Genomic DNA, 141601 nt, shown 5'->3' on the forward strand with positions numbered 1-141601 from the left:
TGGCTTACTGGCCGTTGTGACTGACTCGGGTGAAAATCAGCTTGTATCACACAGCACCCTTTACTATATTTGTCCCAATACCTGTACGTATTTTTTAAAAAAATGTAAAAGTGTTGCTTATCCTAAAGTCATACCATTTCGATCTGCTACAAACCTTCTGATACAAATAAATAATGGGAACATCAGGGAGGGAGCATAGTGTAGCAAATCAATTGTGAAAGCATCATGGAGAACAAGCAGAGTAAACCCAAACAAGCACGACAAAACACGTGCAACAAATGCATAGTATAACCTCAGCATTGGAAATTGCTAGCTAATTTACCATGGTGAACTTTTATAGATGTGTTCTCTGCCATTGAACTTATCTTCGTCATAGTTTACTACCTAGATATGCTTTTACTATGTAAAACATGGTAAACTGTAAAAGGACAAAGGCGTGTTTTACTTTAATGACTCAGCGGCAAATTTTCCTTTGAATGGAAACGTTTGAATGGAACAAAAACGTGAAACACCAGGCCCGGTAATTTCTTTGTTCGATTAATTCTTAATGTTTGTTTTCTGCTTTTTTTAACACCTAATTTGGTATTTATTTTTGGTTTGCTATTAGTTTTTTTCTGGTATTCTCCTCTCTCTTTATTTTTGTGAACACTCTTTCCTCTCTGATATGTTGTATCCACACAACACAAGCATTGTCACATTTTAGTCAGGCGCTACGCGGAAAACCCCAGCCTGCTCTATATTGCGGGTCCTCAGTCTGTTCCCTGCTTTCTCGAGCACGGACTGTTTGCAATGGCGGATTACGACAACTACGATGACCGGGATCGGGCTTACGGCAGCTTTGGAGGGGGACGAGGGTAAGAAAACACCCGGGGGAGGGGGGTTTAGAGCTGAAGCATTGGGAAGGGGCATATACATCTCCAGGTAGGGGTGTTAAATATATGAAGGGGGTTTTGGGGTGTCGCACGTAGAGGCCTGCCAGAGGGGTGGGGGGGGACCGCGGCTGGAGTGGGAGCCGAGGCCAGATGAATGGACAGCCGGCGGAGGGGATTAGGAAATGGTGATGCTTTTCATTTTGGAGAATTGAATGCTGGCGAACAGGTAATTGTTTCCGTACAGGTGGACCCTGTTTTTTTTTTTTTTTTTTGCCGAGTCCGCTTGGTATAGGAAGCTTTCGGGTGGAGGGGTGAAGCCTGGTTATAGCGTGGTTGCCAGCAGGGCATTTGGCGCCAGGGAGCCCGCAAGATAACACGCATGGGGTTGGATACGAGTGGTTAAAATCGGGGGACGGATCGGTATAACCGGTGGGAGGAGTGCATTTTTGGAAGATGCTCAAGATCTCCATAAACTGAGACAGGGCAAACACAGATCATAGATCAGGGGGTGAAGCGCGGCCCAGACATCTGCAAAACGAGCTTCCATATGTGTGGGGACTGTTTTAACTCGATCCTGTTATTGAAATGGAGTCTTCTGTGGGTCCAGTATTTTAATTAGTTTCCTTGTTGCTGGGCGAGTAAACTGTCAGTTTTACTGCTGCACGTCACATTGGCTGCGTTTGGATTACACTGCGCCTTGTTAAAATTACAACCCTCCCGCTGAAAACGAGGGTTCGGGCCGCCGCATTTATTCCACCATGTCGGTTCAGGGGGATCGCGTGTGTGAGGGAGAAACGGAGACCAGGGTCGATGAAAAACTCATCACCACCCTGGCATTTACTAGTTAAATTTCTAAACACAAAACTGCGGTGCCAGCAGTAGAAACGTGCTTTAGAAGCATGATGCATCAAAAAATAGCACGGAGAGATAAATATAAGTAGCCATTCTTGATCTGGAAATCTTTTAATATTTATTAGCATAATATTACCTGTTGATGAGGGGACAAGTGTCCCTAAGGCATGGCGACACTTTTTGAATTGATGATGGGCCCAAGTCTGCATTCCTGCTCTAGACATTGACATACGCATGTTGCTGTATTACTTTGTCTGCCGCTGTACAGTACCCCATAACGCATTCTGATGTAGCTCAGAATCCACATGTCTACCTGAGAACGAAGAGGATCTAAAATGACGAGCAGATTCAGTCTAATTGAGACAGTAATCGTCAGAAATGTTTTTTTATATAGATTTTGTTCATAGTTTTTATTCTTGTGCTTGCTGAAAGGTAGAAAGGCTTCTGCTTAATATTGAAAGTGATCTTTGCTTTCTTGAGTCACAGATTCAAGGTGTAGCCTCAAAGGGTAATGATAAAGAATCTTTGTAGTTTAGCAAGTGGGAGCCAAGTAGAAGATGAATATGGGTGTGATTTTATAGTTTGATCAGTAGTAATTGTTTGGTCCCAGAGGCCACATTATAAGCTGTTTGCCACAATAAGGACGTCTTTGTACTAAGTTCACTTTTTTAATGAGTTCAAAACAGTCTTGTTTAAAAGCAGCTGTGTATGTTGGTTTTGGATTATAAATGTGAAGCAGGTTTTCACATTTGGACCACTTGAGTAGCCGTGGCTGTGCCATTGAGCAGGATAAACCCTCAAACAATGTGGATTATGATCTGCAGGTCACACTAGGATGCCGATAGACCCGATGAGGTTTTTTGTTAATTATACTCAATATATAGTAGTTTATAGTCCTACCAACAATACAATAATTATCAATTCATTCAATCAATAAACTATGAATCATTTCACCTGGAAAATATGTTTTTACGTGAAGGCCAGCAGAACCTCTTTTGCCGCTGCTTAGGCAGTGCAAGGTAGCCTCGGTTTGCTTTGCGATTTCCTTTCAACCTGTACGTTGCAGTAAGTAAACTAAACATGCTAACATTTGGCATCACCTTCAAACAAGAGTTAAAATGTCACTTTGAATTAAATAGAATGACCCTGAAAAAGACTTAAGGTTTTAAAAATGTATATTTCTCTGCCAAACTCTTTGGTATATAAACCACTGTTGCAGAGAGTATGTGTTCAACATCTAGTGGGAAGGAATTCTTTGAAAGTTTGGGGATGGGAAAGGCAGGCTCTTTTCATCAATACCAAGACTTCAGTCAACCAAAATAACACTAGATTACTATTTCAATTTCTTACATGAGTCTTGATCTGCATCTTTTAAAAGTTTTTATTAAGAATTACAATGCTATTAACAAATATATAAACAGCTGATGCATGTGTGACCTTCATCCTAAACAGAGTTAATAAGAACATGCATAGCTGTACATAGTATTGGTATTTTAATGTTCTTTACAAAACAATTCACATGTTTAAACCAGAACTTGAACTATACTCATGAATGCGTTGGGTAGATAAATAATGCATACTCCTGGGGTAATGCACAAAACCCTAAGGTAATACACAAATGCGTTGCCTATTAGAAAGTACAGCATTTGTCCTAGGATTTTCCGTCATGAATAGACACCTACCTATGATTTGTACAGCCAGTCATATAGAATAAACAGTGTAGACCAAGGCAGTTTTATGAGTTTAGATCTGTTGAAGTACCCAGTAAATTCATCTTGTGTTTTCCACCGACTGTTGCAGTTTTTCTGATTGAGTGTAAAAGTCCATGTGCAACTCTAATGCAATCTGCAGACGTTTCCCCCTTTTTATAATAGCAGCTTTTAAAGTGCCAGGTTCAGCATCAGTGCAGGTTGTAGGAAGAAAGGATTGGAAGGATAGTGAGGGGCTAGACAGGGCTCTGAGCTTTGCATTTGGTTGCTAAAAGTATTTTTTTTTTTTTAAATTTAGTCGTTGCCAATTAGTTTTTATTATTTTCTCCCCAATTTGAAATGCCCAATTATTTTTAGGCTCAGCTCACCGCTACCACCCCTGCGCTGACTCGGGACGGGCGAAGATGAACACACGCTGTCCTCCGAAGCGTGTGCCGTCAGCCGCCCGCTTCTTTACACTCTGCAGACTCACCGTGCAGCCGCCTCAGAACTACAGCGTCGGAGGACAACGCAGCTTACAGGCAAGCCCGCAGGCGCCCGGCCAGACTACAGAGGTCGCTGGTGCGCGGTGAGCCGAGGACACCCTGGCTGACCTAACCCTCCCTCCCCCCGGACGACGCTCGGCCAATTGAGCGCCGCCCCCTGGGAGCTCCCGTCCACGGTCAGCTGTGGAATAGCCTGGACTCGAACCGGCGACGTCCAGGCTATAGAGCGCATCCTGCACTCTAGCGAGTGCTTTTACTGGATGCGCCACTTGGGAGCCCCAAAAGCATTTATTTTTAATACTTTGTGACAGGAAGTAGCCTAAAAGCATCTGGGTAGAGCCTGGGATGTGCTTCTCTTCTGCATAAAATCAGTATCCATTCACCCTTTTAAAATCTTTGCATTTTCATCAGTGTGTATCGGTCTTTCATCCCACACTCCACCCCCTTTGAAGAATGCAGGATCAGGGGTTGGCTTGCACTGTCCGCATACCTGTCTATAGAGACATCCCTGATTGGTAAATCCATGCTGTATGAGTGGCCTCATTTTGAGAAATGCAAATAAAATTTTAAAAGCTTTTGGTTTTGAATATCAGCAGTCTAGAGATGGGAGGATGAGATGAAATTAGAGTCAGCGTTTGTATGTTTTGCTGACAGCCCCTGGCAATATGCTAACATTCTACCGGTCCTAACTGTAATGCATCGGCTATGCTGGGATCATTATTATTATTATTATTTATTTCTTAGCAGACGCCCTTATCCAGGGCGACTTACAATTGTTACAACATATCACATTATACATTATTTCACATTATACAGATATCACATTATTTTTACATACAATTACCCATTTATACAGTTGGGTTTTTACTGGAGTAATCTAGGTAAAGTACCTTGCTCAAGGGTACAACAGCAGTGTCCCCCAGTGGGGATTGAACCCACAACCCTCTGGTCAAGAGTCCAGAGCCCTAACCACTACTCCACACTGCTGCCCACACACTGATCATGAACTCTTCATGTTTGCTATGTTGAATTGCATCAGTGTCAAGACCACCTGTCTATAAAAACACTTTTAGCTCATCTCAAGCACATTATAACTGTAATCTACATATAGCCTAAATGTGGCCGTCTTGGATGAGGTTGGTGTGTGTATAATTGGACAGGCCACCAATGGGCAGAATAACTGGTTTACTCGCTGATAAAATACCCCTTTCAATCCTATTGTTAATTAGTGATGGATTTTGTCACTAGCCAGCGACCGGCATTTCAGCAAGCTGTAAATCTGACATCAAAGGCTGTAAATGATGTATCGCTTTCCCCCTTTTATTGTTGACAGCAGTGAGGCGTCTGGATAGTAATTGTATGCTTGCCTTGGGGTTAAATGTTTCTTCTGGGACCAGCCAGACTTCTCACTTATTAGCTGCTGGATAGCTGTTTTCCTAAGCTATTCATTTATGTTGTTTAAAGAAATGATTTGCCCAGGTTGGGGGGGATATACTACAATCATGCTATCCCTATTTGATGCTTGTTGCTGCTATAAAAACACTGTTTATGCTTAAATGCTGTTATTTAGAGACAGAAGTATGTAAATGAACCGCGTTACCAACTACTAGAAATCCAACCAATTTCCGAGCTTGTGGGGGCTTCAGCACTACCATCTGAAGTGGCTTCTCCTTTCCTTCAGTGTGTTGCAATAAAGACAGCAGCTGAGCTGAATGCCCTGCAGTAGCCTATTATTCATGTCCTTCACAAAGGAATATATCTTCATCATCCAATTGAAGTCTGGTCTTGTGCAACATAATTAACTGGAGAAAAGTTGTCATCAGGCTGATTTATGGTATTCCAGTTATAGAAAACTGGTTAGCAGTTTGTACATCTGGCCATAGATGCTGCATTTTAAAATGTTTTATCAGTGCAAATTACAATAAAGGAGGTGCACATACTTTGCTACTGTCCCTACTCTTCAGCTAATTTTAAAAGTGTTTTGAGGAAACTGAATTGTGATCCATTTCTTTTGTACAGGTATACACAACTATACTTGGTGGTGGTAGTACAGCAGCTTTCATAATACAGTACAGTAATCTGTCGGGTATCCGCCCGTCACATATCCACCCTGACCGTTTACCCACCATGATCAAGCTCTTCAGCAACGTTACTTTATTATTGAACAGAGAAGATTAGTTCAGAGATTGGAGATCCCACCAAAGTTTTCGTACACTGTGTATGTTCTCCGTGCGCTGCCATTGCTGGTAGTGTCACATGAATATAGCAATTGTTACAGTTGTGTATAATGGTATTTAAAACCAGATTCATTTATCTGGCTTTTTACATATCCACCCTATTCTGGTCCCACCGCAGTCAGCTACGCGGTGGACTACTGTATTTAACACTAGGACCATTCCATCAAAAAACAGTCCATGTGTTACACTGGTGATTAAGTTCTTTATTGTACTAGCCCAAGTTTGTTGTTGTGATGGATCTATCCAAATACATAGAAGTTTGATCATCAAAGTCTTGGGTACAGTGAGCTATTGATGAATTGTTGAGTGTAACAGATGTTACAGTTTCACGAAGTGGCCCATCAGTAATTCACAGCATACCTCTGTGTAACTAATTAACACTGCTAATTGAGAGGAACGCGCCAAGTTATCAGCAAATACTCTCTATACAGCAAGGATAGTTTATGTGTTTTCAGGGTATTAGCGCAACAAAAGTCAGTCAGCCAAAAGCACAATTTTCATTTTAAATTTGTAGTTCCCAACACACTTCTGTGAAATGTAGAAAAAAAAGTAAATCCCTGTCATACAGTAAGAGAAATAAGTCGCCAAAGTAAGGTACAAATGCCATTTTTCTCCCAATGTATTTTTTGCAGCCCCCCAGGCACTTTTATCCATGCATATTTGTATTGCAGGACATCCGAGTTTAATGACAATTAACATGTTTTATCAACATGGAAATATACAAGGAACACACTTATTGTGATGTCTTATCATTTTATTAAATGATATATATATATATGTCTGACATGCGTGGGATTTGAAACTATAACCTTCAGTTTGCAAGTGTGTTGTTTGCAAGCAGTATTTTGAAAGTCATTTTGAAAGTTTTGTATTTAAGTCAGCCAGTTTGTTAATTTTAAAGTGGAGATATCAAAAGCACAAGCACAAGTTAGTAGAAACAATTGGGGCAACCTTGACCCCCACCGCTTTTCCAGTTGTGCCTTTTTGCTTGGTGCTGGCCAAGGTTGCCCCAATTGTTTCTTGAAACGTGGCTTGTGTTTTTGATATCTCCACTTTAAATGGCTGGGCAGTTTTGGTAACTTGGCGTTTTTTCACATTTCCAGTGTTTTTGTTTCAAATATCACTTCTTTTTTCACTGGTATGGTACTAGACATCTTGCTGGTTCTTCACTGTAGGAAGAATTAACAAGTAAATGCATTTACCATACCCAATCAAGAGTAACTGTGGAATGCACTTACCATACCCAATCAAGAGTAACTGTGGAATGCATTTACCATACCCAATCAAGAGTAACTGTGGAATGCATTTACCATACCCAATCAAGAGTAACTGTGGAATGCATTTACCATACCCAATCAAGAGTAACTGTGGAATGCATTTACCATACCCAATCAAGAGTAACTGTGGAATGCATTTACCATACCCAATCAAGAGTAACTGTGGAATGCATTTACCATACCCAATCAAGAGTAACTGTGGAATGCATTTACCATACCCAATCAAGAGTAACTGTGGAATCCATTTACCATACCCAATCAAGAGTAACTGTGGAATGCATTTACCATACCCAATCAAGAGTAACTGTGGAATGCATTTACCATACCCAATCAAGAGTAACTGTGGAATGGTTATATAGTCTACATTTTATCAAAGTGAGTTAAGTAATCTGGTACAAAAGCAAGAAAGTTAATTGGTGTCAAAATAATCAGTACCTTAAGTTTATCAATGGATAATGTTCAGGTAATACTTCAGCTTCTGTGTGACATGTCAATTAGCATTAAAAGCAAGCATTCATCAACATTTAGGCCTATGTTTGTCTTTCTATAATAGCAATGTTTGTAAATCATTAATTAAATAGCATGGATATAACAAATAGGATAACTGTTTGTGTAATATAGATAGATACACACACACACAGATTGTCAGGAAAATTCTAATTAACAGGATATTATGAAATCATGATCAGTCGATCGTTGGCAGTCTGTTTTAATTATATATATCCCACGGCACCTCAATTTAACACCCGTTCTATTTGTTCTTCTTCATTCTATTTTTATTCCAGCACCAATTTGTTAGGTAGATCGCTTCAGTTAATTTCACTGTCTGTTGCATTGTTTCCATCGGCTGTTACACTGGCCCCTGGTTTATTCATTACAGCTATTACACTGACTTTTCTTGCTTGATGTTGAAAGCAGCGTTGCAGTTCAAGATGCTACGCCTGCTCGGCTCCCGAGTGGTGCATCCAGTAAAGGCGCTCCGCGCAGAGTGCAGTATGCGCCCTATAGCCTGGAGATCACAGGTTCGAATCCAGGCTATGTCACAGCTGACGTGACCGGGAGTTCCTAGGGGGCGGCACACAATTGGCTGAGCGCTGCCCGGGTAGGTAGAGAGGGCTTAGGTCAGCAGGGGAATCCACGGCTCACCGCGCATCGGCGACCCCTGTGGCCGATAGGACGCCTGTGGTTCTGCAGTGGAGCCGCCAGATCTATGTTGTCCTCCGGCACTATAGGTCTGGTGGCATTGCTGTGGATCTGCAGTGCGAAAAATGACGGCTTGGCAGGATCACGTTTCGGAGGACGCGTATTCCAGCCTCCGTTTCCCGAGTCGGCAGGGGGGTTGCGAGCAGTGAGCCAAGGATACAGATAATAATTGGGCATGCTAAATTGGGGAGAAAACCGGGGTAAAAAAATTGGCGACGACTAAAATTAAAAAAAAAAAAAAAAAAAAAAAAAAAAGATGCTAAGCCTGCTCTTCCCTTTCTCTGACTTTCAAACTAGACAAAAGCTGTCTCCCAGCACACAGAGCTACTCTCCCAGCACATTCCACCTTGAGAACCAGGTGCGTGCCGGCTTGGCTAAATCTTTCTTATTCAGAGCACTTTGAAGGCTAAGGAATCCATCAGCGTCTTTCTCCCCAAAAACTTATCAGATGCTACTATGGTGACCGGGGGCCTATTTCTTTCCAAGCTACGCTGTTACACATTTCTCTATGTTCCTTCTTGTGCTAGATCATTACAGCAAAGATGAACCCTTTTTAAATCCTCTTCTGGTCCTACATCACTAACCAGAGTGTGTGGTTTGAACAGGTCCCGAGGAGGGGGCGGTGGTTCAGGAGGACCCCGCAGACAGAAGGATTTGCCCACAGAGCCCCCCTACACAGCGTACGTAGGAAACCTGCCCTTCAACACTGTGCAGGGAGACATAGACGTCATCTTCAAGGATCTCAGTATGAGGAGCGTCCGGCTAGTCCGAGACAAAGAAACAGACAAGTTTAAAGGTAAGTCCTGCACTTTGTGTCAACTTGATGTAGGATGATTTTCAAAGTTGTTTCACTACCCCCATGCAATCATATATTATTTTAAATAATGTTTTTAAAGAGATTCCACGTAATCCATTGTTTTAAAAAAAAAAAAAAGTCTCGAATTTAAATTAGTTTGAACTGGCACATTTTACCACAAGCACATGCAAAAACACACCACACAGTGCTTACAATTTACCAGTGCTGGAGATGACATGAAGATATGGTGGATTTGCCAATGCTTGTAGTATTGCCAATTACTATTAAAACTGCTCATCTAAATGTGACAAGTTTGTAAGGATATCTGATTCCTAGTATTCCAATGCTGTGAATGCAGGTCACTGTGGTCTGCTTTCCAAGTCCACAATTGAGCAGCTCATGACATTTCTTTCAACTTCTAACAAACAGGCAAGGCTAGCTGTTTCTCCATAACATATAAAGAATTGACCGTGTCTGAACTGTACTTTGCCCTTGTCCCTTGGTTTTAAAGTACTATCTGTATGTTTCCCATCATGTTGCGAAAGATCTGTTGAATTGAAATGCTGTGCTTGTTTCCTCTAGGTTTTTGTTATGTAGAATTTGACGACTTGGAATCCCTAAAAGAAGCCTTGGCATACGATGGCGCTGTAAGTGTTTTTAGTGTTAGTTTGTTTTCTTGGTGTTGGAGGGTATCCGGTATGGCAAGTTACCACGTTTGATCGACAGGGGAAGCAGCTTTGCTTAACTGACTCTGGCGGGTCATGTGTAAACCTGATTCCCAGGGCCCTTCTTTAATGTACTTGGCATTTCTTGAGGGGGAATCGCATTCCGTCAGTGACAGACGCAGAGTTCTGGCATCTGATTTGGTTTATTTTAAGAGCTGCTCACAAGAAATTAAACATGGGCATTATTTTTCAAGTTGTTCTTTTTGAATGACACAGAAGTACTTATTTAATTGTGGGGGCTTCAGCGTAGGACTAACTGATCTGGTGTTTCACTCCCTATAGCTCTTGGGTGAGCGTTCTCTCCGAGTGGATATAGCAGAAGGACGTAAACAAGAGAAGGGTGCTGGTGGCTTTGGTTTCAGAAAACCTGGCATGGAAGACAGAGGTGACTTCTGGTTATTTTTCTAAGCCCTTGTTTGACTTCCCTCCCTACCTGTGCTTGCATGCAGTGATTACCTTAAACACTGCAACTAAACCTACGGGAATAGGTCCAGCCAGACTGCAGTGATGTTGAAGAGTGATTCAGGGGTGAATACGTGACTCCACCTCAATCTGAGTCATGTTTTGAATCTATTCATTATGTATTTATAGTGCTGGGACAAACCTAGAAAATACACTATTACCTTATGAGCAAAGGAGGGGCACTTCTGTGTGTTTAAGTCAATTATGCATTGGTTTTCATTGCATGGTATTTTATATAATCTGTTATTGGAAAGTCATTTGTTCCTCTTAATCATTCCCAGCAGTATTCGTTTGCATGTTTTGTCTCATCACTATGTATTTATTTTAGAATAAATGTTTCCCCAGCAAGACATCAGTGTTTGGGTGCTGCTGCTTGCTGTGTTTAGAGGTACCCTTTATTTTCTCTAATGGGAATCCGCGTTTCTCTGCAGGCCGTGGAGGCTCCCGTGGACCCAGGGGAGGGGGCAGGGACACCAGAGATTCCAGAGAGGAGTTCAGCAACTCTGGAGGTGAGCCGCATTTCACTTTGCCGTCAATAAAAATAGTTTAGCAAGCATGAGGATTTTTTTGGGGGGTCAGCTGCACACAAGACACATTCTTACTCTGCAAATAAACTCAAATTACTCAAAAGTTGAACTGGGGTTCCCCTGCAGGTTTTCGAGACGATGACTTCCGAGGTGGCGGTCGCCCCGGCGACAGGCGAGATGGAGCAAGTGCTGGTGGGGGGATGAGCCGGTTCAGAGAAGGACCCCCCCGTGGGTCCTCCACAGACTTCAGAGAGCCATCAGAAGGTATAAACCGTCCCAGCAGTCACGCCAGTGACTGTATCAGACCGGTCCCCTTGCTGCTTTGCAATGGCTGGGCTCGGCAGCTCTTCCCAGCTTGCACTGCCGGAGGTGCCTACCCCTTAAGTAGGAAGCATTAACCTACCTTCCATACTTCTGATTCCACAAACATACTAGAAGGCATTTATGTAAGACACACACATCCATTTGTTTTGGAAGAACTGAGCAGAGTGTGTACATTCTAACCTGCTTAAGTGTATAACCTGTTTTTTCAATATTTATACACGTAAACAGAGTATACACTTAAGCGGGTTGGTGATCTGCGATCCCAGTTCTTAAAATATTACTGTACCGGTGCCAGAAGAAAATGTTTGTCATATCAAACTCGTAGTCTGGTGTGAGCAATCGCTGTATCTACTGACAGTGTAGGAGTGCTATATATATATGTGTGGACTTATTTTTAAAGCCCATAACTGTATTACCTTGTACAGTATGACTAACATGACACAGACCAGTTTACAAGCTGCATGAAATGCTTGCCTTGGATTTGGTGTATAAAACGTCTCCTGGCTATCCTCTCACCCCCTAAGAGAGCGGTCCCAGCATTCAAAATTGATATAAATATTAGGTGAAAATAATGGTGTCCTCAAGCTGTAATTGTATGAACATATGTCTCCGCACTAATTAATTGTCTTGATGTATTAATGTGCAGCATATTAGGTGTGTTGTAACTTTCCCTCTGCCGCCTTTGTCTCCCACAACATTCAACCAAGCCAGATAATTTGACCCTTTCCTCTTTTACAGAAACAGATTATCCAGAGAACAGCAGCAAGGTGTCTGGCTGTTGCTGCTGACTGCTTGTAGAGCTGTTAGCATTGTAGTGGGTTACACAGTCCTGCTTGGGAGAATCAGACTTCACACACACAATGTACCTGAATGTTCTTGCTTGTCTCTTTTGCTTCTTGTAGAGGAGAGAGCGCAGAGACCACGCCTCCAACTGAAACCTCGCACGGTCGCCGCTCCTCTTAACCAAGTCGCCAACCCCAACTCTGCCATATTCGGCGGGGCCAAGCCCCGGGAGGAGGTAATTCCCAAAGAGAAAGACTAAAACAAAGCTACAGAAAACGGGGGAGGGCACAGAACTGTAGAGATGATCATGCCAATGGAAAAGTCAACACTGCACTTACCATTCCTACTAGTAGACAAGCGCTTACCCTCCTCCTTCTGAAACTTTCAGAAAAAGAAATATATTAAAGTAAAACACACATATGAACACACACACAAGCAGCTCGTGAATGCATGTCAGCTGATAAGTGTTTTTTGCTACACCTCTGCTTCCCTGTATTTAGTGCCTGCTTTGTACTATAGTTACTTTGGGGGCCGGACAGTTCACCTTGTTTTTTAATTATATTTTTTGGTTTTTTTGTTTTAAAAACAAAAGTAAGCTACTGGCTGCTGTGGAGAGAAAAATCAGTGTTCTATTTGAACTGGCGTGTTGCTGTTTACATTTTTTAACTTGGTTCAGCTAAACTGATCCTTTTTTTTTTTTTTTTTTTTTTCAAATTGAAGTTTTAGCGTTATACAAAATAAGAATTGAAACGGTAACATTTTCCTTTGTGCTGGCACGGTATGTAATTGGGTCTCTGGGTTTGTAGATTTACAACAATTGGATGCATCTAATTTTTCTTGTTTTTGTTTTGTTTTTTTAATAAAGATTTAATAAATCCGTGCAGCTGCATTATTCTGGAAGGCTATACTGTGGATCGACTGGCCATGTTCACCAAAAATCTTTCAAAGACTGCTCCCAAAGACTCCCCGCTGGTTAGGAAACTGGTTTCTCGCCCCTCTGCTGGTACACAATGAATGCCCATGCCTGGTGCCATGTCAGGGGTAGCCTTGGCAGCGACATTGGCACGTCACCCCCAACCCTCCTTGTGTACCAACATCAAATACGAGTGCCACCGACAGTGGCTTCAGTTTGATTCTGTTGCCTTTGGGTAAGGACTTTAAGAGGTTTAATCCCCACCCCACCCCCCCACCCCCAAGGTTTAATATTTTCTAACATGGTAATAAAACAGACTATTAATAAGACAAGATGGACAAAGCAAATTTGCATTGTCTGGGGGAAAATATATATATATATATATATATATATATATATATATAATATATATATATATATATATATATATATATATAATATATTTTTTCTTTTTAATTGGAGTGAATTAAATCTCTGCTGTCTGACAAATTAAAGAAAATAATACTAATAAAACTAACTAATAAATTTGAAACTGATTTTTTTATTTAAAGGCATACAAAGCATCGGTGTGTTTTTCTTGGTTAATTTAATCTTTGTTTAGTTGATACAGTGTTGCGATTCTGTGCTGATAGCCAGAACAGAATGCAGATGTCTTATGTAGAAGGTCAATCGGAAGCCCAGAACATACCTAAACATCAGCACTTTCTATAACCTACATGCAGGCAGTTAGAGCAGAAAGGTGCTTGATTCAAGCTACTTCCTTAATGTGACTGTGCTGACATGTTAAAACTGTGCTCGTAAAGTTAACACCTTTCCAGACTCTTGCTTCAAGACCGTAACACCTCTGTATCTTCCAAACACAGTTTTTATTTTAAAGTAAAACTAAGAAGCTTTATTATTAAAACCCAGCACTCTGTATTGCTTTAATGTCTAATCCTCCCTTTCTGTCATTCTATGAAATTTGAAAGATTTTTTTGACATTAGTCGGTCTATCCAGATGACTTTCTGCAGAAATGAATCGACACAGAAACCCTGCTTCTACAGAAGAGCCACAGATTATACAGAAGGTGCAATAGAAAGAGAAAAAGATGAAACTACTACAGCCCGAGTCGCTCGCATACGTATTTAATCTTTTAATCTTCTGCAACTAGCATCATTTAATGGAACTGATATCTCAGAACTCAGTAAATTGCATTGCCTGCATATAGGAAGCTTATTAAAGGCATTGGAACCAGAGTTCCCTTTGTGCTCCCGTCTAGGTGGTGCTAAACACAGAGCTACTCTCTAGTCCCCACTAGTGCTAGTATACAATGCTTGGGAATCTGTGTGTTGCGGCCAATTTGATCTACTTCCATGTTAATAAATTAGGCATGACCTGTCATAGGAATAACTTTTCCTCACTGTATGTACAGAACACAGTTAATCAGTCAAACTTTCTTTTTATTATTATTATTATTTTTTTTTTGGTCAGTGTTCTTGGCAATAAAACATATCCCATATTACTGATGCTTTTCAGAATGTGTTGAATTATTTAAAGCTGTGTTAGACCGTGTTTGCTGTTGAATGTCTTGTAGGGTATTGGCTTTTCTGGTCTGGTGCTTTTGTGCATGTTGGTCTACAATTGTGCCCTTTTTAGTCAAACGAAATTAAAATAAAGGCCAGCTGCTTTTGTACCCTCTGCAACATCGCTCGGAGATCGCGCATCCTTTGTGCCACGGGTGATGGGTTACTTTGGTGGCGGTCGGGGGGGTTGTTTTAATCCATAGGTACTTCCAGTGGTTTCCCTTTTGAATAAATTACCAGTGAGGAAACGAGAACAGAAAGCAATGGAGATGTGTTTGTGAAGGGATGACCAAGATTGCTTCCATTGCATTAACCCTTCCCCGTGTGTTCTCCCCGGCACTGGTTTTCTGGGTCTGAATATTCATAATATTTCGGATGGCAGCTATAAAACAAATCAGCTCTTTGGCCAGGGAGACTGACAAGCCTAGCGGTGCTCCATGCCAAGCATTGGATTGAATGGAATAGGACCCCCTCCCCCCCCGCCTCCCATTGCCTGTCGGGTCCAGGTTTTACTTCAAGCTTAACAGACAAGCCTCAGCTTAGACAAACTGAGGTGTGTCTGATTCAGCTTGAAGTACATGGCTCAAGCTGCTGTGCAATGAGAGTGTGCTGTCAATTTTTTTTTTTCTTCTGATATCAAGTTTCCCATTAAATTATTTAAGCATCATTTCACCTTTTCGGTAGGTGGGGGCTTTTAATTCTGATGTGAGTAATGCTGGGCTGGGCTGGGGTGGGGTGGGGGGGGTTCACCGAAGCCAGCACTTCGATAAGCAGGGCTGTGTCTCAGTGTGTGACGCCAGTGAATTGGAATTAGATAAAATGGGTTAGATCCATATTAAAGTAGACCCACGGTTTGTAAAGCATATTAGAAGCAACTTTGGTCCCCTTAAATGTATGTATGTGGACTGTGCTGTAAACCTGCAACATACAGAACAGTCCCTTCACCTGATCTGTGTGTATACCAGAACCATGTGTCTAACACTCTTAACTAGTAAGACATGCATTGTGTGGCTTCTCTTCAATGTGGATTTTTCTGATGATGCAAGACTTAAGTCTCGAATGTGGGGGTTGGGGTGGGGAACATTTAAAAAAGAAAAAGCAGATTGTTTTGTTTTAATTAAACCATCCCATGTAAATGATGTTATAACTTTTTTTTGTCAACAGTTGACTTTTAAATGTTAGAAAATCAATTCCTGACACTTCACACATTCTGCTTCGTAAGGAAAAAAAAACTGAATTTGAAATGATTTGGTATTTTGTGAATGATCTTTTAAATAAAAGAAAACCTTAAATAAGCTTGTGGTTTTATGTGCGCTCTTCGGTGTGAATGTGCTGTATGCTCCCTGTCACTAATCCAGAGCATGCCTTCTTTCACAGGTTGCGTCTGTGATTTACGATACAGCAGAGGAGTTGCCTTGCCCCTCAAAATGGGGGTAGGGCAGCCAGACAAGTCTGTAAGGGTTTACATTTATTTGACCTTGTCTGATTTTGTCAACCAAGGAAATGTTTGTGATTTATCAAATTTTTCCAGCAGCATAGCCCATAGTCATGCCTCTTGATGTGTTCCTTCAGTTCACTCAATCCTCGCAGTAATGACATGGAATGAACTGCATGTAATCCTGCATTAGTTCTGAGTGTGTCGTTCTGTAAGTAAACACTAGGGGGGGCACTTTTGCATAGATTCTTCACGCCGTTCTGTGGCTCAAAAGTTAAATGCAACATGACTCGATCAAATGGTTATCAGTTACACTGTGGTTTACCTTTTTGTGGTGCATGTCAACACTTGGCTCTGCACAGTTTAATTTTGCGTCTGAATATTACTGAAGTCCAGCTGAAATGTAATTTGTCCACAAATTCAAAAGCACTCCATTGTAGATTCCAAGGTAAGACGATTTCAGAAGCGGTCCAACAAAATCAGAGTTGTGTTTAAGACTCCGCACTCGATGCCCGCTTTGTTTGTTGTGTATATGCTGTGCACTGCTGCAGCAAGACTATTAAAGGAGTTTAAATCAGATATCTGTTGTTTTGTAGCTCTGAATTGAGTTGGCTTCTGTCGCATTGAAGAGTGGGCTTGCCCCTCGTGTCCAGTCGTGTTTGTGGCGGATGTGGTGATATTGTTCAGTTAGCAACAGGAAGCCTTTGAGCGCCGCGGCGCTCTGTCTGCGCTTGAGAAGCTCGCTTTTTCACTGCAGTCTGGTAGTATGTGGAAGGACCGCTGAAGGCTGCGACAGTTCAGGTAACCAGCGCTGACCGTTCTTCCTCCACAAAAGGGCGTGTGAACTGCTGAATAGAGGTTTCTGGCATAGCGGCTCATTACCGAGGTGCTGCCTGCCAAACCCCGTGAGCCACGTTAAAAGCCTTAATCTTATAAAGGTAAGTCTGGATTTCATTAAACAATGCAGAGACAGGTGTTCAATTATGCTACGCTGCTGTGTGTCTGTACTGTACCGTAAGATCGTTCCGTAACACTAAAGAAACTGGCTCGTCAAAAGAGTTTAATAGTGTCGATGTCTGAACACATGCTTCAAAAACTTGTGATACTGAAAGCTCATACAGATGTATTGATTTCCAATTTAGAACCACGAACCATCTATGTATTCATCTAATGTATTTGCAAGCTGAAATGGATGAGTATAAAGCAAACTGCAAAACTTATTCAGCATTTTTTAATGACAGTTTTCATGGATTAAATAGTTTTATATTCGTGAAACTGTTTTGGACTGCAGTTGCTTTTTTAGCAGTAGTCTATGACTTAAATAAAGATAACTGATGTTAAAGGTGATTTACTCGATTATATCCCTTTAAAAGCCGTTCTAATAATAGTACCGCCATAATTAAATTGTATTCGTAGGGTAAGACAGGAAGACAGATATTTCGCCTAATGCCTGTGTCAGGGTTGTTATTGAAGAGTTACTTTGTATATTTGCAACTAGGATGTATTTAGATCTGCTTCCTATTTTAATCAATTGAATAGACCAGTCTTCTCAATGCTCTTTGCAAAATGTTTGAAAGTCGTGACGCACAAGTCAATATTTCAGACAATTGTACATTTAGGCATACCAGTAAGACACAAATGGACAGTTTATGTTGTAACAACCAAAATAGTAAGTCATGTTAAATATAGTTATTATATTTCATCCATAACTATCAAACACTCAACAGCGCTGAATTTATATATATATATATATATATATATATATATATATATATATATATATATATATATAACTTCAATGACAGAGGTATAGTTATTAGTTTGTTTTAGAGATTACATTTACGTTTAAAAAATGACTACATTTCCATACCCCAAATGAGAGTGTAATGATTTTTCTTGTTAAGCTATGTTGTAGTTAATTTAATTTCTGAAGTTAAATCTGTAAAACGCTTTGGCTAACGCTATTTGATTTTGAAATATTTGTCGTATTTATTACGTTTATTTTAGCATTTCTAAATTCATTAGTATTGAAGTTTTACTAATTCTGGAAGGTCTCATATATGCCGGCTTAATTGCCAACTATCAATTGACAAATATTTAGATTTTCGAGAAATTAAAATGTTCAAGCCGACTGACGGACAAAAATAGTCAATGTTGACACATCAGTTTAACCGATTTTTAAAAGTTTCACAAATATTTAAAAACCTGGAAATCTGTAATTAATAGTCTGAAGGCAAGCAGCCCTCTATGTATCACAAAGTAATATTCGATGGTGTGTGCCAAGGATTCTCGTGCCGACCTAACCCCTCCCCGCGCTGCCCCTGGGAACTCCCGGTGACGGTGGGCAGTGGCATAGCCTGAATTGGAACTGGTGATCTCCAAGGTACAGAGCGCACTCCGGGTGGAGTGCCTTTGCCGGATGCGCCACTCGGGTGCCCACTACGTTCTACATTTTTCAAAGTTTCTTAAAACAAGGCACCATCAAAAACTCATTTTATATAATCCATGCAGCCATACTTCCTGCGCACTGTTGTGGTCGATACAGCTTCTACCAATGTTGCACCTTCAGTCTGGGGCACAGCCATTCAACTCCGTGTTAAACAACACCCATTTTACAGGTAAATGATCCAGGCCGTACATACTGCACAGAAAAGGAAATTCACTTATTTCTTTTAATTTCACAATTTCAATAAATAATACGATTGGAGAGTGCACAGAGCAACCAGGCTTCGATGAATTCTGTTTCGGTGTAAAACTGAATGTGGTTGTGTGATGGTACAACTCGGTGCTTGCACGAGCAATACTCATTCACACACAATGTTCTGTGTGTTTGTGCAAGAATAATTTGTTAGAACCTGCATGAAGAAGTATTTGAAAAATACAATGCTTGATGAGGGGTAGAACTGTATAGTGGGTGTGAAGACAGAACAACTGGGGCCTCAAAACCACAGCTGAGTTGCCAGATGCTTCTATAGAAGAATTGTGAAGTTTGCAAACCGCATCATGTTCGCCTAAATAGTCTTATTAGGTGACTTTTGTACTCTGAAATAATACGTTATGCTGTGCTTGCATTAACTGAACATTTTGAATCGGAATAAAAATAATTAGAAAGAGCATTCACGCCACGTATGCTCACCATATTCACCAATGTTTCCTTTTGCTTTTATTACGGCTTTCAGACGTTTGTGATAATTCTTGACCAGTATGTTACATCTTGTCGGGGAAATCTGGGCCCATTCTGGTTTGCATATTTCCTTCAGCTCGGATGGATTGGATACACAGATCAGTCCAAAGCATTTCTACTAATTCCAGAGTTGACTTCGCTGTATGCTTTGGGTTGTTGTCGTGTTGGAAGATAAACCTCCAAGCTGAATCTGAGTTTGTTCTGTGGTGCTTCGTGATTATTGCTCTGACTGTGGATTTTGGCATGCTATATTTCTTTGATGCTGTTCTGTAGCCTTTTCCTTTGTTGTAGTTTTCCTACGAGTGCTTTTCTCAAACGTGAATCCAACTCCTTTGTCTTGACCATCATCTGTTGCCAAAACGTTCTTCTTCAAAAGACGTTGGAAATAATGACCTCTTTTTCTGGCTATTGACTTTATAATGCAGATCAATAACTGTGTAATGGTGTTCAGTCAAGTAATACATTTTAATTATTTCATTGCATATTTTTTTTACAAACCTTTAATGTAAGGTTGCCAATATTTTTGAACAAATATTTGAAATATATGCTTTTGTTTTTTTTATAAATATTTGATCAGAAATTCTGTATTTTAGTCTTTTGTCATATTAATTATTAGTAGCTAATGTTCACTAAATTCTTGTGTTTAACATGTTTTCTTGAATGATCTTATATTAACGGAGGCTGCCAGTACTTTTGTCTGTGACTTTAACTGGGTTACATTCTGCAAAGCTAACACTGCGATTTAACCCTACAATAAATACTAAACTCCAAATATAATAGTTTTAGGAACACAAGACTGTGAACACACATGCCAGTTGTTGAATGTCCTCGAACCCGACCCAGATATCTTTTTTTCCTACGCAGTTATGTTTTTGAAACTGTTTATTAGCTAATTCCCTTATAAAAGCTACCCACTGTAAAAGTCAAGTGTAATAAAGCATTGTAAAGCTCAGAGAGGTTTGGTAAAACATGCTCATGCACAGCATAACTACCGGAAAACTACAGTGTAAATGTACCCTGGTAAACTTTCATAAGGGTTGTGTGAAGGCTTATATTAATAACTGCGGTGAACCCCCTGGTAAAAATGAGACGTTGGCACTAGGATTGTTTTGTTAAAAAAAAAACTTGTGCTTATTTGTATTTTACAATGTGACATTTTATATTTATAAAAGTCAACATGTCTTGCAACACAAAAAGAAAGACTTCTCAAGAAAGGATTGTCTGGTTTTATTACTTGGTTTCAATTTTGAACTATAAACGGAGCATTACAATTGCCGCCTCTCATCAGTCTATATCGACTCTATCTATCTATATCTGTACATACATATACGCACACGTGCACAGAGACTGTCTAGGGGGCTGACTAGATTCATGTGGGTTCCAGATAGCTGTCTTCCACTTGTGTCAGTTTCCTGCCTCTCATACAGATAAGCACGTTATCGTGTACAAATTGCTGTAGAGATATTAAACAAATCGAATATACACGTGTTATGCAATGTAGTGCTTTTAAATCATAGCCAGCAATTTGAACCGAGCTCTGCATTATCACTGCGCTCGAGGTGGAGCAGGGACCCTGTTGTAAAAGTACATCACTCTATGCTGGATCTCTTTTTTCAAAACTGGTTATTCATTTTTAATACTAAAATATCATTGATTTCTCCTCAATTTCAGTGCTTCGGAGTAGTAGTAATTGTCTCAAATTTCCCACACTAAAGTGATTATGAAAGCAGGGTGACTTGCAGCGGATCTGTGGGGTGTGTGTGTGTGTGTGTGTGTGTCTTCTTTAATTTAAGGGAAGGCTTCCAGGTCTGAATTTGAAATGATACCCGCTTCCAGACCATGCTGCCTCCAAGCAAGGTTTATTAAAATGTTCTTCAGCCGTTACCATGCACTTCAGAAAGCTTTGGGATACCCCTCTGGGAAAAGCCTCAGCTGGATTTCATAAGAGCTCCTACATGCACTTTGCAATGCTACCTTAACAATTATCTTTTTTTAGTTTCACAAAAACACAGTGCATGTGTTTTAGAACTATAAGGTGTCCCAATACAGTGTTTTAGGCTAGGCCACAGAGATTCTGGTGCATGGCTTGCGTCTTGTCAAAACCCGTTTCCTTTTTCTAGGCTGTGCCTGAAGAAAGCAGAACTGAAATCCAGCACAGCTTCAGCATGGAGCAATGTGTCGTCAACAATGACACAGATCTCTGTTTTGCTTCCTGAGCGATGGACAGAGGTTGAACTTGAATGTTATTTTGTAATGTTTTTAAGTGTTAAAGAGAGGAATGTTTTATCGTTGAGATTGCAGGGTTGTGGAGTTTAGAGCAGTGCGTTGGAGGCGTTAGTTTAGTGTATTACATGGAAACTCTGATCAGCCCTGAGCAGAACAGTAGAGTGTTCTGGTATACCAACAAAAGGGTAAACTATGGAGGGATAACCATTTTCTTTTCACAAAAAGTGCACGTTTTACTTGGGATTCAAAAGACGTAGTTTCCAGGTCGTTGCAAATCAATCGCCAAACTTTACCTCGCACTGTATTTAAAATTAAACATTCTCTAAGATTAGTGAAACTCCAAACCCTCTTTCGAAATATTTAAAAGGAAGACTGCCAAGAGATTAAAAAGACTGATGAAACTAAACTGTTTTTTTTTGTTTTGTTTTTTTAAACACAAAGGTAATTAGTTACCATGAGAGTGCACAGTTATCGCCAAAGTTGTATTCCATCACCTAGAATTTTATGATTGAGACATCATTTTAATTTAAAAGGCTAAACTATATGAACATAATTTCGAATTTTGTATTTAACATCGTGTAACCAAAGAAACTACAACATGAAATCGCAATATATCTACCGGAAGGCATAGTCGTGGTACAGTATTTCATGTTCGATTTCGAAATGTTAACTGTTTCCATTATTGTCACTACAAAGAGGTATTTAATTCAATGTGTTAATGTAACATTTCAGCAGGTTGTATTTGGCTTTGTGAAGCAAAATTGCTTAATTCTATAGGGCGATGCAAAACGTTTGGCCATAGCTGTTGGCACTAACATGTGTGAAATATTGTGAAGTGAGCGGTCCCAGACAGGTTTGTTACTGACAACGTTGCGTTTTGTACAAAAACCTAAATGTTAATAGATTCAAATAAACTTTCAAAAAGCTCTTTTAAAAAGCTACATCGTGTGCGTTTCAGAGGTATTTGCACCCGGGCGCAAAAAAATCTCAACTTGCTATCATTGATCATGAAACGAAATATAGAATGTTAGTGACCGAGTCACTCGTGTGTCTGAGTCGTTTGTTTTTATTTATTTCTTTATTTATTTATTTTATTATTATTATTACGCAAGTAAAAAGGGACGCCGGTGAGATCCAGCACAATGCTGCATGTGGCTTTGAAGACGGTTAAAACTGTTCTTTGCAAACTCTGTCATTTGCAAGCGGAATAAAAAGTTTCATGTCACAGGGCAAAAGATGTTGACAATATGGTAATTTTACCAAAAATCTAGCAAAATAAGCCTTTCTGTCTGCCGGTCTCAGTAATTAAATAAAATGGAAAAAACACAGACACAGAAATGCTTTGTTCATTGTGTGTTAAAACCTTGCGCTTTATTCAACTGCTCTGAATGGCAGCCTTCCTGGTGTTTTTAAATGTTACGCGAAAGAGTCTCTCATGCATAACCTTGATGCACAAACTGCCTTATTGAATTCTCTGAGCCGTGGCAGTATTTGGATCTGCTTCTGTTTTACCCCCACAGGGATCAGTACAGTGATGAAGCAGCAGGAGGTGTTCTTGGCCCTTGCCTCACTACTCCCCCTTGTGGTCATATTGGTAAAGTGTATCTGCTGCTGGCCGAAATCCAGTGAGTATCTCTCTATCTTCTGTATTTCATTTGAAACGGATATTTGTATTTCAGTTAATCCAGCTGGCGTTTTACTCCAGGGAGGTCTACTGACCTGCTTATTAACATCACTGCATTTCTATTGCATGTAGTAAAGTGTGCATTTTAGATCCGCCACTTTTTCGATCATTAAAAGGGACCCCATTGCCTCTTATCTTACAGAAATAATACAGGAAGAAAACACAGTTTACGAAGAGCATTTACCGTAAGTAAAACATACATCCATACATACAAATGCAATAACATTGCTATTAAAATCCTTCAGCTGTTGGCCTTTACCTACACTTTGACTGAGAGGAAGGACGTTTATGGACTGATCCACAGACCCCCGATTACCACTAATCTTGAACACAGGGTCTGTAAAACCAGCTGTATAAGATTGAGGATATAAATAAGAATTTATGCAGAATTTCAAAAGTAATATTTTGATAATACATTATTTGTTTTACAATCTTGTTTTTCTCTTTTTTTTATAGTGAAGGTCAGAGATTTACTGTAGTCAGATCCAAAACAGGTGAGCAGGATACAAATTAGCACTTTGCCATCATTAATCCATTTAAATGATATTGAAATGTATTTAAATGAAGAAAAGAGCCAGGATCTGGAATACTAAGCTGCACAGACATTACAATGAGATGTAAGGATTTTGCCTTGCACTTGGGCAATTGCTGACTCTCCAAAAACATTGCACCTCCTCTTACAAACCATTGTAGAAGCGAGTAATTGAGCTGTATGAAACCACACACCTGAAGAGGCCTGTCATTGGCCTCAGGATGGCTGCTGTGGACACTTCCTGATGCGGCGACGCTTGGCTCTTGTTGAAGAGGCAGGAAAACCTTTGAGGAGAAGGGCAAGACGGAGAAGACCCTGCATATTCAAACCCAGGGTCAAGCCGGAGGATGCGGTGGTAAGGCGTTATCGTCTCACTCCGCAGGTCATCCTAGACCTAATAGCTGAATTTCACCTTTTCATCACCTGGTTGACTGTCCTCCTGGTAACACCGATGGCATTGACTTTCTCCACTATAGAGGACCATGTGGCCTCTTTGGTAGCATAACTGATGTTGGCTTTTCCAAATAGCCGTAAGGACTCTCAGCTCCTCCTCAGAAAAATGTTTTTTTTCTTTTCCATGCACCAGGAGGACTTTGCTGCCCTTCCTCTGACATATTATTTTGTTTGCTTTGATTTTCGTGCTCCACAAATCTCATACAGCTCCTACTGCTCTCTGCACTCATAACTCCCCTCACCTCTGGACTGTTAGTGCGGCCGCTAAATACCCCGCTGCACAGGCAGCGCTCATTGCATCCCTCATTATCATGATTGCAGCAAATTATTTGTGTGTGTTGAGTAATTACGCTTACATAGGCCACAGTGCAGAATAATTACCTGGCCGCTAGACAATTTGGGTTTTGTGAAACCAGCCGCTAATGCTGTGCTGTAGTGTTCCATGCACAGGATAGCACCTGTACACCGGGTGCGATTTGACAAATCTGCATTGCTGAATATTTTATTTCTTATAGCACATTCATAATTATTACTGTTTCTTTTTTAGTACTGCTACATACGTCTTACAATTACAAAGAAATGCTGGTCCTAAATATAATGTCACACATTATCAGACCTACAGACGTACCCACATCCTATGTCTAAGCTTCGAATGCTGCTGAAACATGTGTAGCAATGTGATCTCTTTTGAAACCAGTGTATGTGTAGTCTGACATAATCTGGCAAAGAGCTGAAGCATGCATATCACACTTTCTGATTTACACTGTTAGCACTGCGGTCTGAAGCATGCATATCACACTGTCTGATATGCACTGTTAGCACTGCAGTCTGAAGCATGCATATTATTATTATTTGTTTATTTAGCAGACTCCTTTATCCACGGCGACTTACAGAGACTAGGGTGTGTGAACTATATATCAGCTGCAGAGTCACTTACAATTACGTCTCACCCGAAAGACGGAGCACAAGGAGGTTAAGTGACTTGCTCAGGGTCACACAATGAGTCAGTGGCTGAGGTGGTATTTGAACCGGGGACCTTCTGGTTACAGGCCCTTTTCTTTAACCACTGGACCACACAGCCTCCTCTGTCTAATATGCACTGTTAGCACTGTGGTCGCACTATTACGGTCGCTCATGCCAGGGCTTTACCATTGAAGATCCATTATCAAAAAAGCAAAGCTCTCGCTGTCAGCCATTTGTAGAACTGCTACTGTGATTTAACTTTGTGTGTTATATTAATGGCAAGATGGGAATAATTATTTCAACTTTTTTTTTTTAAATTTAAAGTATGTTTACATAATTAAAGGGCTTAATGAAGAAAAGAAACCAATAAGAAATATATGGTTCTAGACCAATGTTTCTGGTAATGCCTTCATCAACGTTAGAAGTTTAGCTGTCTTAAGATATACGTTGGGGAGGTTGTGAAAATTAGGAGGGTCCATTTATTATATGAATGCAAATGTGCCTTACTGGAGGTAAAATGAAAAAAAAGGAGTGTTTGAGTTCACCAGCCCTGTACAGAGCTGAGCCCCCTCCAGACATGCTAGCAGTCCCCCGCCCAGTCTGCAGTCACACTGACTCTTCACCTTTCCTGTCTTTCAAAGTGACAAGACCCAATCAGATGACGAGAGAGACCCCGCCTTCACCTGCACAGTAAGTAACTTAGCAAGGGAACAGGCCTCATAACTACAGCCGCTTTCCTGTTTGCATTAACCGCTGTGCAAGCTGGGAAAAGACCACGTTTCTTTATTCCCCCTCGTGTGTCAGTAAACCTTCTGGGCCTCACTGAGCGATAGTTACTGTGCAGTAAGTGTGAAACCAGAGGACTTCTGGTATAGATGACCACAGCTGTTGGGTCTTTTATAACTCGCAGAGATGTAATCAGGATATAGACTTTGTTTATTTTGGTTGCAAGGCATTTTAGTTCACAAGCTGCTCCTCTGTCCTAGTTGCCATCCATATACTCGTGTTAAGTGCCAGCCAGTCATCTTTCTGTATTGCTGCTGATTTTATAGACTAGATCTTATTACTATTAACCCTGTAGTGCCCATTCCTGTATCCACAATGCTTAGCCAACCCTCTATTATTCTTTTTGAAATCCAGCCTCACAAGCCAGAATTTTTCATATAAAGTAGCTGTTTTCATTTCAGAAATGCTTGGGCAGGGTTAAGATGTTTTGGGTTATCTAGCCTGTGCCTGGCCTAACAGATCAAAGAGAAAGCACAGCATTTAAGTGTAGAGGAATTAATCAGAATCGTGGCAATGGTTCGGGTATAAAGCACAGCTTACTCTTGAATTGCTGGCCGATGCTTTGCAATGCGTTGGCTGTGCACCCCTGCTGTTTTACCTCTGTATGTGGCTGTACCTTGCTTTTCCTTGGGAGTAATATGAAATACACCATTTCTGTTACTGCAGGGCTGCATCCGCTTCAGAACTACACAATGGAGGAGGTGAGCTCTGTTTTCTGATTTATTATTTGTGAGAATCTGAAGCACACACATTTCATTCAAATCCAAATCGTATAGCCAGTGTGAGCGAGGCGTTGGTTAGCAGTTGGACTTCTGATTTTCGGTTTTAACCTATAAAACACCCCAATATATTGCAGAGGATATTGCAGAGTCGTTTGTGGGTATAGTTGTTTTTTTTCTCAGCAGGAGGATGGCCTCATACTGGAGCTATATAGGGGCGAGTGGTTTATGTAAGGACATCCTCTTAAAGCAAATAAAAACCATATCCCACGAATGATCATTCAATGTTCTGTTTATCCCACAATGTATATTTAAAGACAGAGCACTACAAATGTTACCATTTGTACATTTAAAGCAATTCATTTTGGGATTATTTTACCAGGCAGATCTTTACTTTGATTTTCAACAGACTTTGCTTCCACGCGGATTCGTTTCAGACCCTGTTAACCGCCTCTTTGCAACCGTCTTTATAGAACCTTGAGCTCAGTCTGTCACTCTGCAGCCTTGGTGCTCGCCTCTCCAGGACGAAATGTGTTGGAATTTAAATAATACCCGGGCAGATCGGGAACTGGCATTTTTTGACTAAACTCATTCTCAAGGAATTTGGGGTCCAAATCAAAACAACAATAGGAATCTGAAATATATATGAATCTGAAATATATTGATACCACAAGCATGGTGTGGCGTTGCGTCCTAGGCAAGGCTGGTATACCATGTCGCCAGGGGTTGGTTGGTTGATTGATTGATTGATTGATTGGTCAATCACCACCTGGCCACATTCCACACTTTTCCAATCACCATTTAACCACTTCACACTTAAACCAAAACTTTAGTTAGTTCACTTGTGTTATTGCACTTAAGTGGGATAACATGCTTACCAGGACTAGTTTTGAATGTGTCTTTGTTTACATTCCAATCCAGTGGTGTGCTGCTGAAATTCAGGATGGAGCTGCGTGTCTGTAGTTCAAACTATACTGCCACCTACAGGTGTTTTATAACCACTTATTTACAAATGGAAAATGTCTGAAATGATTTCAGATTTCGATTGTTGTTTTCATTTGGACCCCAGCTTCCTTGAGAATGAGTTTAGTCAAGAAATGGCAGCCCCTGATCTGCCCGGGTATTATATCAATCCCAGCACTTTGTCCTGGAGAGACCATAAACAGGATTACTTCAAATCAGAACTTTCAACACAATTAGTGTTGTCAAACCCCACATATAAGCAAGCCTTTCCAATGAAAATGACCTATATTACCTTTGCCTTTTCCAGTACGTAACCAGTTAATCAATCAATCAACCAATCACAACCTTTATCCAGATGAGGCAATTGAGAACAAATTCTCATTTACACTGACGACCTGGCAAGAGGCTCACACCCCCACAGCAAACAACATAAACACATACCACCGTTTAACATTTTTTTTTTTTTTTTTGGTTCCTGGGTAGTAAGTGTTATTTCCTAATTGCTTATGCCTCAAAAGTATAGAAAATGGCTATTATTCCCCACAGACTTTGCTTTTGTGACCAGGACAGTGATATTTTGAAATGTACCTATTTTCCAGAACATTCCAGGTAGATTCAGTGCTGAGTAAACTTGGAGTAACTTCTAGAACTTTCTAGAACTTTCCAGTAATATAAATAGTAGTATAAATACAGGGCCTTAAGCCCACCAGTTCAGTTTAGTTCCAGCTGCCTAAGTGGATACATATCTGCATTTTTCTGAGATGGCATCAAGGTCATAGGAGACTTCAAAATGGTGGCATTCCTGATGGGTCTCCAAGGCGGTTTTACCAAGTTTCCCTGCTATCTTTGCCTTTGGGACAGCAGGGACACCAAGGCGCACTACCACAGGCGGGACTGGCCACAGCGGACCGAGTTCTCTGTGGGGAGGAACAACGTCAAGTGGGAGCCACTGGTGGACCCCTGGAAGGTGCTGATGCCACCACTGCACATCAAATTGGGCCTTATGAAATAATTTGTCAGAGCTCTAGATAAGGAGTCGGCAGCCTTCAAGTACATTCAAGACTTCTTCCCTAAGCTGTCTGAGGCAAAGGTCAAAGCCGGTGTCTTCGTCGGAACACAGATAAAGAAGATCCTGGAGTGCAATGAATTCCCCAAGAAGCTCACTAGTAAGGAGAAAGCGGCTTAGAACAGCTTTGTCGCAGTGGTTCGGGGCTTCCTGGGCAATCACAAGGCCGAAAACTATGTGGAGCTGGTTGAGACTCTGGTGAAGAACTACGGCACAATGGGCTGTAGGATGTCCCTCAAAGTCCATATCCTTTATGCTCATCTTGATAAATTCAAGGAGAACATGGGAGCGTACTCGGAGGAGCAAGGCGAGTGCTTCCACCAGGATATACTGGACTTTGAACGCTGCTACCAAGGACAGTATTATTATTATTATTATTATTATTATTATTATTATTATTATTATTATTATTTATTTCTTAGCAGACGCCCTTATCCAGGGCGACTTACAATTGTGACAAGATATAATATTATTTTTACATTCAATTACCCATTTATACAGTTGGGTTTTTACTGGAGCAATCTAGGTAAAGTACCTTGCTCAAGGGTACAGCAGCAGTGTCTCCCACCTGGGATTGAACCCACGACCCTCCGGTCAGGAGTCCAGAGCCCTAACCACTACTCCACACTGCGAACATGATGGGAGACTACATTTGGGGGCTGATTCGTGAAAGTGATTTACAGTATAATCGTAAATCTCGAAAAACTACTCACTTCTAAATCTTTTGTAGTCATTTTTGTATTACTTTAGTATAAATACATGTTAATTTGGATTCATATGTTGTTTTTTTCTGACTATGTGAACGAAAAGACACAAATTCGCCCGTTTTCTCATTGGAAATAGGTAAATTTCAAAATATCACTGTCCTGGTCACAAAAGCAAAGTTTGTGGGGAATAATAGCCATTTTCTATACTTTTGAGGCATAAGCAATTAGGAAATAACACTTACTACCCAGGAACAAAAATTGTGTTACATAGTGTTATCAATCGTAAAACATAAAACATAGCAGCAACTTAGCAGGTACAGTTTGCAACGAATCGACCCTATGACTAAAAGCAGCCTCAGATATGAACTGTTATAACTCATTCCACCCCTTGGCTGCTGCAAACTGAAATGAGTGACGACCGGAAATTGGGAACAAGCAGTTTAATAAAATGACTGGATTTTCAGTTTCACAATGAAGAAGAGCGCTCCAGTAAACTACGCCAGTAAGCAGGCGTTTTCCCAGTGAATCGGCTTGTGAAGGTCACAATGTTCTGTGGGGGGCACCCTACTCTAAATTGCCTGTTTTATCTCCCCAGTAGATGAGCAGCCAAACTATGAAAACATAGTCATCGGTAAGTCACTTCTTTTCTTTTCTTTCTTGTCTTTTTTTTTTTTTGTCCTTGTCTTTCATGCCCCCGAGCTTGGTAGAGCATGTAAACTCTTCTGTCAGCCTGTAGGAAGGGGTGTGGGTTATCCGCTGGCAAACAGCAGGCACACGGATGTTTACATTTCACTCACCCTGGTTAAACCCAGTCATGAGGCTTCTCTCGATGACAAGCCTGGCGGTGAAAAGAACGAAGGACCGCTCTTCCCAGCTACTCTTTATAGCAGGTGGCCGGGGTTAACTGATAATCAATAAACGAATGAACACCCGGCCACATTCGACACCTGTTTTATCAGGGAGGGGATTCTAACTCCAGCCCTGACATATTTAACACAAACAATTTCAATTTCTGTAACTCAAACCAGCACAGTACCTGCCACACAGATTCCTGTAGCAGCTCTGAAACAGTTACAGTAACTGTCTCTAATAACACAATCATAATTTAAACATCGGCTGTATTTAGGCTGTACTTCCCTTCTGGACAGTATAGCACTCTGCCTTTTATTGGGCTGATCCTGTTGTGTACTTACTGTATCACGTGTGTCACATTTTCAGAGATGCATTAAAGTGGACATATGACATCATTAATGTGTTTCTTATTCTTTTTAGTTGTGAATGACAACTGTGAACCAACGTATGTGTAAGTATTGAGTTTTCATGATAAAAAAGAAACATCTTGTTAACCTGGGTTTTATGAAATTCAGATTTAACTTCAACTTTGTCTAAATTGAAACCCTTGGCATAATAACATTCAAAAGTCCTTTTTGCAAGTTTTCCGCACTATCATCATTGTATTACATGGGTGAAGATCCTTCTATCTGGCTATCGCACAATATATCAACTTTCACTGCCCACAGGTATTAGGACAAGGTCTGGAAAATGAAAGGACCCCCAGTTAAATAAAACATTAAGATAGAGGGTTTGTAAAGTCCTTTTGAAGATTAGCTACTAAGTGGAAAATGTGTACGTGAGCCAGTAACCCTTTGAAGCAGAGAGGGCAGCTTTTAAACACGCGGCACAGCGGATGTGAGAAGGCGAATGAGGCGTCGATGTCACGGGAAGTTTAATGGGCGGTGGGGTGGCTTCTTACAAATAGAAAATGAAATGTGTTGTGTGTTCATACCACTGGTATAGCGTATACAAACATGAGCATTTTACAACTGTGGTACAATTCTACCAGTAGCTTGTAACATGGTAGCAACCCCTAAGCACAGAACCATAGCACTGACATTGAAGAACATTTGGAATGAGTAATTCTAATGGGTAGGCTGCAACATTACAATATATCCTGTATCCTGTTTCCTTAAAATAAAGTGGCAGATACAGGCCAGGAAATGTGTATTAGTTACGTATTTAATAACGAAACTGTCGATTGTAAAGCATTTCCCAATCTGAACTTATTCCTAATATTTATCATGTGTAACTTTTGCAGGGCTCCTATTGAAACATCGCCCTATGAAAATGGTAAGTAATGCGCTACAGCATCTACCCCTTCCAAGGGAGAAAGTAACTGTGGTCTGTGAGGGGAGTGCATGCATGTTACTTGTCCACTCTGTTGCAGTGTACTTCTCTGTTCTTCTGCGAGATGTTCGAGCTTGCCGTGTCCAAAAGACGCATGTTTTGTTTGAATGTTTGTGACTTACAACTTGTTAAATGTGTTTACGCCTTCATAATCGTGTGGAACAAAACAATTGCAGACTGTTCCCCTAAATTGTTTAAAACACCCACACAGAGGCTATTAATAGATGTATGAGCATAATTATTTGAGAAATGCATCATTAGGCGTGTTGGGCAAAGAACCTTACAGTTGTTATTAAATAATAATAATATTGAAGCTTTAAAATAAAGTGATGCAATTATGGTGCCCTCCAATCCTTGGCCTCATTTTTTGTAACTGCTTGCAGAGGTGCCCAGTGCCCTTGTTCCTAATTGTGAGGTGCTCGACCACTCTTTTACCTTGCAGTGAGCCGGGTTTGAACCCAGTCCTCTTGGGGTGAAAAGCTAGTGCATTAACCCACTGCCGCCTAGCTCTCTGAACGCTTTCTTTTATGGGGTTTTTTTGTGTGCAAAATACTGCAGCTAAATACAGAGGAAAGAAAGGAGGTGTGATCAGGTGACATCCTTTGGGTTTTGAGTGCTAGAAAGGTCATCCTCCCCCTCTGAAGACCAGCAAACACACATCCACCGTCCTTTAAAGCGAGACACACGCGCGCAGGGTCGGGGTTTGACATTGGCTGATCACCTTCATTAATACGTCAGTGGAAATAAAGTGAAAGGGGGACAAATTGTTGTCACTTGTCACTTTGTGAAGTAAACCCTGCTACATTGGTATTTTAAATAGCGAAGCCGTGAAGTTCAAATCTAGAAACCAAAAGTGTTCTCTGGTTCCAAGGCGCTCTGACTTGAATTAATTGCAAAGGCTCTTGTCGTTGCACAGCAAATGGTTTTCACTCGTGAACTGATCTGACAAAGTGAATGTTGTTTTCTATCATTGTCAGAGGGTGCTATTTACATACTTTCATCCAAAACTCAAAAACACTCAACCGTGCTAAATTAAGAAACACTAAAAGAAACACATTCAATACACTGCAAATGTCTTTTTAGTCTGAACTTTTGTCATTGAAATTATTTGTATGTCTATATTTAGCAGTTACGGATTATATAACCCAGTCTCTTCATGTTTTTCTTTCTTTAGTTGACGATTATGAAAATGTGTTTGCCTGCAACACCATGCATAGAAAAAGCAGTCTGGAATCAGGTAGGCATTTCAATCGAACAGAAGAATATACAGGCAACAGCTTCAAATTACTGTTCATTTTTGTAAAAGTATTTTTCACCTTTCTACCTCCTTTTTAAGTTCCTAGTTCTGTTGCTCCAATATATAATTGTATTTACATATAGCCTCTTAATAAATGCATCATAGCCCAAGCTTAAACCCTTTTTTCTATTGCTCGGTATGTTGCTATGCTAATGAGAGCTATGGAAAGCTTTGTTTCTTGCCTTGGTGATTAAGCCTTTAGATACTTGTGATTGAACTCCGAGGTGGACCTTGGGGTGTGCAGGAGTTTTCAGTTATCTTCCCTTATCCATAACATCATCATCAGGACCTAAGAGCTGCTTTGAGCACATGTGTGATAGTTATGTGCAATACAGTCAGGTCTGTGCTGATCTTGTGAATTACCAGAAAGCAAGGCCAGTTTCCCAGCAATTACAGGCTGTAGCAGCTCGACTCAATCACACGACATCTTTGATTACCAACAGGATGACCTTATTTTGTGGTAGTCTTGTGGCTGCCAGTGTTAGACTGGTAACACAGTGGAAACATTTTCATATTCTGGACCAATACACTATCAGGACCTCTGTGCCGCGTACTTTACACGCTGTGGTGTCATCTGCTTGTGGTTCTGCTAGGGCTTCTATCACAGCGGATTCCCGATTGGTATTTTTATTTTACTTTTCTGTACTGATGTTCACTCAAGGCCATGTTGTGTAGGAGTGACGGCATGCACATTTCATTCTGATTTCAGTGGAATCACAGGATTATGAGAACGCGGAATATCTTGGTGCCTTGGCAAAAGAAAAAAGTAAGGTTTTTTTTATTTTTCTTGTTGATGTGATTTTAGGGGGTTCAAACTGTGGAAAGCTTATATCAGTATTGACAGTATTCATCTACAATCTCCTAGCACTTATAAAGCTATGAGTGTATGACTTTTAAACTGTCTACATCACTTTCAATTGATACAGAATCTGAGGAGGAGAATTCAACTGGTCCTGCCTCTGGTTTTACACCATTGCCATAGTTCTATTAGATTTTTACATGTTATAAAATATATATATATATATATATATATATATATATATATATATATATATATAACATTTTAGTTGCATATTTTATTCTTGTTATGCTCAAAACTTCTTATTTTAATTAAGAAATGCATGAAACTCCTCCCGACTGTGAAGAATCAGATTACATCAACGCGTGTCCAGTCGCTGGAAAAGCCCAGGTAAGGTCCTGGTGATTGTGTAGTCATGACATCGTGGGTTAATCCTGCACTGTAATCAGTAAGGTCAGTAAACTAATCTTGGGGTAACCTTTCTGTACAGATACAGTGCAACATATGTCATTGACTGCTCTAATCGAAGAGCAGTACTTTTGATAGAGGAGAATTAACTCTGCAAAGGAGATTTAACTGGGTTAACTCCAAATTCCCTTTAGGTTTTAACAGGGTACTAGCTAGCAAAGACATTCATAATCAGCAGTTGCAATAGACAGAGAAGTCTTCACCTGATTCTCCTTTTTACATGAACTAGACTTTCTTTCTCGTTAGGCTATCCCAGCCCATCTTGCGAGAGCACCTGGACCGAAGCCCAGTCACAGAAAATGAGAGAGAACTCCACTAGCTCCTGATCCAGGTGAACAAAGGGCTTCATGTTGCTTAATCCATGACCACCGGACAAGATCAGTGTGAGAATTGGGACAACAATGTGTTATGTAACAGTTTGCCACTTGCAGCTGTTGCATCACATTGGAAACGGCTGGCAACGAGCTGTTGTTTCTCAACACTTCCCCCTTATCATGCCGTTGCGCTACGCTTGTGAAGTGGGTTTGGAATTTGTACACCAACCCTCACTTAAGACAGTGAAACACATGCAGCACAGCTTCCATCCAGTTGCTCTTGGTAATGCTGCTGGCAGAGAGAGGTTCATGTTTTAAAGACGGGGTCCCAAGACCTGCTGGGGATGAGTCTACACTGTGGAGGAAGGATAAAACGGACCACAATGGAAATCTGAAAACCTGTTTAACTAAACCAACAAATTCAAACCCAGGTATCCAGAGGTGACATGGCTGTGAATGAAGCCACTGCATGACCTAGCCACCACAGTGTATCCAGAATAACCTATAAACTATGAAGCTGCTTCATTAAAATAGGATTTTACATATTTTACACAATGGGGCTATTTATCTTAATACTGCAGTTCCGTCCCCGTGTTGTTTTATACAGTTGTATGTACGATGTTGGCTGAGGGTGCCATAACATGTTTCTTCTTTTTATTATCAAATGTTCTGCCATCTGTTTTCATATTGTACCACATTAATTTTAAAATTAGGAAAAAAAAAAACTAAACAAAAAGCTTTTATGATGAAACTGTTTCTTTATTACAAAAGATAAGCTATTTACAACAAAAAGAAAATGGGATAAACGATTGAATAAAATCACTCAGGAAATTCATCACAACCAGCAGTGCCTATATATATATATATATATATATATATATATATATATATATATATATATATATATTATACCCCCTCCCCAAATTAATAAACAGGGTGATTATAAAGTAAGTTTACCACATCAATGATATGGTGTGTTCATGTGGTAAACTTATTTTCTAATCACCCTGTACAATGAGAAAAAAACCATTGTCGCATGGAAGAAGTGGTGGGCCCCCAAAGCATACACAGTATTTCTGTTCAATTCTCTCACCGTGGAAATACTCAAAACATCTAGGTTCAGTGTATCTAATCTGTTTTGAAAACACCAGGCTGGCCTTAACCACTACATTTCCATGCACGTAATATTCAGAATGCTCCGAAGTGTGTCGTTATCGTACAAACCTCCCTGGCAACGCTTTACAGGAGACAGTATCATGAAACGGTAAGTGAACGTGACCTACATCCGCAGCATTTAGAAAAAAATGCTAAAACAAAACACCATGCATACTTTCAAACAATATTGACTGACTCGGACTACCAGTGTTCCAAACAGAGATATGATAGCTAGTCCCCTAGTCTTCAAAATAACATTAATACATTTTTTCTGAGTAGATGCTTGTAAAGGCAATTGCCCAAAGCTAGTACTGTATGCAAAATAAAAAAAAAAAGTTTATTAACTTGCACTTGCATGTGAACCGATTGCTTGGACTACTCATATTTGGAACATTTTTGCCATGTAAATGTAGGGAGGGATGTGTCTGGCTGTACCCCAGGGAGGGGCAGGGCATGCTGTAGACTCTGCACTCGATGGAAGGTTGGTTTAGCTGGCTGCAGGGGAGGCTGTCTTTGCACAGAGTCTTCCCAGGAGTCCAGCCATCTGCAGCAGAGAGTTCACCCCTTCAGCCACCCTCATATGGGTGTAGCCGATCTCCTGTAAAGAGCAAGGGAGACAGCTGTCTGCAGCCATGCTATACAGTGTAGCAACCCGCTCTCGACACCTCTGTGAAGCAAAGCTGGGCTTGGACTGGATAAGGGCACTTCTTCCCTTATTTATTACTTCTTCATTTCGTTCTTCTTGCGGCACAGTGACTCATTTTTCTATGATGCACACACAATTATTCAAATCACGATTCTATTCTCAGTATCACATCGTTTCTTCTATTTTAGCATCTATAATTAGACTTCCCTTATTAACTGAAGGTTGTATATTTTAAAAGGTTGCCAATTACTAGTTTTGTAACCTGCAATTTTTTTTTTATTTCACAAAAAACCTTGATAAAATTAAGCCCAATGTTCTTTATTCCTTGCAATAACTGTCTGAACAGTGAAATGCAGGCCATACTTACTAAAAGGATCACATACACCTACCCCCTAACATTCACACAAACACACACTCACATCAGAGCATTAAAACAACCAGGAGCCCTGCAGTTTAATGGCGCTGTTCCCTCACCTTGATGAACTCCAGTTTAAGGTATTCGGGCATCTGGAAGGTTTTGCAAACTCTGAAAATGTTTCCGATGATATCTTCGGGGGAGTAACCCAGCTTCCAAAGATGGGCAAGAATCTGCGGAGGGGGAGGTGGGGGTGTATTAATAATCAGATTGTCCCACCATTACAAACCTTCTAGAAACAAAAACAAGCAGTTATACTTAGCCCTCTCTGTTTGGGCTGGTGTTCTTCTGTTAATTGTACTGGAAATACTCATGCCGTCAATATTCAGCATGGGCTTATACAGTGGGGGGGGGGGGGACTTGAATGTACAAAATATGGTCCTGTTTTTCAGTTTTCATTTTTTGGAGCTTATTTTTATCTTTTTTTTTTTCCCCAGGACTTTTGCTTTTTATATACTGTATGAAATTGTTTTCAGTTTTTTCTGACTCAATATGTATAGTAACACGACAGTACTTACACAATTCAATTGTACCTTCTTTCCTTTGCTGTCTTACACAACGAAATCCTTATGGTCACGGGCATATTCTAAGTATTGTAAATACTCCCTATCAGACTGTAATATAACTTGAACTCTCACAGGCAAGAACAATGCTCTGTTTCTAAATGTAATCTCGTTTTAAATCTCGCAAGCGTGTACAATCCTCCAATAGAAATGTAAGAATTAGCTGGGGTGGGTTTAAAGTATTCAGAACGAATCAATGCGAGATACAAATCAGGGAGGAGGGACATTGCCCAACTGCACTGGGAACGTGTTTTTTTTTTTTTTTTTTAAGGTTATTTAATTATTTTTTTCCCCACAGGGAAAGGGGTCAATGTGAATTGAGTAGCCATTGGCAGTGTTTTTCCGGTGTTTGTAGGATACACACTGATTACATTTTTTCTGTATCGGGGGCGTTTTATTGGTTAAAACCAAAAATCAGAAGCCCTAAATATAAGCAATGAGAACGCTGTGCTGGGATGGAAATAAACTCCTATTGTATCACAGGTTGAGCAATTTTACTTTCCAGGTTTAACTTTGGGCTGGTTACCTACAGCCCGTGTATACACAGGCTCCATGTAAAATCTGGTATGGCTTAAACTGCAATGCAGTGGGAGTCTAATTTCCACCGTTGACACCAATGAGATGATTACTGTATCCAGTAGTTAGATTCCCCTCCCCAATCCCAATATACAAGAACAGCCCCAGCTCTAATTGAAACCCTCACCTTGTAAGCCTCGTCGATATTAGCATTCACACAGTGTTGAATCATCTCTTTCACGAGTAGGGGGTGAGGCTCATCACAGACCTAAATAAAATACAAATGGGAGTGCTTCCATCACTGTCTGGTGCTTGCAAAATACCAGCCAGCCCCTCTTTCACTGTTCACTACAGGGACTACTACTAATAATAAATAGAACAATGCTACAAACTTACCTTAAACACATTGTCACTGTTGACATAGCCAAATCCAGAATTTGTAGACTGCAAATTGTTCAATGCCTGTTTAAAGAGACAGATAACAGCATGATGATGTGCGTACTACTACTAATCCCTGCAGGTCTACCTGATTTTATACCGTCTTACTCTTGGATTTCCTACTGTGCAATGCTCTTGTGATAATGCCACTGGCAGAGTTGGTATAAACTATGAACCTTATGTAAAAGTTATTCTTACAACCACAAAAAAATGCAGCAATTAGTTTAGCTTTTTCTTAGAATAAGGAGTAGTGATCAGTCTAAACTGATTTTGAATTTAAAAACATCAACTCCTACCGAATTAAAAAATATTACAGCATAAGTTTCTGCCAACATCATGTGAACATTGTGTTTTTGTGACTCACTGTTGTGTATTGTATCATTGATGATTGCAATGTGCCAGCATCGCTGGGACGGCTTTGAAAATTGTTTTTCCTCATCTCTATCCCAGTTAGTTAAAGATAAATAAAACACACACAAACAGACAGTAGTCCTAGCCCCACTGGCTTACCTGTCTCATGTCCCCCTGCGCTGTGAAGATGACGGCCTCCAGCCCATCATCAGTGCTCTGCACCTTCTCCTTCTCTACAACCTCCATGAGCCGGGCCAGGACCTGCGCGTCTGTCAGCTTGGTGTAGCGCAGCACTGCGCAGCGGGACTGGATTGGCTCTGAAAAGGCACGGGAGGGTTTTCACGCAGATCAAACAATCTCTGTGGCAAGGGATTAAGCGACGGCAACGAAGAGAGCACTAGCCTGACCCCTCTTCACACCGGGGGTAAATGATACACATGGTTGCAATACAACACTTATCAAGACATGCAAGTTGATGCGCATCACATGTGATGGTCCTGTCGGTCAGGTTTGTTTGATGTGCAAGGCAGACAAAAATCATTATTAACGACTAAAGGCAAAACTTAAAACTACAGAGTTATAAAGCAATGCTGTTTCTCACAAGGTATCTGTAAGGTGCACTCTGCATGACTCTTACCTATGATCTTGTCCGAGGCATTACAGGCTAATGCAAAGCGGGTTGTTTTAGAGTAGATCTCCATTGTTCTCCTGAGGGCTTGCTGGGCTCCATCTGTCATGCTAAAACCACAAGAGTGGCACAGTGCAGAAGAGAGAGGAAGTAGTCAGTCATTTTAATACAAGCGGTTTGAGACAAAGGGCCCCGTTGTGAAACCCCCACCCCCCATCTTTCTCTTTGCAACTGCTTCAAAACAGAACCCTTGAGGTAGCTACTAATTAGAATGTGTTTTCAACACTGCAGTGCCCTCTAGTGTTTATAGTGCTCATATTCTCCTGGTTTTAATACCCCAAAAGACAAAACAAAAGCACTTTAATCTTTGTTAATTTTTCTTATTTATCTTACAAATTGTGAAAACTTCTGCTTTTATGAGCCCCAGGACATATGATTAGTGCACAACCTTTTCTTTGTGATAGGGATACAGCATGTGCAAGATTAAACTCAAGACAGCCATTAAAGCTCGTCTTACTAGAATGCATCTGAAACAGAGCACAAGAGCCCTTACCTGTCCGCTTCATCCAGGATGATGATCTTGTGTCGCCCTTTCGGCAGCGTCACCTTCTGCTGGGCAAACATCTTGATTTTGTTTCTTACAACGTCAATACCTCTGTAAAAACAAGGCAGAGGAATTCTACTCAACACCAAAAGAACAAAGCCCCTCCATGGGAACTCATCCCTTTCAACTCGGTCCAACAGGCGAGTTTGAAAACTACACATAGCAGTAAGGGTGCAGTGTACATGGGGATAGCAGGAGTCAGTCTGTGCACTGGATCTCAAAAGAGGGCCGTTTCATGAGGACCACTGGCTTTTTAGATCGGTAAGTGAGTAACTATCTGCCAGTTCATCCAGGCTGAAATACCCAGAGACAAGAGAGGTGATCACCTGTCATTGGAGGCATTGAGTTCCAGAACCGCATCCTTCATGGCAGGACCCAGCAGCGCCCGGGCCAGACACAAGATACTGGTCGTCTTACCAGTGCCTGGAGGACCCTGAGAAACACACAGCCCTGGTCAGCTAATCAACAAACGGAATTAAATCAATGATACACTCACAGTTTTAAAAACACCCAAACTTGACACACGCAAATAAATCTGAAAAAATACAGCTGTTCCTCAGGTTAACAAACAGTCTAAAAGACAAAACTACAGGTGGGCGCTGTGAGAATGCTGTTCTGCTAATGAGAGGCGATTATAGTGTGGTTATCACAGGATACCATTATTCTTCAGGCAGCTTGTCGTGCAAATGCTGATAGTCTGGTAGTAAATACTTACTGCAATGATAATGTTAGGTACATTGCCTTCTCTTGCAAACACCTACAAACAAAACAAAACAAGTTCAGCTCTTAGTATTGAAATGATCATCATTATCGTATAATTATATTCAACACTATTTATTGGAGAAGACGGTGGTTTTGGTACCTACCGCTAGCCTGCTGACTGTCTCTTCATTCCCCACTATTTCGTTCAGCTTTAATGGTCTGTATTTTTCCACCCTATAGGAAACATACAATTAAAGGCTATAATTAAAACGGTGTATGGTTCAGTTTTATTAACACGGCACATATTAATCGTAACAAAAGCACAAATGCAGGTTAACTGCTGTTTAAATGACATACACTGCATACAGAGTACAGGCACACATATATCATATTCTTTCATTTAAAGTGTTGCAGGTTTTAAGTTCTTGTTATAGTGAAGGCTGTTCCATTTATAAGCATGTGTTGAAAGTGTTACAGTGTGTGAAATGCAACTACTTATCACAGTCACAAAAATACTGCAATAGGCAATTCATTTATAACCTTTTACTGTTGCAACTTGTACTAGCAAGAGCATGCCTGTGGCTCACCTAGTGGCCCGTGTCTCTCAAACATAGGGACATGTAAACAAACTGGAAAGGCAGTACAGCCTGCTTTTAAATACAGATTTAAGGCACAGGTGGCTAAAATACTGAGGATGTAGTTAACAGACTCCAATAAAATAACATTTAATTTAAAATCTAGCAGACACGCCTGTAGCTTTATATTAAATGCACGTTTTTTCAAGTTGTGCAAGAGGTACAGACGCATATGAAGAAGCACAGTTCCGTTAACGCTAAACTTTACACACAGCTTATATAAAATTTACCAACACAGGAATAATTGCATGCCGTAGTTTAAAATACCGAATTGTGCCTAAAAACACCGTAGCCACAGGAACACTGTCTAGTTACAATATATAATTTATTACATCCAAAATATTAATATATACTATTGCAACCATGACTTAAAATCAAATAAACAACTGAATATTGAAAACACATGCACCGTATTAAAGAATAGGACACCAGCAGCTTTTAAAATGTTGTGTTTATACAGTGGCCTAGCATGCGCACATGCCAGGAAGCACAGGCAGCGCTCTCGCCTCACCATGGCATTTCATATGCGCCGCTCGTCCCTTTCCCGGCCGCCGAGCTTGCCGAGTCCTTCTTTGGCTGCCTCTCCTCCGTCTCGCTGGCACCAGTCTCTTTCATTTCCACTTCCATGATGCAGACTGACTTTTGAGAAATGACTAATAAAACCCGGCCGCCAGCAGTCTGTCAGTTTCCCGCCACGACCAAGACTGGGACTAGGGAACCGAACATCAACACACGCGGTGACGTCGTGCACACGCGGGCAGGGGGGGGCGTGCACAGCACCAGACCGTACAGTTACATTCGGAACAGCTTCGAAATGCGTGACGTCATGTTACAGTCGAAAATCATCGCTTTTTTAACGGAAAATAAAACAAACACCGTCAAATATCACTGTTGTGATTATTTACCTGAACATTTATAATGCAGAAAGATTGTGCTGCACTGAGTAGTATTCAATTACTACTGAAACTGCGAAGTTCATGAGCAGCACACTACTAGGCTTCCATGATATATCGGCCAAGCAGTTTTGTCATGCACTGAATTTGATTAATTTATATGTGTTAAGAAGGGTGTACTGGTCATATTTTTTAAATACTAACAACCATCTAAATGCCATTGTCCCCTCCATTACAACTATAACTATATCTATCTATCTATCTATCTATCTATCTATCTATCTATCTATCTATCTATCTATCTATCTATCCATATTATATATAATATAATATCATTACCTCCAATAATATAAATACCTCCAATGTTTTGATTCAAACACAGGCTCCCTTGAGAAAGATATGTACAACATATCGAAACGTTGGGCATCTGGCTCTTTGAGCTTATATATGTGTATATATATATATATATATATATATATATATATATATATATATATATATATATATATATATATAGATAGATAGATAGATAGATAGATAGATAGATAGATAGATAGATAGATAGATAGATAGATATAGAGAGAGATATATATACTTTCAAATGTATGTCGTGATAGTTACGGAGTTAATTTCTATAACCTGAAACTTTACCGTGCAAAATAATGTTGTCTTCCAATAAAAAGTGTCGAGACAGACCCCTAGATGTCGCTGTCTTGCACATTAGAAGATATTACGCGCGTTCCCAAAGGGCGCACTCTCGCTCGCCCGCCTATGGCTGAGAAGTGGTGTCTACGTGCGCGCTCCTATGACTGAGAAGTGGTGTCTACGTGCGCGCTCCTATGACTGGTGTCTACGTGCGCGCTCCTATGACTGAGAAGTGGTGTCTACGTGCGCGCTCCTATCGCACACAATAATGTCTCGTTGCGAGTAGCGATCGATCAGGGTGAGCGTGTCATTTGTTTCTTTGCTTCCTGTATTTTTGGTTGTCAGCTTAAACAAAGCGTCTCGTAACGCATATGTGAGTTTTAGATAACCCCGGGTCTACTTAGTTTAGATAAGCTACACTCACGCCGTTGACGATCTTCACTGGACGGTAAAAACATTGAATTGCTATTTTTCTTTTTCATATATTTGTGATTGTTTTGAATTGTCCGTACACTGTTGCTGGGAGTTCCCGGTAATGTGTTGACCCAGTCAGGTTAGTTTGACAGCTGTTCCGATGTCTGAGGGCAGGAATCTAAATGTTTTTGTTACTTTTTAGGAAGGTCAATGCTAACTTACAGTATTTCTGAAGATCTAGCTAGTAAAGTATGTGTGACACGAATTCACCAACCTGAAGCATAACGTACTTAATAAAAAGTACTGATCGAAGTGTATTTTCTATATTTGTAGATGCAATTACTAGGACCTAGTGTATACAAATACACTACCTATGTACCTCAATTGAAAATATATTGTCGTTTAACTTCAGTGATGTTTCTCTGGCACCTTTTATATCGGCATCAACAGATGGGTTAGTCTGAAAGTTACAGGTTTGGGATAGTTACTTCGACCTCTGATTAAAAGAGCAGTAGAATCTACAAGTGCAGTAAAGATTCATGACTATATGAGACTCTGCCGAGTGAGTGATGATGAACGCATTGTACCCATCAGAAATGCACGCTGTGCACGATCTCGCTAGCGCGGCTCTTTATTTCATTCAAGTGTGTATCTTCTTTAGTCTGAACGTTATTAGGCTTTTGTTATTCCATTAACGCGAGTAGTGTTTGCCTTGGCACAGTAAAGGCGTGTTTTCACACGCAGCGGCTACAACCTCAATGTCACGTTTTCAGGTTTGACGTGCTTGGGTAGAATAGTTCTATAGAAATGTTTCACGCGTATATTAAAATATAGTACAAAACTCCGCAATTCCTGTGGCTAAATCAGCTGACACCATTCCAGAATTCTTGCCAGCATTATTTCCCCACAAACCCATATTGCATATCAGCCTGTATGAATTTGTTCATGCATTTAATTAAACGGGAAGCACATTGAGCCCAAAGCCTCATTCACAATAGTGTCCTGGCAATAGAACTAATGGCAGACAGCGGTCTAGTTACACGTCATGTGTATTGGAATATATATAATCCTGGTCATTTGTCATGTGACACTGTGCAGTTGAAGAAGATGACTTATTCAGGTCTGGCATGATGGTGACTGGAGAGTGGGATATAATCAAATCTACTGTTGATTTCCATCAGCAGCTGGCACAGTTAGGGTTGTGGTTGCTGGTAGAAATCGGTCTCTCCACTGGCATCAGTTGGACCATTTTGTTCATCTTGAATTGCCCCATAATACACTAGTGTATTTGGACACAGATTATTTCAAGTCTAGGATAATTTACAAACACGCTGGCTCATGTAGAGTCTTTTATTCTTTATCCGGTGTCTACCGCAGTACTTTTACACACACTCTCAATTTAACGGAAATAAAATGATTTCCATTACAGGAGAGTAGATGTTAAAACTTCAAGCTGATTTGAACTCGGCTATCACCAAGATAAGCACCAACTAAGACGTAGCTTTACAGTAAACTAATGTGATCCATCTGCGTCTCCATCCATTTGCGTTTCTCTCCATCTGATGATGTAGATATCCTTCTGCCTGGTGTTGATGGCTGAAGTGTAATGCTGGCTCCAGGGATCAGCTTATTTTAAGATAAATCCCATCCAAGTTTCAGCATCCTCTCGTCTTGTTTTGAAATAAACACCTGCTTCTGAATGTACAGGGAAGTGCCACGTGCCACACCTCCCTGTGACACTGAAAATGAAATCTAAAACCCCTTCTGGGTTTATGAAGATATTTGCATGTGTGAGATATCTTGACAACTTCAGTTCCATGCCTAGCTTATAAGCCAATAACTGGCAGTATTTGGATAAGATAATCTATTCACTGTACAGTACTGTACTTGCACTGATCATTAATATACAAACGTGGCTCACGAGTATTGGTGCAATAAATCAGAAGCACTCCAGGAGTTTGAATATGTAACTCCCAACATTAGCTGTGAATAAATGCTCAAATAACTGCTTCTCCTAGCAGTAAGCAGGCCTTGTTGACTGTCCAGTTTACATTATGCAGCTTGACGTTTGGTAATGAATATCGGATCCAATACCAAAAAAAAACCAAAAAAACAAAGTGACTAAATGTTATTGTACAACTGTTCTAAAACAACACCTAACATTGTATTGCGTTCTAGATGTAAAATACTGTTGGAAATGACAAATAATTCTTCTCTGAGGGGCAGCTTGGGGTTTGATGCAGCAGATTTGCCTCAAACTAGGTCTCCTGGAACCAGGTTTCAAGCCAGTGTTCCTGAAAAAGTGGCTTTGTGTTCCTCAGCTTTACCCCTACAGCCTCATTAGATTTAATCAGCAGGGGGTTATGAAGTTAGACAGCTTACTTGCCAGATAACAGACTATCCGGATTTAAGAGGCTTATTATACAGTGTCAGTCACAGTGTTTCAGCTCCAGGGTGCAAAGAGTCACTCAGTGTACTGAAAACAAACCAAAGCTCAGTTAAACAGGACAAGAGAGTGCATGTAAACACTACCCCAGATAGGGGAACGAGTGCTTTAATTATGTTGCTAGGCATACGTTTGCAAACGAAACACTGACACTGTAATTATTATTAGTGTAGTAAACCAAGGGAGAGATGTACTAAGATGGGCCAGTCGCAGCGCAAACATACAGCAAATTTGCATTTTCGTTACGACAATTCGCAAAGTGCACATTTTGTTGTATGACCTGACCTGAACACCCCCTGCATGCCGTTCAGTCCCGGGCCTCTCTCAGACTGACAATTGTGCCGAAAAGGGCGATGGGTTTGTGTGAGGGTTGTGCGCCCCAAGTTAGCAGAGGAGCGCTGCCCTGTTGATTTGGACTTTGTGCAGACAGGGCCAGTGTGCTGACATTAAACGTGGTTTAACTTTTAACTAGCTGAAAACACTGCATGCACACCTCGACCTTATATGTGATTTCCTTCTTCTGCAAGATTGATTTATTTCACCACAGCACTACATTATAAGTGAACTTCCTGTGCAACAGGCATTAGGACCCCTATACATTCTGCACAGGAAGTGCTCTTCTACTGTAGTGTCAGGGCAGGGTAATGGGGTAGTCTTTGCCATACAGCTATAGTGGTGTGCAGTGTTGAAAGAGTTATAGCAGAATCGTACTTTCTCTGACAGAAGTCCATGCAGTTAGTAAGTCTGGGCTGAGTGATACTGAGACACACTAATCTGCTTTCTGTCCAGCATTCAATGGATAACGTCAGGCTATCTTTAGCCCAGGTGAATCATTATGCTCTACTGGACTCAGCAACAACAGCATTAGCTGAACAGAAGGGCAAAGTTTGCACAGAAGGTGAAATTTGCTTCATTTTACGGCAGGGTTATGATCGCCCCCTTGCGGGATAAGTGGAGGCGTGCAATGTGCAGCCCTTTTATAGTACCGCAATTAACAATCTATTAAGAACAGTCCAAGGTGCATGGGTTGAGGGGGTGTGAAAGTGCAGGTGCTCAGAGTGCTGGAACAGGTTGAGGTGGGGTGGTAGTGCAGGGGCTCAGAGTGCTGGAACAGGTTGAGGTGGGGTGGTAGTGCAGGGGCTCAGAGTGCTGGAACAGGTTGAGGTGGGGTGGTAGTGCAGGGGCTCAGAGTGCTGGAACAGGTTGAGGTGGGGTGGTAGTGCAGGGGCTCAGAGTGCTGGAACAGGTTGAGGTGGGGTGGTAGTGCAGTGGCTCAGAGTGCTGGAACAGGTTGAGGTGGGGTGGTAGTGCAGGTGCTCAGAGTGCTGGAACAGGTTGAGGTGGGGTGGTAGTGCAGGGGCTCAGAGTGCTGGAACAGGTTGAGGTGGGGTGGTAGTGCAGGGGCTCAGAGTGCTGGAACAGGTTGAGGTGGGGTGGTAGTGCAGGGGCTCTTAGAGTGCTGGAACAGGTTGAGGTGGGGTGGTAGTGCAGGGGCTCAGAGTGCTGGAACAGGTTGAGGTGGGGTGGTAGTGCAGGTGCTCAGAGTGCTGGAACAGGTTGAGGTGGGGTGGTAGTGCAGGGGCTCAGAGTGCTGGAACAGGTTGAGGTGGGGTGGTAGTGCAGGGGCTCAGAGTGCTGGAACAGGTTGAGGTGGGGTGGTAGTGCAGGGGCTCAGAGTGCTGGAACAGGTTGAGGTGGGGTGGTAGTGCAGGGGCTCAGAGTGCTGGAAGCTCATATTAAAACCTGGAATGGGTGAAACCGCTATGCAATAGGACTCTTATTTCCTTCCCTGGATTTGGAATTTAGTTGAGAGAGTGAGAGAGTGCGCAGTCATGTTCGTTTATGAGTGTTGCTGGTTCAACAACACAATCCCCTCAAGCACAAACAGTCAAAGGTTGAATCTTGCCTGTAACAAAGGCTGAACCGTCACCATGTGCCATTATTAACAGCTCTGTTAATAACAGAGATCCTGATTCAGCACTGGCACTATCGCTTCAAGGCCCTTCTTATTTAAATAGAAACCTCTCCACCTGCCTGCTACGTGGAGTACCTTCCCATCTCTGAGAGCCACTGAAGGGAAACTACAGCACAATACTGTTGTGATCCGGGGTGGGGAGGATCGGGGGGGTCGTCTTTGCCGATACCAGATGTTCTGGGAGCCCCGATGACGACAGACTCTGTAACGCAGTCTGCAAGTCAAGACAAGGCTTTGTGAGTTTGGGATGAAAAGGGGGAGGGAGCAGTTGACTGAATCAAATAGATGAGTGTCATGAAGTCACTGCTGCCCTTTAGAGTTTAAAAGGTCACGCTGGTGTTACTTTTCACCATGGCTATTTCACCACGGCTATGATGGTTAATATTGGTTGTCTCGATTTTCAAGTGGAGATCCAAAGTCATGTGATTGATACACTTACACAGTAGTGTGTAAATGTGTTCGAACACCCCATAGCTTCTGTAGTTTTGATTTATTGTGCATATGAAATCAAACCACTGGAACTGGAAATCTTGGAAATAGTCAAAGTGGTCTGATTGAATTGTCTTTTAATAGGCCACCCATGGAATGTATTTAAAATACTGTAGTAAGAGAAAAGGAACACACAGCCCCAAATGGTCAAATGCATTACACTTTTTAAAAGGTGTTTAAGATGCCCAAAGTATATACACACAATACTCCATTCGTGTTTATCCATTTTCATTTCCATTTGACTGATGTACAGTGTTTTAGGTGCCATTTTGCAGGTTAATGGGGATGCGTTATAATGTTATAATCTGAGTTTCCTTTAAGAGGCTCTATGAGAAAAGCAGTTAGTCCTTTACAAATCTCATGTCACCTCTACATGGAGCTCTGCTTTCACACGACCCAGGGATCTGGCTTCAAATGTTACTGAATCATTTTAAAACCAGGTGTGCCTCCGAGCAGCATCACCTGTAATCTGACTCTGAACTCTTCATGACTATTCAAACTGAAATTTCTGCGGGCGAGAACATCAGACAATTAGTGTGAAACGAAGTGACATTTTTGACTTTGCATGCGTTCAGCAGAAGCCTTGCTCTGATGTTAAAAACACAGGTCTTTTTGTTAGCGCTGTAGCACAGGCATGTCAGCCTGAGCCAATGGATTGGCTATGTTGACCTAAGAAGAATAGAGAGCTCTTTGTCCCTCTTTTGTCCGTTGCTTTTCAGTGCATTGTACGGGCCTGTTTTTTTATTGCAGAAGCTTCCATTGTCACTGTAGAGTTGTGCTCTGTTGTGAATGGGTTTACAGTAGCCCTGCAGCTGTGCTTGTTTGGGCAGTGTACACAAGGAGGTTCGTTTAGCCTGTCCGTGAGGCTTGTGGATCGGGTCACCCAATGAAGCTGGCACAGCCACTCGAGTGGAGAGGCTCTTGTGTTTTACTGCAGTACTAGAATGTTTTTAAAGGATTTAAAAAAGAAAACCTATTTTCTTAAGCAAAACAACTTGCAATTCCCTTATGTTTTTGGCTTTGACTCTACTGTGTCAGGGCTGGTTAAGCTAGGCTACAATGCTGGTTAGGTGTGGCAGATAAACGGTTTGGCTATGTGGGAGTCGGTAGATGCAGTCATCTGATTTTGATGACCAGTCGAGTTTAACACAGTATTCTGGGAAATGACATCATTCTCTTTGGAAAGGTAAAAGAATGGATAGATTGTTATTGTTCTAAATGAAGCTCTGCAGTTCAGTCTGTATTACATGAGAAGGGATGAGTTCTGGGATCTCAGTGTGTGTGTCTCTGTCTACCATTTCTGTGCATAAAAATACAACCTGTTCATATGACTGATCAGGTCAAATTTAAATTGAAAGTAAACTATAGTGCAACTGTTTCAAACTAAACCTTCAGATACAGGGGGCATGCAACTAGTGCACAGAGCCTGTATTGAAATGAACTGGAAGAGAAGCCATGCCTAAATGATCCACAGGTGTTGTACAGGCAGGAGGTCGTGACCTTGGAGACCACAGTGTGCTTCTAGAATAGCATCCTGGACTTTGTCTTGGAGTCTGTCCACTCTGAGGACTGTGCTCCCCTCGTACGCCCGACAGTCGCAGGTAACCCCTAATTCTACCGTGTGTACTGCTGATCTGGAACTCAGAATATGTTTGCGTCACTTCATTTTGATCACGCAAAGCGTTTGATTCAGTAAAGCGTTTTTTACATTTTATTAAATACAACATGCATTCTAATTAACTTGTTGTTCTATTAAGCAGTACCTGTAAGCACAGCCGAATTAGAGCCCCACTGTAGTGTTATGCTATGGTAGGCATTTTCCCAGTGTATCCCAGTTTATCCTCATCAAGCTACAAACGTAATAGAATAGCCCCCATTAGCGATAAGCCGGTGTGTTTTAAACCAATCTGCAAGTCTCCAGTCTCCCGGCTGGTGACTCTTTAATCTTTCTCTGCAAATAACCCTAATGGGACTCTCAAGGGTATGAGTTTATCCCATTACAGTCTCAGTAGCCAGGGGTTTGATAGCAGGCAAGGGTTTAGTATGACAGGCTGCAGGAAAACACTTGAGAGAAGAGCAATGAAACAAGTGTAACGCTGTGAAGCCGGCAAGAACCGCCTTTGATACAAGTTTGTCTGATTGTAGAAACAAGCTGCCAAACCTGTGGCTGTGAAGGGCGTCCCTGCGAACCAGAGGAACGAGCTCTCATAGCATGTTGAAGCCGACACCCTGGGATCCTTCAAGAAGCTGCTTGATGAGATTCTGGGATCAATAAGCTACTAACAACCAAACGAGCAAGATGGGCCGAACGGCCTCCTCTCGTTTGTAAACTTTCTTATGTCTATTTCCTGCTGCTTTGTAAATATTTTCAACAAAATGTACTGTGCTGTTCTGTACCGCCTGCAAAAAAATCTTTTTTAGGAAAGCATGCAGAGTCCCAAAATATGTTACATTTTATACAAAAATATAATTCCTTGGTATCATCTGGGTTATTGTCACTATACTTTCCCCTGCTTCTGCCTGCAGCAGCTGGAGGTTATTGATATTGACACAGGGCAGAAGAGTTATTGTTGAGTAGATTATTGCTAGTTTTATCTCGCTTCTCTTGTTTTTCCTGTCTAGCTGTGAAAGCAGGAGAAGATCCAACACATAAATAAAACACATTTAGTGACCCTTGGGCTGTATTAAAAAAACAGAGCATGCCAGGAAATTACTTGAAGCCTTGTGCAATTACTGGCACAACTACATTTTTCTGTTAGTTCTAAACAAAATATATACACCACGAAACATCCTTCTGAAAGTAGAACTAAAATTAATAATCTGCAAGCAAGAGATGGACGGTTGTGTTTTATTTAAAAAGAAGTATTGATAAACGTGTGGTTTCTCCTGCATCCAGAGCATCACATTGTGTGCTTTCCAGATACAAATGAATAAAACATGCAAATGAAGCACAGGTATTTGTGATCGTCACTTTGATCATCTGGTGAAGACCTAATCACAAAGTACATTCAGGATTGTACCTCTATTTAAAGAGTCGCTTGTCCAAGTGGAATGAAATTTGGTTAGGATATTGTCTGGCACAAGTTATTGAGAGTATCACAAAGGAGATGCATCATGCATGCCTGCCTTGCAGTACCCATACATGCACACTTACATTGTTCCTTGCATCTATACTAACAATAGTCAATTGACTGGTGTGGATCAGCAGTCTGGTTTTGTGAGTGTGGAGCGAGGGGGGTTGGATCAGCAGGCTGGTTTTGTGAGTGCGGAGCGAGGGGGGTTGGATCAGCAGGCTGGTTTTGTGGGTGCGGAGCGAGGGGGGTGTGGATCAGCAGTCTGGTTTTGTGGGTGTGGAGCGAGAGGGGTGTGGATCAGCAGTCTGGTTTTGTGGGTGCGGAGCGAGGGGGTGTGGCTCTCGCTCCTCTAACACTGTTCCGCTCTTGTTTTTCAGCAGGCTCCTCGATGTGGGCCTCCTGCTGTAACTGGCTGTGTCTGGACGCACAGCCCGTGGAGGAGGAAAGGGGGCGCAGCCAGCGGCAGGCCTACACCAACTCGGGGTTCAGAGCCTCGCCCCCACGCCCCACTCCGGAGCACACCTGCAAGGCCTGCGGGAGCCACTTCAGCACCAGCTCCAGGAAGGTAGGCTTTGTCCATGTGAAGAGTTTCATCAGTAAGCAGTAAATTGACCAGTTATTGAAATTTGCACTCATGCAGGATTGCATAAAAAGTTGCCCTCAGTTTGTGTTGTGTAACTGGCTCCACAGCTTTGTGCTGCAGGTCCCTGAGCAGTATGGGGGGGTTACACTTCTGGTCTGTCTGATTGTGGAAACACGTTGTTAATTGATTGTGGTTGTTAAGGGCGTCCCTGTGAACCTGAAGAATGAGATCTCATATTTCCTTCTGCTTTGTAAATGTACTGTACTGTACCGCCTGCAAAAATATGTATTTTTAGAAAGCATGCAGAATCCCAAAATTATGCTACATATTATATAAAAATATAGATTTCTTGGTATCATTTGGGTTACACATCTGGGTTATTGTCACTACTTTTCCATTCCCTTCTGTGCACTCCTTGTTCGCTATCCAGTTTGTTTACGGTAGGTGGTTTCAGCTGCTGGTGTACAATGCTGTTTGTCAGTCTGTGTCACGCTGTGGACTAAGCTGGCATGTCCCTGCCTCTACCTGCAGCAGCAGGAGGTTATTGATATCTGGAATACAAGGCAATAAATGTGAAAATGGTTTTAAAAAGATTTTATCTTTTAAAAAAAAAAGTAGTTATAATGCAGGTAATTGGGATGGCGCTAGAATACAGGAAAGTTATTTATAGGTCTTTTACTTTCATGTATTATTTCCCTATATCTTCTATATTACTATATTAGAGAAGCACTCTGTGGAATTCTTTGCCTGGGCATGTGCCAGCCAAGCACTGTTTGTTTCTGAAAGGTTGGCAAAGTACCCTGTATATCTAACCAGGAAACTGAGTGTTGTGAGTCATAGTTATAGTTTGTGTACAGAGCAAGAACACAAAGAGCAAACAAAGAAAAAACAAGGGCGTCCGACAAAACAGCACTCTTAATACACCAAATAATATATATATATATATATATAACTTCCCAACATTTCGATATGTTTACATACCTTTGTCAAGGGGAAGTGTGTTTGAAAGCAAACAGTGGAGGTATAGGCTTGGCATGCAGGGTTGCCAGATGCTACTCATAAAATCCTCATAAAATGTATTTCTTATGTTTGATTGGTGATTCTGTCTGCGTTTGTATAATGTAGTACCCGTCTCACCTACATATTTAATTTTATTATATTTTTGGCAAAATATACCATATACAAGGTTGCTAGTTTTGCATGAGGGATTTTTGAAGTATTTATTTTCTCTATTTGGGATTTCAATTTTATCTTTACAAATATATTTGCATACCTTACATGTGCATATATTAATAAATTAATTATATATATATGTCAGTGGAGGGGGTGGGAAATCAAGAGAACTATTAGAATGTTGTTTTGTTGTGACATTCGAAAGCAAACATTTCAATAGAACAATGGAAAGGAATCACTGTTATCGTGGCACACTGGGTGCATTCTGTGCTCTTCATTTTCCCTGGCAGTAAAAAAGTGAAATGCTTTCAATAAATAAAGGACTCTCTCATTGAACCATTCTATTGTGTGTGCGTTTAGGCTTCTAAGATGAATTATTGATGCCGGGTAGCTGAGGGGCACAGAGATATTAGACAGGCATGCGTCAAACACAAAACATAAATTACATGAGCCACAAAGAGCTGGGACTGCAGATCAAATGCAAACAAGAAGTTCAACGAGAATATCCTACACATCGCCCTTGCACTGAGCTCCCACACTCATAGTTAATAGTTCAGGGTGGGGCTGGTGTGTATAAAAGCTGACTTCTTCACTCTCATTTCTATTAGAGGATTTTTCATTTAAGACTTGACACAAAGTTAGGTTATGTCAAATCAAGATTTAAAATGATTTAATCAAAGTGAGAAATCACCCGAACGCATTTTGCATAGATTATAAAAGATGAACAAGCAAATAAACCAGGCAAAACAATTTTGAACCTTCCCCTTCCATGTTTGTAGTCCTGCCAGCTGATTTGTTTTCTCTCTCTGTCTCCCCCTGCTGGCAGCACGTGTGCATGGACTGTAAGAAGAGTTTCTGTGGCAGCTGCTCGGTGCAGCCTGCCCTGAGTCCCCGCATGTGCCTCAGCTGCCAGCGGTGCTGTGGCACAGCGTTCTTGCGCACCGAGCTCATGAAGCTCAAGGTGAAGGAGCTGCGAGACTACCTGCACCTGCACGAGGTCTCCACAGAGCTGTGCCGCGAGAAGGAGGACCTGGTGGAGCTGGTCCTGGGGCAGCACACTCCTCCCGCCAGCCAGGGGCCCAACCCCCCTGCCACCGGGGCCACGCAGGCCACCTCCCAGGGGGGCCCCTCCCCTCACACAGAACCTGCTGCGGAGCCACTCGCTGAGGAAGGCCAGCAGGTAGGCTGCCCCCTTTCTTCTCCTACTGTGTTCATGAAATGTTACCTCGTGCATAGTTATACCCAAGGGAGGAATGCTGTGTGCCATACTAACCGTTTTCTGTACTGCAATTCATTATCCTGTGACCCGAGTATCCTAATGCGGGGCTGTGTAGTGGTGTCGGTAATTATGTCTGCGGTTTTTCAATAAAAAAAACTAAACAAATACAAAAGTGCCTTTAAGAATGCAGACTTTAAATTTATTGGACTATATTGTGGTTACCTAAGATATTTAGGTTTGCATGTGTGTCTGTCTCTCTCTCTGTCTTTTGTCTATAATTCTGTTCACGTCTAAGCAAACCTGATATATGTCAGTTTTGGGTGGTACAGAAAATAAAATCCCTTTCCATGACCTGGTAATGTGTAAACCAACGTGTCCCAAGACCTGCCAAGATAAATGTGTTCATCGTTATTCAGAAAAATACCCTTTCCCTGGTGTAGCAGAATCTAGCAAGTCTTCCGCTTGTTTGGGGAGGGATAGCCTTTCTATTTGATGTACTTACTTTGTTCACATTAGTTCCATTCTCTCCGCTTGCCTGCTTGCTTGCCCTGTCATGTATGTTTGTCTAGATCGGTTATATGCATTACACACTATATATACATTATCAAATACAAACTTCTTCCATGGTAGACCCTGTAGCCTCATTTTATTTCATGATATTTATTTCATCATAAACGGATTGCCCCAGTATCTCTGTATATTACTCTACTCCTAACCTATCTGTGTCTCTCACAGTCCTCTTCTGTATTGTAGTTTTTTGCATGATAAAAGGTTATGTTACTGTGTATTCATTTCCACCTGTGGGACTGACTTGCACGGTCCTGCTTGCTAGAGTCTGCTGAATATTTTATGAGCAGAGCAGGGATCACGTTCTCATCCGTTCTGATACAGTGACTTGATCCGCACTAGCGTGTGAGCTGCACCCAGGGTGCTTGTTAACTCACTGTCGGTGTTGAATGTCACTGTAGAACCTGGCTGCAGCGATTCCCCCCAGCCAAGAGGGGGAGACACCTGCCTCTGGGAGTGGCGCAGAGGCCCAGGAGCAGGAGGAGGGGGAGACACAGGTAGGGCAGGGCAGAGAGTTTGCTCCTCCAGCACTTTTTTCCCAGTAGCTCGATCACATGACACCCACAAGCTTTCATCTGTACTTTTATAATTCAGAATAATTCTTAGGCAGCATCCATGTCAACGGCTGTGTCTTCAAACATCTGTGTACTGAAATATAGTTCTTGTCTGCGATGTCTCACTGATTTGTGAGCCCGGTTCCACATTCACAAAAAGCAATAAGCACACCTTGTTCTGTCATCACTAAATTACAGTGGATTTTAACCAAGTCTCATAACCCTGGAACATCCTGGCCTAAGACTGCTGCATAGGGTTCTCCACGACGTCTCTGTCAGTAAATACAGTGAGAACCTAAAGCAAAAATGAGTCTATAACATTCTCTGTAACAGTGGTTCCCAAGCTTGGTCCTCTGTGTCTTCTTAAACAGTTAACTGTGAAACTGTAGAAGTAACTTGAAATCTGCAACTTGTTAGGAGCTGAGAACAATTAAAAAGGTCTAACTAAGCAAATTGTTAGTTCAGTTAAGGGTTTAGTTAAGTAATTGAGAGCTCTGTTGGAATGAAATCCAGCAGACACAGGGGGTCCCCGAGCACTGGTCTATAATATCAGAAATGACCCTAAAATTTTAAGCTGTACGGTGTGTTTAATATAGGAACAGGGATCTTACACAGTGTGTGTTTACCCCTTCCCTTTGATGCTTGCTGGACACATTGAAAACATGCTTGCTTTTACAGCAATGCAGTCTCTTTGTTTAGGGAATGTACAATGTTACACAATGCAACCATAAATTATAATGATAAAAAAATTGCAGCATATTGTCTTATAAACGAAGACCCTGAATAGCACTGCCTTTGTTAACGCTGGCCCCCATGCAGAGTGCTAATGATGGGTGTGAAACCAGTCAGGAAAGTTTTTCATTTATTCAGCAATATGCTGTCTGGCCACTGTCTAGACCACTTCAGTAAATCCCAGGTGTTCTAGACCTAATGGGGCCAAGGAGCTGCTATGTACAGCTATTGCTAAAAGTTTAGCATCCCCCTATAGAATGAACTCATTTTGCTCCCTAAAGTCGAATGAAACCTGCTGAATAATGTTACATTAACATATTGAATTACATGGCGCTTTGTAGTTTTCCATATATTTAACAAAAAACTGACAAATGTGACATTTCGAAATCTAACACGAAATACTATACGACAATTATGCCTTCTGGTAGACTCTTGCGATCTAATTTTGTAGTTTTTTGATAAAAGATCTAAATTAAGTTCAAAAAGTTGTGGAAACGTGCAGTTTAGTTTTTCTGTGCCAGACTTTGCAGAGTCTTTAGTGAGCCTGGCTCTGTGTCTCCAAGCTTTCACACTGGGGTCCCTCTTGCCTGAAGATCTTTCCTAACAGTGCTTCCTCTCGCTGCCTCCCGCTGTGCTGTAAGCAAAATTATTTAGAAACACAGATGCTATTATTTGGGTCAATAATCAACATGTGGATTTCTACCAAGGCTTGAACATCACGTGAATGATCATTCTGTGTAAGTGATAGAAGTCCCTCTCAACCACAATCCTGTTTTTTTATTGCTGTTTCAACAGTAGCTGTGGTTTCAGTTGTTCAGACAGCAAAATTGAGGTCAAAAATCTGAGCGACAGGCAGTGTAATGACTGTGCTCATACTGCTCGCCCCATGGTTTCTCTGAATTTTAATAATATTACAGAAAAAAACCAGACAGACAGACAGATGTTTGATAAAGGAGGTGATTTCTGCACATGCTGCTGAGTGTTCTGGGACCTGGTTCTGCAGGGTTACTTGGTGTCAATGCATCACAGCACAGTAACTGTCCCTTTGGACCGCATTTGTTTTATTTTAAGTTGTCTTGTGGACGACACACGGACAGCATGTTTAAAGAGAAAACCGCTTCAAATGACACTTCATTGGGTGTGGTGCTTTCTTATGATTTCTGAAATCATTTGGTAGCTTTCTCCCCTACACTTAGCTGTACAGCTTTTATCAAAAGTTAATACCAATTTTGTAGTTTCCTTACTCCGGGATGTACAAAAAAATTAAGGCTTTGTACAAAATATTATTGAATCCTCTTTCCATAAACCAATAAAGGTGATACTCTTCGTAAGTGCCTTCTTCTAGTGCACAAAACATAAATCTGTGTAAAGTTTTAGCTTAGAATTTGATTGAGGGTTTTGAAGTTCTGGATCATAAGTAAATGTCTGTGTTGAGCCAGTTTGAAAGTGACCCGGGTGTTGCGCACTCGCCTCTCATTGCTCCCCCCTTTCCCAGTCCTCAGATACGGAGGAGCCCCTCCCCCCGGGCCGCCGCGCCTCGCTGTCCGATCTCAAGGAGCTGGAGGACATCGACGCTCTCACCGTGAGGCAGCTCAAGGAGATTCTGGCACGCAACTTCGTCAACTACAAGGGCTGCTGTGAGAAATGGGAGCTCATGGAAAGAGTGACCAGGCTTTACAATGAGCAGAAGGAGCTGCAGGACTTGGGTAAGTGTAAGACACAGAGCCATCGTCGAACTGTAACAAAAACAAAAGGCAGGCATGTATGCAGTCGTGTGTAAATGTATTAGAACGCCTCAAGATGTGTCATTTATATCCTTTATATACCTGCCTGCATGAAAACCTCTGGGTGTGAGAATTTCAATTTCCACTCAGTAATCGGTGATAGAGGAACAATAGGCACTTGTGTGTGAAAATGTTAGACCACTTTGTGCTTTAATTTGGCATCTAGGAGGCTGTGTGGTCCAGTGGTTAAAGAAAAGGGCTTGTAACCAGGAGGTCCCCGGTTTAAAACCCGGCTCACTCACTGACTCATTGTGTGACTCTGAGCAAGTCACTTAACCTCCTTGTGCTCTGTCTTTTGGGTGAGACGTAGTTGTAAGTGACTCTGCAGCTGATGCATAGTTCACACATCCTAGTCTCTGTAAGTCACCTTGGATAAAGGTGTCTGCTAAATAAATGATAAACAATTATTAATTTGGTATTTTCTTTCTGTTTGGTTTGTTTTATTTTCAGTTGCAAGTAATGGAGCTAACCGAGGTAAGGTGTATTTGCTTACGATTGTAAGTCGCCCTGGATAAGGGCGTCTGCTAAGAAATAAATAATAATAATAATAATAATTCAGTTGTATTTCTTTGAACACCACAGATTTATTAGTTTTTATTTGTATTTAAATTAACAAAATCATTTATTGTAATTTTAATATTAGTTTGTTAAAATCAAATAAATATTGCATTAAATAATTCAAATTGTATTACTTGTTTAGGCGTGCATCCTCAGCAGGGATACCCTGTGTCAGTAACTCTTTGTGAAACAGTGCCTAACACTAATTTCCCTTCCCCTTCCCCAGACACAGCTGCCCCCCCTGGCTCGGAGGAGAACCTGTGTAAAATCTGCATGGACAGTCCCATAGACTGCGTCCTCCTGGAGTGTGGACACATGGTCACCTGCACCAAGTGTGGGAAGCGCATGAGCGAGTGCCCCATCTGCAGGCAGTACGTGGTCAGAGCTGTGCATGTCTTCAAGTCCTGATAGTCACAGGACAGCCGTGTCAGGACAGCCTTAAAGGAACCAGGCACACCATCTCTCTGTCTATCTATCTATCTATCTATCTATCTATCTATCTATCTATCTATCTATCTATCTTTGAAAACCAAAGGTTTCTCTTCTTTTACAACTGCTCCCATTGGAAAAGCACTGGGACTTGGAGAGAGTCTCCCTGTGATGCTTCATATCAGCAGGGACTGAAACTGCGATTCAGATCTCTGAATAATCCTTCTTCACGCCCCCAGTCTCACGTTTTAATGGAAGAGGAAACTCCCAGGCTGAAGTTGCAATCCACAATATCTTCATGGTTTTTTTTATTTATTTATTTATTTTTAGCTGAAAAGACACGTGTTCTCCCTGTCTTCCCTTGGTAGGGGAAGCCCAGGATCAGTTTGATTTCAGGAGGAGAACTTTTGCAATAATGAGTGTTTTTTTTTATAATTTTAAAGACCAGTTTTTGGTTAGGCTACGCAGGTATAACACAGAGGCTATCCTTTATTTTCTCTGTGTTACATCCTTCAGTCAGGCATGGGATCTACCAGCTGGCCTAAGCCTGAAACATGTGCCTCGTCAAAGGCTCTTCAACATCACTAGCAGAGCTTTTACCATGTCCTAATTCAGTATCAGTAAAAGGGAACATGATCGCTGAGGCCAGTCATCCCCTTAAACTCCACATTAGAATCCAATGATGGTTAGACATTTCTTTTTCCTTTTTAGTTTATTTGTATTCGTTATTTAAAGCAGTAGTCATGGCTTGTCGTGGTCACAATATATTCTGACTGCTATTCAGAGGGTGGTTTTAAAAAGATTTTGCTGAATGCTGGATCAAATACTAACCTGAGCATTTTACAGTGTTTACATGCTTAAGCACATAGTCTAACAGAATGTATTGCATACAGTGTGCCTTATAGCATGGAGATCGCTGACTGTGTTGATGTGTTACTCGCTGAGTTTGGGCGTTTCTGTGACACAGTACAGTAGAGATTAAACTACAGAGGTCATACAGGAACAAAGCTCTCTCAGTGAGGAAGAACTACATACCGTTCCTGCGTATCAGCAAATACATCTAGATCATCTTGAATATTTAAAGCCAGACTGGTTTCTTACTCACTCAGGATACAACTCAAGAACTTTGTGTTCAAGTGTTTTATTTTGTTTTTATTTGTTTGTTTTGTATCTTTTTTTAAGAGAATGCTTCAAGTTAATAAACTACTGAACAGTGCTTCAGCTGTGCTTGCTTAGCAGGATTGGAATTTAAGGACATACCTAAACCAGTTGGTATGTGCCCTTACTGGTTTCAGGGAACCAATCGGTGCCTATTTCTTAGCCATGTCATTTAGGGTCCTGGCAATTCCGATGCAGTTAAAGGGGAAGCTTTAGATATCTTTTATAATAAAATCCTCCTTCTAGTAAATTTAATCTCTACTAAATTTTGCATTTTGCAACACTAAGCTGTAAATGCTCAATAGTGAAAATGAATTTGGTTGTGTAGTTACAAATGTTTCGATATTTTTTTTAATTCCCTTTCCAACCCAGCATCCTCTGTAGAGACTCCCCAGTTTTCCTCATCGCTGTCTCTGAATTGCATATGGATCCGTCGGTTTTTCGTAATTCAGCAATTACAATGCTCGCTGTGGTGAAGTTGGCTGTTATTAAACCAGGATGCCGAATGTAATACAGATTGTGGCTGCAGTTCTCTGTATGCAGTGAGGTGGAGAGGAAACTCGACAGATGACACAAATTAGCTGCAATGGCTCAAATATATCATTTCATTTAGCAATGCTTTGCTAATTCATGGGAGACATTATAATATGGCAATTTAGGCTTGTGGCTGCATGGTTGGTGCAGACTGGGGCAGGAAATCCTGAACACATGGTGTTGAGTTGAGGTGGGCTGGACCCCCATGTGCCTCACAATACAAATCTGGACTATCTTGCGTAGATAGTTTTATTGTATTTTCATAGCAGAGGCTATTGGCTTCACGTAAGCTGCCTTCAAAGTAAATGCCCTGATGCTCGTATGTGTGGAGCGATCCAGCTTTTGTATTTTAAACTATTTTTCTTATATGAGGGTGTATGAAAATTCGAATGCTAAAAAATCATCTGCAAACAATTTCATTTTGAGATGTATTCGTTAAGAAAGAATATTGATTTATGAGATGTAAATGCTGACTTTGAGGAGTGTATATAATGTATATAGGGGGACACAGCACACACATGACTGGTGTTTGCGAACGTCATCCAGTTAACCATGTTATTGAAAGGTTACACTGGAGCTGATAGGGAGTGTGTTCAGCCTGCAGTACCAATAATGCACAGATGTGGAGGTACTCCACTCGGGGAACCTGCAAGTTAATCCACCTTTACTTCTGCATACTTGTCTATCAGTAAAAATTCAGTCAGCAAAACGTTCAGTGGATGGGTTGTTTCTGATGTTAAAAATCTCCACCATCTAATTACTGCTGGGGTGATAACACCATTTTCATTTTCTGTTTATTTTATGTACAGATATTCATATAAAATACATGAAATCCAACACTCCGTAGTATTTCATTTCTTTAGGAACAGCAGCCTATGCTATATATGTTAACGTATGCTGTGTGGGGACTCGCTGCGGAGAGGAGAAAAAAGATAATTGGACATTCCAAACTGGGGAGAAAAATAAATACAAATAATAATTGGTCACTCAAAAAGAAAAATAATAATAATAATGTGCATAATAATGAAGTGCTAATTGAATATCTGCTTGTATCTAGAAATGCAGTGGTGTTTCTGCATGTGGCCGTGCTTTTCTTTGTATTCCTGTGTTGCAGGGAAGTGGAGTAAGCCTCCCCAATCCTTTGAAGGGATAATGCTTGTGAATTGAAGAAGCATGTGTACATCAAGTCTGATTAATTAATGAAAAAGGATGAGTGTCGGGCTCTATCTGATCCACAACAGGAACAATGCGTACAGCTATTTGGCTAATGCCTTCCTCTGTGTGTTTACATTGCATTATCTGTAATGTCTATATACATTTTACCAAGGAATTTCTCCCATGCTTGGATGTGGGTTGGCTGTTGTGAAATTGGGGACAGACAGGTTTGTCAATTTGTTCCAGTGGCTCTCAATAGTAAGTCTCTTCACCACTACACAAGTCTATGAAAGAGAAACTCTCTGCAAAACTACAGAGCAGGAACTGTTGAAACTATCCAGGGGCAGTCTTTCTGTAAACGTACTCTGTGCTGAAAGCATTAAAGCAAGTTTTATTTGTACATTTGTTTTAAATGTACTGACCGCACAAAATGAGAAATGATTCTCTCTTGAATGTAATAAAACAAGCTTTAATAGCTCTGAAGGGTAAACGATTAGGATACAAAGTGAACCTTTTTAAAAAAGCATTTTAGGAGATGATTTGTGAGGACTCATTTTGATGGAGCCCAGGCCTTTTATTTGCCTCATGGGTAACACTGGAAATTTCCAAATGGAAAATTTGGGAAAATGTGTTTTTTTTAACTTGAAAGCTCAGCTGTGATTCCAAAATGTTTTGGTTTTTTTGTAGGATTTTGTAAGACGTGTAGAATAAACCTGATTAATGTTATTGTTTTGTCTAGATATTGCACTGCCATAGCCAGACTGACACATTGATATGCACGTGTGGATTGGTGATGTGATGTGTATATGACGGTATATGTAAAGTCTGGCTCTGGAGTTCAGCCTGTATTCTGCATTGTGCTTTTGTATTTGGGATCTTAATAGACTTTTACTGGGTTATCATGGGGATGGTCGTGTATATAGTTATTGGTTTCTACTGCTGTTGCAAAGGTTAAAGGCGGTGTGAATGGAGCTTGCCGTCTCTTTGTTAAACACTAGCACTAACAAACTAATAGAGCATTGTTCTAGCACTGCTAATTACAGGAAGAAATCAGTTCATTATTATGGGGCAAGTGAAGAAAAAAATAAGAACAAACTGTCAACTCGTGTAGACTTTTCTTGTACATATATTTTGGTTGTGCTTTTATAAAAAAGAAAAAAAAAGTTTGATTCAGAAAACTATTTGTCGGCGTCATATTTCCAGCGAAAGTAATACAAATAAATACTGTTCTTTTTAAAGAGTTTTTAATTCTGTGACATGCCAAACAGAACCAATGCATGTTTAACCCCCTTTCTCCTTCATAAGCTGTCCTATCACCAGGGACAGGGTCTATAGGAGAGCTCCCTGCATACATACAAATGTGTTACATATTCTTATGTATCAATTAAATCGCTAACTTGAATGGCTCCTAATTGTGCCGTATACTCTGCAATACAACATTTACTGTTGGTCTTTAAAATATAAGTCTAATTGTGAGTTTCTTGAAATGGCTGCAGAAATGACAGGATTTACAGGGTATCTAGAGAATTGAAGCATCAGACATTTCAAGGTTTTAAGGTTTTTTTCATAAAAGCCGATGCAGACCAGAGAGTGCGATGAACACAAGGGTTCTGGGAAATCCAGAGCAGAAGGGAAGAAATGCCTGTTCCAGATATTGATTTCTTTAATAGCTTGTGAGAGTCGTAGGAAAGCTATTGTGGTCAAGAACACAACAGACTGCGAGACACTTTGGCGGTGCTTCTGGAACTGAAAGAACACTAGTTTGAGTTGTGTTGTGTGCACCTGCAGCATCAGAACCAAACTGGACACGAGGCTGCAACTGTAGAGCTGCTCAGTCCTCCGTGTTGGTTCGGTCATTTCAATTTTCAACTGTCCAGTATGAAACACACACAACTGAAGCTAATGATAGTAGAAAGAAAAAGAGATTTTAATGTCAAAGACGACCCCTGGTGGAATAAAAGGGTATTTCAAGAAAAGTAGTGGTAAGCAATTGGATTTCTGGATAAACCAGAAAGAATTCCATAACAAGACACAGGCTGAATGCAGGGATAGCCAGTATTAATCTGTTTCCACAGTAACCCACGGCAAATGAATAAAGTAGATTGCCCGTTGATCTTCAGTCCTCCTAAATCAGTACCTGGTTTGTAGCCGTGAGGGTGACATTAACTCTAAAACATAGAACTTCGGATAAAGTTTTGTTGAGTACATTTGTTTATTTATTTTATAAACAGGAATTGCATTGATTTACAGTCCCTGGTGCTTAGTAACACAGAAAGTTGCATGTACATTTAAAAAATGAATAATAATTATACTGAATTGATTAATAGAGACCCTTTATCCCAGCTTACCCTACCCTATGCAATTCATTCTCTGTACACTTGAAGACAAGTATATCCCTATGCAATTCATTCTCTATACACTTGAAGACAAGTATATCCCTATGCAATTCATTCTCTATACACTTGAAGACAAGTATATCCCTATGCAATTCATTCTCTATACACTTGAAGACGTGTTTGTTTTATGCCCAGTACTTCCGTCACTTCTGTGTTAAGGATGCTGGCTCTGGCTCTGAGGCACGCTTGCCCGTGTGTGGCTGGGTGAGGATGAGCGGCAGTGTGTTGCATCCTCTCTCATGCCAGCAGGTGTCCAGGAGCGGGTACACCTTGCCCTGCAGCTCGGTCTGGAAGCTGTAGATGAAGCTCAGCTCCTGGGGGCTGTCTGCATTATAAAAGGTGAGCTCTTCCTTCTCGTAGTCCAGGAAGACTCCGATCTTGGCGGGCCGCGACGCCAGGGGCAGGGCGGTGCGGTGGCTGGCGAAGGCCTCGTACAGCCGGCTGTCCTTCAGGCCGATGAGCAACACACCGCTCTCAGGGTTCTTGGGCAGCTTGCCTTTGCGGCTCGTAGTCACCTCCCAGTAGTGCTTTCCCGAGGAGACATCAGACAGACAGACGGACGGAGCTCACCTGGCAGGATCCTCCTGTGCAGCTTCTTCCAGACTGTGATCTTAATGTCGTCGTGGTGGAAGCCTGGTTTGAAGGTGATGGCGCTGTAGACCCTGTCTCGCCTCTGCTGCTTCTGCTGAGCCTCTCTGCATCTAGAGACCCAGAGGAGCACACAGTTACAAAACCACAAGCTCTAGGCTTTTAAGTAACGTTAGATTAGTGGTTCCAAGCCCCCACTAGTCTACATCACCAAACCATGTCAAAAGGTATTGTATAGAGGATCACTGTTGCCTATGTCATGTAGCCTCATTTATAACTTTTGACCTTATATACAATTGAATCCTAGTTTCCAGTAACCAATTTATGTATTTTTTTTTGCATCTTTAATTTCCAAAATCTGCTGCAATTTATATTACTAAACTTCAACTGTTAATGATGTCCTGCAAAGACATGAAACTTCACTTACCCAGGAGCAATGGAGCCATACTTCTGTGAAACAAACAGAAACAGGTTAATATGCTACAGGTGTTTTATAAAGGTGGCACAGTAGACTAATTCTGATGAAGTTGAGTTGGCTCTCTCTCGTGTGTGTGTGAAGGTGCTGGCTCACCCTGATGAAGTTGAGTTGGCTCTCTCTCGTGTGTGTGTGAAGGTGCTGGTTCACCCTGATGAAGTTGAGATGGCTCTCTCGTGTGTGTGTGTGAAGGTGCTGGCTCACCCTGATGAAGTTGAGTTGGCTCTCGTGTGTGTGTGTGAAGGTGCTGGCTCACCCTGATGAAGTTGAGTTGGCTCTCGTGTGTGTGTGTGAAGGTGCTGGCTCACCCTGATGAAGTTGAGTTGGCTCTCGTGTGTGTGTGTGAAGGTGCTGGCTCACCCTGATGAAGTTGAGTTGGCTCTCGTGTGTGTGTGTGAAGGTGCTGGCTCACCCTGATGAAGTTGAGTTGGCTCTCGTGTGTGTGTGAAGGTGCTGGCTCACCCTGATGAAGTTGAGTTGGCTCTCTCGTGTGTATGAAGGTGCTGGCTCACCCTGATGAAGTTGAGTTGGCTCTCTCGTGTGTGTGTGAAGGTGCTGGCTCACCCTGATGAAGTTGAGTTGGCTCTCTCGTGTGTGTGTGAAGGTGCTGGTTCACCCTGATGAAGTTGAGTTGGCTCTCTCGTGTGTGTGTGAAGGTGCTGGCTCACCCTGATGAAGTTGAGTTGGCTCTCGTGTGTGTGTGTGAAGGTGCTGGTTCACCCTGATGAAGTTGAGTTGGCTCTCGTGTGTGTGTGAAGGTGCTGGCTCACCCTGATGAAGTTGAGTTGGCTCTCTCGTGTGTGTGTGAAGGTGCTGGCTCACCCTGATGAAGTTGAGTTGGCTCTCGTGTGTGTGTGTGAAGGTGCTGGCTCACCCTGATGAAGTTGAGTTGGCTCTCGTGTGTGTGTGAAGGTGCTGGCTCACCCTGATGAAGTTGAGTTGGCTCTCTCGTGTGTATGAAGGTGCTGGCTCACCCTGATGAAGTTGAGTTGGCTCTCTCGTGTGTGTGTGAAGGTGCTGGTTCACCCTGATGAAGTTGAGTTGGCTCTCTCGTGTGTGTGTGAAGGTGCTGGTTCACCCTGATGAAGTTGAGTTGGCTCTCTCGTGTGTGTGTGAAGGTGCTGGCTCACCCTGATGAAGTTGAGTTGGCTCTCGTGTGTGTGTGTGAAGGTGCTGGTTCACCCTGATGAAGTTGAGTTGGCTCTCTCGTGTGTGTGTGTGAAGGTGCTGGCTCACCCTGATGAAGTTGAGTTGGCTCTCGTGTGTGTGTGTGAAGGTGCTGGTTCACCCTGATGAAGTTGAGTTGGCTCTCTCGTGTGTGTGTGTGAAGGTGCTGGCTCACCCTGATGAAGTTGAGTTGGCTCTCTCGTGTGTGTGTGTGAAGGTGCTGGCTCACCCTGATGAAGTTGAGTTGGCTCTCTCGTGTGTGTGTGTGAAGGTGCTGGCTCACCCTGATGAAGTTGAGTTGGCTCTCTCGTGTGTGAAGGTGCTGGCTCACCCTGATGAAGTTGAGTTGGCTCTCTCGTGTGTGTGTGAAGGTGCTGGTTCACCCTGATGAAGTTGAGTTGGCTCTCGTGTGTGTGTGTGTGAAGGTGCTGGCTCACCCTGATGAAGTTGAGTTGGCTCTCTCGTGTGTGTGTGAAGGTGCTGGTTCACCCTGATGAAGTTGAGTTGGCTCTCTCGTGTGTGTGTGTGAAGGTGCTGGCTCACCCTGATGAAGTTGAGTTGGCTCTCTCGTGTGTGTGTGAAGGTGCTGGTTCACCCTGATGAAGTTGAGTTGGCTCTCGTGTGTGTGTGAAGGTGCTGGCTCACCCTGATGAAGTTGAGTTGGCTCTCTCGTGCGTGTGTGAAGGTGCTGGCTCACCCTGATGAAGTTGAGTTGGCTCTCGTGTGTGTGTGAAGGTGCTGGCTCACCCTGATGAAGTTGAGTTGGCTCTCGTGTGTGTGTGTGAAGGTGCTGGCTCACCCTGATGAAGTTGAGTTGGCTCTCTCGTGTGTGTGTGTGAAGGTGCTGGCTCACCCTGATGAAGTTGAGTTGGCTCTCGTGTGTGTGTGAAGGTGCTGGCTCACCCTGATGAAGTTGAGTTGGCTCTCTCGTGTGTGTGTGAAGGTGCTGGCTCACCCTGATGAAGTTGAGTTGGCTCTCTCGTGTGTGTGTGTGAAGGTGCAGGCTCACCCTGATGAAGTTGAGTTGGCTCTCTCGTGTGTGTGTGTGAAGGTGCTGGTTCACCCTGATGAAGTTGAGTTGGCTCTCTCGTGTGTGTGTGTGAAGGTGCTGGCTCACCCTGATGAAGTTGAGTTGGCTCTCTCGTGTGTGTGTGTGAAGGTGCTGGCTCACCCTGATGAAGTTGAGTTGGCTCTCTCTCGTGTGTGTGTGAAGGTGCTGGCTCACCCTGATGAAGTTGAGTTGGCTCTCTCGTGTGTGTGTGAAGGTGCTGGCTCACCCTGATGAAGCTGAGATGGCTCTCTCGTGTGTGTGTGAAGGTGCTGGCTCACCCTGATGAAGTTGAGTTGGCTCTCGTGTGTGTGTGTGAAGGTGCTGGCTCACCCTGATGAAGTTGAGTTGGCTCTCTCTCCTGTGTGTGTGAAGGTGCTGGTTCACCCTGATGAAGTTGAGTTGGCTCTCGTGTGTGTGTGTGAAGGTGCTGGCTCACCCTGATGAAGTTGAGTTGGCTCTCTCCTGTGTGTGTGAAGGTGCTGGCTCACCCTGATGAAGTTGAGTTGGCTCTCTCGTGTGTGTGTGTGAAGAAGCTGGTTCACCCTGATGAAGTTGAGTTGGCTCTCGTGTGTGTGTGTGAAGGTGCTGGCTCACCCTGATGAAGTTGAGTTGGCTCTCGTGTGTGTGTGAAGGTGCTGGCTCACCCTGATGAAGTTGAGTTGGCTCTCGTGTGTGTGTGAAGGTGCTGGCTCACCCTGATGAAGTTGAGTTGGCTCTCTCGTGTGTGTGTGAAGGTGCTGGCTCACCCTGATGAAGTTGAGTTGGCTCTCTCGTGCGTGTGTGAAGGTGCTGGCTCACCCTGATGAAGTTGGCTCTCGTGTGTGTGTGTGTGAAGGTGCTGGTTCACCCTGATGAAGTTGAGTTGGCTCTCTCGTGTGTGTGTGTGAAGGTGCTGGCTCACCCTGATGAAGTTGAGTTGGCTCTCTCGTGTGTGTGTGTGAAGGTGCTGGCTCACCCTGATGAAGTTGAGTTGGCTCTCGTGTGTGTGTGTGAAGGTGCTGGCTCACCCTGATGAAGTTGAGTTGGCTCTCTCGTGTGTGTGTGAAGGTGCTGGCTCACCCTGATGAAGTTGAGTTGGCTCTCTCGTGTGTGTGTGTGTGAAGGTGCTGGCTCACCCTGATGAAGTTGAGTTGGCTCTCTCGTGTGTGTGTGTGTGAAGGTGCTGGTTCACCCTGATGAAGTTGAGTTGGCTCTCTCTCGTGTGTGTGTGTGAAGGTGCTGGCTCACCCTGATGAAGTTGAGTTGGCTCTCTCGTGTGTGTGTGAAGGTGCTGGCTCACCCTGATGAAGTTGAGTTGGCTCTCTCGTGTGTGTGTGAAGGTGCTGGTTCACCCTGATGAAGTTGAGTTGGCTCTCTCTCGTGTGTGTGTGAAGGTGCTGGCTCACCCTGATGAAGTTGAGTTGGCTCTCTCGTGTGTGTGTGAAGGTGCTGGCTCACCCTGATGAAGTTGAGTTGGCTCTCGTGTGTGTGTGAAGGTGCTGGCTCACCCTGATGAAGTTGAGTTGGCTCTCTCTCGTGTGTGTGTGTGAAGGTGCTGGTTCACCCTGATGAAGTTGAGTTGGCTCTCTCTCGTGTGTGTGTGAAGGTGCTGGTTCACCCTGATGAAGTTGAGTTGGCTCTCGTGTGTGTGTGAAGGTGCTGGTTCACTCTGATGAAGTTGAGTTGGCTCTCTCTCGTGTGTGTGTGAAGGTGCTGGTTCACCCTGATGAAGTTGAGTTGGCTCTCGTGTGTGTGTGAAGGTGCTGGTTCACCCTGATGAAGTTGAGTTGGCTCTCTCTCTCGTGTGTGTGTGAAGGTGCTGGCTCACCCTGATGAAGTTGAGTTGGCTCTCGTGTGTGTGTGAAGGTGCTGGTTCACCCTGATGAAGTTGAGTTGGCTCTCTCGTGTGTGTGTGTGAAGGTGCTGGCTCACCCTGATGAAGTTGAGTTGGCTCTCTCGTGTGTGTGTGTGAAGGTGCTGGCTCACCCTGATGAAGTTGAGTTGGCTCTCTCGTGTGTGTGTGAAGGTGCTGGCTCACCCTGATGAAGTTGAGTTGGCTCTCTCGTGTGTGTGTGTGTGAAGGTGCTGGTTCACCCTGATGAAGTTGAGTTGGCTCTCTCTCGTGTGTGTGTGTGAAGGTGCTGGCTCACCCTGATGAAGTTGAGTTGGCTCTCTCGTGTGTGTGTGAAGGTGCTGGCTCACCCTGATGAAGTTGAGTTGGCTCTCTCGTGTGTGTGTGAAGGTGCTGGTTCACCCTGATGAAGTTGAGTTGGCTCTCTCTCGTGTGTGTGTGAAGGTGCTGGCTCACCCTGATGAAGTTGAGTTGGCTCTCTCGTGTGTGTGTGAAGGTGCTGGCTCACCCTGATGAAGTTGAGTTGGCTCTCGTGTGTGTGTGAAGGTGCTGGCTCACCCTGATGAAGTTGAGTTGGCTCTCTCTCGTGTGTGTGTGTGAAGGTGCTGGTTCACCCTGATGAAGTTGAGTTGGCTCTCTCTCGTGTGTGTGTGAAGGTGCTGGTTCACCCTGATGAAGTTGAGTTGGCTCTCGTGTGTGTGTGAAGGTGCTGGTTCACCCTGATGAAGTTGAGTTGGCTCTCTCTCGTGTGTGTGTGAAGGTGCTGGTTCACCCTGATGAAGTTGAGTTGGCTCTCGTGTGTGTGTGAAGGTGCTGGTTCACCCTGATGAAGTTGAGTTGGCTCTCTCTCTCGTGTGTGTGTGAAGGTGCTGGCTCACCCTGATGAAGTTGAGTTGGCTCTCGTGTGTGTGTGAAGGTGCTGGTTCACCCTGATGAAGTTGAGTTGGCTCTCTCGTGTGTGTGTGTGAAGGTGCTGGCTCACCCTGATGAAGTTGAGTTGGCTCTCTCGTGTGTGTGTGTGAAGGTGCTGGCTCACCCTGATGAAGTTGAGTTGGCTCTCTCGTGTGTGTGTGAAGGTGCTGGCTCACCCTGATGAAGTTGAGTTGGCTCTCTCGTGTGTGTGTGAAGGTGCTGGCTCACCCTGATGAAGTTGAGTTGGCTCTCTCTCGTGTGTGTGTGTGAAGGTGCTGGCTCACCCTGATGAAGTTGAGTTGGCTCTCTCGTGTGTGTGTGAAGGTGCTGGCTCACCCTGATGAAGTTGAGTTGGCTCTCTCGTGTGTGTGTGAAGGTGCTGGTTCACCCTGATGAAGCTGAGTTGGCTCTCGTGTGTGTGTGAAGGTGCTGGCTCACCCTGATGAAGTTGAGTTGGCTCTCTCGTGTGTGTGTGTGAAGGTGCTGGCTCACCCTGATGAAGTTGAGTTGGCTCTCTCGTGTGTGTGTGAAGGTGCTGGTTCACCCTGATGAAGTTGAGTTGGCTCTCTCGTGTGTGTGTGTGTGAAGGTGCTGGCTCACCCTGATGAAGTTGAGTTGGCTCTCTCGTGTGTGTGTGTGTGAAGGTGCTGGCTCACCCTGATGAAGTTGAGTTGGCTCTCTCGTGTGTGTGTGAAGGTGCTGGCTCACCCTGATGAAGTTGAGTTGGCTCTCGTGTGTGTGTGTGTGAAGGTGCTGGCTCACCCTGATGAAGTTGAGTTGGCTCTCTCGTGTGTGTGTGTGAAGGTGCTGGCTCACCCTGATGAAGTTGAGTTGGCTCTCTCTCGTGTGTGTGTGAAGGTGCTGGCTCACCCTGATGAAGTTGAGTTGGCTCTCTCGTGTGTGTGTGTGAAGGTGCTGGCTCACCCTGATGAAGTTGAGTTGGCTCTCGTGTGTGTGTGTGAAGGTGCTGGCTCACCCTGATGAAGTTGAGTTGGCTCTCTCGTGTGTGTGTGAAGGTGCTGGCTCACCCTGATGAAGTTGAGTTGGCTCTCTCGTGTGTGTGTGTGTGAAGGTGCTGGCTCACCCTGATGAAGTTGAGTTGGCTCTCTCGTGTGTGTGTGTGTGAAGGTGCTGGTTCACCCTGATGAAGTTGAGTTGGCTCTCTCTCGTGTGTGTGTGTGAAGGTGCTGGCTCACCCTGATGAAGTTGAGTTGGCTCTCTCGTGTGTGTGTGAAGGTGCTGGCTCACCCTGATGAAGTTGAGTTGGCTCTCTCGTGTGTGTGTGAAGGTGCTGGTTCACCCTGATGAAGTTGAGTTGGCTCTCTCTCGTGTGTGTGTGAAGGTGCTGGCTCACCCTGATGAAGTTGAGTTGGCTCTCTCGTGTGTGTGTGAAGGTGCTGGCTCACCCTGATGAAGTTGAGTTGGCTCTCGTGTGTGTGTGAAGGTGCTGGCTCACCCTGATGAAGTTGAGTTGGCTCTCTCTCGTGTGTGTGTGTGAAGGTGCTGGTTCACCCTGATGAAGTTGAGTTGGCTCTCTCTCGTGTGTGTGTGAAGGTGCTGGTTCACCCTGATGAAGTTGAGTTGGCTCTCGTGTGTGTGTGAAGGTGCTGGTTCACTCTGATGAAGTTGAGTTGGCTCTCTCTCGTGTGTGTGTGAAGGTGCTGGTTCACCCTGATGAAGTTGAGTTGGCTCTCGTGTGTGTGTGAAGGTGCTGGTTCACCCTGATGAAGTTGAGTTGGCTCTCTCTCTCGTGTGTGTGTGAAGGTGCTGGCTCACCCTGATGAAGTTGAGTTGGCTCTCGTGTGTGTGTGAAGGTGCTGGTTCACCCTGATGAAGTTGAGTTGGCTCTCTCGTGTGTGTGTGTGAAGGTGCTGGCTCACCCTGATGAAGTTGAGTTGGCTCTCTCGTGTGTGTGTGTGAAGGTGCTGGCTCACCCTGATGAAGTTGAGTTGGCTCTCTCGTGTGTGTGTGAAGGTGCTGGCTCACCCTGATGAAGTTGAGTTGGCTCTCTCGTGTGTGTGTGTGTGAAGGTGCTGGTTCACCCTGATGAAGTTGAGTTGGCTCTCTCTCGTGTGTGTGTGTGAAGGTGCTGGCTCACCCTGATGAAGTTGAGTTGGCTCTCTCGTGTGTGTGTGAAGGTGCTGGCTCACCCTGATGAAGTTGAGTTGGCTCTCTCGTGTGTGTGTGAAGGTGCTGGTTCACCCTGATGAAGTTGAGTTGGCTCTCTCTCGTGTGTGTGTGAAGGTGCTGGCTCACCCTGATGAAGTTGAGTTGGCTCTCTCGTGTGTGTGTGAAGGTGCTGGCTCACCCTGATGAAGTTGAGTTGGCTCTCGTGTGTGTGTGAAGGTGCTGGCTCACCCTGATGAAGTTGAGTTGGCTCTCTCTCGTGTGTGTGTGTGAAGGTGCTGGTTCACCCTGATGAAGTTGAGTTGGCTCTCTCTCGTGTGTGTGTGAAGGTGCTGGTTCACCCTGATGAAGTTGAGTTGGCTCTCGTGTGTGTGTGAAGGTGCTGGTTCACCCTGATGAAGTTGAGTTGGCTCTCTCTCGTGTGTGTGTGAAGGTGCTGGTTCACCCTGATGAAGTTGAGTTGGCTCTCGTGTGTGTGTGAAGGTGCTGGTTCACCCTGATGAAGTTGAGTTGGCTCTCTCTCTCGTGTGTGTGTGAAGGTGCTGGCTCACCCTGATGAAGTTGAGTTGGCTCTCGTGTGTGTGTGAAGGTGCTGGTTCACCCTGATGAAGTTGAGTTGGCTCTCTCGTGTGTGTGTGTGAAGGTGCTGGCTCACCCTGATGAAGTTGAGTTGGCTCTCTCGTGTGTGTGTGTGAAGGTGCTGGCTCACCCTGATGAAGTTGAGTTGGCTCTCTCGTGTGTGTGTGAAGGTGCTGGCTCACCCTGATGAAGTTGAGTTGGCTCTCTCGTGTGTGTGTGAAGGTGCTGGCTCACCCTGATGAAGTTGAGTTGGCTCTCTCTCGTGTGTGTGTGTGAAGGTGCTGGCTCACCCTGATGAAGTTGAGTTGGCTCTCTCGTGTGTGTGTGAAGGTGCTGGCTCACCCTGATGAAGTTGAGTTGGCTCTCTCGTGTGTGTGTGAAGGTGCTGGTTCACCCTGATGAAGCTGAGTTGGCTCTCGTGTGTGTGTGAAGGTGCTGGCTCACCCTGATGAAGTTGAGTTGGCTCTCTCGTGTGTGTGTGTGAAGGTGCTGGCTCACCCTGATGAAGTTGAGTTGGCTCTCTCGTGTGTGTGTGAAGGTGCTGGTTCACCCTGATGAAGTTGAGTTGGCTCTCTCGTGTGTGTGTGTGTGAAGGTGCTGGCTCACCCTGATGAAGTTGAGTTGGCTCTCTCGTGTGTGTGTGTGTGAAGGTGCTGGCTCACCCTGATGAAGTTGAGTTGGCTCTCTCGTGTGTGTGTGAAGGTGCTGGCTCACCCTGATGAAGTTGAGTTGGCTCTCGTGTGTGTGTGTGTGAAGGTGCTGGCTCACCCTGATGAAGTTGAGTTGGCTCTCTCGTGTGTGTGTGTGAAGGTGCTGGCTCACCCTGATGAAGTTGAGTTGGCTCTCGTGTGTGTGTGAAGGTGCTGGCTCACCCTGATGAAGTTGAGTTGGCTCTCTCTCGTGTGTGTGTGAAGGTGCTGGCTCACCCTGATGAAGTTGAGTTGGCTCTCTCGTGTGTGTGTGTGAAGGTGCTGGCTCACCCTGATGAAGTTGAGTTGGCTCTCGTGTGTGTGTGTGTGAAGGTGCTGGCTCACCCTGATGAAGTTGAGTTGGCTCTCTCGTGTGTATGTGAAGGTGCTGGCTCACCCTGATGAAGTTGAGTTGGCTCTCTCTCGTGTGTGTGTGTGAAGGTGCTGGTTCACCCTGATGAAGTTGAGTTGGCTCTCTCTCGTGTGTGTGTGTGAAGGTGCTGGCTCACCCTGATGAAGTTGAGTTGGCTCTCGTGTGTGTGTGTGAAGGTGCTGGCTCACCCTGATGAAGTTGAGTTGGCTCTCTCGTGTGTATGTGAAGGTGCTGGCTCACCCTGATGAAGTTGAGTTGGCTCTCGTGTGTGTGTGTGTGAAGGTGCTGGCTCACCCTGATGAAGTTGAGTTGGCTCTCTCGTGTGTGTGTGTGTGAAGGTGCTGGTTCACCCTGATGAAGTTGAGTTGGCTCTCGTGTGTGTGTGTGAAGGTGCTGGCTCACCCTGATGAAGTTGAGTTGGCTCTCTCGTGTGTGTGTGAAGGTGCTGGCTCACCCTGATGAAGTTGAGTTGGCTCTCGTGTGTGTGTGTGAAGGTGCTGGCTCACCCTGATGAAGTTGAGTTGGCTCTCTCGTGTGTGTGTGTGAAGGTGCTGGCTCACCCTGATGAAGTTGAGTTGGCTCTCTCGTGTGTATGTGAAGGTGCTGGCTCACCCTGATGAAGTTGAGTTGGCTCTCTCGTGTGTGTGTGAAGGTGCTGGCTCACCCTGATGAAGTTGAGTTGGCTCTCTCGTGTGTGTGTGAAGGTGCTGGCTCACCCTGATGAAGTTGAGTTGGCTCTCTCGTGTGTGTGTGTGTGAAGGTGCTGGTTCACCCTGATGAAGTTGAGTTGGCTCTCGTGTGTGTGTGTGAAGGTGCTGGCTCACCCTGATGAAGTTGAGTTGGCTCTCTCTCGTGTGTGTGTGTGAAGGTGCTGGCTCACCCTGATGAAGTTGAGTTGGCTCTCGTGTGTGTGTGAAGGTGCTGGCTCACCCTGAATAAGTTGAGTTGGCTCTCTCGTGTGTGTGTGAAGGTGCTGGCTCACCCTGATGAAGTTGAGTTGGCTCTCTCTCGTGTGTATGAAGGTGCTGGCTCACCCTGATGAAGTTGAGTTGGCTCTCTCGTGTGTGTGTGAAGGTGCTGGTTCACCCTGATGAAGTTGAGTTGGCTCTCGTGTGTGTGTGAAGGTGCTGGCTCACCCTGATGAAGTTGAGTTGGCTCTCGTGTGTGTGTGTGAAGGTGCTGGCTCACCCTGATGAAGTTGAGTTGGCTCTCTCTCGTGTGTGTGTGAAGGTGCTGGCTCACCCTGATGAAGTTGAGTTGGCTCTCTCGTGTGTGTGTGTGAAGGTGCTGGCTCACCCTGATGAAGTTGAGATGGCTCTCTCGTGTGTGTGTGAAGGTGCTGGCTCACCCTGATGAAGTTGAGTTGGCTCTCGTGTGTGTGTGTGAAGGTGCTGGCTCACCCTGATGAAGTTGAGTTGGCTCTCTCGTGTGTGTGTGAAGGTGCTGGTTCACCCTGATGAAGTTGAGTTGGCTCTCGTGTGTATGTGAAGGTGCTGGCTCACCCTGATGAAGCTGAGATGGCTCTCTCGTGTGTGTGTGAAGGTGCTGGCTCACCCTGATGAAGTTGAGTTGGCTCTCTCGTGTGTGTGTGTGAAGGTGCTGGCTCACCCTGATGAAGTTGAGTTGGCTCTCTCGTGCGTGTGTGAAGGTGCTGGCTCACCCTGATGAAGTTGAGTTGGCTCTCGTGTGTGTGTGAAGGTGCTGGCTCACCCTGATGAAGTTGAGTTGGCTCTCTCGTGTGTGTGTGAAGGTGCTGGTTCACCCTGATGAAGTTGAGTTGGCTCTCTCGTGTGTGTGTGAAGGTGCTGGCTCACCCTGATGAAGTTGAGTTGGCTCTCTCGTGTGTGTGTGAAGGTGCTGGCTCACCCTGATGAAGTTGAGATGGCTCTCTCGTGTGTGTGTGTGAAGGTGCTGGCTCACCCTGATGAAGTTGAGTTGGCTCTCTCGTGTGTGTGTGTGAAGGTGCTGGCTCACCCTGATGAAGTTGAGTTGGCTCTCATGTGTGTGTGTGAAGGTGCTGGCTCACCCTGATGAAGTTGAGTTGGCTCTCTCGTGTGTGTGTGTGAAGGTGCTGGCTCACCCTGATGAAGTTGAGTTGGCTCTCTCGTGTGTGTGTGAAGGTGCTGGCTCACCCTGATGAAGTTGAGTTGGCTCTCTCGTGTGTGTGTGTGAAGGTGCTGGCTCACCCTGATGAAGTTGAGTTGGCTCTCTCGTGTGTGTGTGTGAAGGTGCTGGTTCACCCTGATGAAGTTGAGTTGGCTCTCTCGTGTGTGTGTGTGTGAAGGTGCTGGTTCACCCTGATGAAGTTGAGTTGGCTCTCTCGTGTGTGTGTGAAGGTGCTGGCTCACCCTGATGAAGTTGAGTTGGCTCTCTCGTGTGTGTGTGAAGGTGCTGGCTCACCCTGATGAAGTTGAGTTGGCTCTCTCGTGTGTGTGTGAAGGTGCTGGTTCACCCTGATGAAGTTGAGTTGGCTCTCTCGTGTGTGTGTGAAGGTGCTGGCTCACCCTGATGAAGTTGAGTTGGCTCTCGTGTGTGTGTGTGAAGGTGCTGGTTCACCCTGATGAAGTTGAGTTGGCTCTCTCGTGCGTGTGTGAAGGTGCTGGCTCACCCTGATGAAGTTGAGTTGGCTCTCTCGTGTGTGAAGGTGCTGGCTCACCCTGATGAAGTTGAGTTGGCTCTCTCTCGTGTGTGTGTGTGAAGGTGCTGGCTCACCCTGATGAAGTTGAGTTGGCTCTCTCGTGTGTGTGTGAAGGTGCTGGTTCACCCTGATGAAGTTGAGTTGGCTCTCTCGTGTGTGTGTGAAGGTGCTGGTTCACCCTGATGAAGTTGAGTTGGCTCTCTCGTGTGTGTGTGTGAAGGTGCTGGCTCACCCTGATGAAGTTGAGTTGGCTCTCGTGTGTGTGTGTGAAGGTGCTGGCTCACCCTGATGAAGTTGAGTTGGCTCTCTCGTGTGTGTGTGTGAAGGTGCTGGCTCACCCTGATGAAGTTGAGTTGGCTCTCGTGTGTGTGTGAAGGTGCTGGCTCACCCTGATGAAGTTGAGTTGGCTCTCTCGTGTGTGTGTGAAGGTGCTGGTTCACCCTGATGAAGTTGAGTTGGCTCTCTCGTGTGTGTGTGAAGGTGCTGGTTCACCCTGATGAAGTTGAGTTGGCTCTCTCGTGTGTGTGTGTGAAGGTGCTGGTTCACCCTGATGAAGTTGAGTTGGCTCTCGTGTGTGTGTGTGAAGGTGCTGGCTCACCCTGATGAAGTTGAGTTGGCTCTCTCGTGTGTGTGTGTGAAGGTGCTGGCTCACCCTGATGAAGTTGAGTTGGCTCTCGTGTGTGTGTGAAGGTGCTGGCTCACCCTGATGAAGTTGAGTTGGCTCTCTCGTGTGTGAAGGTGCTGGCTCACCCTGATGAAGTTGAGTTGGCTCTCTCGTGTGTGTGTGAAGGTGCTGGTTCACCCTGATGAAGTTGAGTTGGCTCTCGTGTGTGTGTGTGTGAAGGTGCTGGCTCACCCTGATGAAGTTGAGTTGGCTCTCTCGTGTGTGTGTGAAGGTGCTGGTTCACCCTGATGAAGTTGAGTTGGCTCTCGTGTGTGTGTGAAGGTGCTGGCTCACCCTGATGAAGTTGAGTTGGCTCTCTCGTGTGTGTGTGAAGGTGCTGGCTCACCCTGATGAAGTTGAGTTGGCTCTCGTGTGTGTGTGAAGGTGCTGGCTCACCCTGATGAAGTTGAGTTGGCTCTCGTGTGTGTGTGTGAAGGTGCTGGCTCACCCTGATGAAGTTGAGTTGGCTCTCTCGTGTGTGTGTGTGAAGGTGCTGGCTCACCCTGATGAAGTTGAGTTGGCTCTCGTGTGTGTGTGAAGGTGCTGGCTCACCCTGATGAAGTTGAGTTGGCTCTCTCGTGTGTGTGTGAAGGTGCTGGTTCACCCTGATGAAGTTGAGTTGGCTCTCTCGTGTGTGTGTGTGAAGGTGCTGGCTCACCCTGATGAAGTTGAGTTGGCTCTCTCGTGTGTGTGTGTGAAGGTGCTGGTTCACCCTGATGAAGTTGAGTTGGCTCTCTCGTGTGTGTGTGTGAAGGTGCTGGCTCACCCTGATGAAGTTGAGTTGGCTCTCTCGTGTGTGTGTGTGAAGGTGCTGGCTCACCCTGATGAAGTTGAGTTGGCTCTCTCTCGTGTGTGTGTGAAGGTGCTGGCTCACCCTGATGAAGTTGAGTTGGCTCTCTCGTGTGTGTGTGAAGGTGCTGGCTCACCCTGATGAAGCTGAGATGGCTCTCTCGTGTGTGTGTGAAGGTGCTGGCTCACCCTGATGAAGTTGAGTTGGCTCTCGTGTGTGTGTGTGAAGGTGCTGGCTCACCCTGATGAAGTTGAGTTGGCTCTCTCTCGTGTGTGTGTGAAGGTGCTGGTTCACCCTGATGAAGTTGAGTTGGCTCTCGTGTGTGTGTGTGAAGGTGCTGGCTCACCCTGATGAAGTTGAGTTGGCTCTCTCCTGTGTGTGTGAAGGTGCTGGCTCACCCTGATGAAGTTGAGTTGGCTCTCTCGTGTGTGTGTGTGAAGGTGCTGGTTCACCCTGATGAAGTTGAGTTGGCTCTCGTGTGTGTGTGTGAAGGTGCTGGCTCACCCTGATGAAGTTGAGTTGGCTCTCGTGTGTGTGTGAAGGTGCTGGCTCACCCTGATGAAGTTGAGTTGGCTCTCGTGTGTGTGTGAAGGTGCTGGCTCACGCTGATGAAGTTGAGTTGGCTCTCTCGTGTGTGTGTGAAGGTGCTGGCTCACCCTGATGAAGTTGAGTTGGCTCTCTCGTGCGTGTGTGAAGGTGCTGGCTCACCCTGATGAAGTTGGCTCTCGTGTGTGTGTGTGTGAAGGTGCTGGTTCACCCTGATGAAGTTGAGTTGGCTCTCTCGTGTGTGTGTGTGAAGGTGCTGGCTCACCCTGATGAAGTTGAGTTGGCTCTCTCGTGTGTGTGTGTGAAGGTGCTGGCTCACCCTGATGAAGTTGAGTTGGCTCTCTCGTGTGTGTGTGTGTGAAGGTGCTGGCTCACCCTGATGAAGTTGAGTTGGCTCTCTCGTGTGTGTGTGTGTGAAGGTGCTGGCTCACCCTGATGAAGTTGAGTTGGCTCTCGTGTGTGTGTGAAGGTGCTGGCTCACCCTGATGAAGTTGAGTTGGCTCTCTCGTGTGTGTGTGAAGGTGCTGGCTCACCCTGATGAAGTTGAGTTGGCTCTCTCGTGTGTGTGTGAAGGTGCTGGTTCACCCTGATGAAGTTGAGTTGGCTCTCTCTCGTGTGTGTGTGAAGGTGCTGGCTCACCCTGATGAAGTTGAGTTGGCTCTCGTGTGTGTGTGTGAAGGTGCTGGCTCACCCTGATGAAGTTGAGTTGGCTCTCTCGTGTGTGTGTGTGAAGGTGCTGGCTCACCCTGATGAAGTTGAGTTGGCTCTCGTGTGTGTGTGTGAAGGTGCTGGCTCACCCTGATGAAGTTGAGTTGGCTCTCGTGTGTGTGTGAAGGTGCTGGCTCACCCTGATGAAGTTGAGTTGGCTCTCTCTCGTGTGTGTGTGTGAAGGTGCTGGCTCACCCTGATGAAGTTGAGTTGGCTCTCTCTCGTGTGTGTGTGTGAAGGTGCTGGTTCACCCTGATGAAGTTGAGTTGGCTCTCTCGTGTGTGTGTGAAGGTGCTGGCTCACCCTGATGAAGTTGAGTTGGCTCTCTCGTGTGTGTGTGAAGGTGCTGGTTCACCCTGATGAAGTTGAGTTGGCTCTCGTGTGTGTGTGTGTGAAGGTGCTGGTTCACCCTGATGAAGTTGAGTTGGCTCTCTCTCGTGTGTGTGTGAAGGTGCTGGCTCACCCTGATGAAGTTGAGTTGGCTCTCTCGTGTGTGTGTGTGAAGGTGCTGGCTCACCCTGATGAAGTTGAGTTGGCTCTCTCGTGTGTGTGTGAAGGTGCTGGTTCACCCTGATGAAGTTGAGTTGGCTCTCGTGTGTGTGTGAAGGTGCTGGCTCACCCTGATGAAGTTGAGTTGGCTCTCGTGTGTGTGTGAAGGTGCTGGTTCACCCTGATGAAGTTGAGTTGGCTCTCTCTCGTGTGTGTGTGAAGGTGCTGGCTCACCCTGATGAAGTTGAGTTGGCTCTCGTGTGTGTGTGTGAAGGTGCTGGTTCACCCTGATGAAGTTGAGTTGGCTCTCTCTCGTGTGTGTGTGTGAAGGTGCTGGCTCACCCTGATGAAGTTGAGTTGGCTCTCGTGTGTGTGTGTGAAGGTGCTGGCTCACCCTGATGAAGTTGAGTTGGCTCTCTCGTGTGTGTGTGAAGGTGCTGGTTCACCCTGATGAAGTTGAGTTGGCTCTCTCTCGTGTATGTGTGAAGGTGCTGGCTCACCCTGATGAAGTTGAGTTGGCTCTCTCTCGTGTGTGTGTGTGAAGGTGCTGGTTCACCCTGATGAAGTTGAGTTGGCTCTCTCGTGTGTGTGTGAAGGTGCTGGCTCACCCTGATGAAGTTGAGTTGGCTCTCGTGTGTGTGTGAAGGTGCTGGTTCACCCTGATGAAGTTGAGTTGGCTCTCTCGTGTGTGTGTGTGAAGGTGCTGGTTCACCCTGATGAAGTTGAGTTGGCTCTCTCTCGTGTGTGTGTGTGAAGGTGCTGGTTCACCCTGATGAAGTTGAGTTGGCTCTCTCGTGTGTGTGTGAAGGTGCTGGTTCACCCTGATGAAGTTGAGTTGGCTCTCGTGTGTGTGTGAAGGTGCTGGCTCACCCTGATGAAGTTGAGTTGGCTCTCTCGTGTGTGTGTGTGTGAAGGTGCTGGTTCACCCTGATGAAGTTGAGTTGGCTCTCTCTCTCGTGTGTGTGTGAAGGTGCTGGCTCACCCTGATGAAGTTGAGTTGGCTCTCTCTCGTGTGTGTGTGAAGGTGCTGGCTCATCCTGATGAAGTTGAGTTGGCTCTCGTGTGTGTGTGAAGGTGCTGGTTCACCCTGATGAAGTTGAGTTGGCTCTCTCGTGTGTGTGTGAAGGTGCTGGTTCACCCTGATGAAGTTGAGTTGGCTCTCGTGTGTGTGTGAAGGTGCTGGCTCACCCTGATGAAGTTGAGTTGGCTCTCTCGTGTGTGTGTGTGAAGGTGCTGGCTCACCCTGATGAAGTTGAGATGGCTCTCTCGTGTGTGTGTGAAGGTGCTGGCTCACCCTGATGAAGTTGAGTTGGCTCTCTCGTGTGTGTGTGTGAAGGTGCTGGCTCACCCTGATGAAGTTGAGTTGGCTCTCTCTCGTGTGTGTGTGTGAAGGTGCTGGCTCACCCTGATGAAGTTGAGTTGGCTCTCTCGTGTGTGTGTGAAGGTGCTGGCTCACCCTGATGAAGTTGAGTTGGCTCTCGTGTGTGTGTGTGTGAAGGTGCTGGTTCACCCTGATGAAGTTGAGTTGGCTCTCTCGTGTGTGTGTGAAGGTGCTGGCTCAGCCTGATGAAGTTGAGTTGGCTCTCTCGTGTGTGTGTGTGAAGGTGCTGGCTCACCCTGATGAAGTTGAGTTGGCTCTCTCGTGTGTGTGTGAAGGTGCTGGTTCACCCTGATGAAGCTGAGTTGGCTCTCGTGTGTGTGTGAAGGTGCTGGCTCACCCTGATGAAGTTGAGTTGGCTCTCTCGTGTGTGTGTGTGAAGGTGCTGGCTCACCCTGATGAAGTTGAGTTGGCTCTCTCGTGTGTGTGTGAAGGTGCTGGTTCACCCTGATGAAGTTGAGTTGGCTCTCTCGTGTGTGTGTGTGTGAAGGTGCTGGCTCACCCTGATGAAGTTGAGTTGGCTCTCTCGTGTGTGTGTGTGTGAAGGTGCTGGCTCACCCTGATGAAGTTGAGTTGGCTCTCTCGTGTGTGTGTGAAGGTGCTGGCTCACCCTGATGAAGTTGAGTTGGCTCTCGTGTGTGTGTGTGTGAAGGTGCTGGTTCACCCTGATGAAGTTGAGTTGGCTCTCTCGTGTGTGTGTGAAGGTGCTGGCTCACCCTGATGAAGTTGAGTTGGCTCTCTCGTGTGTGTGTGAAGGTGCTGGCTCAGCCTGATGAAGTTGAGTTGGCTCTCTCGTGTGTGTGTGTGAAGGTGCTGGCTCACCCTGATGAAGTTGAGTTGGCTCTCGTGTGTGTGTGAAGGTGCTGGTTCACCCTGATGAAGTTGAGTTGGCTCTCGTGTGTGTGTGTGAAGGTGCTGGCTCACCCTGATGAAGTTGAGTTGGCTCTCTCTCGTGTGTGTGTGAAGGTGCTGGTTCACCCTGATGAAGTTGAGTTGGCTCTCTCGTGTGTGTGTGTGAAGGTGCTGGCTCACCCTGATGAAGCTGAGTTGGCTCTCGTGTGTGTGTGAAGGTGCTGGTTCACCCTGATGAAGTTGAGTTGGCTCTCGTGTGTGTGTGAAGGTGCTGGCTCACCCTGATGAAGTTGAGTTGGCTCTCTCGTGTGTATGTGAAGGTGCTGGCTCACCCTGATGAAGTTGAGTTGGCTCTCTCGTGTGTGTGTGAAGGTGCTGGTTCACCCTGATGAAGTTGAGTTGGCTCTCTCTCGTGTGTGTGTGTGAAGGTGCTGGTTCACCCTGATGAAGTTGAGTTGGCTCTCTCTCGTGTGTGTGTGTGAAGGTGCTGGCTCACCCTGATGAAGTTGAGTTGGCTCTCGTGTGTGTGTGTGAAGGTGCTGGCTCACCCTGATGAAGTTGAGTTGGCTCTCTCGTGTGTGTGTGAAGGTGCTGGCTCACCCTGATGAAGTTGAGTTGGCTCTCTCTCGTGTGTGTGTGTGAAGGTGCTGGCTCACCCTGATGAAGTTGAGTTGGCTCTCTCTCGTGTGTGTGTGAAGGTGCTGGCTCACCCTGATGAAGTTGAGTTGGCTCTCGTGTGTGTGTGTGAAGGTGCTGGCTCACCCTGATGAAGTTGAGTTGGCTCTCTCGTGTGTGTGTGTGTGAAGGTGCTGGTTCACCCTGATTAAGTTGAGTTGGCTCTCGTGTGTGTGTGTGAAGGTGCTGGCTCACCCTGATGAAGTTGAGTTGGCTCTCTCGTGTGTGTGTGAAGGTGCTGGCTCACCCTGATGAAGTTGAGTTGGCTCTCGTGTGTGTGTGTGAAGGTGCTGGCTCACCCTGATGAAGTTGAGTTGGCTCTCTCGTGTGTGTGTGTGAAGGTGCTGGCTCACCCTGATGAAGTTGAGTTGGCTCTCTCGTGTGTGTGTGTGTGAAGGTGCTGGCTCACCCTGATGAAGTTGAGTTGGCTCTCTCGTGTGTATGTGAAGGTGCTGGCTCACCCTGATGAAGTTGAGTTGGCTCTCTCGTGTGTGTGTGAAGGTGCTGGCTCACCCTGATGAAGTTGAGTTGGCTCTCGTGTGTGTGTGTGAAGGTGCTGGCTCACCCTGATGAAGTTGAGTTGGCTCTCTCGTGTGTGTGTGTGTGAAGGTGCTGGTTCACCCTGATGAAGTTGAGTTGGCTCTCGTGTGTGTGTGTGAAGGTGCTGGCTCACCCTGATGAAGTTGAGTTGGCTCTCTCTCGTGTGTGTGTGTGAAGGTGCTGGCTCACCCTGATGAAGTTGAGTTGGCTCTCGTGTGTGTGTGAAGGTGCTGGCTCACCCTGATGAAGTTGAGTTGGCTCTCTCGTGTGTGTGTGAAGGTGCTGGCTCACCCTGATGAAGTTGAGTTGGCTCTCTCTCGTGTGTATGAAGGTGCTGGCTCACCCTGATGAAGTTGAGTTGGCTCTCTCGTGTGTGTGTGAAGGTGCTGGCTCACCCTGATGAAGTTGAGTTGGCTCTCGTGTGTGTGTGTGTGAAGGTGCTGGCTCACCCTGATGAAGTTGAGTTGGCTCTCGTGTGTGTGTGTGAAGGTGCTGGCTCACCCTGATGAAGTTGAGTTGGCTCTCGTGTGTGTGTGTGAAGGTGCTGGTTCACCCTGATGAAGTTGAGTTGGCTCTCTCGTGTGTGTGTGTGAAGGTGCTGGTTCACCCTGATGAAGTTGAGTTGGCTCTCGTGTGTGTGTGAAGGTGCTGGCTCACCCTGATGAAGTTGAGTTGGCTCTCGTGTGTGTGTGTGAAGGTGCTGGCTCACCCTGATGAAGTTGAGTTGGCTCTCGTGTGTGTGTGTGTGAAGGTGCTGGCTCACCCTGATGAAGTTGAGTTGGCTCTCGTGTGTGTGTGTGAAGGTGCTGGCTCACCCTGATGAAGTTGAGTTGGCTCTCGTGTGTGTGTGTGAAGGTGCTGGTTCACCCTGATGAAGTTGAGTTGGCTCTCGTGTGTGTGTGTGAAGGTGCTGGTTCACCCTGATGAAGTTGAGTTGGCTCTCGTGTGTGTGTGAAGGTGCTGGCTCACCCTGATGAAGTTGAGTTGGCTCTCTCGTGTGTGTGTGAAGGTGCTGGCTCACCCTGATGAAGTTGAGTTGGCTCTCGTGTGTGTGTGTGAAGGTGCTGGTTCACCCTGATGAAGTTGAGTTGGCTCTCGTGTGTGTGTGAAGGTGCTGGCTCACCCTGATGAAGCTGAGATGACTCTCTCGTGTGTGTGTGAAGGTGCTGGTTCACCCTGATGAAGTTGAGTTGGCTCTCTCTCGTGTGTGTGTGTGAAGGTGCTGGCTCACCCTGATGAAGCTGAGATGACTCTCTCGTGTGTGTGTGAAGGTGCTGGTTCACCCTGATGAAGTTGAGTTGGCTCTCTCGTGTGTGTGTGTGAAGGTGCTAGCTCACCCTGATGAAGTTGAGTTGGCTCTCATTGTTCAGCTGCTCCAGGGTCCCCTCGATCTCCTGGAACTTGCCATCACATCCACCTGTTTCTGGAGGGTGCTGATCAGCGCCGCTGCCCTGATCTCCACAGTGAGCATGAAGATGGACTCCTCCTCCTCAAGACAGTGCCGCAGCTCCCCAAACTCCTTCCGGATCACCCACTTGAAAACGTCACACTCGTTCTGTTTGGGACAGCACAGCGCAATACTAATTCACCCTTACATAGCGATCTTCATACCAAGGTACCCTTATAAAAGTTTACCACGATATCTGTGCAGGTTTACCGTGCTTCTCGCTTGGTTATACTATTTACCATCGTTTACCTTGGTTTGCCATGTTAATCCCTGAGAAATCTGTATATCCTGAAATAATAAAAAAACAGCCACAAGAAAAGGTAATAAATCTGCCACTGGAAGAAACAGAACACACCACGCCCTAGATGTATTCATTCTCAAAGTGAACAAGAAGACATTGTTTTTAATGACTTGGTTTTTGCTCGTCTCAGCTGGCACTATCCACAAAGCCAGCACATTGCTGCCGCGTCAGTCTCCTTACTCACTGTGATTCGCAGATCTGCTCCTCCAGCTTTCTTTTCTGCGTCTGAATTTCAGTCAACAAAGCAGAAAGATCCTCCTAAAGAATGAAACAAAGACAGGCTTGTATAGTGTAGCACCGTGAGTGAACGCCGCTGCTGGGCACTCGGCCACTCAGACCTCAAGCAGTGCGTAATATAGGGGCAAAGTCTTGAGTCACTGTGCAATTGTATGGCTCAATGGTGTCAACCAATACACACTTGTGATACATTGCAGCACATAGTACTGTAACAGGCAGTGTTGAGTGCAATATATATCCTAATCCACAGTGTTGCTGGTATTCCTGAGGTCTACTAATGCTTCTTCATAGTCTAGGCTGGGGTAAACGCTACTGTGATAATGCTATCTCAAAGAAACTTCTCCTCAAAGGCAAAGGGTATGAAATACAGGTAACAGAATGGCACATACAGGTACTAGATCGCTCCTCTGGCACATAAGCAGTGATCATCAAAAAGAAAAACAAGTATAGCAAACCCTATTGTAATGTGCGTGTGACCAAATCCAGCAGTGCAGAATAACCCTGGTTATCTTCTAAAGGGTTATCTTTCTGCCGTGCCTCGTGTTTGCCTGCTTCATTAATGTTTGTGATAGCAGCATTCTTTGTGCAGGGATTATAGTTGTGTTATTGCCTAACTCAATGTCAAAGTCAATGGCCTGAAAAGAAAAAAAGCTTTATTATTTTTAGGAGCCTGCTTGAAATGTGATCACCAGAAGCCAAAAGCAATGGCCAAAAATAAAAGTAAAAAGATAAGATTGTTAGAAGTTTGAAAACACGAGCAGAATCATTGGCAGACCCCAACGTCAGCAGCAATGGCAACACAATGAGTTCAGATCACTAATGCTGGACACTGGTACTGATATGCACCAGACCACCCAAGTGACCCGCATTGGAATTGTCTTTAAAACACACAGACCCGCGAGAGTCATTGCGCAACCCGCCAAATAAAACTGACATGTAAGATCGCCGTGTGGGCGATGTAAAAAAATCTGGCGTTTGTCATTATATATGATTGTATGTACATTCCATTCATTGACGGGCTCTTAGTTCAAGTTCCAACTGAAACACTGTCATTTCATACTGTAAATTGTCAAGGCTATTTAATATTATACTTACAATAAATAAGGCAAGTTTCAGAAAAGAAAGAAAGAAAGAAAGAAAGAAAGAAAGAAAGAAAGAAAGAAAGAAATAAATTTCAAATTAGATTTTTTTTTTTACATCGACATAATTATACATGATAATATAATACAGAGCCACGTCAGGAATTGCCTCGAGTCCAACCCCCACCAGCCCTCGTGCACGATTAGCTTCATCCTGCTGTACACGCTGGTCAACGGAGTGATCTTATGGTTCCAGGGGGCGCCAATGCTGCTACACAGCCCGCAGATGACCTCCTGGTCCTGCTCGCAGAAGAGACTCAGCGGGTTGTGGTGCTGCAGGCAGCTCTCCAGCTCCGGGTGAGAGTCGTTCAGCTCGCTCATGGCTTCCACAATCCGGGCCAGGGAGACGTTGGGAGGGGAGCTGCCCCCGTCCACCTCGCAGCGGGACACGGGGCACCGGAGCTGGCCGTATGTGTCGAGGGTCATCGAGCTCAAGCACGACTTGCAATAGGAGTGGCCGCATTGCAGCATCAGGGGCTCGGCGAACACCTCCAGGCAGATGGGGCACAGGAGCTGGTTCTCCAAACACTCCAAGCTGCAACTCCGAGCCATCTCACTGCCGGGACAGGGCACCGCTGCTCAGATTAGGTACTGCCGCGTTCTTAAGGCCTGTCCAATATATAGATTCAGGTTTCAAAATATATGGGCTCAGGCAAATACTACAAAATAAACGTCACCGAGCAGTGTCAGGTACAATGCTTATCAAGCTCGAGACCAGGCGAACACGTGAGCAAAGGCTTGTGACTTTGTTTTCCCAAATGAAGTCAAATAAATGAGTTTCCTGCACACCTTGCACAAATGTACATGATCATTGCAGTAATCTTTTTTTCTCAATTCAAATCTTGCAAACGTGTTGTGTGATTCGTACATCCCTTGCATAATCCTGGCATTTATTTATTTTATTTTATTTTATTTTTGTGCATGGTACCCATGAAATCCTTGAAAAGGATATTTCAGGGTTATAGGGGAGTCATCATTAAAAGTCTCTTGCCAATGTGGTGAGGAAATAAAAGGCAAATCGAATGGCTATATTGCAAAAAGCGTGGAATACAAGTCTAGAGAGGTTATGCGTAGATTATACAATGCCCAAGTTAGACCCCATATAGAACACTGTGTGCAGTCCTGGTCACCTCAGTACAAAAATGCATCATTGCACATATGTGAACTACCTGCTCTATTCTGTGGCGACCACCGTGTCTAGAAAAAAAAAAAGATTGCATGCGATTGGTCACAAGCCGAGTTGGGCGGGAGTTGATTGAAACAACAAAACTCTGATTGGTCCACACAACGCGCGCGTGCCAGTGTATTAGTGAGTAGGTTTACGGTTCGAGTCGGAGTTTGTGGTGAGGCAGATGTTTAGTAAAGAGCTTGAGAACATAAAATATAAAAAACGAAGTCTGATATAGAATACACGTTTAATATTGTTAATACATCTACTTGGCATATACTTAAAAAAAATAAAAATAAAAAATAACTCCAACACGAGTCGCGTGTACATCATGTCTAAGAACGGGGTACCGCCGAGGCTCCAGCAGTTCTACCCGGTGGATGAGAGACCAAGCCCGGACAGACAGGTGAGGCCAACGCGGGAACAAGGGGGCGAGGTTAAGACTGTGGTCTCCAGTTGAAATCCATTTCCAAACAAAAATGTGCCCCGCGCTTTATATATCTTTGAAACCAACACAACGAAGAAAAAAAAAATGAGAAAAACTATACAAGTATTGCGATTTCCTCTAAAAAAAAACATTGGCATCAAAACAAACCCCGAAAAACAGGTGATGACGAGAAGAAAAACCCGTAAACAAACAAAATGCTGCTTAATAATAAACGTGAGTGCAGGCTGTTACATTTCTTTACCCTTGCCAACAACGAAGAGCGGTTTACACATTCATTTAAGCATCAACTTCCATTTTGTGTTGTCCGAATGTCTGGATATGGAATCTGGCTTGTTATTTAGTTAATAGATTACAGGCCTTCTGTGGTTTGTGAGTTGATTGAATCAATCTGTGCTTGTTTTATAGTACAATAAAGACATTTACAGTTGTGTGCAAATATTAGAACCCCTCAAGATTTGGCTTTCTTTGTATACCTACCTGCATGACAACCTCTGGGTGTGAGAATTTAAATTTTCGGACAGTGATATAGAAACAGTAGGCACTCGTGTGTGAAAATGTTAGACCACTTTGTGCTTTAACTAGGCATCTTAAACAGTCTCATGCATTTTACCATGTGTGTCTATGTGTTCTTTTCTCTTACTATTTTAAATGACTTGCATGTGGCCACTAACAGGGATTTTTAGTTAGACGAAAGGTGCTACTTTCACTGCTGCCAGAAGCTGCGCAAAACAAATTATTAATATAATAACTACCCATTTGACAACATATTTCAAGTTTTTTCAGCCCAGATGTAAAATTACTGACAGCAGCCTTTTTTGAGGTTTCTTACTGGCATTATAATTTGTACTGGTAGTAATTAGAAAACTCACAAAAGGCTGCTGGTCACTTTGTAAAAGCCTTCAGTAATTAAGTTGAGCTCCGGATTTTCAGTCTCTATTTATATTATGCTGAGGGAACACGGAGCCACATTGTGGCTTGGAACTTGGTTTCAGGAGACTAGGTTTCAGGCCATTGCATGGCACACCAGGGGAGACTTACTAGGTCTCTGGGTCTCCTGGAAGCAGGTTTCAAGCCATTGTTCCTGAATTTGTGGCTTCGCTCAGCTCTAGGCTGCCAGCCCTCCCACATTACTGGTGCTCACATTGCCCTTGCCTTGTCCTAGAGCCCGTACCAGCGTCTGGCCAGGCAGATGCAGGATGTCCTGGGGGACGGTGGGGTGCTGAAGGAGGTGATCAGGGAAGGGGAGGGGCCGCTGGTCCCGGAGAATGCATCAGTAGCAGGTAAAGTAAACCTGAAGCCAGGGAGATCTCACCCAGTGTCATTAAAGAAGCCTACAGAGCTCGCCTATGCTGTAAAATGGAGCCGTACTCCATAAAGAATGCTTTCGGTATTCCACAGAAGTGTGAAATGTTGTTTGCCTTGCGTACAGTCACCCCTTTTTTATTGATAGTGGTACATGTTAGCTGGGCATTGGAAATAAAGATGATACATTTGCAACAGAGCAGAGAGTTAAGTAAGTATTGAGTGTTCCTTTCAAATTACACCCAGAGCACCTCGTAGCAACGTGCAGATAAACTGAGCTTCCCCAGCCTGGCTTTGTCAGGAGTCGGGGTTGTTTTATATTTCTGTATGTGCTGCAGGTCATCATGCTGCCTCCAGGGGGGTCTTTGTACCCCAGTTTGGAGACCACTGTTTAGGCAAATGACAAAGTAGCTAATGAAAGCTATGACCATACCACCCTCTAATAACTTGTCGTCAGTTCGGCAGTATAGAGGGCTGCCTTATGACAAGGGAACACTGCATTCACTTTTCTATGTATTTGAATGTTTTTTTGTTTTTACATTTAGAAGGCTGCCTATATCTCTGTCTCCCTCTCGAGATTATAATTATTATGACTGTTTGTTTTTCCTTTTATCATTTTTTTCCAGTTCATTATTCAGGTTACCTTGAATATGCAGACAGACCTTTCGATACCAACTGCTACATGAAGTTCCCTCGGCTGATGAAGCTTGGAAAAGGTGGGGATGAAGTCAGGTACAATATGACTGTGTACACTGGAGCAGAAACAGAAATAAATACACAGTTCTATGTATTTTTTGTTCTTTATTTGTACGTAGATCATTTTAGAAGTACTCATGGTCGATGGTGTTTCTGTGTTTTGCAGATGTGACGTTGTGGGGCCTGGAGGTGGGTTTGCTGACTATGAAGAAGGGCGAGTTCTCCCGATTCCTCTTCCTCCCCAGGTATGCGTACGGGAGGCTGGGCTGCCCGCCACTGACGCCCCCCAGCGCCACAGTGCTCTTCGAGGTGCAGCTCATTGACTTCCTGGACTCTGCCGAGGTCGATGACTTCTTCTCCAGGACTCCAGTAAGTACTTCTGCCCGCTAACCCTGCATGAATCGTATCCCAAACAGTGGGGATGCCGGGATGGCACCTGGGAAAGCTATTGAACATCATTTACTCACAGTGAGCTAGAGCTAGTGGCAGTCGGAGCCGTGTCTGAGAAGCGATAGTTTTGAGGATTGATTTGGACTGGATTTTTTGTTTGCTGAACTAGGAACTACAGTAATCGTTTTAATTACAATGCAGAATATTAGTCAACATTTTAATGTGTTGGGTTTTTTTTTTCCCCCGTGATGGGAAAAACATTTTCAATGTAACCTCCCTATTCCTAGCGGTCAAAACCGAATTCTTATTAAACAGCAGTAATCACAAATACAAAATAATGATAATGTTCATGAATTGGACAAAGGTTCTGCGCATTTCATGGTACTTGGTTATGTCTGACAGGCTAGAAGTATGTACAGCTATGGCCAAAAGTTTTGCATTAACTAGAATTTTAGGATTGAGACTTAATTTAAGTATATAGAGAACTACAAAGCGGTGGTATGTAATTCAATATGTTAACGTAACATTATTCAGCAGGTTTCATTTGACTTTATGAAGCAAGATTAGTTCATTCTATAGGGTGATGTAAAACTTTTGGACACAGCTGTACATAATGTACGGCACACTTATCTCCACTTTGAGAATCTGTGATCCAGTAGTTAGGGTATCAGGATCTGGCTCTTGCATCCTGTGGAAGATGTGTATGCTGGTTGCCATACCAGTGCAAAGAAACGCACTCAGTTAACATGGGGTGCAGGGATCCCAAACAAACCATGCAACGCGTCATGTAGCAGGTAGCAGCATGGGAAAGAGGATGCTGTGGTTGGCACCTTGCACCACCTGTTTGCATGTGCTCTGTGTCACATGACTACAGCCACCCTTCACTTCCCAGGATGAGCAGAGCGAGGTCCCCCTGCCCAGACTGCTGAAAGTGGTGGATACAGAACGAGGCTTCGGCAACAGGCTTTTCAATCAGAGGCATTACGAAGACGCCAAAGACCGATACAAACAGGTACGGTCTAAAAATAAAATGAATGTGGAAATAAATAAAATACAGGGCATGTTAGCCATGTAGCTGAAAATCGAGGCTTTCAGCACACATTGCAGGCCATGTGTTGAGAACTGTTTTGTCTGATTTCTGGTAAAACAATTAAGAGCTGCTTTTCTACATTGAGTTAATATGCTGTAGACCGTAGTGACCTGCTTTTTCATTGTAATGCATTTCATTTATATCCACGGCTGAGATACATGGGTTAACAACGCCTGACAATCTGAATATTTCGCTGCTCACTTTGTCTTTTCGTTCACAGGCGGTGACGCTGTTGAAGAACCGGGAGCCAGTGGACGAGGTGCAGAAGAGGGACATTGAGGCGCTGAAGCTGCCGTTTTTCCTGAACCTGTCCCTGACGCTCCTGCGCCTGGAGCAGCCTGCCAAGGCTCTGGCCTATGGGAAGAAGGCCCTGGAGATCGACGCCCGCAACACCAAGGCGCTGTTCCGCTGCGGGCAGGCGAGTGCAATACAACGGGAGACTGGCTCCAGAGCTGTGAATTCAAAAAGCAAAACCCAGCAACTCATGCACAACCTCATTTTACTATTGGCTTTGATGAAGACTTCTAGTTTTACACGTTGTGTGTGTGTAACTATATAAATTCACAAACCCCATTTTAGTATTTATTCATTCATTTTATTTTGAAAGGTTATTCACTTACAGACGTGCTCAAATGTGTTGGTACCCTTACAGCTCATTGAAATAATGCTTAATTCCTCCTGAAAAGTGATGAAATTAAAAGCTATTTTATCATGTATACTTGCATGCCTTTGGTATGTCATAGAATAAAGCAAAGAAGCTGTGAAAAAAGATGAATTATTGCTTATTCTACAAAGATATTCTAAAATGGCCTGGACACATTTGTTGGTACCCCTTAGAAAAGATAATAAATAATTGGATTATAGTGATATTTCAAACTAATTAGTTTCTTTAATTGGTATCACACATGTCTCCAATCTTGTAATCAGTCATTCAGCCTATTTAAATGGAGAAAAGTAGTCACTGTGCTGTTTGGTATCATTGTGTGCACCACACTGAACATGGACCAGAGAAAGCAAAGGAATGAGTTGTTTGAGGAGATCAGAAAGAAAATAATAGACAAGCATGGTAAAGGTAAAGGCTACAAGACCATCTCCAAGCAGCTTGATGTTCCTGTGACAACAGTTGCAAATATTATTAAGAAGTTTAAGGTCCATGGAACTGTAGCCAACCTCCCTGGGCGCGGCCGCAAGAGGAAAATCGACCCCAGATTGAACAGAAGGATAGTGCGAATGGTAGAAAAAGAACCAAGGATAACTGCTAAAGAGATACAAGCTAAACTCCAAGGTGAAGGTACGTCAGTTTCTGATCGCACCATCCGTTGCTTTTTGAGCGAAAGTGGGCTCCATGGAAGAAGACCCAGGAGGACTCCACTTTTGACAGAAAAACATAAAAAAGCCAGACTGGAATTTGCTAAAATGCATATTGACAAGCCACAATCCTTCTGGGAGAATGTCCTTTGGACAGATGAGTCAAAACTGGAGCTTTTTGGCAAGTCACATCAGCTCTATGTTCACAGACGAAAAAATGAAACTTTCAAAGAAAAGAACACCATACCTACAGTGAAACATGGAGGAGGCTCGGTTATGTTTTGGGGCTGCCTTGAATCTTGAATCTGTGCAGGGCACAATGAAATCTCAAGACTATCAAGGCATTCTGGAGCGAAACGTACTGCCCAGTGTCAGAAAGCTCTGTCTCAGTCGCAGGTCATGGGACCTCCAACAGGATAATGACCCAAAACACACAGCTAAAAGCACCCAAGAATGGATAAGAACAAAACATTGGACTATTCTGAAGTGGCCTTCTATGAGTCCTGATCTGAATCCTATCGAACATCTATGGAAAGAGCTGAAACTTGCAGTCTGGAGAAGGCACCCATCAAACCTGAGACAGCTGGAGCAGTTTGCTCAGGAAGAGTGGGACAAACTACCTGTTAACAGGTGCAGAAGTCTCATTGAGAGCTACAGAAAACGTTTGATTGCAGTGATTGCCTCTAAAGGTTGTGCAACAAAATATTAGGTTAGCGGTCCCATCATTTTTGTCCATGCCATTTTCATTTGTTTTATTATTTACAATATTATGTTGAATAAAAAATCAAAAGCAAAGTCTGATTTCTATTAAATATGGAAAAAACAATCGTTTTTTGTGGAGGGGTACCAACAAATTTGAGCACGTCTGTATATACAGGATCCAATTAGTTATTCATTTATTTACTTTAATTTTTGTCTTCCATTGTCCACTTGTCACCCTCAATTTTTATATTAACTGTTCAAGAGCATTTTCAGGAATGCAGTTATGATGTCATTGTTTAAGCTGGTTACTTCAACCTTACCAATGCGGACAGTATTAAGTATAAGTATTGAGATCATGAATGTGGATTGAAACTCGCACTGCTTGCAAGGTCCTGGTAGTATGTATATTTTTGTGATTCTGATGCCTGTACAGAGAAGTGTACTGTGGGTGTAACTGACATACCTTGTGTCCTTTTCTGAAACAAATACACAGTGGCTCACTGGAAAATCTTTTTCTGATATATTTTTTCAGGCTTGTTTTGAGTTGGGAGATTATGAAAAGGCCAGACATTTCCTTGTGATGGCTCAAGCAGAAAAACCCTTTGATGCAGATATCAACAACCAGCTGAAAAAATTGGCTAGGTCAGTCCTTTTTGTTTCCATTTATTGACCTAATGCTGGTAATGTTTGTATTGCTTTGCATTGTTTGGAGGACTGCAGCTCTGGCCAAAAGGTTTGTATCACCTAGAATTTTAGGATGAAACATCATAATTTATTTATTGAACATCATGTAATCAAAGAAACTACAAAATGAGATCGCAAGTGTCTACCGGAAGCCATAATAGTAGTACAGTGTTAGATGTTCAATTTTGAAATGTTAGTTTTTCGTTAAGTGTATGGAAAACTACAAAACGATATGTAATTGAATATGTTAATGTAACATTCAGCAGGTTTCATTTGACGTTATGAAGCAAAATGAGTTAATTATCTCGGGTGACGTAAAACTTTTGGCCATAGCTGTAGGTGTAAAAACATTTCCTTTAGTATGCAGGACACTGAAGTAAAAAAAGGACAGGCTTACAGAGTTAGAGCTGCTGGTGCACTAAACGTCTTGTTGTCAATACACAGAATACACTGCCTTGCACTGTAACCAGAATGCAAACACCCCATTCTCAGCACTAAACATCCATTCTCAGTCATGCAATACTACTACTTCATAAGAACCTCTGCGCTCTGTTAGCCTGTACTGTTATGAGCACTGAAAAACTTCACCTTTGCAGTCATTACAGACACTATACTGAGAAGGAGAAAGAGATGTGCACCAAGATGTTTGCAGACTTTCATGCATCAGAGAAGTAAAGGTAAGCTTTTTTTGTATTGGTTATTTGTCTGGAAGAGATATTAGCGAGACACCAGAAAACGGAAAACATACTGTATGAAAATACTGCACATTCCTATGTAGTTTGGTTAAATTGTTGGAAATGTTCAGTCATATGGAACTGGTGTTATACCAGTAGTTGCCTTTAGAGGGCATTGTATGAACAATAATTACAGTATGTTGGTTATAGAATCCCTGGATGGAGCATGGATAAAAATAACTGTATAGGGAAACTTAACCTTGCTGGCTTAGACTGAGGATTTTTCCATTAGCAGAAGACGGCGTTGAGCAGTTATCACCCATAGCAGCAGTTATGGCTTCTTTCAAGGCACGCATCATGAAACTGGGTAATAAAGTCATTCAATCTAACGAGACGTGCAGTCGGCAACCACAATCCTAATCGAATATTGAACAGGTAATAGCTGACAGTAATCAAGGCATTCAGAACTCTATTGTTAAAAGACAAAAAGCAAACAAAAAAAAAAGTGACTTTTTCCAAAACCTTCAAATAGATGGGAAAACATACATGTGCATAATATTGTACTTTGTGATCTAATGCATGCATTAAGAAACTTAAATTAAAAGCAAGATGATTAATTGTTTCATCTATGCAAAACTTTATCCATGATGACCTTTACATCAAACTGTTCTAACGATGCAATAAGCTGGTCTCCAACCCTTAATGAGTCAAGATTAACAGGTGTTCCAGATCTTTAGCCAGTGATGATGTAAAGACACCTAGAAATCCTGCAGGATTGGGGCTCTAGGACCAGGGTTGCAGACCCCTGAGCTAGACTAACAACTACATTTATTAAAAGAATTGTACAAATTAATTTATAGGACAGTAATAGCAATTTTTGTTTTTTTTGGAGGGGGGGGGGGGGGGGGGTTTGTAAGATTCCAGAATATTTGTCACTTTACTGGTTGGTTACACTGTGAAACAGACGTTTTTTGTGTGTTGGTTTAAAAAAAAAAAAAAAAAAAGGAACCTGCTTGCTTGTACAGCCCTGCCGCACGTCCCTTCACCCTCGTTTACCATGACGTGACAGTAGTTTAGAGATCAAAGCTGACTCAATGTAATTTAGGAATCATATTAATGACATGCTTTGGCTGCTCTTCAAAGCATTCTGGCACCCTCCAGTACAGCTGAGGCGTCTTCATGTTATCAACAAGGGTGATCTCTGTGTTTTGTTTTTTGTTTTCATTCAAATCCTGGAAGGGAGTTTTCGTGTTTATAAAAGGTGAGAGGAATTAAATTGCCAGCTGCAGACAGCAGCCCTCTGTCTACCCACACAGCAGACAAGTTGATAAAATCAAGTGAGCTGTATTTATCAATGTACCTGATTAGGACAAGCACCTTGTTTGCAAGGGTACACTGAAACATTGGGGCACAGCGTACAATTCATTCAACACTGCTTTTTAAATAATGCAATTGCGCAATTTGTAGGACTGATTTTCAGCTTTACCACTAGACCACACTTCTGTTCCTCTAACCAGTGAGCTACACAGCCTCCCAGTCCTTCAGTTCTAACTACCAAACCACACTAGCTGTCTCCAAGTCCCACACCACTAATCACAGCCTCCCAGTCCCTCGGATCTAACTGCTTGCCTCCCAGTCCCTCCGATAGCAGACGAGGGCTGGCGTGTGAGTATTGCAACTTAAGTCCTATCTGTGTCCTGGTTTTCAGGTGAAGGGTTTGGTGAATCCAGAGTCTATCACAGAGAACTCCAGAGAGGAGGGAGAACCACAGAAAAGAAAAGGCTTCTGCTGTGATCAGCAGATTGTTTTTTTTTTTGTAATTTTTGTTTATTTTTGGAAACATGGAAGATTTTGAAGGAGGAATACTGTACCGGGCAGCAGTTGCTTCAAGTGTTTGCCTCGTTTGTAAAGGGAGCGATGCAAGGGCTTGGTTGCTGTTGGCGTTAAGGGAGGTCAGTAATGACTTGAGTTCATTCCCTTTGATTCCACCCCTTCAGGACTGGGGTGACGTTTCATTTAAACAAACAAAAAAAAAGACACCATGTTTGGCATTGTAACAAGGCTCAAGCTTCCTTCCTGCTTTAACACACGTTATCATGACCAAAAGGTGGTAGAAGGTTGTGAATGTCACCTGCAGGCTCTGTTCGAGCACTTGAAGGACATCGCCTTGTTCGTAACATGGTGGTGATTTGGTTATGCTGATGACACTGAAGCGAAAATGCCTACAGTCGTCATGTTATTACCAGGTAATATCTAGCTTCCTGTAAGTGACAAAAGGTGCGTATGTAAATTGTTCCTTGATCAAGTCTGTCTTCTTGATCAAAACCTGTTCCCTCTTTGAGAGGAGGTCAATATGCCTCTAATTCACTGCAGGTGTTCCTGTCCCCTTGAGATCATAGTTTAATATTTTTAAACTGCATTTTTCTAGCTAAAACCTGTAAAGCTTAATTTAGCCATCACAGCACATAGTTGGGAGATTTTCTCAATGTTTTTTTTTTTTGTATTTTTTTTGTGTGTGAATTTGAACCATTTAACATTTTGCACAGCATTTACATATGTAGTGTGTTTCAGAAATACTTTAAATCACCCATAGCTGTTTTTCTTGCTGTGCATATTACTGGGCTGTGAGTATTGCTGTCTGCTGAGTTGTTTTGCCTGTTCTCTGTATCTTCCTAAGGCACTGGTACCAGAAAAAGCACAAATAAAGATGCTGTTGTTTTTGAAGTTTTTTTTTGTTTTTTTAGTTTTGTTTTTTGGGCAAGTTTTTATAGCTTTTAAGACATTTCATAAATCATTCAAAGTAAATCAATAAAACCTGTACAAGTTTCAACAAGCTTCACAGTGTATCAAACGCTGCCAATGATCTACAACTCTGGCACAGGTAGCAGAGTCAACACCTGAAACCTATCCGTCTGTCATCGCTCACAAAATGTAATTCAGAAGCCAGAGCGATGGCAATATCTAATCCTCTATACCTTTAGCTTTTGCAGAATAGACCAATAGATCAGCCTAGAAGCGTGCATTACGCTTTGTGTTCAAGGTATGTAGTTTTGGAATTATATTTCATGATCCTCAATTTCCCTCTCCCTGTAGTATACAGAATCGTCGGGGACGTGATACTGGCTCTTTAAATGTGGCAAGGGAGATTGAATAGAAGTTAGGTTTACAAAAGGGCCGCACATAATAAAACTCTGAATTGTGTTTAAACTCCACAGTGGGGTGGGGTGGGGGTTAAGAAATGTTAGGATGGAAAAGTGGTGAGTGTTCCAGCGCCTCCCCGCCCCCCGCCCCTTCGTTTTACCTCCACCAGACCTGGCACCCATGTAAGGACCCCTTTGATAGCTGCTGCTGCTGCTGCTTCCTCCCCTCAGTTTGCATTGGCAGCACCTTGTCTCTACCAGCGCCCATGGCTTCTGACAGCCAGAACTGTGCCCTGAAAGATTAATGGTGCTTCAAAGGGCTCCCGCTGCGCTCACCTGTTGTATCTGGCACCCTGCAGGCAGATAATTGGTGCACTATACAGCGTGTCCTGACAACACAATCATACTGGGTGTTTTTTTCTTCTATTAAGCTTGTGGCTTATAGGCGACAGTGCTGTACAGCAGTGACAAGGACAGTGTTGAGATAGTCATTTGTGGATGGGCGTTTGACACTAGCACTGTATTTCCTTCTTGATGTGTTATGGAGGTGTGAAGATAAGGGAGTCCTTGGCATGTCTGTGCAGCACTGGTGTTTGCCACTGGAGATGTCTTCTTTCTTACCTGGTCCAGATCAATGTCTGTTGATACAACCCACCCCCCGTGTAAAGTCTCTCAGCTGTAATCTGTGAAGGCACACTCTGAGAGTTTCAGACTATTTGTCTATGTTAACTGCAGCTCCATTCCCAAGCTCATATTTACATTACATCAAACAAATGCCATCTTCAGATTCCAACCACGTTCCAAGTTGCTTCCATTTAAAAAGCTGCATGCTGTATAAAAAAAGGTTTGTTTGTGAATGTCGCTTAACAAGGGTGACCGTTTTCTTTAAATTGCAGGATTAATATACAGACCGAATTAGACTTCAGCTCGGCACATTAAATACTGGTTATGGCCTTCGCAAACTTTTCCAAGACATTTTTCGGGAAAGGCAAGCGAGTCTTATCCTCTTAACACTGAAGCATGTCCAATTAGCTTTTCATTTCAGTCCGTTCCACACCAGGTGCTGAATAACGCATGGTCTCTGGACAGACGCATCCTGTCTCATGGCCGGTTTTGGACTCTGCTCTTTTGGAAAAGGTTCTTTTCAAGTCATTAATAAAAGACAAGGCTGTGTCTGTACCACCCTCCTCAAAACGGGTTGTATAAATTGATTTAGTTCGTTGCTACTTCAGCCTTGAACCAGTTTCCTTGGACACCTGCCTGCCTGCCTGTCTGTCAATGAAGCAGAAGACAGATGTTTACAGAAGACAGTTACAAGTCCAGCTTGTAGGTTTGGGAACTGTAATGTTGCAAAATATTATTATTATTTTATTTGGCTGAAGCCTTTATCCAAGGCGACAAGGCCATTTCAGGACACTCTCAGTAAACTGACTGGATTATTGTATTAATCTTATGACCAGCAGAGATGTGATTTGCTTCACAGGGCAGCTTCTCAGGGTTGATGTTTGTTAATTTATGGTAAACACCGTGAAACATTAGTTAGCTGGCTCTTCTGAGCAAATATTATTACAAAATGAATCCCAAAACGTAGAGATCTAGCAGCAAACGTCACATTAAATTGCATTCAGGGCCATTTTCACAAAGCATTTACCACCATCCTACAGCAATGGGAAAAAAAAAAAAAAACGAAATACCAACCAGACATGAAAAATCAAGCATTGTTTGTTCTTTTAAAAATTAAAAAAAAGATATTTGGATGCCCAAAACCACTGCTATTTGAGACAATGGACCCTAATCAAGGTCCTTTACAGTAGGTTTGACTCGGTTGGGAGATAAGGTGATTGTACGTACAGATGCCTGCTTGGGCTCCATTTGAAGTCTTCTTTACAGCCAGTAGTCAAAATTAAGGCCCTTTCAGGCTTCTGTAATGCAGTGCCCCTGGATACACCAAGATCATGCTACTTCCCTCTAGTGGTTTTTATAGGGAGTGCACTTTTATAGCTGCTACTGTAGGAATCTATATTTACAAATATGGGGCTTCCTCACACTTGTACTTTACTCAAAAGAAAATTGAAAATATTGTAAGATAATGTAAGACAGTTGTCTGCAATTTAATTGACTGAACATATGTGTGAGCTTTTGTTTATATTCCTAATCTCCTGCATCTGCTCCCACTAAATGTTTAAGTAACATTGCCTGGTGTCACACGTTATTTAACCAGATCAAAACCGAATGTAGCGTTCTACAGCTTGGCTGCCGTCCCAGCTGCTTTTTTGCCCAGTTCACATTAGCTGAGAAGGGCACACTGTTCTAAAAGGTGGCGCAGTGGGCTAGTCCTCTAACCGCTTATGCCTTTCACCTAGGGAGGCCAGGGTTCTGATCCAGCTCCGGCCACATCACAAAATGACCCCACAATTAGGCTGCATGGCAGGCGGAGGGAGAGGTTTTTGTTGCACTGTGGAGCACCTCTGATGGCTCCTGCAGGCATTGCCCTGTCTTTACAAAGTGCACCTCACCTTTCACAGGCACCACATTCAATACTTGATTCAGGGCATTCAAATGCAAAGCAAAATTAGACTAGAATAGGTCAGAGTTCATTTAATGCCGTGTGACAATTGTCAAGCTAACAAGATGACAACCAGAGTGTTAATAACTCAAATTAGTAGTCGCTAATTATTTTTTATTATTTTCTCCCAATTTAGAATATCCAATTATTATTTAAGCTCGGCTCACCGCTACCACCCCTGCTCTGACTCAGGAGGGCGAAGACGAACACACGCTGTCCACCAAAGTGTGAGTCGTCAGCCGACCGCTTCTTTTCACACTGCAGACTCACCATGCAGCCACCTCGGAAGGCAACACAGCTTACAGGCAAGGCTGCAGTCACCTGGCCAGACTACAGGGGTTGCTGGTGGACGGTGAGTCGAAGACACCCTGGCCGACCTAAACCCTCCCCCCCCCGGCAGCGCTCAGCCAATTGTGCGCCGCTCCCTGGAACTCGAGTCCACGGTCGGCTGTGGAATAGCCTGGACTCAAACTGGTGACGTCCAGGCTATTGTACCTTTTTGCTGTCCTTAAGCAGCCTCAGTGTTTTTTTTTTTTTTTTTAAAGAAGGACAAGCTAAATATAGTGTTCAGAAGGAAAAAAGCAAGACAGACATTTCAGTGCAGTATAACAGGCACTTTGTCATAGCTGATTAGTTTGCACCTTATTTGGGATATTTGATTCCTTGTGCGGGGGGGGGGGGGGGGGGGGACAGGCATGTTTTTATTTGACTTTTTCCCTCCGAATATAAAGCGTGAAATATGGTCCTTCGGCCACTGTGTAATTACTAACAGATTTCAAACCTCGCTCTTTCCAAATGTTTTTTTTTTTTTTTTTTCTGGGTGCTCGTTCCAAAAAAAGAACGCTTTTTGAAGTATTAATATTTCAAACTTCTAAAGGTTTCAGGCCTAGAAATATTCAGAGGGGGGTGACTGGAGGGCCACAGATCCTTTTTATGTACAGAGAGCCTTTGTTGATACACATAACATTGCCCTTTTTATTATTTCAAAGATCAGTTCATTCTGGCACCTTAATATAAAGTGAGAAGGTTCAGTGTGGTGTGCCGAGGGACTGACGCCTGGAGCTCCAGGCTGTTAGGAATGGAAACGAATGGGACTGAGAAAAAGGTGGAGGTTGGGGGAGGAGAACTGTGAGGGGAAACAGACTGAAAGGACTAAAGAGAGGAGGCAATGATCCCTGCACTTAAAAAGAACACTTTCTACCATCTCCACTTTTGGGATTCCTATCATGCAATGGAGAATTATACAAAACCCAGAGTTATACCAAAGCCACCTGCCCTGCACTGGATCTGAATGCGAGACAGGTACCATCAATTAACAAATGTGAAGTAGTTCAGTCATCTCCCAGCAGATTCCATTATAAAAAATAAAATAAATCCCTATTAAATAATAGAGATACAGCATTTGTTTACAGTCAGCACAGGTAAAAAAATGCAATTTTCCATAAGGTAGATGTAGGTGGTAAAGGCATTCCTTTAATGTGCTCCTCTGAGGGCTAGAGGACACTGAGCTGATTCAGAGTGGCTCCTGATGCCCATTGATGCAGTTAACCTGAGGAATCGCAAGGAGGAAAGGTGGTGGCCAAAGGAAGCCTTTGAAAAGTCTAGTAGGTTATTTGGCGTAGCAGGCTTGATAGATTAGATGTGAGATAAACAATTCCTGGCTATCACCAATGCCACTGTCTCTACCACTAAATAGACAAATTCTATATTAAACAAATATATCCTTTTCCATGAAATCAGAACCCCCTTTTTAAAGGGACTTCAGAAATATAAGCAAGAAGGTGTAATGAACTGCGGACAAGGTATGAAAGTTGAGCAGAGGAGAGGAGGGATGGCAAGGCTGCCCATGTGTTTTCGGTCAGCACAGAGCATGTGTGGAACAGATGGGACTGAGTGTCATTGTGATCCGGTGGAGGAACAGTAGGGCCCATTTTACATTAAAGGCAAAATATACTCCATTACTCACCCAGAGGGACCCTGACAAGCACTTCTAGAGGCCCATTCTCTGCACTGGATCCCAACACTGTCAGTCTGTGTGTCCTGCCCCAGCTGAGCGAGGAGACAGGGCTGCTCTTTGTAAACCAGCCTCTCAGCTCCGCGGGCAGGCTGCACTGTTCAAAGACATGATTGTAACACTGCTCTTATCTCCTAAGGCTCAGACAGTACAACTGTTTACTGCATCTCACTTTCTAAACCACCTCCAGAATGTTTACTGGCAGTGGGATTCTGGCGCCTTGGTGGCAGAAAGACGATATCTGTGTGGGAGTGCTGTGCTTCCTGTGATCTGATATCAAACACACAGGTATCGCTGCCATCAACTAGGCAGGTACCAGCCTGTCCGCACACCGGCACAGCTACCCCCTGCTTCACCGCTGCTTCACGTGAGGTGCTCTTGCACAATCTCTCACACTTTCTAAGGACTGCTATGACAATCCAGAGATTACGGAGTAAGAAAACCAATCTAGACGCTGAAAATCAAAAATGTCTCTTTCATTGACTTAGCTTTACCTCCCAGTTCATCGCTCAATGTTAAAAGTGTTACGGATTTGCTTATTCCTATTGTCATATCCCCAGCGACAGGGATATAGCAGAGGTGTCTAATCACACTTGCATCTTTACATGCGTCTAGAGAACCGCGTATTCAAATGTGATTCAGCAGAGTGGACAGACGCATTTATATGCTGCACTTACAACACAACTCAGTCAGTGCAGGAGAGTTCATTAAGTATACAGTGCATGGCAGGGGGTTTAATGTGGTCGTTTACTTTGAATCAATTACTCAACTAGTCACACAGTTGGTCCTGCTTGATACAAAATTGTAGTAAACGTCTACCACGTGAAAATCGGTCAACTGTTCAGAAAAGGATTTACATTAAAATCAACTTAAAAAGCTCTGAAATGCCAGGACAATGACACACCGCTGTCTCGGTAAATGCATATGTCGTTTGAAAACAGATTAGATGTTTGATTAATCTCTAAATCGATTAAAACCTCTGTTTGTCAAGTATGTTGTGGTTTCGTGAACTGCTGTCCATCGTGGAGCTGAGACTCCCAAACTCGTTTCGCTTTTGATAGCAGCCTGATGAAGGCTTCCAGTGCTGAGAAGCCTGAGACATTACCCACTGGGCCACCCCACCTCCCCAAAACCTGCTTCACAATGCTTTCACCTCCAGGCGATCCAGCTATGAACTCTCCCATAATGAGGCGTTCGTGGTAGCTGACTCCAGGGTCAACCCAATTGAGCAAAGACTAAGCCACAGTAACAAGTGCCTCCCTGCAAACCTTGCCTTGACCTTTGAGAATGACTGGCTTCCTAGCTCAAACTGAGGCTGATATTATCTACTATATTGAACTTTGGAGACATGTTCCTGTGAATTAAAATCCTGAAGGCTGGTATTTTAAAATACATATGTGAGGGGGAGGGCAACTTGTAACACAATATTCCACTCCAGCTCATAAACCAACAGTAGGCAATTTGGACCTTATTTCATAAAATTCTCAGAAATGCAAACTAGCAATTTAATGGAACAAGGAACAACATTGTCTGGCTATTGCCAGTCGTTGCCAAAAATTACCATATGTTTTTCTTTTTTTTTTTTCTCTCTTAAACAAGTAGGAGAAGAATCAGTGCTTTATACGAGGAGGGCCTCTGTTTGTGTTTGAACAGCAGAGCTGGAAACACTAGATTGGGTTGGAGGAGGGAGGGAGCCTGGAGCCTGCAGAGGGAGAAATTTGGGGGGGGGGTAGAAAAAGGGCCCTTTGAGTGACACTGAATCAGGAACCAGGAGCTGCTTATTGCCTTCCTGCTCCAAGGAAAACATACAGTGAGCTCGGGATGGCGCCTGGGCAGAATCAAAGGGGTCTTTCAGCAGGGGCGAAGAGACCCTGCCCCATGCAGGCTTATTTATACTAATGAAACTGAATATAAAGAGAGGGAGTCAGAGAGACCAGGGCTACAGTGTCATCGCAGTGATCGATTTATTAAACATATCCGTGCTGCAAGCATGCATTAAGATTCCTGGAAAGGAGGGTGCATGTACAGTTGCAGACAAAAGTATTGGCAGCCTACACTTAATATAAGATCATTCAAGAAAACATGTTAAATACAAGCACTTAGGGAACACTAGCCATAATGAATATGACAAAAAACCAAAATACAATTTCTGATAGTTTAACAATCTTTATATAAAAAAAAAGCACTGAAGCAATTTCAAATATTTGTTCATGATAAAAGTATTGGCATCTTTACATTAAAAGTCTAAAAAAATGTAATAGAACTAATTACAATATATATTAATTGATTGAGAATCATTGCACAGTAACTAAGCTGCATTATAAAGTCAGTAGCTAGAAAAATAGGTAATTGTGAAGAAGACGTGGCTACAGAACAGTATCAAAGAAATATAGAACACCAAAATCCACAATCAGAGCAATAATACAGAAGTACCACAGAACAAACTCAGCTGAAACGTGTCACGCATACTGAAGAGCTGTATGCACGGAGACCTCTCTGCAAACCACTTTTAAAGAACATTCATAAAACAAACTGTCTAAAAGTTGCCAAGAAATGTGTTTTCAGGAGCCAGAAGCATTCTTCAACACAATTATCTGGTCTCATTAGACTAAAACAGAATATTTCCCTAAAAATGGACCACAATATTTGCGGGGGAAAAAAGGGAAAGCGTTCAATGAAAACCTGGTACCTACAGTAAAACATGGAACTAGATGTTTGTCCTTCATCTGTTATTATGGTATAATAAGCATAGGGTGCCAATATGTTTGTTTGCGACTGTAGTACAGTATCCTGTGAACTGAGGATCATAATCTGGTGTTGTATAGATGTGTCAGTAAGTGTGCCTGCAGGTTTTCAATAAAGTGACAACAAATACAACACTGCCTTTCATTGGGACATAGCCCATTAGAAACCACACTTACTGCCAACTGCACACTTGCAGCAGCCTGTGTGTCAGTCTGTCTGTGCATTCATTCTATCTGGTCACCCTTATTGAAGTTCACTCTGATATACAGGGCATAATATAAACTCTCTCTATACATACAGCGTAAAGTCATGCTAGCTGTACAGGGCCCTGCTATCATTTTCAGTTGCTCAGTGAAATATGACAGTTTGGAGCCTGTTTAGTACAATCTGCCATGGCTCTGCCTTCTGTGCGTGCAGCTTCCTTTGTTTACAGTCCAGTTTGTTTACATTCCCCGGGGTAGTTTTTTGCAGAACCCACTCACAACCTAATTGACACTCTGTCATTCTAGTAGCTGCGCAGTGACACTCCGTCCGCTGGTGCTGCAGAGCGGTCATGAGTGTCATGAATAGGTTCTGTGGAAACTCAGGAAGCAAAACAAGCAGTGGAAACCGGGGGCGCGCCTTTTCATCACAGGATGTTTTTTGTAATGCTGGAAATACCAACAGCTCTCCTATTATTAAAACCTTTTTAAATAAAGATCATTCCAACAGTTTAGATGGAATACCCAAACCCGTGGAAGACACCTTGAACTAGCGATAAAATAATCTGACAGCACCGTTTATTAACACAGTCAAAGCCTGCTAAAGCACAGTGATGCCTGTTGTTAGCATTGAAATCATACTGCCGTGCTATTCTTTTATATGGGTAAAGCGTTTAAGATTAAACAGATGACAGGGCACAGTCACACACAACGCATGGTATTTATTGCACCTACAGGACCCAGAATAAACATAGATACAAAATATCCACCCATTACACATACGCTATCCAGAAACAAATGAGCTGTACCAGGAGCACGCATTCTTCACAGACTCATTCATTAACATTTCATACAAACGAGGGGCTTTCAGCATTGCAGAACGACGCAGCTCTATGAATAAAGGAAGGGGAACCACACTGAACTTTTCAAACGCAAAGATTGCTGTGAATTCGAATGATAAGGGCATGGCTTGTATTGTTCAGCCTGGCATCATTAACACACTCTACCTACTGGCTGGTTCTCTGTGGTTAAGCACGCTGGAATATCCATTTTTGAAATACAATTTTAACAACTGATTTTCGTTAATGGAGGTATTTTTACACGTAACAACAATTGTATTAGTATTTAAATTAAAAAGATATATGTTATACACAGCGGTCACTCTTCCATTCCATCCACTTCGGCTCCTGAAGAATTTCTGCATCCAGTCGAGTGCTCTGGGAGATCACTGGAAGCTCCTGGAGAACCAATCAAATGTGCCCATGGTTCCCAAGTCACCCTATTTTTGACTTTGTAGTTTGTGCAAAGGCAAGCTGTGTGGAAGTGCGTCTGTGTGGGTTTGCGTGTTCTAGGTTAGCGTGTGTATAAGCGTATGTGTAAGTATGGGTTAGCATGTTTGTAAGTGTGTCTGTGTGGGTTAGCGTGTGTGTAAGTGTGTCTAGGTTAGCATGTGTGTAAGTGTGTCTGTGTGGGTTAGCGTGTTTGTAAGTGTGTCTGTGTGGGTTAGCGTGTGTGTCTGAGTACAGGCGTCCTCAGTGTGTTTATAGCTGCTTTTTTTAATCCAGTGTTAGCACGTCCCTTCAAATCCCTACATATGGTCCTAGTAAAGTGTTCCGACACTGGCCTCTTTCTCCTAAACAAACGGTTTCATGAAAGGAGACACTAAATACATTATCCATGGTCTGCAGGTTAGATTTCTCTCCAGGAATTAGTAATAAAAATAAAACTCAAACGCTCTGAATGAATTCTTCTTACTAACAACTCAGGTAAGCTAACTGAGGCCAGCCGGAGACAGGCTGGCAAGAGGTTAGAGCTCAGAACTGAGAGGCAGCATTGCCGCGTGGTTAGAGCTGAGTCCTGGGACGCAGGGTGGCCTGGTGTTCAGAGCTAAGGCATTTGGATGGAAGCAGTGTTGCCAAGCGGTTAGAGCGAAGGGGCTGGGAGAGAGCTGGTGTGTCTCAGTGGTTATATGTAAGAGCCAGGCTATTTACAGGACATTTGCATGCTGGCGATACAAGCTGCACTGGTGTTTGAATTCTGTCTTCTTATAAATTCTCAGCCGGTGATGTCAAAATGATTGAAGTGTGTTGCTTGCTTCAGCCCTGACATCTGACTCTGCTATGCAGTGCAGAGGCAGTAATTGATTAAGACTGAGGGCTGCTTGTGTGTGTGTGTGTGTCTAGAACCACTGACTGTCTTCTTTAAATTCACAACCCTCCTATAAATATAAGTGGCTGGAGCAAAGGGATTGGGAAGGAGGGTGGCCACTGGTTAGACCTGAGCTATCAGGCGGGCAACAGTGTGACAAAGTGGTAAGAGCTGATGGACTGGGAGGTGAGCAGTGTGGCATAGTGGATAGAGCTGATGGGCTGGGAGTGAGGCAGTGTGACCTACTGGTTAGAGCTGAGGGACTTTGAGGTAAGCCGTGTCCAATCCTAGTAGTTGCAGCTGACTGGGAGGATGAGTGACCAAGTGTGTGTGTGTGTGTGTGTCCGTCTTCTTGAAATGTATCACTCAGCCTGTGTCACACACAAGCATGTCGGGTTGAGAAACGCGGGTTGTGCAACGCATTAGCGAGAGGTATCTGAATGCTTCACACCATGCCCCCTGTACTAATCCAGGCAAGGAGAAGAGATGCCATCTGAGCCTGCCCATCCGTCCGCGCTTTATTAATAGGACTTGTTTGGCGCACTGGACTGTCACCGTGCCAGTAACCCAAGCCACGGAGCAATTTATTTTAATCTGACAGTAAAGATAGCCTCTGTCAGCCGGCCCCTGTAATATACCGGCCTCCAAACACTTCTGCCCTTTACGTTAAGGCTACCCTTTCTGGTTCTACAAATCAAATAACCTTTTTACACAACATGCATCTGGCCTAGGACATTTTCACCTCATTTATATTGGGCACTGGTTCAAATCTTTTAGTTGTGTAATACCTAGGCATGTTGGGCCCATATTATTTACTGTTTATATTTGAAAGCACAGAGCATACACTTCATTTCAATACTGCACAGTTTATCAGAGCACTGGTTGAGCGCTTATGAAACATCCTATTGAAATCTCTGGATATGTATAAAAGCAGATCTACATTTTAGTTTGTGTAATCGAGAAATCTAAACGAAGATGCGTTACAGTTATTGATATCCATGATTTTATTTCTATTATAACATGTCTATTGATATGGACTGATATGCACAATTAAAGAATAGTATTTGATTTCTATGGAACGTTTTGTGACCTGCAGTATCAGCAGCTGAAGCTGCAGAAACAGAAAGCTTTTGTACTTTTACCTTACTTTGCATTGCGTGCCGCTGCACTGCTTTCTATGGCAAGCTGGCTGTATTTAGGTCTCAAGAGTCATTCATTCCAGGGGCTTAAGATCTATAAATAGTTAAGAAGAATATGCCTTATTTGGGTTCATTTATTTAAATAACATGACTTCTAAATTACATGAAACAGAACGTGCATTGATTTTTCTACAGTTTTCAAGGTAATAGCATACTTTAAAAGGAACTAAAGATAATGAAATAATTAGGTTTGACTGAGACCTTTCACCATTCAAACTGCCTATCCTGTCCACCATGACTGCCAACTTGTAAACCTGAAATGAAAAATGCATAATCTGTGCTGCGGTTTATTTTCCCTATGGTGCTTGATTATGAAACACCCTTTATATACTTAAAGCTCTAACCGTGGAGCCCGTACTGAAGCTTCCCCTACACCCCTGTCCCGAGAGATAAGCACCCCCAGCGATTTACTAAGTCAATGCTCTGAATACATAGCATGCTCTGCTCTGCAGTTTTTCAGTACTAGGAAAGGCTTGTGGCTGTGTTACTTTATGACTGAACACGATTGTAACCAATCAGAAAAGCCATTATGAGAAGCTCTCCAATATATAGGGAAACATTTCTAGATTTTAGTTTAATTTAGCAATCCAAATAAAGATAATTGTATATAGAATTGTCTTGTATACATTATTGCATTGGTAACATACAATGTCTGTTTTCCCTGATATAGAATATAATAAAGACTTGTATTAGATTTATATATGTCTACGATTACGTGAGCAAGCATTGGTTTACTAACCCTAACCCTAACTGGGTCACAGTCCCGCGTCGTGTGAAACCACGTACCTGGGTTGGATTAACCCGGGTCCCAGTGACCCCCCTCGGGATGTGGGTTGACGCGCTTTGACCCGGATTGAGCGAGACAAAATACTTAACGGCCGTTCGTGAGTCGACACAAAAACAAACAGCCGTGCCTGTGTGAAGGTTTCACTTCCACAAGGAACGTTTCTGTTGGTTCTGTTTAGACATATTTTTGTTGATTGAGACACAGCATGAGCCAGATTGCAGCAGGGATGTAGAAACATTTGCTCTAATCAACATTTAGGCCGACGGTTCAATCCAGAGAAGCTTGGATGGAAGCGTCAGTAACAAGCTGATTCCGGGGCATTGATACACGCGTCGTGGACTTGCGTCTGTCACCCAGGTCAACCCTGCTTTATCAAAAGAAATCACGTAGTCTGACCCGGGTAGATCATGCCAGTGTGAAAGGGGCTTAGTTAGGATACCTGACTGGGACACAGCCAGGGTGTGGTTACTTGAGATGGGGTGCTCGGTACATTTCTTAAACATCTTCACCCTCAACAACTCGACATCAAGAGATGCCAAGTTCCTGGACCTATTTTTACCTTTATTTCCTGCATACTCTTGTATTTAGTCTGGCAGACTGATTTTAAATTGATATAAAATTATGATGATAATAATAATAATGACTGAAGGAAACGTTTAAAGCAGTTGAAAAAATAAAATGTTCCAGGATGTCTTTATAAATGAGATCTGAAACTTTAATACCTTTCCTGGTTAAATATTTTCAAAAGGGATTTTCAGTTCATTAAAAATAGCCATAGAACATATTTAAAAAAAGGTAAAATGTTAAAATTTGACAAGGGAGCAGCAAAGATGGATTGAGAGAAGGCATGGATATGGAAGTGCTACGTTATTGCTTGTATAGCATAAGCAATGTGCAGAACAGCTTCTACCTGCTGCAACTTAGCAATGCAATGGTTCAGCATTAAGAGCCAATGGTAGCACAATGGCAGCGACAATGAGCCATTGGTACAAACAGTGGTAACATTTTCATATCAACGGTATCACCATGGTTGCGGACCTATACACAGTTATAAGCCTTTGTTCCATACCAGGACCACTGTGCAAGATCCTCTGTTTCAAATCCATTGTGTTTCCATTGCTGGAAATGCTGATGGTTCTGCAATGGTTCCTTCAGTGTAATGCGTTGTAATGTAACAGCAAGCAAATAGTGGGTTTTAAAGCCTTTCTGTAACAGGACTGTCGAACCTGTGCAATATGTCTGCAAAAATCAAAAAAGTCTGTTTAGGATTATTATAGCTGTGATTGCGGCCACAGACCTAAACTAAACTAAAAAGACTTGTAATCTTATCTGTAGGAGTCGTTACAAAGGGGCTGGTTTTCATTGGTCTGTAACAAAAAAAGGAAAAACCACATTTAAACTGTAACACATTGGAAATCCTTGTATGCAACCATGAGAGGGTCTCCAGGTACTGCTGTATGAATTAATACATGTATAGGTAAAGGACTACTGGGTCCTATTTTTAATATTTCAACAGTGGCACTATTTAGATCCGCCACTGTTTAAATGACTTGAACAGACCCAACCCTTCCCATTCGATCCTGCTCTCCCTTAGCGATGGTAAAGCTCAGCTCTGGCAGCTTGCAAAGTGAGCTTTATTACAAAAGAAATGTGCAGAATGTGGAGCACCAAGTAAAACAAATATTTTAGGAATATGAAAACAAATGGAAATGGTTTCACTTTGCCTCTCCCCGTCAACGTATCAAATAAAATTGTGAATGAGGCTGCAGTTTGTGAGTACTGTAAAAACAGTGCAATTAATCTCCAGCCTGCCTGCCTGCCTCCTCCCTCTCCCCCCTGCTGCATAAGGCAGCCAGTTATTACAGATCAATCTGCAATGGCAGGCTCCAGCACTGGCTTCCCTCTGCTTATTTAAACTGAACTTTCTGGGCAAACAGTCCTTCATTTTCTTTCCCCACTGGGAGTTATGTGTTGTAAAGCAATACTGTTGCGTGACCAAAAGTGTCTGCAGTAACAGAACATATGACAAATAGTAACTAAATAATCTGCATTGGCTATGCAGACTAGAACAACAATGTAAATGCTAAGGTTCGAAGGGGAAATGGTAGCGCAAGGGTAGCTACAGATTGATTGTATAGTACAGACAGTGGGAGCATTGACATATTTTGACATAACAGTGGAATAGGTTTTGGATTTCGTTTTTACAAGAAGTGAAATAGTTTTTTTTTTTAGACTGTTATTAGATTTTTTTATTTTTTTTTTACTAAGCTATCCAAGAGGACAAAGACAGTTCCAAGAATATGATACTAAGATGGCAATTAAACGCTGTAATACAGGATTGTCTGGAAGAAAGTCGTATTTAACAGACACACTTTCCCTTGAAAACGACCAGCTCTGCTGCTTAAGGGTTAGCAGCGTATCTGCGACTTGTGGCTGAGAAAAGCCTTGACGTTTATCTCAAGAAGCAGCGACTGATGCTGATGAGATTGTGTCTCTTGTAGTCTCCCTAAGAGGAGGTGGGTCTTAGTCTTTCAATACAGACGCACGTTGTATCCAACACCAGTGTGGATCACGCTGATTCCAAGCACAGCAGCCACTATTCTATTGCAGAGTTTAGAATCTTAAAACTAGCCGTGAGTTTACAAAGAGATGTAATGCAATCCATTACAGGAAACAAAAAACCCCCAAAAACATGATTTTTTTTTTTTTTTTAATCATCAATTTAAATATTTCTATATATTAATAACGGCATTAAAATCCTCCACAGCTGGAGCCTGGTTCAGATACAAATGTTTAAATCCAAACCCAAACAAAGGACTGTACACAAGGTAAAGAACATGCAGACAGGAGTGGTTTAGTATGTCTAGTCATCACTTGAAGAAACACCAGTATCTGAGAAAAGTGAACCAGTTAGCTTAGCTGTTAAAGACACTTTTGATCTCTATTAGAACTCACAATTAAAAGGAGTGTTCTCCCAATTTCAGTCATATTCATCACAAACACCAAATCATTGAAGCAAAATTTAGACAAATGACGCTTTTTCAAAATACACTACATAGTTTTTATTCCATTCAACACCCTCATTCAAGTAAGTTTCAATAGCCCTAAAGTTCTGTGTATATAAGTTAAAAAGACCACAGTTCAGATCAATAAAATGCACTTTACTTTGTTGCAGTGATTATAATTTGTTCATCCAAGACGATTTACAGAGACTAGTGTATGTGTGAACTACGCATCACCTGCAGAGTCACAACAACATCTCACCAGAAAGACGGAGCACAAGGAGGCTCAGTGACTTGCTCAGGGTCACACAGTCAGTCAGGGAGTGAGCTGGGATTTGAACCGGGGACTTCCTGGTTACAAGCCCTTTACTTTAACCACCAGACCACACAGCCTCCTTAGTTTTAATTTAGTAAACTTGATTCACACTCTGTAATTACACCTCTTTCATACTATACTAAATTTTCATATTACCAGACATTTAAACACCTGGTGTATGCATCTTAAATCAAGGGGCAGGTTTAACACAGCTTATAATAAGAGAAAGTGTAAAATCCCTGCGTTTGGAGCTCAATAGAAGATTCTGTTAATAGTTCATCTGCAGTGTCTGCTGTTTGCACCAACGAACAGCACTTCATTCGCTACAGTTTAACTATGGGGCCAGTTGTTTTTCTTTTTTTTTTCATATGGAAAAGGAGCAATGACTTTAGGTGAATTCAACCTTCAGAGTGTCCTTGTCAGCTGCAAGTATCCATTTCACAGTTTCCACTGCGCTGCCATCTCCCAGCTCTGCCTGTTTAAACTGGGCTGCTGGAGCCCACCGTTAGAATTGCTAACCATGGTACATTTGCAAGAAATCCTGCAGCAGATTATCAGAAAACTGCATTCGGTCATAAAGCCTGTATATAATAACCTTTGTGTAGGTGCTCAGAGTCAGCTGTGCAATAGCAAACACATAGGAAAGTGTAATAACATAGAGCATGGCAAGCCTTGTAAAGCATATTAATAAATATGGCAAGCTATGGGAAATGCATAGTATACCAGGATTGCTAGAAGCTCTCTAAAACTCTTTCAAAGAGAGCAGTAAGAATCTAACAGTCTGCAGAAAGATGGAAGACCTCAAGACTTTAATCACTATTTAGGCTGGCGAGGACATGATTGGAGAAATTGTAATGCTTTAAAAATTGCTGCAGCAATTCTAAGTAATATTACACTTCCTGTTCTGGTCCAGTTTAAACAAAGCAATGAAAAAAAAAAAGGAATGACAATGTTTCCAGTATGCTTTAGTGTAAGCAAGACATAACTGCCTGGGCTTCTGCTTTTTCAAGTTAATCTTTAGGATTTGGCAGAACACTTTTCCTTTTTGTTAATTAAACCTCTAAACCTTTAATTAGAGCTCAGTGTCTTGAGGGAAGCGTGTTCTCTGATTCTGTGGACAGGTTGAGACACAGACCCTGATCAGGTGCCAGGTATGAGAATGACACCCTCAGGTAACAGACCTAGGTGTTGTTTTAATTTCACTTGAATTACCCACATTGCACTTACTCAAATATTGTGTTTAATTAACTCTGTGTTGATGTACTTTGATCTGAATTCCACCAAACACGTGTAACACAGGCTAGGTCCTCAAAGTGTCTTATAGAGCCGTAAGAGCTGGCTGCATCAAAAGTATTGTGTACAAGTACTGCATAATGACAGCAATATAGAAAGACAATTCATTATTAAACTGCAGACACAGCCTTCATTAACCCAGCCAATCAGAAGCTTTAACACATGACCTAAACTGTGAAACTCTACAGAACTTGAGCTAATGAACGTCCATGTCAAGTTTAATCACAATCACATGACCAGATCTCTAGATAGATCTAAAAATATAACCATAATAGAAGGCTAGCTTTGGGGCTGAATCTGCTATTCTGCATCTTGGCAAATAAAATCTGAATTGATTTATTCAGGATCAGCGTTCAGGGATACGTGCCACCTGCACCAGTGCATGCCAGTGGCTTTAACAGTGAGTTGCCTTGGCAACAACAGCTGGTTTGAGTTCACTTGGAATCTGAACTTATAAAACTCCACCAGCCATCTCCAGCTATCTCCTTGCCTTAAAAATTACCAGAGGGAATGCCTTATAAAATACTGGGCCATGGAACGCTAATTCAACTGGTGGCAATTTGTTTGCTTTTGTCATGTTCAACACACATCATGTATATATTGGGAAAGTATGCATAGGCATTACTAAGGATAACATTTCCAGCAGTGCTTACACAGTGATACTGCTTCTGCAATGGAACACCAGTGTGCATTGTTGCATTCTCTTAATATGATATGCCAAAATATGAAAATATAACCACAGTAAAGTACCGTTCTACTATTGTCTCAAACCATTTGCCTTTGTGTTAGCATCGCCCCGTGGTACAGCACCATTGCCGTGCCACTGCATTTGGGTTTTGTTAACAGTTAGTATTTGGTGTGGTTGGGATTGCTGCTTTTTCTTACTTTGTTGTTGTGTGCTAGGTCAGGACCTGGGGCACGGAGTGAGCATGTCACAGTCCAGCGGCGTTCTGCTCTTCAATAGCCTTGTCTCGCGTCTCCGGAACTGGCTTTGTGTGGCAGGGATCAGTAACAAGCAGGATAAGAGGATTAAGAGAGAGGCAGCGAGTGGATTAGCGATTCACAGCCATTCAGAACCCAGGCTTGTCCGGCCCCTTGACAGACCCTCGGCCCCACCCAAAACATGAAGGGCAAGACGTGAGCGAATGGGGGACTAGCTGGTACCCCTCGGTAACACAGTATTTAGGCTTGCAGTCCTGTAAACATCCCACAGCTTTAACACTGGCATTTAAATTGTATTCACAATCTTCAGAAATGGCTTGTTCTTTAGCAGCATCTAATGAATGTATTAAACCTAGTGGGGGAATAGTGTGTACAGGAGGCTCTGTAAGTAGTCATACATATGCACAACCAATGAGCGTCTGAATGATTGAATAGCGTATTGAGCAAGGCACACATACCTGTAGTGATACACTCATCCTGGCTTCAGAGAACAGCATGAATGAAGTCTGCATGGTGCCATGCTGCCTGATGGTCCAGTTTTTTTTTTACTGGACATCTCAAAGAATACACAGCACATAATAAAACAAGAATACACTGGAAGAAAGCATTACTCACAGTCTCATCTGGCAGGGGGATGGGGCGGTTGTTTAGGCGTTTCATTTGTTTTTCAGAAAAAACAAGAACCTGATAGCAGCTGAACTAGAGAATAAGCCTCCATTGTACAGCACCACCACGTAGGCATTCAAATCCAGGCTGTTTTACATCTGAATAGGCTTCGGGACTGAGAGGTGGGCATTATGGACAGGTGGTTTTGACACAGAGACAGTCCGTCCTTAACTCAGGTTTCACGGTCAAAAATAAAAATGAGAATCGCCCCGCTGTCTGAAGAGCTGTTGCCCTTGTCACAGCGCAGGAGAGAAAAAGCTCTTTCTGCGTCTCTGTGTGTGTGTGTGTCTGTGTGTGTGTGTGTGTTTCAATGTTCTCCGTTTCAGATGGAAAAACGATGCATTGTTCGAGGGGGGCAGAAAGGGGAGTAAAGAGAATTGTACGGTGCTCTGAAAGGGAGACGAACAGAAAAGAAAGTGGAAAAAGAAAAAGGGGATCTTTTGAAAGGAAGGAGGAGAGAAAGGGGGCAGGGGGTGTAACAAAAGGCAGCGCTGTCTCAGTTTTTAGGCAATCATACTCCCGCAGGGGTCCATCCTCTCTCTCTCTAGGTCTATTGGTATGGCAGACAAGAGGTCTATTCAGAGTCTCTCCTTTTGAATTCTTTTCTGTGGGCTGAGAGAGCAGCGGCAGCACTTGTAAAGTAAAAAGGCATCTCCAAGACAGACTGACAGCCAAGCTCTCGTACCCTCAGTCCCGGTTATATAATAAAAAGGAAGAAATGACTTGTTTCTTTTTAATCTCCAATCCTCACTGACTTTACAAGTAGCTTTTCTTTAACCACTAGTCCTCACTGCTTCCCAGTCCCTCCACACAGCCTCCTAATGCATCCAAATAACAAGTAAGCAATATACTGGTAAACTTGTTAATAAATTAATAAATAAATAAATAATTGACCAACTCGTACCGTACTGGTCCCTCCCTCGGTACACTTCGTAGAGCAGTAATGGACTGTTAATGCTGCCATATTAACATTAGCCACTAGGGGGAAACAAATCTGTTTTTGTGGCACCTTGCCTGCTGAAATGTGGTGTTAACAAGACAAGGCTATCTGGACGTCAGATAATCGATTGCTGAGTAAATAAATACAACACGGTAGAAACATGACCTTTTCAAGATACTGTATGCAAATCGACTTCTCTCGAACTCTGGTATTTCCTCCGTTTTTTTATTGAACTGATAATACTGTACATGATTACCCCCACCCCCCAAACACACACACTGCCTCTCTTTGATTCTGATACCCTACACTAACAGCCCTTCACAGTAAGCTGATAACTCTTTGATGGTCGTCAGACAGTCGGGGGTTCTCTGAAATTAACAAACGGCAGTGTCACTCAATAGCACAGGATCACAAATACACACAATCTGTCTTCCACTGCACCTGAGAAACGCAGAGGAGCGAATGATACACATTATAATAACAAATTGATATATGAGCTGGTTCACACAAACACATCAGATAAAGCCACATACACCTCGTTTAATAGAACGTGCCGATGGAGTATCGAGGAAATTAGGTTCCACACAAATGTGAAAACGGGATGAAAGTGGAGTCGCTTAAACACAATGATATAACGCTGCCCGGCTGGACTCAAGCATTGAGTTGCCTTTGTTGGGCTGATAAAGAATGGAATTCCAATAAACTTTCTTTGTGTGGTTTGACCCCTCGTGCTGCCCCGGCCGCTCGCACCTTAGGATAGGAATGCTAATGCACGCTTTACACAGCAAGATCTGCTCCATTGTGTCCTTTATTAACAACTGGAATCCGGCATAAAGTCGCAGTTATATATATATATATATATATATATATATATATATATATATATTATACATATAGCGCCAACTTTGGTATGTTTAGCATGCCTTTGGGGAAAATGTGTTTGAAAACAAACAGTGGAGGTAGTTACAGGCTTTTGATGCCATGGAGACTACACTCACTTATTTCAATTTAAATCTATGAATGTGTTTGTAATGTAATTTACTACACTGATAACGATGTAACCAGCTGCTATCGCTTTCTGTTTAAACCTTATGTTTAAAATATGAACTGTTTATGAGTTGATATTACAAAGGAACGTGGCCTGTTACCTTATCACGAGTATCAATGTGTTCTGCATTTGCAAAAAACCCTTACCCTGCTCTTTCACTGCGCTCTCCAGCGCATTAAAATGGTGTAATCGTGGATCACAATGCATGCCGTTTGTGTTGTGTTTGTTACGAAGCATATAACTTAACTTCAGTGGAACGCATCATGTTAAACTATAGTTACATAATATGGCAATACACTGCATTCTAACCAAAGTCGCTGCTTTGTGTATATAGCGCAGTATTCAGGACTTTGCAGTCGAATTAGAAATTCGCATAATAAAAATGATGTTAAACTACTTAATTGTAACACATTTTAAACCCTAAAAGTTTAGTACTATGCGGTCGTTCTTTAAAAAATAAATAAATAATAATAATTAGAATTTTAAACTGCCGTTACAAAACATTCATTACCAACGAACTCCCAACTTGCAGTAGTAACCGATCTGAAACGATTGTAGCGATCCCTAGCAACACCAATATTGAAAAAGCAACACCAATATTGAAAAATGTTGACGGTCCCTAAGGTGCGTGCCGCCCCCTCGGCGTGTTCGGGCGAGAGGGCGGAGCTACGCGTTTCCAAACAGAGTGCCAGCCCCACGCGAGAGATTCAATGCACTTAGACTAGGAACTGCAGTCCATCAGAAACCGACACAAGAACAGTACTGCATTCTTGAGAACGGCAGCAGAGTTTTTAAACTAGCGGTACATATTATGTGTAAATACTTATAAAACACAGACAGCAAGATAAATGCCACAGGAATATCGGATATTTCAGACCAGATCATGTTGCTCTGTGCCATCAAAAAAAGGAAACGGCAATTAAAAACTTGTAATTTGTAAGAGTTAAGAGATAAACCCTTGTTTTTCAGTTTTGTGTTTAAGGGTCTACATTTTTCTAACGCATATATTTTTTGAGCAACCGGGACGTCATTGTGAACATAATTTTCAATAATCGCATATCGGACTTTCAATCCAAGATAAATAAAAGCGATTTTTTGCGGAGGAGTTAAACGTTACTCAAGAGGACAGTGATCTAAGAAGCTGTGCTGGTGAACTTTGTTTTTAAGTTTGAAAAAAGCGGAACCTTTTTTTCGGTCCAGCACAGACGGATTTACAACATTGCCTTATTAAGTTGAACGGGACAGAGTCAGCGCTGTTTACTGCGATATAACCGGGACTCCAGTGTGAATGGAATAGTACCCATTTTTTATTTTTATTTTCCTTTTAACATTGAAAAAGCAAACGAACTGACATTAGTAAATTAGATTCCAAATCGAATTCAGAAAAAAATACTAAAACAGATGCTGTGCATTGAATACCATTTCAATACTGTATATTGAATATCATTTTTTAAAGAAAAACATTTAAACCATTATTCAATAATTTTTAAAAAAAAAAGCAATGGAAGGATTTCATTTGAAGATAGCGATTTCTCTGCTGTGTCAGCTGATGATTGCAGGATCCAGTCTGGAGATAGGGGCCTATGATATAGAGCGGGGTAGGGAGGCTAAATGTGAGCCTATCGAGATCCCCATGTGCCAGGGTATCGGCTACAACATGACCAGGATGCCCAACTACATGCGGCACGAGAACCAGAAGGAGGCGGCCATCAAGCTGCACGAGTTCGCCCCCCTGGTGGAGTACGGCTGCCACGTCCACCTGCGCTTCTTCCTGTGCTCGCTGTACGCCCCCATGTGCACGGACCAGGTATCCACCTCCATTCCTGCCTGCAGACCCATGTGCGAGCAAGCCAGGCAGAAGTGCGCCCCCATCATGGAGCAGTTCAACTTCGGGTGGCCCGACTCCCTGGACTGCTCCAAGCTGCCCACCAAGAACGACCCTAACGCCCTGTGCATGGAAGCCCCTGAGAACGACACCAAGGGGGAGACGCAGAAGGGGCAGGGCATGCTGCCGGTGCCGCCCCGGCCCAGACAGCCAGGGGCTGGGGACGGGCGCTTGCCGGGCAGCCTGGGCTCCTGCGAGAACCCGGAGAAGTTCCAGTACGTGGAGAAGAGCCGGTCCTGCGCGCCCAGGTGCTCGTCTGCCGTGGACGTCTTCTGGTCCCGAGAGGACAAGGATTTCGCCTTCATCTGGATGGCTGTCTGGTCCACCCTGTGTTTCGTTTCCACCGCCTTCACAGTCCTGACCTTCCTGTTGGACCCCCACAGGTTCCAGTACCCGGAGAGGCCCATCATCTTCCTGTCCATGTGCTACAATGTCTACTCGGTGGCCTTCATCATCCGCTCTGTGGCCGGCGCTGAGAACATTGCTTGCGACCGCGAGAACGGAGAACTCTACGTCATCCAGGAAGGGCTGGAAAGCACTGGCTGCACCATCGTCTTCCTCATCCTCTACTACTTTGGCATGGCCAGCTCTATCTGGTGGGTCATCCTCACCCTGACCTGGTTCCTGGCAGCGGGAAAGAAGTGGGGCCATGAAGCCATCGAGGCACACAGCAGTTATTTCCACATGGCAGCTTGGGGCATCCCAGCTATGAAGACCATTGTCATCCTCACCATGAGAAAGGTGGCTGGCGACGAACTGACGGGCCTGTGCTATGTGGGCAGCATGGACGTCAACGCCCTCACCGGCTTCGTCCTCATCCCGCTGTCCTGCTACCTGGTCATCGGCACCTCCTTCATCCTGACTGGCTTCGTGGCACTGTTCCATATCCGCAAAATCATGAAGACCGAAGGGACCAACACGGAGAAGCTGGAGAAGCTGATGGTCAAGATTGGTGTCTTTTCAATCCTCTACACTGTGCCTGCCACCTGCGTCATCATCTGCTACTTCTATGAGAGGCTCAACATGGATTACTGGAAGTTCAGAGCCTTGGATCATAAGTGCACCTCTTTCCCTGGAAGGAACAGCGACGACTGCTCCTTGGAAGCGTCTGTACCCACCGTGGCTGTGTTCATGCTCAAGATTTTCATGTCCCTGGTGGTGGGCATCACCAGCGGTGTTTGGGTCTGGAGCTCCAAGACCCTTCAGACCTGGCAGGGCCTGTGCAACAGGAAGCTGTCGGTCAGGACTACCAGAAAGCCATGCAGCAGCGTCAGCTGCAACGGCACCCACTGCCATTACAAAGCACCCACGGTGGTGTTACACATGAGCAAAACTGACCCCTTCCTGGACAGCCCCACGCATGTCTGAAGCTTTGTTGTTGGGTTTTTTTTTTCAAGTTTTTGTTTGTATTTTTGTGGACAAAGCTGGGAAAATGGCCTTTAACTGACCTTTTTTAAGATTCTAACAAGGGAATACAATAAAGGGAGTCTTGAGCTCAGACTGCATTTGGCATATGTTGCACAGCCTGGCACTGCACGCTCTTCAGAGTAAGCATGTCAGCAAGCTGTTTGTTCTGAAGCTGGGAGGCTGATATAGGGGAGAAGGACCTTGTAATGATTTAGGACAGATTGTGGCAACAATGTAAAAGACTTAAACCAGCCAAAACTAGAGACTGTCCAAAAAAAATAAAAAAAAATAAAAGGCAACACGAAACATGATTTGTAAGTAATGCCCACTTTCATGCAAATGTAGGACCTCCTGAATGGACAAACAGATATACCATGTAGTAGTTGTATCTCAGTGGTTTGCATGGTACATATACCCCCTCCCCCTATGCAGTATTGCATAGAAAGGTTAAAATAAATTAAATGTACGTGTCTATTTATTGTATAAATATTTAATTGGAATCTGCCTTGATGTTTAATATCGCTGTATGTATGTGTATGGTATGTATATGGTATGTATGTATTGTATAGAAAAATAATCTTGTATAGCCTTAACTAGAGGGTAGTGTACAAGAATGTGCCTTTATCAAACCCGTATCTTTTTTAATAAAAATACATGTCTATATTTTCACCTTTTGTGATAGTGTGTACTTTATTACCCCCGGGTATCCCATGCCTAGTTGTCAGTCAGATTATACTTAGAAACCGGACACAGCGGGTCAAATATACATTTGTAGCTAAAAGTTATTATTTCTCCCAATTCCACACGATATTCTGAAACAACATTTCATGGTTAGTTGCGCTTCTTGTAAAAGATTGATTTAAAAAAAAAAGTTTTACAAAAATAAAAACACCATAAAGAATAATCCAAAATAAAGATCATTAGAGATGGTAATAATAAAAAAAAATAAAATCCTGTGTTACTGGTGTACAGCGAGGAAACGTGATGCTTTTTGGACCATTATATAAATTAAAACATAAGACGGCCTAGGTCCTGATAAACGATGCCTATACAAAATAAATAAGACCAACCATTCTCTATGCGAGTACATCTGTTTATTGAACCGGTTGCTGGTGTTGAGCGACCTGTATTAAGGTTAAAGGTGCAGCATTGGGAATTGTCGGTGCACGACCAGAATGGAAACGTCATGTAAGCCGCAGGGGGGTTTGTTCATGAAGTGTACAGAACTCCATTCACAAGATTGATGCATTGCCCTGAGCACGATAAACAGTATAGCCGTGTGCACAAACATCGTTTGCAGTGCGGGTCGATTACCTCATTATAAATCTTTGTAATCTTGTATGGACACAACGTGTTAAATGGTCAATTTTAGAGTTCACTTTCATTACAGTACAAATATGTCTTTAGAGTACCGTATCCAACAGTACTATACGTACATAAATACATTTTTAAAAAAGCATTTATTTTATTAGCTGTTAAAATAAATATAAGCTTGGTTGAATTGCCTAGTAATAACAATTAAACTGCCTTAAGAGAACATTCAAGTACATACCTCGCCGAATTAAAGCTGACGTACGTTTTCTTAGTATTCGCATTGAATTAACATTGAACACATACAGTATTCATATAATTATATTTGTCAGTACATTTGTAAATTATTCAGATTCTGTAACAAAAAAAAAAAAAAAAAGACACTGACAACACACTTAGTTGCCTTGGTTACCTGGGCTGAATGAAACTTTCCAAACCTAAATACATTTGGCATATTTCCTGTTAAAAAAAAAGGTATAAAAGTTTCCAATAAATGGAAACTACCCGAATAATGTTTTTTAAAACGTCTTCAGTATTTAATTAGGTGACAGTTTAGTATCATATTCTCCGTCACGCGCAGCGGCGGTCCCAGGGATATCAGCTTTTCAAACCCGTTTAGGTCTGTGTTTTAACCTCTGGCTTACAACACATTTATGAGTATTTAGGCTTACTTGTTTTGGCCAACTGTCTTAAAATAATTCATAACTAAAAATTAGAAGCTCTCTGCGGTCTGCGACCCGTTTTTTAATGTTTTATTTTATATGCATTTGCGCTTTAGTTTCTGCAATTGTATCGTACCTGCTGTGCGAATTTGGTGGCTAAAATAAACATAGACTAAACAGAAAATGTTTTCCCCCCGCCGCAGTGTAAAAATAGCCAAGCCACAACCTAGAGTCGTGGGAATAACTGCTGTAAATAAAATGTGCTGCTGTAGCTCCCGACCATCTCAAGTTTCTGGCTATTTTGAAGAGTGTAAATGACAGCATTTTTAGGAAGGGACCGTGTGTCAAAACAATGTAATAAATGTTCTTTGGATTTTAAAGTTTTAGGCAATGCATCAGAACAATAGCCTAGTATTGACAACCAATGTTTGGGTCGGTATCTACATTTGTTCACAGTTGGAAAATAGCATTCTCTAGCAAATTACTGTTTTTATTATTTTTATATTGCTGCTAGGTCGACTTGGTGTTTTGTGGTCTGCTTATGATGCTTTAGAAAATGTAATATATTATTGTGTTCAAATAAAATTGGTGGGACTTATTTTATTGAACACCTTTACTTTTAAAAAAAAACAGCTCTCAGTGGTGCTTGGGGTGTTATTGTGTACAGATAATCCTGGGCAATAGCCTGGTTCCAAACCCCCTCAGTGCCGGAGCCTCTCAGACGAAGTAGAGGTCTTCTCCAGCCACGTATTATTCATTTGTACCCTAATCCCCTGGTTGTATCTATTCTGCAGCTCATTCCCCCTCTCTTGTGAAGGATCATCCCCCCTCTCTCGTGAAGTACTTTGTAGAGAGTTTGTGCCTACAAGGGGTGCTGTTTTAATGTGTCCCCACACAAACAAAGAAATGTGCCTTTGTATCCTTTATAAACCGCTGTAGCCTACGGAAACATGAAAGCGTGTTATTTTTTTTTTTAATGAACACAAATCTGTTTTAGTTTTGTGACACATACGCACAAACTTGAAAGAACCAGATGAGACGATATGAGTGTACTATGATTCTGTCAACAATTCTACAATTACTATAGTATTGGTTTCTATTTAATAGGTAAAATACAAAACCAGAAGACTTAATATAAGGCTTAATGCATGCCCCCTATAGTTCTGTGTAGAATCAGGGCTGGTCTATAGAGCCCATTGTATCGAGGCTGCTGTTGTTTGATACTCTGGCTGTTTATAGAACTGTGATACAATAGAGGTTCCAAAGGGAGGCCTCAAACCAAAACGCTTTTGTTGACAAATCAAATTACTTTAAAAGTAACTGCATTCATTCTGTTTGTTTTAATGCCTATACTCAAAACATTTTGGACCCTATTCATAAGGACTGTTTAATGATTGTTTTTCATAAAGTACAATTTTATTAATGAAATCAAGTTCATGAAACCCATTTCAAGTGTTTTGGAGACAATTTATTCGTTTATTCTCCCTTTTTTTAAAGTACCTAAAAATAATCTGTAAAAATGGAGCCCAATATATAAATATATTGTTTGGTTAAACTTAATCCCAATAAAAAATAAACAAGATATTGACAAGATATTGCTCTAAATTGCAGATTTAAACACATTCATATGTTATTATGTTTAATTTCTGAGATTGGCACCATCCAATTTTTTTATTTTTAACCAAGAGGAAAGAGGGAGTCTGCCAATTAATGGATCTCATATTTACTTTACAATTCTTCAAGTCATAACTTCACACCTGCCAAAGTAAATGGATACAATGCTGTTGGCATAGTGCTGCTTACACAGCTATTCAGCCTGATGAAAGGTATATATAATAAGAGACAAAAAAAAATCTAACAGTGCGTTTATTTGTCTTCATTTTAGTTTGCAGGGTAATGTGGTTGTTGCACTCTTATAACAACCCAGCATTATAGATTAGCCCCGACAGAAGATATTTTTTTAATCCAGAACTTCAATACGTTCAATTAGGATTCAATCGTAAAACTTTGAATTTATATTCAAGCTTCAAAACGCAGCCCTTCTCTTATAAAACGTTTCATGCTTCTCCCATGGTTATACTATGTAGTTACCATAGTTTGCCGTGTTTATTAATATGCTTCACCAAACCTTGATATTCTTTCCCATGCTTTCACTATGCTTTATTACACTTTGCTATGCTTTTATTATGGGAGACGTTTATAAGGGTTGTGATTAAAATAATTCCAATTCTGTGAACGCAGCCTGTTTTTATTTATTAAAATGTGTGACAAATGAATGACACGTGGTAACTGTTTTGTGCATAGTGCAATTCATAAAAAAATGGGTCTGCTGTGCTTTCGTATAGCAACTTTATTGAGTATTGTGTTTTCACACCAGAACGACATAACCACGTAGTAGCATACGATAACTGCTTAGCAGCGTGACATTCTGCTTTTGAATAGCGCAGCTTGATAGATTCCAATCACACCAGCAAAACTGGACTTCCTCAGCATTTAATACCAAAACAACATGAATTATAATCATCCAAAAATGACAGTGGACCCTATTACCAAAGCTATAACTAATTTTCCAAATAATGTTCATGCACAAAATATGAAGTGTGTTTAGGCACCTTATAGGAACCTTGTGCTTCTCTGCAGTGCAAGCTTTCTTCACAGCCGGCACACTATGGCTGTAGACATTGCCCTGTTATTGGCAGCACTCTTTGTTTGGATTAAAAGCACCATTACATTTAACTCGAAAAGTCAATGTTTGTTTTGGAGCATTAAGCCAGAACATTTTTTGTACATGAACCAAATGTGTAAACCACAATAAAGTTCAATTAACTCATGCTTGTTTTCACGTTCAGTCCACCCACAGCTAGCCTGATAGGACAAACTAAGCATTTGCTAGCACAGGAATTTACTCCTGCTCTGCACAGCTAATGTAATCCACTTTGACTGTTAGCATAAACAAACTGACTGATAGCTTCTTCTATCTCTGATTTTTATCATACTGAAAACGTTAAGCATTTTATTTACTGGCACGTGATAACCTTTCACGATCATTTTTTCATGTTACAAAATGTATTTAAGAGCTATAGCTGTTTGTTTGTTAATAGGTTGTAGCAGTGAGTTATATTCTCAAACATTTACTCCAGTCTTTAATGAACTCCTATTTGTTTTTAAAGATGACAGTTCAGTGTTAATGTTACAGAAATGAGAGTGTGCGAAGGAGGCATTGAACTTTGTTTCTTTCTAGTTTTGCATGTCCCTACAGAATGATCACACAAAAAGGTTACACTTTGGAGTAAAGCGGTCTAAAGCAATATTTCCTGTTCTGCATCATTTTAGGTTGTGGACCTCTTTTCTGTCCCATAGAAAGAATGTGAAAAAAGCCGATGGGACAAGTGATTGAACACACCTTCTCTTGACAAACCCTTCTTGATTGAATGGGCGCTCTGATGAAACTGCTGTTTCGCTAGCGGACTTTCTGTGGCTGAGAGCTGACAAGACACAGTATCTGTGTAATTGTCTGTTGGATTGAAGAAAGGGCCTCTGTCTGCCAAGGCTGCTGATTAAAGGAGATCGTTTTTTTAAGGCAAAAAAAAAGAGAGCGGAAGAGAGAGAGAGAGAAAAAAAAAGCCCCTCATTACTACCCACCCCCGGGCGCTATCCCTTTCCTGGGGTTTTTGATGTGGAAATGAGCACTTTGAAAAGCCTATTGAAAACCTGCAGGCCCAGAAGAGGGGTCTTTGCAATAAAGAGTGTGGGCCTAAACAAGAGTGCTTAATCCAGGCAGGTCTCTCCCCTCCCCCACCTAGTGTGTGACTGCATGTGCGTGTTTGCAACTCTCACACACCAACACACACACAAGCACAACAACACACCCAGTCAAGGGGCTGGCAGAAACAAACACACACACGCAAGCACAGCAACACACCCAGTCAAGGAACTGGCAGACACCAACACACACACAAGCACAGCAACACACCCAGTCAAGGGACTGGCAGACACAAACACACACAAGCACAGCAACACACCCAGTCAAGGGACTGGCAGACACCAACACACACACAAGCACAGCAACACACCCAGTCAAGGGACTGGCAGACACCAACACACACACAAGCACAGCAACACACCCAGTCAAGGGACTGGCAGACACCAACACACACAAGCACAGCAACACACCCAGTCAAGGGACTGGCAGACACAAACACACACACACAAGCACAGCAACACACCCAGTCAAAGGGCTGGCAGACACCAGCACACACAAGCACAGCAACACACCCAGTCAAGGAACTGGCAGACACCAACACACACAAGCACAGCAATACACCCAGTCAAAGGGCTGGCAGACACCAGCACACACACAAGCACAGCAACACAAGCAATCCACAGAGCAGAGCAGGCTTGTACTTTTAAGTGATCAGCTGAAGCACTATGACTCCCATTCCTGTTGAGATGTTTTCCAGGTCTGCTGTTGCAACTGCCCGCCATGTGCAATCAGGAGGTGGATGTGTGGACAGTGTAGCCGATAGCTAACCAGCTCAAGAGCGTTTCTTAGGTGTAGACTCCCTCTCTAGTGTCTTGATCTTTTTTTTATCTGATTCTGCCCTTTTCAGTGGTGCTGTGCATGATAATTAAAGAGTTATAACAAAGCCACTGCATACGCTGGAAGGTAAAGTTTACAGGAAACAAGAATTGCAAATGACGTCAAATAAGAATGATAAAGGATCAGTTGCAGATACACTTGAAAAAGGAGACGCCTTTCAATCTATCACGGAAAACTTGATCGCAGATTTAATAAAGTAAATAAAAATATCGCAGAACTAATAAAGATGCTGGAGCAGTCAACTGCTGCACAGCAGGAAGCGAACTGCAAGCAGCAGGGAAGGCTCCAGCAATGGAGACAGGAAAGGGGGAAGCCGGAACAGGAGTTTCCCAAGCCGGAGGAATTGGAGCTGCAGCGGGTGCTGACAAAAATGGTGTGGCTGGGAAGAGATGGAGCAGACGGAGCGAGAGGTACCACCACCGGCTACAGACAAGTGGGAGGAGGTGAGGAGCCCTGTGCCGGAAGAGGAACCGACCCTCCCTCAGGTTCCCCCAAGGAAGAGGGCGAAGATGGAACTTGAGGGAGGGTGGTTGTGTTTTAAGGGTGGAGGGAAGTGGCCTTGTTACGGCCGATCAGTGCTGCTCACTTGAGGGGGAGGATGTGTAGCACAGCACAGAGGGGGTTAATATCCTCCCTGCCAAAAATGTGTGTGTTTGTTAATTTAATTATTATTTTATTGTTAATTATCACCTGCACCTGGCTATTACTGTAAATTAGAGCCAGGTGCAGGGTATTAAAGGAGAGCAGCCAGTCTCTTCAGGGTCTCTGCTGTGTGTCAAATGAAGAAAAGGTACTGTATGTTCTTTTCCAAAGCAAAGCGTGTTTAATTGTAAAGCTGTGTGGTTCTTGTTATTTTAACAGGCAAACAGCTTAGCAGCCCTGTTTCATAGTGAGGGTATTCCCGAACAAAGTTTAGTAAGTGCTCTGAACAGAGTTAGGAGTTTGTTTTCATTTTTGTTTATTTTGCTTTATTAAAAGTGCGCACAAGCGCTAAAGTCATCAATCTTGTGTCTGGGTCTGTGATTTAAAGGGTGAAAACGAACCTGAGCCGTGAGGCTCTGTTACAGTATATGTATGTGTGTGTATATATATATATATATATATATATATATATATATATATATATATAAAGATTGTAACAGAAAAAAACATGCCGCTCTCTTCCCCCATCATTTGACACCCCCAGACTGTGAGCAGCACCCAGGACCCAGATATTTCTCAGTTCCTCCAGATATTTCTCAGTTCCACACTTACCAGCACTCCCAGAACACAGAGCTTCTTTTTGCCCCCAAATTCCCGATCTCACGGATCAGATTCAAAAGCACCCCCTCTGGTGCTGACTTTAAAGGAATGCTCTCCCGCTTACTTTCTCCTGGACTTGGAAGATGTTTCTGTGTTTGAAGTTGACATCTTTGAAGAAGTATTTTTTCTTTAAAAATAATGCATTACAGCTTGCTTTATGCAGATTTCTACATCCTGTCCTTCCCAGTAACTCGCCACAGGTAGCTAATACCTGTGCAGGAATACACCCTATTTAAAGGGCCAGCGTCCCTCCACCATGTTCAGCTTTACACTGTAACACAGGGTGTCCCATAAGTTAGACAGCATGGCTATACTTGTTAATATTGGTGGTGTCTATTTCTTTGAGGTGTGAAATGTCGTTAAGCAGAGAGGAATCATTCAGATCAGTTTGACATGAGGTGCAGAGATTCAATGGGGTGCGGCTGTCCTATTTAACAGAGACCATCCTAATCAGCTTTAATATATAATGTTGCCTATGATGATGCCTGACTGATGGGTACAGAGTCCAAATCTGCAAACATTTTAAGTAGATATCTGCAGAGTGTTCTGCGGAGCATTTTATGTGTTTAGTATTTGTATTAAAAATATAAATCAAGTAAACATAATCCTATCAAACACTGTATATAGGGTTAGTGTTTCCAATTGAATATGTCAAGCGTTTATCAGTGAAATCTTTAGAAACTGTCAAACAATCACATCACATCACATGAGCCACATTTTCAAAGCCTTAACTCCAGTCTTTAATTAACTCCGACTTTTTGAAGGAGACAAAACATCTGTTCTTTAAACCAAACTGAACCGAACAACTCAGTTATATACTTCAGGTCACTTTAGCAGTCTGTTTATGATAATGATGATGATGATGATGATGTAGCTGCAGAACATGGTGAATCTGTGGGAGACTGCGAATTCCTCTGTTTCCGAGGAGTTCCGTTATCCGTAGATTTGGAACTGCCTCTTCTGAAGTGACACCCTGTATAACCCTGGATCCTTTCCTTCTAGAATTCTAGAACAATTTAAAACACCTTCCAGTGCCGTCCAGGCTGCTGCGACACCCCATTGACAGCGTTTTGGCAGGCAGTTCTGGTTTCTATTCAAACTCCTTTATGTCACTCAATCATTTGATCAATCTTTTATTCCAATTAAAAAAAAAAGTATAACAGAGCGAAAAGAGAAATCCCAGTTCATACATTTTTAACTAGAAATTTCCCTTTTGTTTTTTTGTTTACCGTTGTGTCTCAATTGACTTTGTTCTTTTCCCTTTCCGTCCCGAGCTGTGTACAGTACTTAAAAAAAAAAGAAAGCTAAATTGATGAATAATTAACCACTCACAAATGAGTGCTGTTTTCAGACCAGTGTCATGGCAACACGATGGATTCGGAACCATGGCACTGCAATGGATGGGGATTGGGTTATACTATTGTTTATGTCCTTGCTCCTATCCAGATCTTTATGTTTTTTAAAATTGCCAGTGAAAAACGATTCATGTAAAAAAAAAAATAAGAAAGAATAGGATGTATTGAAGTGTGTGTAAGAGCTCACTTTCAGAGAGAAGTAAAGAAATAGGAACGATATAAATTAGAAGCTATATTTTTTCCCAGCTGGTTGTTATAAATCTTCCATACCCCTCAAAACCTTTCCACTTTTTTTCAAAAGAAGGCCCACCTTGTTTAAAACCCTCTAAAAAAAAAAATCAGTTTTAAAAGTTTAATACATGCTCAAAAGGATTCATAAATATTGCTGTGAATAATACGAATATGAATATTTTACACATGACTGCTCATAAGTGTATTTAGAAAGAAGACTTTGTGATGGGTTCGTTCCGAGAGGAAGAATGGCACTTTTTCATAGAATACTTAAGGTTGGCTGTAAGGTCCCGGGGATACTGTCTTGGCACCTCATCCGCCTGTATCCCAGACAAAGAGGCATTGCTCTAGAGGAGCTGGGGGACAGAGGCAGCTTTGTGCTGGAGGGAGAACAGCAGCAGGTTAGGGGCTCCAGGTGGGGGGGAATCACTGGCCACAAAACTGCACTCTAACAGCCAAAAATCACCAGCACTTATAATATACCCTCCTCCTCCTCCCACATGCTTATTGTACAAGCCTTGTTACACAGCCTAGTCCAAACAGTTTGGAAAGTATTACTCCACTATTCGTGTTCAAACCCCCACCTCCCCCAAATTCCACTGCTGTCACAGTGCTATGAACCCACACTGGTAACCCGTAGCAGTACCATGATACCACATCCGTGCCAGGCAGTGAGCTGCCGTTCCTGTTTGTTCTAGATCCATGCTAGGGCTTCTTCAGGGCAATACATTTTGAATGCATTGTAGTGTCATGCCAATGGTTATGTCTCACCTTCCTGTTCAGTAAGACTTGAATGTGAAGGAAACAGAACGATTAAGGCTGAACTCCTTCACTGTAAGCAGTAAAAAGCAGCACTTGTGATATCTGGGACACTAGCTGTCTTGGTAAAGAATCCCAGAGGGAATTAGGAAGCAGGTTTGTTGGAGCACAGCTCTTGTAAACGGAGCCCCAGCACACAAAGAGAGCCGGCAGAGCCTGGAGTTGGATCCCCCCCCTCGGGACATGTGGAAAGAATTAGTGCCCCTCACTACAGGACCAATTACTGTGGGAATGGCACCACCATCAGCATTGGAATTGGAATCTGGGAGTGTTTTACCCAGTTGGTGTCTCCTTTTACATGACGCCTCTGGCATCAGAATTTGCAGGGCGCGCAGATTTTATTCTACTGCAATAGGCTGGCCAGGTGGCTGGAACACGGTGCTTCTTGCAGCAACTGCACTGTGTGTTCACTGCCTATATGGAAGAGTTTGGCGTATCATTCAAAAATGGTGAGTGTTACCCTGAAGAAGCCCTAGCAGAGCCATCAGGAGACCACAGAATTATTGGCAGCAATGACAACTCAATACAGTGGTCCAAATACAGCTGCACATTGTCTGATAGTGATAAGGTTCTGCAGTATATCGTGTATTGGCTCATAAACCATTATGAAAACACTTTTTGAAATATAATGCAAATATAATACTTTTAAAATCATATGGGGCACTTTAGATTTTGCAAACTGCTGTGCTGGGGGTTAATGAACCAGCAGCAAAGCAGTGAATGTGTGGTCCAATTCCCGAATCGCTCGTCCTCAGAAGCTGTGTCAGTGTCTGGGGTTTGCTGCAGGGCAGCGGTGCACAGTGACAGGTTTAGTATTCATGTCTGCTCTTCCCAATTCACTCAGCTTCAGACTGACTCCTCAAGCACCACTGCCTCGGAGCCACACCTGCTGGGAGAGACAAAGGACAGGACATAAAAGAGCAGAAATACAAGAAAGAAAATGGAGCCGTCGGGGGGTGGCAGTGAGTTGAGCTGAGGGACTGGGAGGCAGTGTGACCTAATGGGTATAGCTGTGGGACTGGGAGGCAGTGTGGCTTAGTGGATTGAGCTGAGGGACTGGGAGACAGCGTGACCTAATGGGTATAGCTGTGGGACTGAGAGGCAGTGTGGCTTAGTGTATTGAGCTGTGGGACTGGGAGGCGGTGTGGCCTAGTACATTGATCTGAGGCACTGGGAGGCAGTGTGTCTAGTGGATTGAATTGACTGACTGGGAGGAAGTGTGGGAGAGACAGATATTCAAACTACTACTGTGTACACTGGAGTTATCCTGGAAAAACAAACTTTTATTAAAAAAATTGAAAGAATGACAAAAATAAATAAAGACAGGAAAGGAAGTAAGAAAAAAATAGTTGTATTTATTTATACTATAAAAATTGAATATGATCCATATGTTTGCGTTACCTCTGTTAATCTGTCACATGGCAATGAAAATGTATTCTTTTACAGAAAAGTTCGGTTAAATATTTATCTTGTAAACGGAAACATCTGGCAAGCTCCACTTGTGCAGCGGCTCTTCTTGCCAAATTTATTTTTCGTATAAAATTTTAATTAAATTTGAAATCAATGCGGGGCAGAAATACTTTTCCAGATTTGTTTTCCTAAATCCAGGCGCTGGACTGGCCCGGGTTCGAGTCATGAGTCAGGGACGACTAACGTGTCACTAATGGTGTGAACATTCTTCTCTTTACCCACAAGGACATCTGGAAAACCTCAGAATGGGAAAAGTATTTACTTTGTTTATCTCTGCTTTATCCTTCTCTAATCCACAACATACTTGAGAAGCTCACACACCTCAGAAAGCCTCCTTTTTAATTCACTTCAGCAGCTTCTGAGTCCTGACACCATTTTCAATGGCAATGGTTTTGCATTAAGGTGCAATAGTAAGCAGGCAGCCCTGGATATTTTCAATAAACTGCTGCTACTGCTTGAACTTTCCTTGTGTCTAGTGTGGGTGTGCATAGTAAGTCCTCGATCTCTCCGAACTTAAATAATATTTCCGTTTGGAAACCACGTGATTGGTGATATGGCCCATTGACTTTACAGGGAAGGCCTGGATAGTGCTTAGCCTGGGCTTTAACAGAAGATAAACAAAAAAATAAAACTAACAAAAACACCTAAGTGACAAAAAAAGCATGCTAAAATACACATTAATGTCCATTAAACAGATCTGCTTTCTTAAGAAGAAACATTTCAGGAACACTAACACGGTTTGTGACTAGAGCTCCGTGCACAGTGATGTCTACACGGTGAAATCCCATTGAAATGAGCAACAACACTCCAGCCATGTACCTGTTTAAAACCCCTCAACTCATTCTATTACAGATCAATAAGGGCTTTGTCAGAGGCACTGCCCGGCGTCGCCAGTCTCGTCTTCCCACCTCCAGGCTTGAAGTTACGGGCTGTAAAGTCTCTGAACCCGGGTATAGCTTTACCTCCCCATCTGTAACAAATTAATTACATGCCGCGGAGCCTTGGATTCAAAGGCGCCTTTATGGAGCCGTCAGCAGCGCCTGACTGTTTCCTATTAAAATCTACAGGCAGAAAGAGCTCTCTGACACAGCTGCGGACACTTTTTTTTATGAATCGCTGTGTTTGTGCAAAAAGATTTTTTTTTTTTATGTTACTGCATGTTTTTCCGTCTTAATCATTGGTGGGGAAAAAAATGTAAACTGTGTAATGCATCCTTGTTTTTATTTTTTTCTTACATTTTCTTTAAACACAGAAAATTCCATTTGAAATTCAAATTTTTCACATATAAATGAGCACCCTTATTAGCCTATATATACCAATATGAAATACACATATATATATTTCATAAAAATAAAAACAAGGTTGCATTACACAGTTTTTTTTCACCAATGATTAAGACGGAAAAACATGCAGTAACATTAAAACCAAATACTTTTCACATATAGCTATTATGTCATTTTTGGCCTGTTATAGTCTGCAGTAAAATACTATACACACAAATCATGTGACTGGAGGCTCAAAAGCTGTGGGCCAAGCAAAGAAAAATGTAGTTATTACAAATAGTTCATATATTAATTCTGTGTAAGTCAGTACTACGTACGTACACCAGTAATACCTATGTACTCACACAGATGGGCAATGCCAGTTTGTTTCACTGTGTAGGCATCACTGCATGGAGCTCTAGCTGGTGTTCCTGAAATGTTTCTTGTTAAGAAAGCAGTCTAGTTTGTTTATTTTGAGAAGCTGGTAGCAGATAACTCTCAATGAACGCTGACATGCTGCACTTAGGGGCACGTCTTCAGCTTGACATTCTTGTTTTGGAGCAAAGTGGAAGTTTCTGTGCAGTGTGAATCTAGATAGGACCAACATGCAGAACACTGAACCACATAGAACACTGAGCCACACAGAACACTGAACCACACAGAACACTGAACCACACAGAACACTGAACCACACAGAACACTGAACCACACAGAACACTGAGCCACACAGAACACTGAGCCACACAGAACACTGAACCACACAGAACACTGAACCACACAGAACACTGAACCACACAGAACACTGAGCCACACAGAACACTGAACCACGTAGAACACTGAGCCACACAGAACACTGAACCACACAGAACACTGAGCCACACAGAACACTGAACCACGTAGAACACTGAGCCACACAGAACACTGAACCACGTAGAACACTGAGCCACACAGAACACTGAACCACACAGAACACTGAGCCACACAGAACACTGAACCACGTAGAACACTGAGCCACACAGAACACTGAGCCACACAGAACACTGAGCCACACAGAACACATAAAATGCAGCAGTGAAGTGCTGGGGCAGGTCTGGTGTCTCTGTCTCTCACAGGTATCAGATGCAGGGCCACGCTGGTCAAAGGGATGTGGTTTTCTATCCACACCCAGCTAAAAGAAAAATGCTGAGTCCAGTTTTCAAATCTCGCTGAAGTATTGAGAAAGAAAGCCTGAGCTCAAAGAGGGCAGTGCTGTTTTTCCAACAGAAAAAAAAAATAATACACCCACTTATACTGTCAGAAATAATTTTCACCATCTTTCTTCTTTCTTTCTCTATTGCTCTCTTTCCTTCATTATTTCTCTATTTCTCTTTATTTCTTTCTCTTTCTCTCTATTTCATTATCTCTCTTTCTCTTTCTTTCTTTCATTCTCTCTTTCATTCTCTCTTTTTCTGTTTCTCTTTCATTCTCTCTCATTCCCTTTCTCTTTCATTCTCTTTCTCTATTTCATTCTCTCTCTTTCTGTTTCTCTTTCATTCTTTCTCATTCCCTTTCTTTCTCTTTCATTCTCTTTCTCTATTTCATTCTCTCTCATTCTCTCTTTCTCTTTTTCTGTGTTTCTTTTCTCTCTTTCATTCTCATTCTCTTTCTTTCTCTCTTTCTTTCTCTTTCTCTTTGTGTCAGGGCAGCAGGAGAGAGCCCTGCACACGATTAAAGGGGTAGGGGAAAGCCCTGATGATTTACAATGGATTTGTTTTGTTTTATATTATTATGATTTATTTATGTATAAATATGACGGCAAAACGCTGTGTGTTTTGTTTATTGTTTGGCACGGACGAGCGAGGTGCCGTCCGCCATGATCTATTATTGTTTCAGTTTTAAAATACCTCGTGGGAATGCGTGACTGTCAGCTAGTAATTATTGAATTAGCTGGCAGTCACGCATAATTTTTCTACCTGTGCAGACTATGGCCGAGGGGTAATGAGATCATTAATAGCCAGTTAACCCCTCCGCCAGGAAATAAAAAACCTGCAGATTTGGCTGCAGAAGGTGGGTGTTCGGCCCCTTTGATCCGCTGCAGATATACAGGGAGAGCCGGCTCGCATCAGATGCGCTTTTGTAAACAGAAGGAGAAAACGCTAATCTGCTGCATGTCGTCCCTCCAATCAGAGGGTTCCCAGCTTCCTGGATTACTGCTTGAACTCGCTGAGCTACACCGCCTGTGGAAGCATGTCCTTGTCTTCACTCTCTTTAGTCTTTACTTGTACAGTGTGGCACTAAATATACGTAGTTCTGTATAATATAGTTAACTTCAATTGTGTAAAAAAAAAAAACAAATGTCCAGGAAAGCTAAGTACTTAATGAACTGACCTATATTGAAGAAGATGCATTAAATAAATAAATAAATAAATAAATAAATAAATAAATAAATACAATTTGCATTTGGCTGGACCGTCTAGACAGTTTAGATGACAGCCTAAACACACACAAACTAATTGGTGTCATTTAAACAGTTTTTAACTACATTCCACAAAGATTTTACTATGGTTCAATGCAGTACACTTTGATAAGGATACACAATTAATCCCAAAATACCCCAAAATATCTGGATCTTATAACACAGCAACTTCAGGTATGACCTAAAGATACGAGATATTTACTGGGAGCCTCCAGCGGACCTGCCTGGACACAAGAGAGAGACAAGTTCCAGTGCTGTCCAGGAAAAAAAAACTTAATCTTAAGCTTAAAGAGTACAAAGTGTAAAACATGCTGACCTTATCCGGGCTGGGACACAACTGCCAGTATCCAAAGAGGATTAATTACCAAGCTGTGAAAAAAGAGTGCTGACACCTCCTCCACTGCCCCCCCTAACCCCCAGGGGGCCTCCCCCCTACTGTCTCCACACCAGATAGTCCTGGACTCTTCCTGCCATCTGCAGTAGTGTTACATTAGCAGCATACCACCGGCCAAACTGCATCCCGACCGTCTCTCTCTTCTCTTGCCAAAGTGCACTATTAGCTGTTTATTGGTAACTAGAGGGGTCTGTAAAGCATGTTTAATAGGATCGTTCCTGTAAGGGCCCCATTGCCTCCCTGTCCCTCACCTTTATCCATGTGGGGATACCAGCTTGTTCCACTCAGACCCCTATCCAATATTCAGCATGTTTAAGTAAATAAATACATGGTGACCCTACACGTGAAAACAACTCCTTAGGCATGGGCAGGCCTCCTAGTACTCCTGGCTGCGAATGAATTCTCAGTTGCTGCCTTGTTTATGGTGAACAGCTTCTGTCTTGAAGGCAGTTGGAGGCTCAGGGAAACACAGGCCTCCTCACAATACTCTCTTTGGTAGTCCTGGGGAACACAAGCTAAGGCCCAGTGAAATATTTATCTTAAGTGTGTATTGGCTAGAGCTGAGAAGCAACAGGTTATCCTGTCAGTTAAACCCACTGATAAATATTTCCACATAATGAGGCATTTATCAAGGCTGGCAGAGCCAAAAGGGGTAACAGGCCTCCTTGTAACTTAAATACAGTAGCTGGCTTAGCAGAACAGCTCCCCTGTGAAAAGGTATTTAGTGGGAATGAGGGAGCTTAGACCCAAAATACCAATATACTGGAGATGAACCAAATGAATACATAACTGGAAACACCTGCCAGAACACTGTCAATAGGGTGTGTTGCCGTCATGGGCAGCCAGGATGGCACTGAATCGATGTGACTTGAGAAATGGTTTAAATGGTTCTGGAGAGACACTTGCTCAAAGATCACCTTCTGGGAAAAAATGTCTGTTCTGTCCAATGCAATGCTCGCTTGATGCTTCTTCAGTCTTGGATATGCTGTCTTGACCACTGTGGCTGAAACTAACTCCCAGTAGGGAGATGCAGCTTTTAAGTATTGCAGGATACATGTCAGGTATTCAATGTGACACATCATGTGCCCCACCTCCCCCCGGAAAGGCTCCAGCAGTAAAGTAGCAGGCATGCACCGAAACAGCAGGGGGTATGGCTGCGTGCCAGGCAAAGGCGGTGTGAAGATCTTCTCCGAGGTAGGCATGCGTTGTCAGTGTAAGGACTGGAAGATCGCATTGCACAAAGAAGTATTCTCCTGGATTGGGGGAGCTTAGTGAAAGTGTAAATCCGCCCCAGCGTGTAATAAAAATGATTGGCGCCAGTGCTGCTTGGTGGTGTCACGGTATCCCATCTGTCAGTCGGAAAACGGGCTGGATTAAGAGGAGAGCAGGAACGGCTTGATTATTTCCCCATCAAACCAGCCCAGCTGTCAGGCTAACTGTCTCTGCAAGGCGCAGGAGGGGGTAGATAATAGAAATATTACATTGCCAAACATTTGAAGCAAGTTGCAAGGCTGTTTTGTGGCGGGAGGCGAAAGGCAAGCTAGCAGAGCTTCAGTGTGGGCTGAAGGTGTCTGCTCAAAAGAGCACACAAAAATCTAGTGCTACTCCCTGCTGACGTTCACACCCCACTGACGGCTTTTGCTACCTCCTTTGTCACCCACAACAAAAGGAGTTGAGGGGCGAGGGAGCTCTGTGTTTGAGCCTGTCTGTCGAGAGGCGATGGAGCTCTGTGTTTGAGCCTGTCTGTCGAGGGGCGATGGAGCTCTGTGTTCGAGCCTGTCTGTCGAGGGGCGAGGGAGCTCTTTTTGAGCCTGTCTGTCGAGGGGCGATGGAGCTCTGTGTTTGAGCCTGTCTGTCGAGGGGCGAGGGAGCTCTGTGTTTGAGCCTGTCTGTCGAGGGGCGATGGAGCTCTGTGTTTGAGCCTGTCTGTCGAGGGGCGATGGAGCTCTGTGTTTGAGCCTGTCTGTCGAGGGGCGATGGAGCTCTGTGTTTGAGCCTGTCTGTCGAGGGGCGGTGGAGCTCTGTGTTTGAGCCTGTCTGTCGAGGGGCGATGGAGCTCTGTGTTTGAGCCTGTCTGTCGAGGGGCGATGGAGCTCTGTGTTTGAGCCTGTCTGTCGAGGGGCGATGGAGCTCTGTGTTTGAGCCTGTCTGTCGAGGGGCGAGGGAGCTCTGTGTTTGAGCCTGTCTGTCGAGGGGCGAGGGTGCTCTGTGTTTGAGCCTGTCTGTCGAGCGGCGAGGGAGCTCTGTGTTTGAGCCTGTCTGTCGAGGGGCGATGGAGCTCTGTGTTTGAGCCTGTCTGTCGAGGGGCGAGGGTGCTCTGTGTTTGAGCCTGTCTGTCGAGGGGCGATGGAGCTCTGTGTTTGAGCCTGTCTGTCGAGGGGCGATGGAGCTCTGTGTTTGAGCCTGTCTGTCGAGGGGCGATGGAGCTCTGTGTTTGAGCCTGTCTGTCGAGGGGCGATGGAGCTCTGTGTTTGAGCCTGTCTGTCGAGGGGCGAGGGTGCTCTGTGTTTGAGCCTGTCTGTCGAGGGGCGATGGAGCTCTGTGTTTGAGCCTGTCTGTCGAGGGGCGATGGAGCTCTGTGTTTGAGCCTGTCTGTCGAGGGGCGATGGAGCTCTGTGTTTGAGCCTGTCTGTCGAGGGGCGAGGGAGCTCTGTGTTTGAGCCTGTCTGTCGAGGGGCGATGGAGCTCTGTGTTTGAGCCTGTCTGTCGAGGGGCGGTGGAGCTCTGTGTTTGAGCCTGTCTGTCGAGCGGCGAGGGAGCTCTGTGTTTGAGCCTGTCTGTCGAGGGGCGATGGAGCTCTGTGTTTGAGCCAGTCTGTCGAGGGGCGATGGAGCTCTGTGTTTGAGCCTGTCTGTCGAGCGGCGAGGGAGCTCTGTGTTTGAGCCTGTCTGTCGAGGGGCGAGGGAGCTCTGTGTTTGAGCCTGTCTGTCGAGGGGCGATGGAGCTCTGTGTTTGAGCCTGTCTGTCGAGGGGCGAGGGAGCTCTGTGTTTGAGCCTGTCTGTCGAGGGGCGATGGAGCTCTGTGTTATTTATGCAACCCTGCATCTCATACGTCAGGATAATTAAGACATATATTTAGGAAAAGTCATAAATGCACAGCCCCGTATCTGCCAGAGAATAAATTTAATTTAAAAACCTGTGAATGGTCAAATTGACCACCTTGTGTTAAACAGCAATGTGTCTGTGTACATTTACCAAGGATCCCACAGCCAAACCAATAATTTTGGTCTGATCCTATCGATCTGGGACTCCATTAAGCAAAGAGGTGGTTCTGGCTAGGAAACTCACTTTAAATCAGGCCTGCTTTTTGGCTTAGTCTAACAGGGGAGGGCAGCTATCCTGCCCCCCTGCCCATGGCTTCCCTACGGCCAGCCTCTCCACTTATCTGTGAGGTCATTTATGGACAGGGGTACCTCGAAAGGTGAAGCCAAAGTTCAAAGAATGTAGTGTATATTATAAATATTTATAATGCAGTAGTGTTGTCTTATCTGTGTTTCCTGACTGAACCATCATGCTGCTCGAGGGCCAGGCACCTTAAACTGTAGCACACATCCTACTGTATAAACTCTACAGCTGACATACTGTCAATGATTTTAGGAAAGATCTGAAAGGGTTAACATTTAAAAAATGTTTCAAAGTTGTAAGCTATTAACATCCCTGTTTCCAGGTAAACGGTGCCATTGCTTAATGTTGAGTTTTCATGAAGTTTGACAGAACAGCCGTGACTTTAACCAGACTACAAATAGAAAGCTTTTGTGATCTGCATGCCTGATAAAGAGGTCAGGAGTCACTGACTTTTATAACAGGAAAATGCAGAAACTGTGTCATTTGAAATGTTTGGGGGGAATAAAGGTCATTATAATATCACTCTGGGGCCCAGAATCTTTTTTTTCATGATTAATGTGGCCGTCCACAACATTTTTCAACAGCTTCAACCTTAAATATTATAATATGGATCACATTTGACATTAAATATTTAAAAATGTTGGCTAGTCCTTTTTTTAGAACAGGAAGACACTTTTTTATTGCCAAAATAAAGCTCATAAATCAGGCTCTTTGTTTAAAGGACATTATGATTTATATGAATATACATTACAGATATATTTGCGCCTTCATAAAAAATTCCATTCGAAATCAAAGGCAACCACTAACACCTTAAAAGGAGACCTTAAATATCCGTTGTCGCTGTAAATTCTTTTTTTTTCTTTCTGGTTGTTGTGATGAACTGCAGGAGATTCCAGAAGCATTTATTTTATTGGCAGTGGCAGAGAGAGGATATATTTCTTTTAATAAAGACAGGCTCAGAGTCATGCTTCTACTTGATAAAGCAAAGGAATTCTTTAAATGCTACACCAAAGGATCATGGTTATCATTGGGATAATACCATTTATAACACATCTTATTCTTTGGGTGAGGCATAGGGCTTAGATCCTACTGAAACGTAATTGGTTGAAAGCAGATTCAGACATTTTTCTTTGGTTGTCCTTTTTAAAAAGTTGCAGCGTGTTAGTGACATACCCTTTAGGTATAATACCATTGGCACATCATTGAGAAGACTACTGTATAAACTTTACAACCATGAGTCCTTGTAGTGCTTATTTTACACAACCATTTGCTCACTAAATATCTTGTTTGCCTTACCAAATGTTACCACCCCCAGACCACCCAAGTGACCCCCAATTCGCGGTTCACACTCGCAAATTGACATTAAAACCTGCAGACAGTCATTGTACAACCCACAAAATCATACTTATATGTAAGATCACTGTTTGGGTGATTTTAAAAAACTAACGTTTGTCATTTGTCAAAGTGACTGTCTTGAGCTTTTCATCATCGATTGGCCAA

General features: G+C 43.3%; 7 protein-coding genes across 16 annotated transcripts; 5 read left to right on the forward strand and 2 right to left on the reverse strand.

The window, feature by feature from the left end:
* The first annotated feature begins 341 nt into the window (after positions 1-341).
* LOC117429006 (eukaryotic translation initiation factor 4H-like) lies at positions 342-16023 on the forward strand. 4 transcript variants are annotated; one of them, XM_058998245.1, is made up of 8 exons: positions 704-854; positions 9241-9431; positions 10014-10078; positions 10439-10541; positions 11050-11127; positions 11272-11409; positions 12372-12487; positions 13118-16023. In XM_058998245.1, exons 1-8 carry the CDS (start codon positions 790-792, stop codon positions 13121-13123), a joined length of 762 nt encoding a protein of 253 aa, XP_058854228.1. In that variant the 5' UTR covers positions 704-789; the 3' UTR covers positions 13124-16023. The 4 variants fall into 4 exon arrangements, with proteins under 4 accessions (XP_058854229.1, XP_058854227.1, XP_058854228.1 ...); XM_058998246.1 differs by lacking the exons at positions 704-854; positions 13118-16023 and adding an exon at positions 342-520 and having other exon boundaries at positions 12372-13086; XM_058998244.1 differs by lacking the exon at positions 13118-16023 and having other exon boundaries at positions 703-854; positions 12372-13084.
* A 254-nt stretch (positions 16024-16277) lies between these two features.
* On the forward strand, positions 16278-35259 carry LOC117429098 (uncharacterized). 2 transcript variants are annotated; one of them, XM_058998249.1, is made up of 13 exons: positions 16278-17101; positions 23094-23198; positions 23400-23442; positions 23714-23751; positions 25847-25895; positions 26658-26692; positions 30042-30077; positions 30719-30749; positions 31542-31573; positions 32805-32867; positions 33637-33693; positions 34043-34116; positions 34441-35259. In XM_058998249.1, exons 2-13 carry the CDS (start codon positions 23108-23110, stop codon positions 34495-34497), a joined length of 606 nt encoding a protein of 201 aa, XP_058854232.1. In that variant the 5' UTR covers positions 16278-17101; positions 23094-23107; the 3' UTR covers positions 34498-35259. The 2 variants fall into 2 exon arrangements, with proteins under 2 accessions (XP_058854232.1, XP_058854231.1); XM_058998248.1 differs by lacking the exon at positions 16278-17101 and adding an exon at positions 21512-21576.
* Positions 35247-41924, reverse strand: LOC117429097 (replication factor C subunit 2). Its single transcript, XM_034048277.3, has 11 exons — positions 41673-41924; positions 40691-40760; positions 40540-40581; positions 40151-40257; positions 39774-39875; positions 39230-39330; positions 38752-38909; positions 38200-38265; positions 37991-38071; positions 36784-36897; positions 35247-36261 (listed from the first exon to the last, which is right to left on the reverse strand). Exons 1-11 carry the CDS (start codon positions 41786-41788, stop codon positions 36151-36153), a joined length of 1068 nt encoding a protein of 355 aa, XP_033904168.1. The 5' UTR covers positions 41789-41924; the 3' UTR covers positions 35247-36150.
* A 1004-nt stretch (positions 41925-42928) lies between these two features.
* Positions 42929-61948, forward strand: LOC117429514 (E3 ubiquitin-protein ligase rififylin-like). 5 transcript variants are annotated; one of them, XM_034049063.3, is made up of 7 exons: positions 42929-42997; positions 51475-51662; positions 53680-54033; positions 55041-55136; positions 57421-57631; positions 58160-58183; positions 58494-61948. In XM_034049063.3, the coding sequence occupies exons 2-7, from the start codon at positions 51486-51488 to the stop codon at positions 58673-58675; spliced, it is 1044 nt and encodes a 347-aa protein (XP_033904954.3). In that variant the 5' UTR covers positions 42929-42997; positions 51475-51485; the 3' UTR covers positions 58676-61948. The 5 variants fall into 5 exon arrangements, with proteins under 5 accessions (XP_033904954.3, XP_058854234.1, XP_033904952.3 ...); XM_058998251.1 differs by having other exon boundaries at positions 51478-51662; XM_034049061.3 differs by having other exon boundaries at positions 42937-43147.
* A 24167-nt stretch (positions 61949-86115) lies between these two features.
* On the reverse strand, positions 86116-87385 carry LOC131700519 (E3 ubiquitin-protein ligase TRIM50-like). Its single transcript, XM_058998253.1, has one exon. The coding sequence runs from the start codon at positions 86685-86687 to the stop codon at positions 86190-86192; it is 498 nt and encodes a 165-aa protein (XP_058854236.1). The 5' UTR covers positions 86688-87385; the 3' UTR covers positions 86116-86189.
* A 72-nt stretch (positions 87386-87457) lies between these two features.
* Positions 87458-97295, forward strand: LOC117429515 (inactive peptidyl-prolyl cis-trans isomerase FKBP6). Of its 2 annotated transcripts, none has more exons than XM_058998252.1 (9): positions 87458-87709; positions 88914-89031; positions 89680-89769; positions 89916-90118; positions 91032-91151; positions 91450-91647; positions 93772-93881; positions 94520-94600; positions 94890-95450. In XM_058998252.1, the coding sequence occupies exons 1-8, from the start codon at positions 87635-87637 to the stop codon at positions 94596-94598; spliced, it is 993 nt and encodes a 330-aa protein (XP_058854235.1). In that variant the 5' UTR covers positions 87458-87634; the 3' UTR covers positions 94599-94600; positions 94890-95450. The 2 variants fall into 2 exon arrangements, with proteins under 2 accessions (XP_058854235.1, XP_033904957.3); XM_034049066.3 differs by lacking the exon at positions 94890-95450 and adding an exon at positions 96306-97295 and having other exon boundaries at positions 87460-87709.
* A 21014-nt stretch (positions 97296-118309) lies between these two features.
* LOC117429126 (frizzled-9) lies at positions 118310-121189 on the forward strand. The gene has a single exon (XM_034048334.3). The coding sequence runs from the start codon at positions 119105-119107 to the stop codon at positions 120854-120856; it is 1752 nt and encodes a 583-aa protein (XP_033904225.1). The 5' UTR covers positions 118310-119104; the 3' UTR covers positions 120857-121189.
* Positions 121190-141601: the final 20412 nt, after the last annotated feature.

The sequence above is a fragment of the Acipenser ruthenus genome, chromosome 24 (genome assembly GCF_902713425.1).
Source record: "Acipenser ruthenus chromosome 24, fAciRut3.2 maternal haplotype, whole genome shotgun sequence".
Lineage (NCBI taxonomy): Eukaryota > Metazoa > Chordata > Actinopteri > Acipenseriformes > Acipenseridae > Acipenser > Acipenser ruthenus.

What these genes read in the sequence shown, in the direction of transcription:
- LOC117429006 (XM_058998244.1), top strand. Translation starts at nt 790, where the DNA reads ATGGCGGATTACGACAACTACGATGACCGGGATCGGGCTTACGGCAGC. An exon ending in AGAAACAGACAAGTTTAAAG is followed by an intron (nt 9,432 to 10,013) that starts GTAAGTCCTGCA and finishes TGTTTCCTCTAG; the next exon opens with GTTTTTGTTATGTAGAATTT. An exon ending in ACCTGGCATGGAAGACAGAG is followed by an intron (nt 10,542 to 11,049) that starts GTGACTTCTGGT and finishes GTTTCTCTGCAG; the next exon opens with GCCGTGGAGGCTCCCGTGGA.
- LOC131700519 (XM_058998253.1), bottom strand. Translation starts at nt 86,687, where the DNA reads ATGGCTCGGAGTTGCAGCTTGGAGTGTTTGGAGAACCAGCTCCTGTGC.
- LOC117429098 (XM_058998248.1), top strand. An exon ending in CTGCTGCTGGCCGAAATCCA is followed by an intron (nt 23,199 to 23,399) that starts GTGAGTATCTCT and finishes CTTATCTTACAG; the next exon opens with AAATAATACAGGAAGAAAAC. An exon ending in CTATGAAAACATAGTCATCG is followed by an intron (nt 30,078 to 30,718) that starts GTAAGTCACTTC and finishes TATTCTTTTTAG; the next exon opens with TTGTGAATGACAACTGTGAA.
- LOC117429097 (XM_034048277.3), bottom strand. Translation starts at nt 41,788, where the DNA reads ATGGAAGTGGAAATGAAAGAGACTGGTGCCAGCGAGACGGAGGAGAGG. An exon ending in ATCCTGGATGAAGCGGACAG is followed by an intron (nt 39,331 to 39,773) that starts GTAAGGGCTCTT and finishes TTGTGGTTTTAG; the next exon opens with CATGACAGATGGAGCCCAGC. An exon ending in ACAGTGACAATGTGTTTAAG is followed by an intron (nt 38,072 to 38,199) that starts GTAAGTTTGTAG and finishes TATTTTATTTAG; the next exon opens with GTCTGTGATGAGCCTCACCC.
- LOC117429126 (XM_034048334.3), top strand. Translation starts at nt 119,105, where the DNA reads ATGGAAGGATTTCATTTGAAGATAGCGATTTCTCTGCTGTGTCAGCTG.
- LOC117429515 (XM_058998252.1), top strand. Translation starts at nt 87,635, where the DNA reads ATGTCTAAGAACGGGGTACCGCCGAGGCTCCAGCAGTTCTACCCGGTG. An exon ending in GGAGAATGCATCAGTAGCAG is followed by an intron (nt 89,032 to 89,679) that starts GTAAAGTAAACC and finishes ATTTTTTTCCAG; the next exon opens with TTCATTATTCAGGTTACCTT. An exon ending in CGCTGTTCCGCTGCGGGCAG is followed by an intron (nt 91,648 to 93,771) that starts GCGAGTGCAATA and finishes ATATTTTTTCAG; the next exon opens with GCTTGTTTTGAGTTGGGAGA.
- LOC117429514 (XM_034049063.3), top strand. Translation starts at nt 51,486, where the DNA reads ATGTGGGCCTCCTGCTGTAACTGGCTGTGTCTGGACGCACAGCCCGTG. An exon ending in TCAGCACCAGCTCCAGGAAG is followed by an intron (nt 51,663 to 53,679) that starts GTAGGCTTTGTC and finishes CCCTGCTGGCAG; the next exon opens with CACGTGTGCATGGACTGTAA. An exon ending in GAAGGAGCTGCAGGACTTGG is followed by an intron (nt 57,632 to 58,159) that starts GTAAGTGTAAGA and finishes TTTTATTTTCAG; the next exon opens with TTGCAAGTAATGGAGCTAAC.